The sequence below is a fragment of the Martes martes genome (genome assembly GCF_963455335.1).
Source record: "Martes martes genome assembly, chromosome: 5".
In the NCBI taxonomy this organism is placed as follows: domain Eukaryota; kingdom Metazoa; phylum Chordata; class Mammalia; order Carnivora; family Mustelidae; genus Martes; species Martes martes.
Window position 1 is genome coordinate 65,951,512 of NC_137892.1, and position 121,896 is coordinate 66,073,407.

The 121,896-nt window shown below is 40.2% G+C and overlaps 1 protein-coding gene and 1 pseudogene across 3 annotated transcripts; one reads left to right on the plus strand and one right to left on the minus strand.

Moving 5' to 3' along the window:
* Nucleotides 1–73,037: 73,037 nt before the first annotated feature.
* Nucleotides 73,038–121,297, plus strand: FAM169A (family with sequence similarity 169 member A; the record flags this gene model as incomplete). 2 transcript variants are annotated; one of them, XM_080804814.1, is made up of 12 exons in its annotated part: nucleotides 73,038–73,169; nucleotides 74,669–74,768; nucleotides 75,264–75,349; nucleotides 77,401–77,572; nucleotides 96,465–96,644; nucleotides 108,526–108,654; nucleotides 109,174–109,286; nucleotides 112,273–112,312; nucleotides 112,808–112,958; nucleotides 116,372–116,528; nucleotides 119,540–119,743; nucleotides 120,646–121,297. In XM_080804814.1, the coding sequence occupies 12 exons, from the start codon at nucleotides 73,038–73,040 to the stop codon at nucleotides 121,192–121,194; spliced, it is 2,013 nt and encodes a 670-aa protein (XP_080660940.1). In that variant the 3' UTR covers nucleotides 121,195–121,297. The 2 variants fall into 2 exon arrangements, with proteins under 2 accessions (XP_080660940.1, XP_080660939.1); XM_080804813.1 differs by lacking the exon at nucleotides 73,038–73,169 and having other exon boundaries at nucleotides 74,675–74,768.
* On the minus strand, nucleotides 73,561–73,874 carry LOC308342603 (small nuclear ribonucleoprotein G-like; annotated as a pseudogene). The gene has a single exon. The product of its transcript is annotated as a small nuclear ribonucleoprotein G-like (transcript).
* Nucleotides 121,298–121,896: the final 599 nt, after the last annotated feature.

The following is a 121,896-nucleotide window of genomic DNA, read 5'->3' on the forward strand; positions in this document are numbered from 1 at the left end:
ACCCTGAGATCATGACCTGAGCTGAAGGCAGCGGCTTAACCCACTGAGCCACCCAGGTGCCCCTCAGGCTGTTGTGTTTTAGAAAAGAGTTGATAGAAAATCATTTCCTGTCTGTACCCAGGTAGCCCTTGGAAGTCTCCCCATGCTAGCTTTAGAAGCTAGTGAGCCCAAAGAGCATTTCCCCAACATATTAGTGGCATATTTGATTAAATGTACTGGTGGTATATTTAAAGACTATCCATTTTTATATTCTCATTTGTATGGTTGTCTTCTATTCATGGTCAGTCCTGGTTTTTTGTTTCCTAAATCAATTAAAAACTTAAGTAATGGTGCAGATGGTACAAACATATGACAAAATTATTACAGTTGTATGATATATTTTTTAAAGATTTTATTTATTTATTTGTCAGAGAAAGAGTGAGCACAAGCAGGCAGAGTAGCAGGCAGAGGCAGAGAGAGAAGCAGGATCCCCGCTGAGCAGGGAGCTGGATGTGGGACTTGATCCCAGGACTCTATGATCATGACCTGAGCCAAAGGCAGTGGCCTAACCAACTGAGCCACCCAGGCATCCCAGTTGTATGATACTTTGGTAAAATAAGAAATATATATTTTGGTCTTCATCCCTGGCTCCTGGCCAAAGCTCCTAAAGCCGTTGCAATTTCCTAAGGAATAATGATGCTATCAGCAATTTTATTGTAATATTTGCTCTTTGAACCTGGTTCCTAGTACAGAGCTCTTAAATTCATTGGAACTTCTTGGGTGTCTTTTGTTCTAATAAGAGGACTCTTGATGAACTCCCAGATAGCATCAGGATAGGGGCTGAGCACCAGTAAGAACAATCCCTAATGAGAAGCTTGGAATGTGCAGCCCTACCCTCAACCTTTGGTGAGGGGTGGGGGGCTGGAGATTGAGTCAAGAATCGATCGTGTCTGGGGCGCCTGGGTGGTTCAGTGGGTTAAAGCCTCTGCCTTCAGCTCAGGTCATGATCTCAGGTCCTGGGATCGAGCCCCGCATCGGGCTTTCTGCTCAACAGGGAGCCTGCTTCCCCCCCAACCCTCTGCCTGCTGCTCTGCCTACTTGTGATCTCTGTCTGTCAAATAAATAAATAAAATCTTTAAAAAAAAATAAAATAAAATGTAGAAGTAAATTCATAAAAAAAAAAGAATCAATCGTGTCTATGTGATGAATCTTCCATAAAAATCTCTAAACTGTGGGATTCAGAGAGCTTTCAGGTTGGTGAACACATCCATGTGCTGGGAGGGTAGTATCCCCCATCTCCACAGAAACAGAAGCTCATATGCTTGGGAATCCAGAACTCACCCTCTGGATCTCTTCATTTGACTGTTTATCTGTATCCTTTATCATTTCCTTTAATGAACTGGGAAGCATTTTTCCCCAAGTTCTATGAGCTATTCTAGTGAATGAAAAACCCGAGGAGGAGGTTGTTGGAATTCCAATTTATAAACCGTCAGTCAGAAGTACAGGTGACAGCTTGGGACTTGCAATTGGTGTCAGAAGTAAGATTGAGCCCTTAGCTTGTGGGATCTGACATTAACTCCAGGTAGATGGTGTTGGACCTGAATTGTAGGATCCCTAGCTGATGTTAGAGAATTGGTTGGTGAGGGGAAAAAACGACACATCTGGTGTCAGAAGTATATGTGGTGCCTGGGTGGCTCAGTGGGTTAGGTGTCTGATTCTTGATCTCAGCTCAAGTCTTTTTTTTTTTTTTTTAAGATTTTATTTATTTGGCAGAGTGAGAAAGAGACAGTGAGAAAGGGAATCCAAGCAGGGGGAGTGGGAGAGGGAGAAGCAGACTTCCCATTGAGCAGGGAGCCCAATGTGGGGTTTGATCCCAATGACCTGAGCCAAAGGCAGACACTTAATGACCGAGCCACCCAGGCACCCCTCAGCTCAGGTCTTGATCTTGGGGTCGTGAGTTCAAGCCCCATGCTGGGCTCCAAGCTAGGTGTGGAGCCTACTTAAAAAATAAATGGGTGCATTATCAGTGGGTGACCCCTATGGATCAATCCCACTAGTGATGCTCTGAGAAACTGTAGAACATGCTTCAGAATTGTCCCACCAAGAGGCAAGAAGCTGGGGTGTTTATCTCCAAACTTATATCCCAAAGCCCAACTGTCATGTGTTGGCAGATGCTCCAGATGCATTAACTCTGTGCTTGTGATTTGCTTCCCATGGCGGGTGAGCATGCTCTTGAACAAGAGAAGGCTATCAGGCCAAGAGATGGAGGCAGCTATCAGTGAGCACAGCATCAGTCTTCCTGTGGCTTTCCAGGGTGAGCTTGAAGGGATCTGGGCACTGACTGTATCTGCCACAAGCTGTCAGTCATAAGAGCATCCTACCTCCCACCAGCAAATAACTGGTCCAGCAAATACATGGTGGAGCATGTAATAAAATCTGGGTCAATCCAAGTCGTTCCTTAGATGTTTTTGCAATTGTGCTGAGAGATGTAAGGTAGACCTGCTTGGGTATCAAAGACGAAAGATGAGAACCTGGGAGCTGCAGGCAGTTAGATTTCCACTCATATGGAAGGAGCTGATCTGACACAATCAGGCTGATGCAAAGAAAGAAGTAGAGATGAGAAACCAGGCTGCATCCAAGTCTCTGGCTCTGAGGGCCCCTGAGCCTCATTTTCCCCAGACCTCCAGTTTACACAGACAAGTCAATGAACTCTGCCGGTACCAAGCAGGTTCAAACTGGGCTGCTGTAACTTGCAACCAGAAAACTCTTGACCACTTTTGATCCACCCCTTTCCAAAAATATCTATTCCTCCCATCGGCCGGTCGCATTTCCTACAAGTCTTCCAGCAGAGAGCCACTCACTTGAATGAAAACACTGCCCCTGCAGGAAGTTCCATTCTCCCAATATATTCAGCATCAGAAACCGAGAGGGAAAAATTCAGCGACTGGAAAACTTTAAAATAGTGAAATTCAGTTGGATAATGTATAAATTGGCAGATGGCTCTAAGGGCATCAATTAAATTTCTAACACAAGGCATTTTATCACAGCCATGCAAAACTTCACACTTCTCAAAAGGTGGGACAGTGTTCATTTAAAAAAAAAAAAGAAACAAAAATAAAGAAATAAAGGTCAGACAGTGTAATGCTAACAGCTCTGTATGTACTGATAAGAAAAGATATCCAAGATGTAATATGCACGTTTTTGTGGAAGGAAGAGGAATAATAAAAATATGTATATATTTGGGGGTACCTGGGTGGCACAGACAGTTAGGCATTGGACTCTTGGTTTGGGCTCAGGTTGTGATTTCGAGGTCATCGTGGGATCCAGCCCTGCATCAGGCTCCACACTCAGCAAGGAGTCTGCTGGGGACTCTCTCTTCCTCTCCCTCTGCCCCCTCCCTCCAGCTTTCTCTCTTTCAAATAATAAATCGTTTTTTAAAATATGTATATATTTGCCTAAGTAAACACTGGAAGGTCATAAAAGAAACAAATAAAAGCAATTGATAAAAGTGGCTACATAGGGGGAATTATGCGGTCAGGGACAGGTGAGAAGACAAGGTTCCTCAAGGTATTTACACTTTTATGATCTTCACACGAGTGTCTTACCTTCTCAAACTGAGATTTAAAATGTAGTAATAGTTGACCCACTTTTCCCAAGAGTGGAAGTGAATAGCACAGAGTTCCAAAGGTAAGCCATTCACAAGCTAGCTGGCACTGACCCAGAGCAGACAGTCACATCTGACAAAAGGCTCAATAATAATCCAGTCATAACAAAACTAAGGGGTTTAAAAATCAAGGGACTTTTTGAACTGTATCTCCTTTTGCAAGTGAAGGAGATCAAATGATGCCAGGCACACTGGAACCTTACAGTTATGTACAAACTGACATAAGCTCAGGGAAAATGCTGCAGAGAGGGGAAAATATTTGTTATTTCCTCTGCAGTATGGGATGAGGAAAGAAATACAAAAAGAAGACAGCACAGGAGTCAATTATGTCTCCTTCCTGAGGAAAAATCATTTTTCAGATTGATTCAGACATATCTTAATAAACACAAAGCAGAGCGCCTGGGTGGCTCAGTGGGTTGAAGCCTCTGCCTTCGGATCGGGTCATGATCTCAGGGTCCTGGGATCGAGCCCCGCATCGGGCTCTCTGCTCAGTGGGGAGCCTGCTTCCTCCTCTCTCTCTCTGCCTGCCTCTCTGCCTACTTGTGATCCCTGTCTGTCAAATAAATAAATAAAATCTTAAAAAAAAAAATAAAAACAAACACAAAGCAAAATCTATGCATGGGATAACAGTACACCCTGAATAATTTAATAAATAATTCAGATTTATTTTTCAATTCCACTTTTCCAGACAGCCATGGATGTTAATGTGAATTAATGTACAGAAAAGCTTAAAAAAAAAAAAAAACCAAAGGGGAAAAAAAAGACTACTGGGACAGTAGTCAGTCAGTCAAACATATGTATGACTTCATTTCAGCTCAGGTCATGATCTCCAGGTCCTGGGATCAAGCCCTTTATTAGGCTCCCTGCTCAGTGGGAAGCTTGCTTGTTCCTCTCCCTCTGCCTCTCCCCCTGCTCATGCTCTCTCTCTCTGTCTCTCAAATTTAAAAAATTAAAAAATTAAATTAAAATTAAAAATAAAAATTTAAATTTAAATTTTAAAAATTTAAAAATTTAAGATTTAAAAAAATTTTAAAAATTTAAAAAAAATTTTAAAAACACCAAAAAACCCATAGACTACTATAAAAATGTACCTTTTTATTACTATTAAAAACTAGTCTTTTTTCAATAAAAAATTTTAAAGATCTCTTTTTAAATAACAATTTTTTTAAAGATTTTATTTATTTATTTCAGAGACAGAGATCACAAGTAGGCAGAGAGGCAGGCAGAGAGAGAGGGGTAAGCAGGCTCCCCACTGATCAGAGAGCACCACGCAGGGCTCCATCCCAGGACCCTGGGATCATGACCTGAGCTGAAGGCAGAGGCTTTAACCCACTGAGCCACCCAGGCGCCCCATCTCATTAGGTATTTTTGATGCATTTAAAAGAAAGTAATGCGAGTTGAAATACAGAAAAATGTAGGCCGACTTATGAGAAGACAAACAGATAGTCAGTGAAAGGATGTGCAGGAAGAGCAATGGGAATCAGAGTTCATGTAGGTTTTTCAGTTCTAAGAGGTCTCAGTTCCACTGCCGCGCACTGGGAGAGGTAAATACAGCCTGTGGGAACAGTGGCAGCTGGCAGCTGGAGGGCACCTGACCCCTGTAAGGAGGGAACGCAATATTCAATCCCAGCTCATTATCTGAGCTCAGTGTGTCCTGGTCTTCAGTCTATTATTTTCTCAAGAGAATATATAAATCTGGATTTTCATGGGAATGCCAAAGCCCAGTATGTCTGTAATGTGTAATGGACTATGATACCCAGTTTTGTTGGGCAGGGGTAGTTAAAAATAATGGTGAGTTAGCATATTAAGTAAGGCTTTCACCATAAATAAAGGAAAGGGCAAACTGCAGTTCAGAGGAACCCAGCCTGTCATGTTTCTGTAAATAAGGTTTGCTAAGAACACAGTCACATCCATTTATTTCCACGTCGTCTGTGCCTGCTTTTGTGCTACAACGGAGCTTAAAATACTTACCATCTGGCCCTTTATGGAAAAAGTTCACCAACCGTGATAATATTTTGATCTTTAACAGATGCAAGTCTCTGTTGAATTTTGTTCTAAGAGGGTTCTACTGGATTTTACCGTCAAGTTGTTTTAACCAAAAAAAATTTTTGCCAGAATGTATGTTGTTAGGCTATTTAATATAATTGTTTTGCATTAGAAATTTAATTCAGTTGAATCTAATAGAAAATGATTGTTAGCAACGTTTAGTAAAATTTCTCCTCCATATTTATTTACTTCCGTAGATCATAGATAAGTGTATTAAGAAATAAACTAAGGAGCACATGGGTGGCTCAGTAATTCAAACACCCAACTCTTGATCTCAGCTCAGGTCTTGATTTCAGGGTCATGAGTTCATGACCATCATGTTGGATGCTAAGTAAACTGTAATAAATAGGGTCACAAATGCTTTTTATATGGTTATGCACAAAAAGTACACCTAAAGAGGATTACAAATCATCTCATATAGTAAACCATGAAGAGGAGAAATCGCTTTAAGATGACGCCATCTAGAGGTAGAAAAATATAATTTCCCACGTACTTTACCAGAGTAGAAAAGCAGTGCAGTCTGTTGGTTATTTTTGAGGTCTGTTCTGTGTCTGTGAAGAAGGGGTGGGGGGACAGTGGCGCTCAGAAGCAAGAAATTGGTGACTACTACATCATCAAAATGAATTTCTTTTTTTTTAAGATTTTATTTATTTATTTGACAGAGAGAGAGAGAGAGCACAAGTAGGCAGAGTAGCTGGGTGAGGGAGAAGCAGGCTTTCCACTCAGCAGGGAACCAGATGCGGGGCTTGATCCCAGGACCCTGAGATCATGACCTGAGCTGAAGGCAGCTGTTTAACCGACTGAGCCACCCAGGCGCCCCCAAATGAACTTCTTAATAGAAGGATTTTTCTAGCAGGGGTCCTGATGGTGCTTCGATTCGAGTGCTTTTGATATTATGAGTCATTACTTTCTTATATGATTGTTCAGTCAGAACAAACTTTCTTTTTTTTTTTTTTTTAAGATTTTATTTATTTATTTGAGAGAGAATGAATGAGAGAGAGCATGAGAGAGGAGAAGGTCAGAGGAAGAAGCAGACTCCCCAAGGAGCTGGGAGCCCGATGCGGGACTCGATCCTGGACGTCCAGGATCATGACCGGAGCTGAAGACAGTCGCTCAACCAACTGAGCCACCCAGGCACCCCAGAACAAACTTTCTTGTTTCCTGAATGCCTTCTTTCAGCTCACTCTGAAAGCATTGAAGGGTGTGTGTTTTAGACATCCTGCTCTATACATATTTGAACATTCTGGTCTAATCTTTTTTAATAACATTGTATTTATTTATTTACTTGCTTATTTACGTATTTATTTATTTGAGAGAGAGAGTGTGTATGTGCCACGTGAGCAGGGGGAGGGGGAGAATCTCAAGCAGACTCCCCACTAAGCAGGGAGCCGACACAGGGCTCAAACTCACGACCTCGAGATCATGACCTCAGCTGAAACCACAAGTCTAAAGCCCAACCAAATGAGCCATCCAGGTGCCCCCGTTCCCATCCACTCTTAACAAGCACCCGCATTATATGTCAAGTCTTCCTTGTAGAATTTTTATAAGAACCTCTATATTCATTCTCTAAGTTAGTTTACACTGAAATATATATATATATATATATATATATATATATTTTTTTTTTTTTAAATCTGTGCATAAGGGACATCTGGGTGGCTCAGTTGGTTGAGCACCAGACTCTTGGTTTTGGCTCAGGTCATGCTCTCAGGGTCAAGAAAGGGAGCCCCTTATCCAGCTCAGCTTCATGCTCAGAGGGAAGTCAGCTTCCCCTCTCCCTCTCCCTCCGCCCCTACTCCTGCCGGTGCACAGGGACATGCTCTCTGTCTCTCTAAAATAAATAAATAAATAGATCTTTAAAAAAAATCTTTGCATGCAACTTCAAATAGAAAAAAAAATACCTTTGCACAAATAATATAATCATTCGTTGAACATAATTTTAAAAAGATAATCATTTGTAGAATTAAATAAATCACCCATTTATATTGACTATAAGTTTTCATTGGCTCCTAAAAGAGAACTTTTTAAATGTTCAACATTATTTTATTATTTATAGCTGATTCCTTATGTTGTACAACTGAAAAGCAGTTTTTTTATGTTGTCGTAAGAGTTGTCATAGGAGTTGTATTACTCTACTTTGACTTCCCATTTTTTTTTACTACCTGGTTCTAGCAAACACTTAATTTTCTAGGTACCCCTCCCCACTCCCATAACCACTGTGTGTCCCATTTAACCCATCTTCTCTAGGAACAACATTTGTCCTTTTATTTTATTTTTTTTTAAAGATTTTATTTACTTATTTGACAGAGAGAGATCACAAGTAGACAGAGAGGCAGGCAGAGAGAGAGAGAGGGAAGCAGGCTCCCTGCCGAGCAGAGAGTCCGATGCGGGACTCGATCCCAGGACCCTGAGATCATGACCTGAGCCAAAGGCAGCGGCTTAACCCACTGAGCCACCCAGGCGCCCAACATTTGTCTTTTTAAAAACTCAGTTCCAGTAACTGCCCCAGGGGAAGTCTAGGAAAATACTGGAACTTTTTTTTTTTTTTTTGACAGAGATCACAAGTAGGCAGAGAGGCAGGCAGGTGGAGGGGCGGGGGTGAGCAGGCTCCCTGCTGAGCAAAGAGCCTGATGTGGGGCTTGATCCCAGGACCCTGAGATCATGACCTGAGCTGACTGAGCTGAAGGCAGAAGCCTAACCCACTGAGCCATCCAGGTGCCCCAAAATACTGGAACTCTTGTGTTTAAGTATCACTGAATTATCAAGCTTTTATGAAGCTTTTTTTTTTTTAAAGATTTTATTTATTTATTTGTCAGAGAGAGAGAGAGAGAGTGCAAGCGAGCACTGGCAGATGGAGGCAGAGGGAGAAGCAGGCTCCCTGCCGAGCAAGGAGCCCAATATGGGACTCAATCCTAGGACGCTGGGATCATGACCTGAGCCGAAGGCAGCTGCTTAACCAACTGAGCCACCCAAGCATCCCTTTTATGAAGCTTTTAAAGAAGCTTCATAAAAAAAAAAAAAAACACTAAATTTGCTTTTACCTACTCCTCTAAGGATAGAGTGAAGGATTAATTTTTAAGAAGGGGTTGCTTTTGAAAACACAAAGCACCATGTAAATCTCTCAAAATCACAAGTATGGATGGGCCGCCTGGGTGGCCCAGTCTGATAAGGAGCTCACCATTAATTTTGGCTCAGGTCATGATCTCAGGGTCTTGGGATGGAGCCCTGCACTCAGCAGGGAGTCTGCTTCTCTCCCTCTTCCCCTCCCCCAGCTCATGCTCTCTTTCTCTCTCTCTAAAATAAATACATATATTTTGTTTTGTTTTGTTTTTTGACAGAGTGAGAAAGAAGATGCACAAGCAGGGGGAGTGGTAGGCAGACAGAGAGGGAGAAGCAGCCTCCCTGCTGAACAGGGGGACCCTGATGTGGGACTCAATTCCAGGACCCCGGGATCATGACCTGAGCCGAAGGCAGACGCTTACCCCACTGAGCCACCCAGGCACCCTAAATAAATCTTTAAATAAATGTATACATATATATTTGACTGCTGAAGAGTAACTTGAAAACTATACAAAAGGAATTGCAGACTTGCTATGACTGATTTAAGTACTCCCATTGAGAGAGACAGACACAGACAGAGAAAGAGAAAATGCTAAGACAGCAGAATCTTCTAGGATATAAGCACTTTTAATATCAGAAATAAATATCAAGAATATAGTAGCACAAAATGCATCAGCATGAAAGAGAGCAAAACCTAACATTTACAGTCAATACTCTTCATTAAATACAAAGTCTTTAGATTTTTAGTCAGTAAACTGGTAATTTTATCTCAACAACTTATGTGCATACTTTTTTTTGATAGCTAAACATAATTTTTAAAGGGGATTAGACCGTTCTCATTTTCTTTTATTCTGTAGAGAATGAGTTTGAACCCAACCATTTATTCTTTTTAAATATTTTATTTATTTATTTATTTGAGAGAATATGAGAGAGAGGGCAAGAGAGAGGGAGAGAGAAAGAGAGCCTGTGGCTTAGTCAGGGAAGCATCTTGATTTTGGCTTAGGTCATGGTCTCGGGGGTCCTGGGATCAAGCCCCATATAAGGCTTCCTGCTCAGCGGGGAGTCTGCTTCTCCTCTCCCTCTCCCACCTGCTCATGCTCTCTCTCTCAAATAAATAAGTAAAATCTTAAAAAAAAAAAAAAAAACAGAGGAAGACAAATACCCTATGATTTCACTTACATGTGGCATCTAAAAAACCAAAATGAATGAGCAAACAAAACGAATGAGCAAACAAAACAGAATCAGACATAAAAATACAAAGAACAAGCTGGTGGTTGCCGGAGAGGGAAGGGCAAAAATGGGTAAAGGGGAGTGGGAGATACCTGTTTCCAGTTATAGAAAGAGTAAGACACATTAATAAAAGGTACAGCATAGGGAGTTTAGTCAATGGAACTCTAATAGTGTTGTATGGTGACAGATGGTAACATAGTACAATGAATCAGTGTGTTGTACACCTGAAATTGTCACATTGTGTGTCAAATACACTCAAATTTTTAAAAAAAATTTTTCAACACTATATATATTTTTTTTTTAAGATTTATTTATTTATTTATTTGACAGACAGAGATCACAAGTAGGCAGAGAGGCAGGCAGAGAGAGAGGAAGGCAAGCAGACTCCCCGCCAAGCATAGAGCCCGACGTGGGGCTCCATCCCAGGATTCTGGGATCAGGACCCGAGCCAAAGACAGAGGCTTTAACCCACTGAGCCACCCAGGCACCCCAACACTATATATTTTTAAGTAGGCTCCATGCCCAATCTAAGGCTTGAACTCAGAGTCCTGAGATCAAGTGTCACATGCTCTACCAACTGAGCCAGCCAGATGCCCCTTAAAAATATATATTTTTTTAATCACATGGTATTAAGAAGTAAGTTTATAGTATGCTTCCACTTGTGTTTTAGTGAAGAGGGACAGATATGTACTTGTATTCACTTCTTTTATATAAATAAAATACTTCTAGAATAACCTATCCATCATTAACTACTAACAGTTTTCTCTGAAGAATGAAAATAGAGAACAGGGTATGTGAGGTAGGAGGACACTTTTATATCATTTGAATATTTTATTTTGTGTGTGTTTGTGAATCTACCTGCTTTAAATCTACCTATTTTTTAATTTTTTATTTATTTTTAAAGATTTTATTTATTTATTTGTCAGAGAGCGAGGAAGAGAGTACACAAGCAGAGGGAGTGCGAGAGAAGCAGACTCCCTTGAGCAGGGAGCCTGATACAAGACTCCATCCCAGGACCTTGGGATCATGACCTGAGATGAAAGCAAACACTTAGGCCACTGAGCCACTGAGCCACCCGGGCATCCCTCTACCTGATTACTTTTTTAAAAGATTTTGGGGGCGCCCAGGTGGCTTAGTGGGTTAAAGCCTCTGCCTTCGGCTTGGGTCAGGGTCCTGGGATCAGCCCCGCATCCGGCTCTCTGCTGAGTGGGGAGCCTGCTTCCCCCCCTCTCTGTGTGCCTGCCTCTCTGCCTACTTGTGATCTGTCTGTAGAATAAATAAATAAGGGCGCCTGGGTGGCTCAGTGGGTTAAGCCTCTGCCTTTGGCTCAGGTCATGATCTCAGGGTCCTGGGATTGAGCCCCGCATCGGGCTCTCTGCTCAGCAGGGAGCCCGCTCCCCCAACCCCCTGCCTACTTGTGATCTCTCTCTATCAAATAAATAAATAAATAAAATCTTTTTTTAAAAAAGGATTTTATTTATTTATCTGAGAGCGAGAGAGCAAGCGAAGTGAGGGAGAGGGACAGGCAGAATCTGCGCTCAGCCGAGTGCGGAGCCTAAGGCAGGCCTCTAAGCGGGGCTCAAACTCAGGACTCTGAGATCATGGCCTGAGTTGAAATCAAGAGTCAGGCACTTAATTGACTGAGCCTCCCAGGCGTCCCTAAAATCTACCTGAATTCTTTGAGAGGAACTCCAACTTCTGGTTTCCACTGAAAATGCATCACATAATACATCTTTTGTTACAAGTTGCAACCATACTGCTTGAGGTTTATCCAACCTTCTCATTTAAGGAACTCCGTGAACCGCGGCTCCAACTTTCCAGCTTCAGGAAGGTGAGCCTAAGCCAGGTGGGAGCGTTGACCAAAGTCCCTGCGGAGATGAGCAGAGGCGCCCAGCTCCGTATTCTCTATCTGCTCTCCAGGCGGTGCCCCTCGTTCTAAGATACAATCTCAGATTCTCGCTAGAGAGGAAACGGCTGACCTCATAAAAGTTGTCGTATCCTCTTTGGTGGAACTGGATACTTACCCTGAAAGGATGTGTCTGAAACTGAACTACAGCAACAAATACATTTCAGTTTAAAATAACAACCCTTTTCTCAAAATAAAAATTAATATTCATTCACATGAGTTTGAGCTATGGTTACTAGCATAGAAGTATCTCCAAAATACACAATGAAAAAAGCAAATTTTATGTTTTTTAAGATATTCATTTATTTATTTATTTGACAGAGGAAGAGAGAGCACCATAGGCAGAGTAGCAGGCAGAGGGAGAGGGAGAAGCAGGCTCCCGGTTGAGAGGCTCGATTTCAGAACCCTGGGATCATGACCCGAGCCAAGGGCAGTCACCTAACCGATTGAGCCACCCAGGTGCCCTCAAAAAAGCAAATTTTAATACACTAGATACATTATGGCTGTGAGTTAAAAAATGTAAATTCCAAATTAATGTTATATAATAAGAATATATCTGTATGACTTGTATAATTTTTTGATGTATTGTTCATTGTCTAGATTTTGGTAAAAATAGAAAATTTTAGGGAAAGAAATTGCAAATAAACCACAACACTTCCCCCACAGAATAATTCCTGTCAGCATATCTGTAGATTTCCTGCCAGCTTCTCTCTTTCATCTGTCCTATGTGTGTGTATGGATAGAGATACAGATATTACAGTTGTAATTCTGCTTCACTCTCTTAGCATTGTATTATAAGCATTTTCCATGTCAATAAATAGTACTTGAAAACACATTTTTAAAGGTTAAGTAGTATTCCTTTATATTGAAATAGCATAATTTCTTTAGCTATCTTCCTATTTTTGCTCATTTCCTTTTTTCTGCTCTTTATTTTGAAGAATAGCCTGATACGCAAAACGTGTCTGGACTTTTAATCATTTCCACTGGAAAATTTTCTAGAAGTAGAATTACTTAGTCAGTAATTGTGAAAATTTTAAAGAAACATTAGGCCTTATTTCTCTCCTAAAAGGGCTTGTATTAATTACTGTGTCAGCGTACACTCCTACCAAGCCTATAGGTGTGCTTGATGTCTCTTTCCCTTCTCCCAACACTGGATATAACTCTCTTTAAAATTCTATACTAAGGGGCATCTGGGGCTCAGTCAGTTGGGGATCTTCCTTCTGTTCGTGTGGTGGTCTCAAGGGCCTAGGATCGAGCCCCATGTTCAGACACCCTACTCAGCGGGAAGCCTGCCTCCTCCCTCTCCCTTTGCCCTTCCCACCCCCACCCTTCTGTTCATGCTCTCTCTCTGTCAAATAAATAAATAAAATCTTTTTTTTTAATGGCCTTTTTTTTTTTTAAGATTTATTATTTATTTATTTGACAGAGATCACAAGTAGGCAGAGAGGCAGGCAGAGAGAGGAGGAAGCAGGCTCCCTGCTGAGCAGAGAGCCCGATGTGGGGCTCGACCCCGGGACCCTGGGATCATGACCTGAGCCGAAGGCAGAGGCTTTAGCCCACTGAGCCACCCAGGCGCCCCTAAATAAAATCTTTTAAAAATAAATTAAAAATAAAATAAAATCAAAGTCTGTACTAGGAGCATCTGGGTGTCTCAGCTGGTAGAGCACACTAATCCTGGTCTTGGAGTTGTGAGTTCAAGCCCCATGTTGGGTGTAGAGATTACTTAAAAATAAAATCTTAAAAAATAAAATAAAATTCAGTACTAAACACACATGCACACACATCACCCTTTAATTTAAATTTCTTTAAATACTAGAGATATTGAAAAAGGTTTATATGTTTACTGACTGTCTGTATTTCTACATTGTTAACATTCAAGATTTGTATCTATTTCCCAAAAAAGAACAGTTATTTCCCCTCTGAGCATATGGGTGTGTTTTCTAGGCGCTAGGAGACCAATTACACAGAGTTACCACAAGAGGTCGCTAGCACACAAATGATATTAAAATCTGAAGCTTGTTGGGCTTAAGTCCCAATACTCAGCATATTCATGAATGAACGGGTTCATTAATTCTGATTTTAAGGGTCTCCAAACAATTGTTCTGGCCTGTTAAGAACAGGCCTCTGACATAGACAAAAATTACTGAAGAGGCAAGAGGCAGTAGCTTAGTAATTCAGAAAGCTAGATGCTGCACACCTGAACTTCTCTGCACACCACCTGCCCCAATCTCCCACAAATTGACTTTTCTTGTTAGATATGGTCACTCTCAAATCTCAAAATAAATATAGTCACTTTAAGTCTGAGATGCCCGTCGGTCATTCGTTTGATTGTTCAGCAATTCTCTTTGTGCTTATCTAGAAGAATGACGTCTTTTTTTTTTTTTTAACTCAACAAATAATAATTGTACCACTGTCCTAGGTACTGGGAATATAATGATGAGCAAAACCGGACACTACCCCTCGGCTTGCAGAGCTCATACCTGCAACATCAGTCCTCGCGAGCAGCTCTGAGCAGACTCTCTAGAAATTTAACCGCAGATGCTTCAGCTTTGATAGGAGACCCTGTGCACAGTCCATGCAGACAGTGTCTGCTGCTCTGAGGTTCAGAACGTTGTCTCCATGACCTATGATTATATCCTGGTCTGTTCTGAGTATCGAACCATTTGGCTCTGTATGATATATGATTTAAATGGCTTCTTCAAAATTTTGCAATATTGGGGCACCTGGCTGGCTCAGTTAGTAGAGCATGCAACTCTTTTTTTTTTTTTTTTTAAGATTTTTTATTTATTTGACAGAGAGAGACACAGAGAGAGGGGGGACACAAGCAGGGGGGAATGGGGGAGGGAGAAGCAGGCTCCCCACTGAGCAGGGAGCCCGATTCAGGGCTCAGTCCCAGGACCCTGGGATCATGACCTGAGCCGAAGGCAGATGCTTAATGACTGAGCCACACAGGTGCCCCGAGCATGCAACTCTTGATCTTGAGGTCATGAGTTCAAGCCCCACAATGGGGGGCAGATTGTACGCAAAATGAAAACAAAGCCTAAAAAAATAAATAAAACTTTGCAGTGTAATATACAAGTACCTTAAAGAATTCAAATTATACAGAAATATGTGTGAGAAAAGTGAAAATCACCCATAATCACAATTGTCACAGATAGCTATTTTTATATTCTTGTATATATAAATCATTATATACATACATATTTGACAAACAATTGATGACTCACCTTGTAGAAAGCACATTCCAGGGGCTGTGTCAGAGTCAGCCTGGGCTTCCATTACCAAATACCTAGACTGGGTGATTTAAACCATAGAAGTTAATTTTGTCACAGTTCTGGAGGCTGGAGGTCTAACAGATTTGGTTAGACTGGTGAGAGCTCTGGTGAGAGCTCTCTTCCTGACTTACAGAAGGCTACCCTCCTTCTTTGCCCGCACATGACCTTCCTCACTGTGTGTGGGTCTCGGGTGTGGAGAGGGTTCGCTGTTGTCTCTTCTTATAGGGGCACTAATTCTATTGAACCAGAGCCCCATCTTTACAACCTCATCTAAACTTAATTTCTTCCTTACTCCAAATACGGCCACACTGGGAGTTAGGGCTTCGACAGATCAATTTGGAAGAGGGAAGTGATGGGTATTACACAAACATTCCCTGGTAACAGGCTGTGAATAAGGCACAATCTTTGCTCACATCTCACTAGTGCAGGAGTTAAAAAAACCCCATGTGTCTGCTTCATTGTGTTTTGTTTACTTTATCATCTTCTGGAACTTCCACTGAGTCTGGGTATATGAAGTAAATAAGGAGAGAAAGTGAGACTCAAGAAAATTTTATTTCCCTCCTGATTTGGAAAATATTCTCTGGGAAAGGAGGTCGACGCTCTCAGCTACTCCGAAAATCTGAAACAGAAGGCCACACCGAAGCATCGACCACAGCTTCATCTCTCCTTTTCTGCCTCTCCTCTAAGGAAGGAGGTATTAACTGTATAATATGCGAGCCCCTCCGTACATTGGTCCACTCTACAAAGGAGCGACCGTTCCAAACGGGGCGAGATTCATGCGTTCAGAGCGTATTTACTGACAACTCACACCGAAATAGCGTCTCCAGGGATGCCTGGATGGCTCAGTTGGTTAAGCGGCTGCCTTCGGCTCAGGTCATGATCCCAGCGTCCTGGGATCGAGTCCCACATCGGGTTCCTTGCTCGGCGGGGAGCCTGCTTCTCCCTCTGCCTCTGCTTACCACTCTGTCTGCCTGTGCTCGCTCTCTCTCTCTAACAAATAAATTAAAAAAAAAAAAAAAAAGAAAGAAAGAAATAGCGTCTCCACCCTTGGGGAGCTCATGGTTCCAGGGAGCCCGTAACAAGAGTGCAGTGTGAGAAGTGCCACCTAAGATGGAGGGGAACCCCAGGAAACTAGAGGAGAGAGGAGACCCGGAAAGACTTGAGAAGAACCCGCACCCCCACAGAAGTCTGAAGAACGCTGGACTTGAGCTGGGAAGGGAAGGGGGCAGGCAGTTCAGGTAAGGCAGCGGCAGGTACAAGTGTGTGCACTGGTGACATCGTCAGTTCTGGGATGTGCAGGGGTGGCTGGAGCCCCGGGTGCTTGCAGGAGACAGAGATGCAAGGAGAGAGACACGGGGCCAGATCCCAAAGGGCTTTGTGTGCTGAGCCAGGAACTGGAATTTTATCCTGAAAGCCATGGTTACCACTAAAATAAGCAAGAGAGGGACAGGATCTGATTTTAGAATGATGCCTCTAGCGAGCACCTGGAAAAGGCTTTGGAGGAAGGGGCGGGATTAGCAACAGTGGAACCAGGTGGGCAGCAGCATGGACATTGTCCGTAATCTAATCTTCATGCATCCTCCAAGTCTTCTCTGTGAACAACAAGGAAAAGAACACTCCGCTACGTATCTACTTCCTGTCATCCCCTGCGACTGCTGTAACAAGTGTTGTGGCAAAAGTGGAAATCTGCTGGGAATTTCTAGAAATGTTTTACTTCTCAGATCAAGGAGCTGCCTTCCTTTCTCTCCACTTCTTCCCACCTGGAACGCGGAGATGAATCTGGAGGTTAGTTCTTTCTAACTTCTTAAGATACTGTACCAACTAGGTACTGTTAACTTCTGTTTTGTTAGTCATAGAAGTAACCAAACTTCTGTTTGGTTACTTGGGTTTCTGTTAACATGCAGCCAAATAGAGTCCTGATACAATTGGGATTTTTTTTTTAATTTTTATTTATTTATTTGACAGAGAGAGAGCTCACAAGTAGGCAGAGAGAGAGGAGGAAGCAGGCTCCCCGCTGAGCAGAGTACCCAATGCGGGGCTCGATCCCAGGACCCTGAGATCATGACCTGAGCCGAAGGCAGAGGCTTTAACCCACTGAGCCACCCAGGCGCCCCCGATTGGGATTTTTTTTTTAAATTTCCAACTTTTATTTAAATTCTGGTTAGTTAACATGTATAGTAATACTGGATGCACATGTAGAATTTAATGGTTCATCACTTACATGGAACACCCAGTGCTCATCACCCCAAGTGCCCTCCCAAATGCCCATCCCCCAACTAGCCCATCCCCCATCCTGATACGATTGTTATTACAGCAGTTCAGTTTAAGAAGTAATGAGAACCCAATCACCAATATGACCTGAAGCAGGGAAATGAAGCTAGAGGTGATGGGGTTAATTCACAAGCTATTAAGGAAGCAGAATCAATAGCACTTGCTGACTAATTAGATATGCCTCCTGGGGATTTTCATCAGCGAGGTGACTTTTCTCTCCCTGAGTTGCAGGACCGTGAACCACACTGTCCTCCTCCTTTTCCACCACCCCCGCCCCCCACCCACTGTCTTTTTCTTTCCCAGCATTTTCCCTTCCCCACTTCAAGAAGCTAACCAGGATTTTAATGTGTCCTTGTTCAGGGGCTTGTGTATAGTTGGCCCTAAAAAAAGATGTTCCGTAAGACAGCCCCCTTTCCTGGCTTTTGTTGAAAAATCTCTGTTCCTTTTGGGATCATGCTGCTCAAGGAAGGAAAAGGAGACTGACCAATCTCGCCCTTCAGTGCAAAAAAATCAAACCCACAAGAGCAGCTGGAGAGATTTCCTAAGACTGAAACGGGGTTGGGGGGTGGGGGACGGAGGGGTGTTCTCCTCTGGTATTCCCTGCCTCAGGGAAGGACCCTACCCAGTAGTGCAATCTGCTGACTGACCTAGAAGTCATCTTTGACTCATCTCTCCTGCATTCTCATATTTGGCCCATCACCTCGTACTCTCTAGTTTATTCTCTAAATATCACCTGTGTCCCTCTGTTACCCAGAGCTGGGTTTGCCTCTTTGTGGGTATCCAACCAAGAGACCCAACTGGGCCAAAGAACAGCAAAAGAAAGGGTTTCTATTTGCAACAAGTAAAGAAGAACACTGAAAATATTTCCCAAGACAGTGTCTCCTCTAACAGCAAACACAACAAAACTGAGGCAGTTTTAAGCTAAGGGTACATATGCATTCATGAAAAGGGTTGCGCAGTGGGGAACTCAGTGTGTAGTTGAGGCAAAAGTCATCTTAAGGTGGTCTTAGTCATCCAAGTCCCAAGGGCCAGCCAGGGTCAGCATCATCAACTCTCTGGCTCCAGCTGGTCCGGGATCTGAGTGCTCCGGGGAGTTTGGATCCCGCAAAGATAACTCTAGAATGTGCGTCAAGTTAATCTTTACTTTTGAACCAGCACTGGGAGTTTTACCACTGATTTATTGTCCCTGATATGATTAGGCTCTTTGCTGGCCTGACAGTGGCCAAGTGTTCTACATTCCTTTGTCCGCTTCAAATCATTAACTCCTGACATCTGTCCTTGCGCAATTTCAACATCTCCTAAGACGTTCTGCAAGGAATGTGCTTTGGGCAAGTAGTGCAGATCAGGTAGAGATCACAAGATGGCTAGGGACCTACAGGGACTTTGTTAAGTCGAGAAAGCTATGTCTCATCTTTCTTTTTCCAGGGACCTCCAACTCTTTCTGCTTATACCTCCACTTCTTTTCCGCTGCATTGCCACGGTTCTAATCCGAACAAACATTTCAACCCTGGCCTGCTGCAAAATTTATCGTGTCGCCTGACCGTAGTCCCTGAAATTACCTTTTCCAATTTAGAGTATTATTTTAAAGTAATGTCTACACCCGACTTGGAGCTCAAACTTACAACCCTGAGATCAAGAGTTGCTCTACCAACTGAGCCAGCCAGGTGCCCTAGGATACAAATATTTAAACATCTTCCTTTTGCTCTTAAATAAAATATCTTCACATGTCCTCCAGCGACTGACTTCCCTTGATCACAAACCTCATATCTTTACCCTCTACTCTCTGCCTGAACTCCCACCGTGGTGACCTGACAGCACCTAGAACATTCTTTCCCTCCTCAAGAACTTAGCCTTTTCTGCTGTCTGGTAAGGACTGCTTAACTGCCACACACGTGAACACACACACACACACACACACACACACACAGGTCCTGGCTAACTTCCATTCAACTTCAGACTTCAGTCCAAATGTCATTTCTTCCAAGAAGCTTCCCCTGACCCCACCTCACTGCCCAGCCAGACTAGGAGCTCTGTTTTAAGTCATGGGGGTTTTTCATAGCATGTTTTCAGTATGTATTTGTATGATTATCTAAGAATCACAAGTTCCACAGAAGTAGGGACAGCGTCCATGCTTGCCATCTCTCCAGGGTTTGGTAGCGTGCCTGCCCAGAGTGGACACAGGATGGCTGTTGTTGAAAACAAAAAATAAAGAAAGGAAAAGAGGGCGTCCATGGGAACCATTGGGATTCCAGCACACGTGAGTAGTGAATTGTGAAATTCAGTTCAGTGTAAAACAGTTTAATTCTTTCAAAATAAAGCACAAGGATATGTGCGTGTGTGATAGAGACTGGGAAGAGGTACTCTCTCCTCGGGCTCTCTAAGGATCCCGCAGGCTTCTCTGTGGATGGAATTTGCCATCCTGTTATAACTTGTAGTACACTTTGGCAAAAAAAAAACCGTGTGAAGGCAAGTGTTCTGAAAGCAGGCTGTTTGGTCATTTAGGGGACCTATCTGGACTCTATCTAGACAGTATGATACATTGGAAGGTTATCTTGAGATTTTTATAAAGATGACACTTATCGATGATTGGAAAACATGTTGTATAGACTTGGGATGATAATGGGGTGTCACTGTAGGTTTCTGAAGTAATAAATGAATCACTGGTGTCTGATGTTGATAGTTGCTAGTAGTTGATAGCTGTGCATGTATATGGGGACACTGTACTTGCTGCTCAGTTTTGCTGTGAACCTGAAACTGCTCTAAAAAAAAAAAAAGTCTGGGGCGCCTGGGTGGCTTGGTGGGTCAAGCCTCTGCCTTTGGCTCAGGTCATGATCTCAGGGTCCTGGGATTGAGCCCCGCATCGGGCTCTCTGCTCAGCAGGGAGCCTGCTTCCCCTTCTCTTTCTGCCTGCCTCTCTGCCTACTTGTGATCTCTCTGTCAAATAAATAAATAAAATCTTTAAAAAAATCCATAAGATAATAAAAAAAAAATTTTTTAAAGTCTCTTAGGGAGCCTAGGTGGCTCAGTCAGTTAAGCATCTGTCTTTGGCTCAGGTCATGATTCCAGAGTCCTGGGATGGAGCCCCATGTCAGGCTCCCTGCATCTGCTTCTCCCTCTACCCCTGCCCTACCCCTGCTTGTGCTCACTCTTGCTCTCAAATAAATAAATAAAATCTTTTAAAAATATATGCTAAAGATAACTTACAAAAAAGATAAAATCATGATTCTCATTCAGAAATAAAATGTGCATGTGAAAGATTCTGGGTTTGGTTCCCCCTACCCCCCCAAATTAGGGAATCTGGCAGATGTTAAAACTGGAGAAGTCAAAGAACCAACACATTTAGGAAGCAGGAATGGTGCAATGAATGTGCAAATGGAGGGAAAATGAGCTTCCTCCACAGTGGGGGTGGAAGTCAATTGAGCCTCTGTTGAACAGGGCAGAATTTGCATGTTCTGTTATCTACAAGGTGAAGAGTTACAAAATAGCTCCCAGAGAATCAGTATCTGTGAAGTGTAAGGGTGTATTATAGTCTGCCATCGAAGCCCACGTTCTCCCAACACAGACATACGACAAACCATTCGTGCGATAAGGCCCCCACACAGAAGGGTGACCCACTGTGTCTGCACAGGCTGTGTTTAGTCTACTTGGGATTGCTTCTTAGGGACCCCACAGAACTTCTGTCTCACATGGTGGTGGTAGATGTAGGAAAAAATAGCAGCCAGACATTTCTTCTGAAATATCCTATTCATCCCTCAGGAGGTAACGAGGCACTGACTTCCTTATTCCAGACTTTCTTCCTCTTCCTCACCTGAGAGAGAGAAAGAGAGAGTGAGCACGCACATGTGTGCCCGTGAGTAGGGGGAGGCGCAGAGGGAGAGGAAGAGAGAGAATCTCAAGCAGACTCCTCCTTTAGTGAGGTGCCCACTGTGGAGCTTGATCCCACGACCCTGAGATCATGACCTGCGCCAAAATCAAGAGTAAGTTGCTCAACTGACTGAGCTACCCAGGCACCCCCAGACTTTCTTATTTTTGCGGAATAAATTTATATACTGTAAAATTCACTTGTTTTGAGCACAAATTCAATGATGATGAGTGAATTTATATAGGCATTCATTCATTTCCACAATCCAGTTTTAGAATATTTTCATGAACTCAAAGAGAACTTCCATGCCCATTTGCAGTCGATCTCTGTTCCAACCCAGTCCCTGGCAGTTAGAAATACATATGTATTTTTTTTATAAGTTGGTTTTTCTGGACATTTTTATAAAAGGAATTATAACAACATGTGTTCTTTCACGGCCGGCTTCTTTCATTTAGTATGGTTATATTTAGTTTTGTCATGTTTTAGCATCTTTCAATAGTTTAGACTTTATTTCTGAGCATTCCATTGTATGGATATAACACATTTTATCTATTCATCCGTTTATGCGTTTGGGGGTTATTTCCACTTTTTGACTGTTATGAATACTGCCAAGAACATTCATGTGATAATATTTGTGTGGAAATACAGTTTCATTTCACTTGGGGAAATACCTAGGAACGGAATTGCTGGATCCTGTGGTAAACAGATTGTTTTCAAATGTTGGTTTTATTCTTTTTTAAGATTTTATTTATTTATTTGACACAGAGAGAGAGATCACAAATAGGCAGAGAGGCAGGCGGGGGGGGGGGGGGGGGGAGCGGGCTCCCTGCTGAGCAGAGAGCCTGACTCGGGGCTTGATCCCAGGACCCGGAGATCATGACTTGAGCCGAAGGCAGAGGCTTAACCCGCTGAGCCACCCAAGCACCCTGTTGGTTTTATTTTTATTCGTGTATGGTGAGGCCAACAGATTGAGAGGTGATTTCCACTGAAAAGATATTAGATTGCTCTTAGTTCCCAGAATAAGGGATCACTCCGTGCCATGCGGGGCCACCGGGGAAGCACCAGGCTGGTCGGGAGCCAGAAAGGGGAATATGTGGGCAAAAGAATTTATTACGGTATCTGCAGGAAGGAACCGGTGAGGCATGGTGAGCAGGTTTAGGATTGGCTAGTTTGAATAATTTGAGGGAGCTCTGGGGCATTGGGACTGTTTCAAGTAGTCCCATACTTGCCTAGAGGTGATTAGGGAAGAGAAATAATGGCTTTTAGAAGTGAGGCCCAGGCTTTGGATTGGTTGGTTTGCATATGAAAGGCACTTTGTCATTTACTATCTCTAGGAATTCACTAGACCTGATGGGGCAGTCACTCTAGAGTCTGTAAAGCCCCAGATGTCAAAACGTCAGACTGAAAAGACATGTTTAATACACGTTTAACTCTTTAAGAAACTGCCAGACTATTTTCCAAAGTGGTTACCTCATTTTACATTCACCTCAGCAACGTACTAAGGTTCCATTTTCTCTACATTTTCCTCAACAGTAATTTTTGTCTGTCTTTTTGATTATAGCCATTCTAGCAGGTATACAGTAATAGCTCATTGTGTTTTTAAGTTGCATTTCTTGAATAGCTGACAATGTTGAGCATCTTTTTATGTGTTCATTGGCCATTTCTATATCTTCTTTGGTGAAATAGCTGTTCAAAAATTTGCCCGTTTTTTAAATTGGGTTTTTGTTTCCTTACTATTCAGTTTTAAGAGTTCTTTATATGTTCTGCAATCAGATACACGATTTGCGGGAACCTGGGTGGCTCAGTGGGTTAAGCCTCTGCCTTCGGCTCAGGTCATGATCCCAGGGTTCTGGGATCGAATCCCGCATCGGGCTCTCTGCTCAGCAGGGAGCCTGCTTCCTCCTCTCTCTCTGCCTGCCTCTCTGCCTACTTGAGATCTCTGTCTGTCAAATAAATAAATAAAATCTTTAAAAAAAAAAAAAAGATACACGATTTGCTTCCTCACAGCATGGGCACTGGGTTCCAAGAGAGAGCATTCCAAAAGACACAAAGTAGAAGCTACTGATCCCTCTCTGGCCCGGGTTTAAGTCCCAGGATGTCCCTCCTGCCTCATTCTCTTGGTCAGAGTTAGTTACAAGGCCGCCCAGATTAAAAAGGGAGGAGAAGCGAGTTCTTCTTCTTATAAGGAGCCAAGTGCACGCACAGAGAGGAACACGAATTGATTGTGTCTGTCTTTAGAGACTGGCTGCTCCTTTTTCATGTACTTTAATAATTCTCATATTTGTAATCAATTAAACATATGGGTATAACAAATGAAACCTATGAGTGTGGTGGATGTTAAGTTATTTTCGAATAATCCAAAGTAATTTTCAAACTTACTAAAACTCATACCTCTTCAGTCAAAATTTCGAATCTAAGTCAATTATTCACTCATTTTATTTTTTTAAAAGATTTTATTTATTTATTTGACAGAGAGAGAGAGTGCAAGCAGGAGGGTGCAGCAGGCAGAGGGAGTTAGAAGCAGGCTCCCACTGAGCAGGGAGCCCAACGTGGGGCTCGACCCCTGGACCTGGGATTGTGACCCCAGGGGAAGGCAGATACTTTACCACCTGAGCCACCCAGGGGCCCCTATTCACTCATTTTAAATTGAAATCACAAAGCTCATCAGTTAGATCCTCTAATTTGCCCAATTTTCTTAATGTTCCTAATACTTTAAATACCAAGCATATACAGATTGTTCCTGTGGCAGACCCAAAAGTGAACCCCAATATATTCTGATCTCCTGGTGTGCATTCTTTAGTTTAATCCCCACCCCTTGGGTGTGGGCAAGACCCATGACTTGCTTTTAATAGGTAGAATATGGCAAAGGTGGTGTTATGTCAGTCCTTTGATTAGGTCGTAGTAATATGGAAAGTGATGGGACATCACTCCCATGATTATGTTATGTTGTAAAAGACTCTTACAGCAGAGTGGAATGAGACATTTTCCTTGGGTTTAATGAAGTAAACAGCCGTGTTGGACTAGTCTGCTGTGGACTGAATATTTTTGTCACCCCTAATATTCCTATGTTGAATCCCAACCCCCAATGTGATGGTATTAGGCAGTAATTAAGTCATGAGCAGGAGCTCTCATGAGTGGGATTAGTGGAAGCCCAGAGAGCTCTGTGCTCTTTCTCTGCCATGTGAAGATATGAGTGAGTAGTGCACAACCTGGAAGAGGGTCCCCACCACACCTCCACCATGCTGGCACCCTGCTCTCTGATTTCCAGCCTCCAGAAATCTGGGAAGCCCATTTCTGTTGTCATAAGCCACCTGGCATATAGTCAGTATCAAAATAGCTGGAGATAAAGGGGTAATGCTTTTTTATTATTTATTTATTTAAAGATTTTATTTATTTATTTGACAGAGATCACAAGTAGGCAGAGAGGCAGGCAGAGAGAGAGAGGAGGAAGCAGGCTCCCTGCTGAGCAGAGAGCCTGATGTGGGACTCGATCCCAGGACCCTGAGATCATGACCTGAGCCGAAGGCAGAGGCTTAACCCACTGAGCCACCCAGGTGCCCCAGGGTAATGCTTTTTTAAATAACCCTGTCAAGCCATGATCAGGTATAGGGGTGGATTAAGACACTCTCCTTTCTTAACATCTGCCAGAAACTGTGCTTCAGCAAATACAGAGAGCAAAGCAGGGAAGAGAGTATCACTGGATCCAGGAAGAGGAAACACAGCAGAAGAGAAATAGTTTGATGGAGAAGGGAATTCTCAGGGTGATAGCTGAGAGTAAGCAACCCACACAGACTGCAGTAGGGGGGTGGAGTGCCATGGCAGGAGGCCTCCAAAAAAAAAGGTGGGGGGGAATAGATTATCTAATATGCTTGTTCATTGTGGGGAAGAAAAAAAAGTCTTACTGAGAGTATTTGAAGACAGATGGACCACTTGGGAAAACATTAAAGATAGGTATTTAGAAAACAGCATTTTAAAGATTATTAATTCCAGGAAAGATAAAAAAATTTGTGAAAATACAACATGTAATTAGTAGGACCATCATTAAAGTGTATTTACACAACCATAATAATACACTGACTGTCTTTTTAAAATGTATTTTATTTATTTATTTATGAGAGAGAGAGAGGCAGAAAGAGAAGCAGGCTCCCCACTGAGCAGGGAGCCCGATGCAGGACTCGATCCCAGGACCCTGGGATCATGACCTGAGCCGAAGGCAGATGCCCAGCTATCTGAGCCACCCAGATGCCCCTTCACTGTCTTTTTCAAGTTTACTTTTTTTTTTAATTTTTTAATTTTTTTTTAATTTTTTATTTTTTTAGATTTTGTTTATTTATTAACAGAGAGAGAACACAGTAGACAGAGAGGCAGGCAGAGAGAGAGAGAGGGAAGCAGGCTCCCTGCGGAGCAGAGAGCCTGATGTGGGACTCGATCCCAGGACCCTGAGATCATGACCTGAGCCGAAGGCAGTGGCTTAACCCACTGAGCCACCCAGGCGCCCTCAAGTTTACTTTTTTAAGTTTACCGAACATGAGGCTCAAACTCACAACCCCAAGACCAAAAATCTCATGTTCTTCTGTCTGGGACAGCTAGGCAACCCAATACCTTGACTATTGATTAATCTAGAATTTCTTATCCTGGAGGAGAAGGGGAGTAGGAAGTGGTAACGTAATAGACCAATTCATCATCTACCTAAGAGGAAGTTAACTGATACCAAATTGATAAATTAAGAAATAACAGTATTTAAATAAAAAAAATAGCAGTATAAATATATTGGTTGGGAATACAAGGATAAATGCTAGATTAAAGAAAAAAAAACTAAATTAGTTCAGATTAGGTACCTCCAGGGACTAAGGGATGGATATTTTCCTTAAGATCTCTTAATACTATTTTGAGCATCTAATATATGCCAGGCATACACCTCCTTCTCCTCAAGACCCCAGTCATCAGAGTCAGTGGTCTCCCAAAGACCCGTATGACCAGCCCTTTCATTGCTTCTCCCAAGACCCCGTTCCATTCATGACTGCTTCTTTCATTTCGGTCATGAGTCAGTCTTTCCCTCTCCATTGGCTCCTTTCCCTTTGTTTATAACGGTATCCAAGAACTTCCAGCTTGGCAAACTGACTGGCCAACTTTGGCTTCTCTCCCTGGACTCTGATCTCATCTCTTGGCATAGACTATTGTTGGAATGCTATCCACTACTGACGAGCCCTCGCTGGGCCTGCTCCAGGACCTCCCACGTACGGGTACTTGGCAGGTACTCTGTACACCGCAGCGTGGGGCACATAAAGCCAGCCCTACCTGCAGTGATGGGCATTTAGAAGTCAGAAGTACACTCACCATGGAAATAACTAGAAACAAGAAAGGAGGGAGAAAAAAGAGTCAAGGGTGACACCAAAAGATGGCAGGGCCATTACTGACTTTGGGAACTCAAGAGCAGAACATCTGGTAAGAGAGGTAAAGAATATGATGCATTTGGCTTGAAACAAGTGGAGTTTGAAGTTTGTCGAATTAAGGAGTGATCAGAGTATTGCGGACAGATTAATCATGGTCCAGAAGCAGTGACATACAGTGGGTAAGGTTTTAGAAGTAATGTATGCTAGATTCATATTCTGGCTTTACCAGTTACTAACTGAATGACAAAGCTAAGGAAATTACTTAGCTTCTCTGAAGCTCAGGTTTTTTTCATCTGCAGAATGGGGATGATATCTTGATGAGACAGCAGGCATGACAAGTTTGAGATGTCACCAGGGAAAGGCCATATGAATCAGAAAGAACAATCTGGCTATGGCTGGAAGACTAGATGAGAGATGTCAAGATGGCAGGTCAATATCCCGACTGCAGCACTGCAGAAGATCAAGGATGACAGGCTCGAGGGGTGACGGAGGGAGGGGGCAGCCAGGGGTAGAGAGAAATGAGACAATTGAGGATATACTTGGGAGATAGAACCAGTAGGATGCACTGATTTATCGGTGGGGGTTGCGGGGTGAAAGAGGATGTCAGTGCTCCACCTGTATGCTTCCCAGATCCCTTTGCCTTTTTCAGGTTGTGCTTTCACTTCCAATAGCCAACATGGGCAAGGAGAGTCAGAACTACCCAGGATTTACAGCTCCCTGAGGGGAACGCTAGCAAATGACTCCTGGTGCAGAAGTAGAACCACTCCAGATTCCGTGCTCCTGGTGCGGACTGCTCTGAGTCTAAATTGCCCCTCACGGGATTTTATTTGATGTCAAATACTTGCTTTGCTTCCTTCTCTTCCATGTCTCTCCTTCCCACCCTCATACCATTTTTTCTTGGCAACATTTCCTGATTCATCATTTTCACATGAATCCTCATCCCAAGGTCTGCTTCTGGGCAGTCCATCCTAAGACAGTGTGGTAGTCATTCATGCTCCTTGTGAATTTTTCTACTCTCTATCTTCCGGGCACACAGTAGGGTTTTGCTTCCCGGCCTCCTGCGGTTCGGTGAGAGAGCCAAGCGAGGTGGGTGGGGGAGCTCTAGCAGAAGTGACATGTGTTGCTTCTGAGCTGAGAGCATCATTATTGCCAGAATGAAACCCCTCAGAGCTCTTTTTCCTCTGTTGTGTTGACCAAAACTGTTCCAGGGAGTGACTACTTTAACACTCTGGGACCCAGAGTCAGTATGACAAAGGGGCGCAGAGCCCCAGCTCTGACTCAGTAGTCAGCGTGAAAAATAAACTTTGGTTGTGTTGAGCCTCTGAGAGGTGGGAGGTATTCACTGTACAGCGGTATGACCCAGCAAGTCTTTTTTTTTTTTTTTTTTTTTTTAGGATTTTATTTATTTATTTATTTGTCAGAGAGAGAGAGAAGGAGAGAGAGAGTGTGCGCACAAGCAGGCAGAGTGGCAGGCAGAGAGAGAAGCAGGCTCCCCGCTGAGCAAGGAGTCCAATGTGGGACTCTATCCCAGGACCCTGGGATCATGACCTGAGCCAAAGGCAGGGGCTCAACCAACTGAGCCACCCAGGTGTCCCTGACCCAGCAAGTCTTAACAGAGGAATGTGATAAAGAGAAGAATCGAGGATGGCAAGGATTTCTGACTGGATGGGGTTAACATTTTTTGGGATTGGGAAAAGCAAGGAGAATGAACTTTATTTTCTTTCTTTCTTCTTCTTCTTTGTTTTCGTCTTCTTCTTCTTCTTCTTCTTCTTCTTCTTCTTCTTCTTCTTCTTGTTTTTGGTTGGAAAATAAAGTGCAGTATTAAACTTTCTGAGTTAGAGATTCTTGTGGAAATCCCAATTGAGATGTTGAGAAAATCATTGGTTTTGAGTCTCTGGAGCATGATGCGGGCTTGAAGACAGAGCCTTGGGACATAAGTAGTAAATGAGGAAATAGAGATAGAAAATCAAGACCAAGGGGAAAATGGAATGTATCTGTGTTAATGATAAAAATTAACAAACATGCTACGTTTGGAATTTAAACTGGTAATTGAGCTTCCCAACCCAGGAAACAGGGAACACATATTCTAATACATGGTTCACTGTTGGAAAGAAATAAGTACATGCGTTCCTTCAAGAAACTCAAGTTCTGAATATCTCTCTCCCACTAACCTGAGTAGCTTCTGAATAATTTGTCTTAGAGTACGGATTTTGTGACCAAAGAAACTTGGGAAACTATAGGTGATCTCCCCTGAGTATCAATTCTTTGGGCTAGATCTCTGATACAAATTGAATGGCAGAAAACTCAGTATAACTTCTCTGAGGAATTCCAAATAGAAGGGAGTCCTGAGGGGTATCTAGCCAACTTTTCTCTGGGAAGAAGCTTTGGAACTTTCCCACCATTCACTTCAGCTATCTGAGTTGTCCTGTGAAGCTGAGTTCTGTGGCTTGTAGCCCATCTTGATCTCCCCACGTTTGGACAGTGCTGCTCTGTGTTAGCCAGCATCTCCCCTGATTAGTAACTGCTCCTGCTTTTGTCGCCATGAAACTTTCCCCACGAGTATTATAATGCCTTCAACAGAGCAGAAGGAAATAATCGACCACAGAGGGGCCTGGAAGTGATTTTAATCACTGAGAATGACATTGCAAAATGACTACAATACTTAGTTAATATGATGGGTAAGGTTTGATTTCACAGAACAGCAAATCAACTCAGTTCACTGAACAGACATGGTCTTTGGTAAAACACTTGTAGACTTGTTTGGATATAGTAAGTTTTATGAGACCAAAAAAAGAATTCTGTCATGTATAAAAATGTCAGCATTTGAAAAAAAGCAATCATAGGAAAGAAAAATGGGGGAAGAGTCACAAAAGAAGTAGAGATTTTAAATTTAAATACCATACAAGAGCACCTGTATAAGTTCACTGTGACACCATGATTAAAAGTCTTGCTTTAGGGGTGCCTGGGTGGCTCAGACATTAAGCATCTGCCTTTGGCTCAAGTCATGATCCCAGGGTCCTGGGATCCAGCCTTGAATCAGGCTCCCTGTTCAGCGGGAAGCCTGCTTCTCCCTCTCCTCCTCCCCCGCTTGTGTTCCCTCCCTCATTGTCTCTCTCTGTCAAATTAAAAAAATCTTAAAAAAAAAAAAAAGATTAAAAAAAAGTCTTGTTTTATAGAGTCAATTCAGTGGACTAATGCATATTTTTGATCTTCATGACAATGTCCAGAAAAGCAGCCATCATCTTTTGAAACACGAAAGAAATGATCCTCCTCCCCCAATATGCAGTATTTAGGAGATATTTTTACTATTTATTCAGACTCCTGGTTATTTATTGCAGACTCCGTAAATGCTAGTTTTGGTGGTGTAGGGTAGGGCTGGGAAGGTAAAAAGCAGTTGGAGACATAGTCTTCCTGGCCTTCAAGGTCAGAGTCAGCATCCTCTCCACTGCCTCTGGGACCTTCCTGATTCTCCAGCAGGTGCCAGCTGGGCACGCTCTGAGCTCTGTACTGGAACTGAGTGGGAGGGAGACAAGAAGGCTGGTACCCTTGCAGGACTTTAAGACCCAGCATGGCGGGCTCAGAGACACAGTGCTCCCCAACAGCCTGGCTCAGCCTCTTCCCAGAACTTGTCAACTGGTGGTTGGTTCCCAGTTTGGACCTCTTTCCGGTGTGAGGTTTGGGCCACAGCTTGGGACCAAGCGGACCCTGCCCGGGACACTTGATGCATTCCTTCTTGCTTGTCCCCCTTCCCTCCTGGGGCCATGCTGCTTGAATCATTGAGTTTAATCTGCCTCAGTTGCAGGCTTGGTTCCAGTGCCCTCTCCTTGATGTTGGGATGAACATCAGGGGCGTAGAGATCATGTCCAGATTAGGCTGAGCTCCCCAGTGGGGAACTGCCTGAGGTAAGGACCAGCCTTTGGTGATTTCTCCTCCCCAGATTCTCAAGGGAGGAGCCCAGAGAGCCAGAGTGCCTGAGGCTTCCTGCTTGAGAAGCTGTCCCCAGGACTTGGGACTACAGACCAGGCTGTGTGAATTCAGCAGGTCTCACTCCGGGGTCAGAATGTGAGTCTGCTTTTGTTTTTTCATCAGTTTTATTCCTTAAATCAGTGTTTTTGATAGCAAGCTGTCTTTAATGAGTCACGTACCCTTTGCAAAAAAACAAAAACACGGAAGCAAAGAGTTAAGTGTTCTCCTTATTCTCCCAATTATAATGGGTTCCAGAGTGCTCGATGGAAAAGTTTTCAACTGTAAAAACACTCACAGAATTGGCAAAGCATGGAACAAGAATAATTAATAAACTTAGGCATTTTTTAAAAGATTTCATTTATTTGTCAGAGAGAGAGATAGAGCATAAGCAGGGGGAGTCGTAGGCAAAGGAAGAAGCAGGCTTCCAACTGAGCAAGGAGCCGGATTCAGGATTCCATCCTAGGACCCTGGGATAATGACCTGAGCCAAAAGCAGATGCTTAACCGACTGAGCCTCCTGGTGTCCCAATAAATTTAGACATTTTAACAAAAATTTCCATTCACTAAGGAATACTATAAAAATAAATCTTTTTATCCAAAGACACTACTACTACTAATAATAATAATGATAAATGGTTATACAGTGTTTCCTATATGCTAGGCATTGTTCTCTTTTTTTCTTTCTTTTTTAAAAAATTTTTATTTATTTTTTAAATTTTTTTAAATAATTTTTTTAAAGATTTTATTTATTTATTTGACAGAGAGATCACAAGGAGGCAGAGAGGCAGGCAGAGAGAGGGGGAAGTGGGCTCCCTGCTGAGCAGAGAGCCCAATTTGGGACTTGATCCCAGCACCCTGAGATCATGACCTGAGCTGAAGGCAAAGGCTTAACCCACTGAGCCACCCAGACGCCCATCTTTTTTTTTTTTTAAAGTAGGCTCTGCACTGAGCATTGAGCCCAGTGCAGGGCTTGAACTCACAACCCTGAGATCAAGACCTGAGATGAGATGAAGAGTGAGATGCTTAACCAACTGAGCAACCCAGACAGATTGTTCTAAGGATATTACATATATTAACTTGTTTAATAATAGTCTTTTCATTTATTTTATTTTATTTTTATTTATTTATTTGACAGAGATCACAAGTAGGCAGAGAGAGAGAGATGGGGAAGCAGGCTCCCTGCTGAGCAGAAAGCCCAATGCGGGGCTCGAACCCAAGACCCTGGGACCATGACCTGAGCCGAAGGCAGAGGCTTTAACCCACTGAGCCACCCAGGCACCCCTAGTCTTTCCATTTTACACATGAGGAACTTGAGCACAGAAATTGTTTTTAAGTGAAAAGCCATGGACCAGGAGAACATATCCAAGTGTGTATGTGCACGCACACACACACACGGAATTCCTGAAAAACAATAAATACAATAAAAATAACAGAAAACTGGGCAAAGGATAGGAACAGAAATGGAGACTCAAATCTTCCCTTGAAATGTGAAAGATGGAGCACCCAGGTGGCTCAGTCAGTTAAGAGTCTGACTTTGGCTCGAGTTATGATCTCAGGGTCCTGGGATTGGAACCCAGTTGGACCCCATGCTCAGCTGGAAGTCCACTCGTCCCTCTGGCTCTCCCCCTACCCATTCTCTCTCTCTCTCAAATAATTTTTTTTTTAATGTAAAAGATATGCAGTGTGCCTCAGTGGCCCAGTTGGTTAAGCATCAGACTCTTGATTTTGGCTCAGGTCGTGATCTCAGGGTCATGAGATCGAGCTCTGTATAGTGGGAGTCTGCTCGAGATTCTCTGCTTCTCCCTCTCCTTCCCTCTCCCCATGCTCTCTCTCTCTCTTTCTCTCTCTGCCCCTCCCTAAAATAAATAATTCTTTAAAAGAATAAGAAAAAATGTAAAAGATGTGCAATGTCAGTAGTAATCTGAGAAATGCATATAAAATAATGAGATAACATTTTCATTGCATCCATTCAACTAGTGTTTAAGACTAACAACACCTAGTGTTGGTCAAGAATGTAGAACGATCAGAATAAGTTATATAAGTATATTCCTGGCAGCAGCATAAACTGCACAAACAGGTGAAAGAAAATCTAACCTTACGTAGTATGAGGTCAAAGAGCCTCACCCCTTACAATACAGTAATCCCATTCCTAAACATATACTCCAGAAAGTACAAACTCATGAGAATATCCATTGAGCAGGTTACAATGGCTGGCTCTTGGAAACCATCTTAGTTTCTACCAATAGGAGACAAATTGTAGTTGATTCCTATGCTAGATAAATATACAGCAGTGAAAATGACTGACACCCACCCGCTAAGTTGTGTCTCTGTGCGCCTCCCCACCACTCTCCCTCCACTGCTTGCTGGGTTTATCAGCCCCTTCTCTTTGCATGGTCTTACTATGAACAAAGCAAACACATCTTTTTAAAAAGATTTTATTTATTTATTTATTTGAGAGAGAGAGAGAGAGAGAGCTTGAGAGAAAGATCACAAGCAGGGGGGAGGGGTAGAGGGAGAAGCAGATTCCCTGCTGAGCAGGGAGCCCAATGTGGGGCTCCATCCCAGGACCCTGAGATCATGATCTGAGCTGAATGCAAATGCTTAACCAACTGAGTCACCCAGGCAACCGGTAATCAGAATTGTGTTTCAGTCTATTATAGCTCTTCTCCATATTTTCTCCCTGAGTTTTCCCAATACCATTGTCTCCTTTTTTTGAAATTGAAGAGCTTTCGAATTCTTCAGTCACATATTTATACACAGTTGGTGGTTTTTCTCCTCCAGGGGGCTAACCACATCCATAGTTTATGTGGCTTACTTGTTTTATTCTGTGGCAGCCTTATTTCTAAATCACTGGGTGGGGGACATCTCACCGTGGTCTCCATGTAGGAGAAAACAACCTTGCACAATATGCTGAGTTTTGAAAGAGGATTTGAGTTTGCCTCATGCATGGTGAAAGGTGAGGGTGTCCCAGCTTGAAGAAGGAAAAACACGTAAAAGCACAGAGAAGTGAAGCAGCTGGGCTTGTTCATGGACGGACGAGCAGTTTACAAAGCTCTCAGTGTGTCTGAAGCAGTGTTGAGCTTAAGTCCTCCCACGGGGTGTCTGTCAAAAAGAGGGAGGGCTTTGTCTCTTGGGAGTTGGGGAGAAGCCATTTGACTTCATCTCCGCATGTTTCTGGGCTGGCTTTCATTCCGCTTCCTCTAAGGTCTTTCCTTTATCACCGTTAACAAGTCGTGTCAACATAGTGATCTTGAAGACAGTTGCTGAAAGGACCCCAGTTCTGAAGAATGTACTCAGGAGGAAAACTATTCCTTTTCTCCCCAACTATTGACCCTTCTAGAAAGCAGCCAGGATGGCTGAAGAGGGGGTCAGAGATGGGGGCAGGCAGCCGCCTGACCATGTAGGGCTTGGAACAACGAGCGAACTGCTTGCACGTAGCGGGTATGTGAGGGGCAGTGAGCAAAAGGTTCCTGAGTTTGAGAGGAACACCTACTTCCCCTCACACGTAAACATACATGTGCATGTATAGACAGACATCTATATGTAGAGACATTATGTTCTCTATAAATGTACTAAGTACATATATAAGTATACATAGAATTGCTTAGTTTACTCATACACACATATGGTGCATATACACATATATACATAGACCTATACACATGTGTGTATACATATATACAGTCTGATATGAACATTTAAAGAATATTATGTGTGTATTACATATGTTTGTGTATATACATGTGTCTATGTGTATGTGTGTGTGCGTGTGTGTGTGTGTGGAGAGAGAGAGAAACAGAGAGAGAGAGACAAGGAGAGACAAACAGAGAAACTGATGAATGCCCACACCCAGTGCTTACCTCTGAGGGATGAACTGTAAGAAGGAATTTCACTTCCTATTTTATACCCTGCAGTGTTACTTGATTTTGAAACAACAGCATACATTGATTTGGTAATACAAAAATCTTAAAAGCATAAATATTTAGGGACCCTTATGCAGCTACAGGCTAATAAAAAAATGGTCATTTTTTTAATGAGTTGCCCAGTGTTCTATGGAAATACAAGAGCTGTGGCTCCTCGGATGGCAAGAGGCCTGCGCCACAGGAGGGTGCAGGTTGGAGCTGCCCAGGCTGGAGATCAGTCAGGACCCATCGTGGTAGATCCAGAGAAAAATGAGGTGTGAATTATGTGCACTTTTTCATTGCTGAGGTTTTGCTCCTACTCTTCCCCAAATGGGGAATCTGTCCTCTTACCGCATTTCTCCACCTACTGAGGTTCTGTTCATCCTTCAAGGCTGAGTTCAAATCTTGGTTTCTGTGTAAAGTCTCTGCATTCTCTCTGCTTGGTAGAGTGACCTCCTTAGTGTTTCCACGGCACTCTGTTTCTTCAAGTACGGCATTTCTTTCTGCCTTGTTCTATCACTTGTCATTTATATCTCCTAACCAGACTGTAATAACTTTGGGGATAAGAGCCATTTCTTAGCATTAAGAAGAAAAAAAAAAACCTCGCAGTTTTAGTGCAAGGCTTTGCACATCATAGATTCTCAACAAATGCTCATTGAATGAAAATCATTTAAAATAAAAAAACCATATTGAGGGGTACCTGGATGGCTCGGTCAGCTTAGGTTTAGGGCGTTGGCCTTTGGCTCAGGTCATCATCAGGACCCTGACCCTCGTCAGGCTACCTGCTCAGCGGGGAGTCTGCTTCTCTTTCTGCTGCTCTGCCTGCTTGTGCTGGTTTGCGCTCTCTCTCTCTCTGTCAGATAAATAGATTTTTTAAAAATCTAAAAAAAAAAAAACCCATATATTGAGATAGAAACCTTTTTAAAGCTATAATTTCATTTTTTCTCTATTGATGTCACTTACCATAAATCCTTTGTTCCTAATTTTATTATACTTCAGTTAAAAAGAAACTGATCATAATAACCATATCCCAAAATAAAAGCCTATTTTCCCAAACAGTGTAGTTCGATGTTATACATATCAGCATCAATTTTGTGGAATTTCAAACTCTTGGCCCATAAAAATCACCTAGGGAGGGAGACTCTACACACACACACACACACACACACACACACACACACTCTCTCTCTCTCTCTCTCTCTCTCTCTCTCTCTCTTTCTCTCTCTCTCTCTCTCTCTTCCCCGGAGCCGGTTTCAGATATTTTGGTTCCATTGGTCTGAGGTGGCCCTTATTTTAAGTTCCTCAGATGATGCTAGCTTGTAGCCTGGTGAAGTTTTACTGCTTTAGTGGATTGACTTATGACCCAAGGGCATTTCTTTTGAAATCCTCTACCACAGAGAGATCAAAGATTTGACTTAGATTCACGTGAGATCAATCTCACTTGGCCTTCTGGCTGATTCTCTGGATCCTCCTCTTTCACCAAAATTCTAGCAAGGTTTAAACTTCCCTTCACTGCCCCCAAAACACATGCATAGGTCGGTAGCTTTATTCTCACTTCACTTTTTTCACTATTTTCACTTTTTTTCCCTCATAATTTGACAAATTATAATGAATTTTGTCTTTCTGCTTTTGTAGTTCACTATAAATGTCTTTTATTTATTTTTTTAAAGAATTTATTTATTTATTTGAGAGAGAGACAGAGAGAGAGAGAGCAGAATGTCAGAGGGAGAAGCAGACTCCTCGTGGAGCTGAGAGCCTGATGGGCGGGCTCGATCCTGGTCCTCCAGGATCATGACTTGAGCCGAAGGCAATTGCTTAACCGACTGAGAACACCCAGGCACCTTATAATTCTTCCAACTTTATTGTTTCATATTTTTTCAAAAGCATACTGGGCATATTAAAACATAGATACACATGTACTGCATACGTGCAAACACACATAGACACATATGTGTGTCTCTGTCTAGCCCTGTATCATTCTGCACCTTGCTTTGCTTTTTTAAAACTTGTTCTGAAGTTTTTCAAACATATAGATGAGTATATAAGAAAGGAACAATTAATAAACAGAACTATACATAAAAATGGCCAATAAATGTATGAAAATACTCTCAATCTCATTAGTAATTAGGAAAATGCATGTTCAAACTAGAGTCAGAATGCATTTTACATCAATCAGCCTAAAACTTTAAAAGTCTGACAAGGAGAGCTGTGAAGCAATGGAATCCCCAAATACTGTCGATTTGAGTGTAAGTGAGTACAACTACTTTGGACAACAAGTTGGCAGTATCCAATGTATTAGTCAGCCATTGCCATAATAATGCTGCAGGGGAGGGGGAGGAAACCACCTTTCCAAGTCAGCAAAGATTTTTTTTAAAGAATTTTTTCCTTTCTTTATTTGAGAGAGAGCGAGAAGAAGCAAGGGGAAGCAGACTCTGCACTTAGCTCAGAGCCTCATGAGGGAGGGGTTCGGTCTCAAGACCCTGAGACCATGACCTGAGCTGAAACCAGGACTTGGACACCTAGCTGACTAAGCCACCCAAGCACCCAGCAAAGATGACTTAAGTAGGACAGAAAATGAAAAAATAAGTGAAAGAAAACTGTGCTAAATTAAACTCCATTAACTCCTCATTAGCACTATTAAAAGAATGAAAAGAGAATCTACAGACTAGGAAAAGGCATTTGCTGTAATATGTTCCACAAAGGACTTGTATCTAGAGCATATAAAGAACTACAAGTCAATAAGAATAAGACAAAAAATTAAAATTAAAGATAGGCAAAGATTTAAACAGTCACAAAAGAGGATTGTCAAGAGACCAATAAGCATATAAAAGGATGTTGTTCATAAATAGGTTGAAAGTAAAAAAATAGGAAAAGATATACCATACAAATAATAAAGGAGAACTGGAGTGCCTCTACTAATATCAAAGTAGATGTCAATACAAAAGTTAGCAAAGATAAACGGGGATATTTTATAATGATAAAAGGATCAGGAAGATATAATAATTACACAGATGTGTATATTTACCTACAACTGAGCCCCAAAAAACATGAAGGAAAACTTCACAGAATTGAATAGAGAAATAGGCAATTCAGTGATAATAGTTGGACTTGAATATGCAGCTTCCAATAATGGATAGAGCAACTAGAAAGAAAGGCAGCAAGGGAAGTGCCCAAGTGGGTCAGTCTGTTAAGTGTCTGCCTTGGCTCAGATCATTATCCCGGGGTCCTAGGATCGAGCCCCATGTCAGGCTCACTACTCGTTGGGGAGTCTGCTTCTCCCTCTACCTCGCCTTCTGCTCATGCTCTCTTTTCCTTTCTCTTTCAAATAAATAAATAAAATGTTAGAAAGGAAGGAAGGCAGGCAGGCAGCAAGGAAATAGAAGACTCTTTTTTTTTTTTTTTTAAGATTTTATTTGACAGAGATCACAAGTAGGCAGAGAGGCAGGCAGAGAGAGAGAGAGAGGAGGAAGCAGGCTCCCTGCTGAGCAGAAAGCCCGATGCAGGGCTTGATCCAAGGGCTTGATCCAAGGGCTTGATCCAAGGGCTTGATCCCGGGACCCTGGGATCATGACCTGAGCCGAAGGCGAGGCTTTAACCCACTGAGCCACCCAGGCACCCCAGAAATAGAAGACTCTTAAAGACTATTCACCAACTCATTGACCTCATGGACATGCAAAGAACAGTCCTCCCCACAATGGTAGAATACACATTTTCTTAAATACACATGAAGTATTCTCCAGGATGGGCTTTGTTGTAGACCATAAAACAGATTGCAGCGACTTTTAGAAGATTAAAATCATGTAAGGTATGTTCTCTGATAACAGTGAAAAGAAATTAGAAATTAATAACAGAAATTTGGAAAATTTACAAGTACGTGAAAATTAAACAACATGCCCTGAATAACAAATGCGGTCCAAGAAGAAACCCCAGCAGAATTTAAAAAGTACTTCAAAGTGAATGAAAACAAAGATACAACATAGCAAAACTTACAGGAAGCAACAAAAATAGTGCCAAGAGGGAAATTTATACCTGTAAACAGATCAAAAAAGAAGAAAGATCTCAAATCAATAACCTAACCTCCCACTTAAAGAGACTAGGAAAAAAAAAAAGAGCATACTAAATGCAAAGCATGGATAAATGAAGTTAATAATTAATATTAGAGTGGAAACAAATGAAATAGAGAAGAGAGGAACAAAAGGGAGAAGTTCAACAAAGCCAAAAATTGATTCTTTGAAAAAACTGATAAAATTGAAAAGCCTTTAGATAGACTGACCACGACAAAAAGTGAAAACCCTAATTACTAAAATCAGAAGTAAAAGGGGTCACTAAGGGCGCCTGGGTGGCTCAGTGGGTTAAAGCCTCTGCTTTTGGCTCGGGTCATGATCCCAGGGTCCTGGGATCGAGCCCCGCATGGAGCCCCGCATCGGGCTGTCTCCTCAGCAGGGAGCCTGCTTCCCCCTCTCTACCTGCCTCTCTGCCTACTTGTGATCTATGTCAAATAAATAAATAAAATCTTTTTTAAAAAGGGGCGGTCACTACTATCCATCTTACAGAAATCAAAAACAGGATAAGGGAATACTATGAACAAATGCATGTCAACAAATTAGATAATCTACCTGAAAGGGACAAATTCCTAAAAAAACGCAAATACTCAGAACTGATTCAAGAAAAAAATAGGGGGCACTTGGGTGGTTAAGTGGCCGACTCTTGGTTTCAGCTCTGGTCATGATCTTATGGGTCATGGGATCAAGCCATGAAAGGAAAGAAGAAAGGAAGGAAGGAAACAAATTCTTCTCAAAGTCTACCAAAAAACAGGAGTACTTCCTAACTCATTCTATGAGTTCAGAATGATGTGATAATAAAGATGGACATCACAAAAAAAGAAAACCACAGACCAATATCACTTACGAACACAGGTGCAAAAAATCCTCTGCAAATACTGGAAAACTAAATCTCACATCATATAAAAAGGATTATACACCATGACCAAGTGGGATTTATTCTCAAGAGTAGCAGGGTTGGCCCAATATATGAAAGAATCAATGGAATACAGCATATTGCTAGAATAAAGAAAAAACATATGATCATCTAAACAGAGAAAAAACATTTGACAAAATCCAACATCCTTTCATAATGAAAACTATCAACAAAATAGGAAAAAGGAAACTTCTTCAGCCTGATAAAGATCATGCATGAGAAACCCATAGCTAAAATCATACTTACTGGTAAAATACTGAAAACTTTCCCTAAGATCAGAAATAAGACAGAGACGTCTGTTCTCATCGCTTCTGTTTAGCATTGTACTGGAGTTTCAGGCCAAGCAATTAGGTGAAAACAAACAGAAAAAGAATCAAGATGGGAAAATAGGAAATGAAACTACTTTTGTTCCTGAACCCCAAAGTTTGCCCGTCACTCAAAAGATCGGTACTCACGAGACAGGTTTTTTTTCGTTTTGTTTTTTAAAGATTGTGTTTATTTATTTGACAGTGAGACTGCACAAGCAGTGGGAACAGTAGAGGGAGAAGGAGAAGCAGGCTCCCCGCTCAGCAGGGAGCCCCATGCAGGCAGTCCCAGGACTCTAAGATCATGACTGAGCCAAAGGCAGACGCTTAACCATCAGATCCACCCAGGCGTCCCTCAAGAGACAGGTTTTGACTGGAAAGGAATTTGAGCTTTTTTCGGGAGGCCAGCCACCTGGGGAGAGGGCAGACTGTTGTCCCAAAACCAACTCCAAGCTTTCTGCCCAGCCCAGGGATTTGTTTGTAAGGGGGCTTTGGGTGGTTACTTAGCAAAGGAAGCACAGTGGCCTACAGCGTGTCTTGATCACGTGCGGACTGCATGGTGCCGGCGACAGACATTGCCTCAGTACTCAGGGATGTGCCAGGAGGTGTAGTTCCTGTTCTGTGATGTGTAGGAGTATTTTGTTTTCTCCACAAAGGAGGGCAAGGTCTACAGATACAGAAAGGGAGGTTACTCAGATCATTTGTGTGACCTAAAAAAGAAAAACATTTTGCTAGAAAATTGCCAGGCTAATCAGAAAGCCAAGGCAGCTTTCGATAGGAACATCACGTCCTTCCCTCCTCAAGACCCATGGTCTGTCTGCTATGGATCCAGGGACTTAGGTCAGCATGTAAAGAGTGCATTAGCCTGAAGCAGGTTCATCCTTAAGACCAGCTGGAGTGCTGTTACACTTCCTTTTTTTTTTTTTTTTAGATTTTTATTTATTTATTTGACAGATAGAGATTACAAGTAGACAGAGAGGCAGGCAGAGAGAGAAAGGGAAGCAGGCTCCCTGCTGAGCAGAGGGCCCGATGCGGGGCTCAATCCCAGGACCCTGACCCATGACCTGAGCCGAAGGCAGAGGCTTTAACCCATTGAGCCACCCAGGCGCCCCTGCTGTTACACTTCTATCTGCAGATGACATGATCTCATATGTAGAAAACCCTTAAGAATCCACCAAAAAACTGTTAAAGCTGATAAACAAGTTAATTCAAGTAGCAGGATACAAGATCAGTATCGGAAAGTCCGTTGAATTTCTATATACTAGCAATGAACAATCTGAACATTAAGAAAACAATTTCACATATAGTAGCATCAGAAAGAATAAAATAGGAATAAATGTAACTAAGGAAGTGCAAGACTTGGATACTGCAAACAACACATTATTAAACAAAACAAAACAAAGAGGATCTAAATAAATAAAAAGAGGGGTACCTGGGTGGCTCAGTGGGTTAAAGCCTCTGCCTTTAGCGCGGGTCATGATCCCAGGGTCCTGGGATTGAGCCCCGTGTCAGGCTCTCTGCTCAGAGGGGAGCCTGCTTCCCTTCCTCTTTCTCTGCCTGCCTCTCTGCCTACCGGTGATCTCTGTCTGTCAAATAAATAAATAAAATCTTTTTTAAAAAAATAATATAAATAAATAAATGAAAAGACATCCAGTGTTTATATATCAGAAGACATGATATTTTTAAGATGGCAATACTTCGCGAATTGAACTACGGATTCAACGGGATCAGTACAGGAATCCAACTGCCTTTTTTGCAGAGACAGACAAGCCAATCCTAAAATTCATATAGAAATGCCAAACGATTTTGAAATGATTAATGTCCATCTGTATGAGAAGGGGAGAATAAATCATGACATTTTTTTAGTAATCTTTTTGAAAGATTATTTATTTATTTATTTATTTGACGAGAAAGAGAGAGAGGGAACACAATCAGGGGGAGTGGGAGAGAAGCAGGCTTCCCGCCAAGCAGGGAGCCCGATGTGGGCCTCAATCTCAGGACCCCGGGATCATGACCTGAGCCGAAGGCAGACACTTAATGACTGACCCACCCAGGTGCGCCAAATCATGGCGTTGTTATACAATGGGATACTACACAGAAATTTTTAAAAAATTCTTCAACATTCAACAACACAGTTGTTGAGCAAAGAAGCCAGACAAAAAAGTTCATAAGATAAGTCACTAAGTTCTGTTACATAAAGTTCAAAAACAGGCAGGGGCGCCTGGGTGGCTCAGTGGGTTAAGCCTCTGCCTTCAGCTCAGGTCATGATCTCAGAGTCCTGGGATCGAGCCCCGCATCAGGCTCTCTGCTCCGTGGAGAGCCTGCTTCCTCCCTTCTCTCTCTCTGCCTGCCTCTCTGCCTACTTGTGATCTGTCTGTCAAATAAATAAATAAAATAAAATAAAAAAAAGTTCAAAAACAGGCAAATCTATGATGTCAGATGTCAGAAGAAGGGGTTACTTTAGGGAGAGGTATTGACTGGAAGTGGGGACTGAGGGAGCCTGCTGACATGTTGGAAATGTCTCATATCGTGATTTGGCTGATAGTTTTCTGTCTACATATTAAAAATTCATTAAACTATACATTTAGTGAGAAAGACCATATGTACTGTACTATAAATGTTAGACCTTAATACAAAAGAAAAAATCAGAAGTTTAAAGCCCTTCATTTTGCCATACATGTATGACACTCTGTCTCATCTCAGTTTCTTTCTCTATTGTGTCAGTTAATCTCACCATCTGTAAAGAGTTTTGATAAAGATCATAGTTATGGTACTTATTTAAAATGTGGAATCTTGGGACACCTGGGTGGCTCAGTCGGTTAGGTGTCTGTCCTAAGGAACTGAGGGATCCCTTGAGTCCCACACGGGGCTCCTTGCTCAGCGGGGAGCCTGCTTCTCCCTGTGCCTGCCACTCCCCCTGCTTGTGCTCTCTCTCTCTCTCTCTCTCTGACAAATAAATAAATGAAATCTTTATTTAAAAAAATAAAATGTGGATTCTTGGGGCGACTGGGTGGCTCAGTAAGTTAAGCATCTGACTCTTGATTTCAGATCAAGATCTCAGAGCTTGATTTCAGAGCTCAGGTCATGAATTCAGGGTCATGAGATCGAGCCTTGCATCTGGCTCTGTGCTTAGCACAGAGTCTGCTTGAGATTCTCCCCTTTCCCTCTCTTTCTGTGCCTCCCTCTACTTGTGCTTTCTCTTTCTTTCTCTGAAATAAATAAATAAATATTTAAAAATAATAATAAAAATTAAAGGGTGCCTGGGTGGCTCAGTCAGTTGGGTGTCTGCCTTTGGCTCAAGTCAAGATCTCATGGTACTGGGATTGAGTCCTGCATCAGGAGCCGCCTTCTCTGCCTTTTCTTTCTCTCTCTCTCTCTCTCTCTCTCTCTGTGTCTCTGATGAATAAATAAAATCTTAGAAAAAAAAAAGGGTAAAAATTAAAAATAAAATGTGGATTCTTTGGTCCCATTTTGGATCCCAGATTGAAATCTCTAGGGAAGAGCCTGGAAGGATTCTGCCATTTTCAGCCCAGGAAGGTGGAGAAGCACTGCCACAGGGAGAGCGGGGAGGGAGCCTGTGGGACGCTGGAGGCCTAGTCCACCCCATCCCCCGCCCAGCTCGAATCAGCTCCACTGCAGCATTTTTCAAACCAACGCCAGGCAGAAAAATGGAGTGACATTGTGTATTGTGTATTGTATCTGCGGAGGAAGCAGAAGACTGTCCCTCTTCTAAGCCTTGGCAGGCCAAGCCTTTCTCTGCCGGATGTGTCTTTGTTAGGGTTGAAAGTTCCATCCCTTTTGCTCCTTTCCAGCGTAAAGGAGTTCAAGCATTGTGCTTGTTTTTGGTTTTCTCCCTCATCGGCCTAGTTGAGCTGGAGTAGTCAGAGTTTCATAGGTTTTTGTTTGTTTAATTTTGAGCTTTGAAGGTGGAAGAAAGGAGTTTTTGCTTTATGTTTTTCTTAATTACAGTATCTATGGCTTCCTTATGTAAATCTTTGCTTGGAAAGCATTTTATGTTCTAGTGTTATCTGCAGGACAGAATATAGTCATTAATCGAGTCCCTTGTGTGGGTAGCTGACTTGAGGAAAGCCAATCAGTAATGTTGCCACTTTCTATTTTGCAGTATTTTTCTAAATCCATAAATGAAGCTGGTGATGGGGTGTTGAACAGGTGCGTAGGAAGGTGAATGGGGGTGGGTTAGATTAGAATGCCTGTATCTTTAGTAAACACAAGTGTAAGTACGGTATCCGTTGTAGTTAGTGGAGTGTTTGCATTTCAGTGTTCTTGGGGTGTGGAATATGCCACCAAAACCCAGAATAAAGTGCTGGAAATTTACTTTCATTTAAAATGAGTTACGCCTTCTTGTGGGGCCCCATAAAGGGGGATCCCAAATTATTTTGAATCTGCTTTCCAGTGTTCACAATTCTTCACCTAATATAGTTAGGATCACCTCAGTGTAGAAAAACACTTCATGTTGTTCAAAAAAAGTACTCCTTCAGGATAGACAAATTAGAAAAAGGCACCCTGCTTTTGGACCGAGGAAGCTCAGAGTTAGGGGGGTTGGTCTGGCACATAGAACCCCAGCAGGAGGTCAGCTTTTTCCTTGTGCCCTCTCTGGTGTGTGGCCTTGTGCAAGGCGTGGCTGTGTGTGGAGCCAATGGAATGATGACAACATGGCATGCGTTCCCAGAAACTCTCTTTATCCATACACTATTCTGCTAAGGCAAGAACTAAAGTGCGGGAGCTCACTTATTATGACACTAATGGGTCAGAGGCCTTTACCCACTTGTGCAGGAAGAGAACCTTCTCAGCCTCTTCTGGAAGTTCCCACTTTTTGATTTTGGGCACGTTTGTCCATTGGTCATTCTGGGCATGAATGACTCCATCCAGACCCCTGCATTAGAACTGACCAAACTCTAGCATGCCCTCTAGCAGCCCAACGCCCTGGGATGATCTGGCCCGGCTATCTGGAAAGGCTCATAGCTGCCAAGAGAACAACTGTTTGTTCCAGCTAATACCTGACCAAAGATCCTTGACCTCCGGTTCTTATAGCATTTATTTAAAACAAAACAAAACAAAAAAACCTGGCTGGCTCAGTCAGAAGAGGATGAGACTCTTAATCAGGGGGCCATGAGTTTGAGGCCCACGCTGTCTGTACAGAGGACTAAAACAAAATAAATAAACTTGAAAAAATAAAAATAAAAAAGCTTCCAGCTGTAAATCCTTCCTCTGTGAGATGTCTATATATCTCCTGTAACCCAGGAATGTCTTTATGAAAGACTTGAAAACCATTTCTTTGAAATATAATAATCTGGTTAATAAGGCCTCTGTCTCCCAGTCCACGGGAAATAGAAGCCTAACTTGGATAAATTCTAGTTAGCAGACATAGATGGCTGAATCACATTGATATTAAGCAACACTCTTGTCCACTTTTTGTAACTTTTCACTTCTCCAGCTCCGATCAAAACACCCATAGTCCTCCTTCCTACTCCCTCATTCTTTAACCAAATGGTAAGTTCTTTATTTGCAGCAAGTGATCTTGGGGAATAACTTCCAAAGTCGTGACTCCCTAAGCAGGGATGGGTGGGTACCTTTTTTTTAGGGTTTAGGGTGAATATTCAGAAAGGGGAGCTTTGTCGTTGCAAGGAAAGGTGGGCATAAGGCTGTTCAGGCGTACTTAGAAAACATGCCTTGGGGCACGTGGGTAGCTCAGTCAGTTTAAGCGTCTGCCTTCAGCTCAGGTCAAGATCCCAGGGTCCCAGTGAGCCCCCTCATCAGGCTTCCTGCTCAGCAGGGATCTGCTTCTCCCTCTGTCCCTCACTCCTCTCAAATAAATAAATAAAATCTTAAAACAAAAACAAAACAAAAAATGTACTTAAAAATAAATAAGAATGACTACTATATGCAGAGAAATTGTTAATTGCATGTGTATGGTTAATAGCTCAGAGAAAGAGACCTCAGGCTTTACAGACAGGCACTGAAGTGCTTACAGATGAAGTGATGCGATGTTTGAGATTTGCTTCAGAATACTCAGTGTCGGGTGAGTAGGTACAGGTATAGATAAATTCAGATGGACTCTGTATTTATGATTGTTGAAGCTCATTGATGAGTACACGGGTTAATAATTCATTTCATTTTCTTTGGGTTTAAAATCTTTTGTAAGAAAAAGGATATTTTTGGTTCATCTACAGTAGGGTCCCAATTTTATGAAAGCACTTTCTCTATTCTTCTATCCATATATACGATGAAAAGATACCTGGGATAAAATTCAGTTAGTGTTTATGATGCTTATGTCTGGGTAGTGAGATTTGGGATGGCTTCATTATTTTCATCCTTGAACTCTCCACAAAACCCGAATTCAAAATAATAATCATGTTATTACCACCACCACCCCCCCCCAAGAATGACCACTATCAGGATTCATTGAGAAAAAAGAAAACATGCCTACGCGCAAATCCTTTATTATGTTAATAAAGGTTTTACTCCTCCTAGGGTGGAGACTTCAACGTTCTGGTGAAGCTGAGGTAATTGTCCAGCCAGGGGACGGGGCTGTGGGCACGCTCTAAGAGCTGGTAGAAACTGGATGGGGTCTTGGGCTCCTTATCTACAGTAAGGAATGCAGGGCGTTGCTTACTTTTGAAAAAGCACTGGGAGTTTTACCCTTGACTTATTGTGTCTGATGTGGTTAGGCTATTTCCTGGCCTTGTAGAGACTGTTAATTTTTGCATTCCCTTTGTTCCCTTGAAATCCTAACTAGTGATGGTTTTGCATTTCTTTGTAATTCTGATACCTCCTAGAACTTCCTAGTTCTGCAAGTGTGATGTTCTAGGGTGAGAAGAGCCTGTAAGTCATCTGGAAAATAGCTGGGGGCCTAAAATGATATGTCTTGTGCCACAAAATCTATGCCTGGTCTTTTTGTTTGTTTGTTTTTTCTTTTTCCAGGGACCACTAACTCTTTCTGCTTACAATTCTCTCTCTTTTTTTTTTCAATATTTTATTTATTTGTTTGACAGACAGAGATCACAAGTAGGCAGAGAGGCAGGCAGAGAGAGAGAGAGAGAGAGAGAGAGAGGAGGAAGCAGGCTCCCTGCTGAGCAGAGAGCCCGATGTGGGACTTGATCCCAAGACCCTGGGATCATGACCTGAGCCGAAGGCAGAGGCTTTAACCCACTGAGCCACCCAGGCGCCCTACAATTCTCTTTTTAAAACATCCAGTCGGGGCACCTGGGTGGCTCAGTGGTTAAGCCTCTGCCTTCGGCTCAGGTCATGATCTCAGGGTCCTGGGGTTGAGCCCCACATCGGGCTCTCTGCTCAGCAGGGAGCCTGCTTCCCCCTCTTTCTCTGTCTGCCTCTCTGCCTACTTGTGATCTCTCTCTGTCAAATAAATAAATAAAATCTTAGAAAAAAAAAGATTGTCTCTGTCCCTTTAAAAAGAAAAAAAACGTCCAGTCAGGGCCACCTGGGTGGCTCAGTCGATTAAGGGTCTGCCTTCAGCTCAGGTCATGATCCCGGGGTCCTGAGATCGAGCTTCTCATCGGGCTCCCTGCTCAGTGAGGAGTCTGCTTCTCCCTCTCCCTCTGCCCTCAGCTTCCCCGGCTTGTGCTCTCTCTCTAATAAGTAAAATCTTTAAAAAACAAAATAAAACGTCCAGTCACCTCTGTGCATATCAGAACTGAGCTCAGCTTTCCCTTCCTGCCTTTCCCCTCCTGTACTAGTTACTGAGTAAAATCTGTCTTTACTCTTTTTAACCAGTGTGCAGTTTTATCTTTTTTTTTTTTTTTGCAGTTTTATCTTTGATAGTTCTACTGATCCTTAATCCTGGTTCTTTCTAAGAAAGTAACTTGCTGTAACTTAATGTTCTAGCACTCATAGTGTTGCAGGATTTTTTCTCCGTCACTGCCCGCGGTTCTTAGCCACGCCACTTCGAAGACTCAAAAGGTAAACCAGGCAGAGGAGTGGGCAGAAAAGCAAGGTTTATTGAGTGACAGCAAAGTGATAGTTCAAAGCTTCCAAGGAGGGAGCGGACCTGAAGCGGTTGCTGTGGAAGTTGCTAAGTCTTAAGTGTTTTGTGGGCAGGCTGTTTTAGTCTGATTCTCTCCTGTGCCTGTCATCCCAGCAGATTTTTGTCACCGATCTATCGATCTATCTTGGGAAAGGGTGGAGGACTCCTTCCAGGGTGGTGTAAAATCCTCCTAAGGGTGGTTTCCTCTTTGGCTGGGGGCAAGGGAGGGAGCCCTAGTCCCTGCTGCCTGCCTTCCAACTATCCTTCATCGGTCGTTTTCCCATTGCTGTCTAGTTTCCATAAACATAGGTACTTCTTTTAAAAAGTTTTATTTGTTAACGTAATCTCTGCATCCAACGTGGTGCTCGAATTCATGACCTCAAGATCAAGATCAAGAGTCATGTGCTCTTCCAACTGGGCCAGTCAAGCCCCACCACCTGTAAAGATAATACCTAATCACTGCCCAGTATGGGTTTTGTACTATAAATTTCTTTTTTTTTTTTAATTTTTTTTAATTTATTTATTTGTTAGAGAGAGAGAGAGAGAGCACAGGCAGACAGAGTGGTAGGCAGAGGCAGAGGGAGAAGCAGGCTCCCTGCCGAGCAAGGAGCCCGATGTGGGACTCGATCCCAGGACGCTGGGATCATGACCTGAGCCGAAGGCAGCCGCTTAACCAACTGAGCCACCCAGGCGTCCCGTACTATAAATTTCTTAACCAAAAACCCATTCAGTTTTTTTATATAAAAGGACACTATGTTCATCATGCAAAATGAGAAAATACCACAAGCAAATAGAAATCACCTGTCCAGGAATCCCACTACCCTGTTTTTCCTTCTCCTAATCCATTTTCCAATCTTTGCTATTAACCTTTCTGTATGTATCCTTATGGTCTGTATATTCTCTGAATATATTTTTATGATTAAGCATAATTCTAAGAGCAAAAGTGGGAATTGCACTTTCTAAACAGATGTCTTTTCTACTTAATATTTTCTAAGTAATTAAATACTGTTCAGAAATGTAATTTTAAAATGACGCAACATTCCATTGTTGGTACATTGGATGGCCCATCACTTATTTAGCACCTTCTTGATAGACTTTCCAGACTTTTCCCCACCACCAATATTTCCCTATTATAAACAATATTGGAACAGTCTTACAGGCAAATCTTTGTGCTCATCCTTAATTAGTACCTTTGGATAAATTCTGAAGGGAGCATTTAACTCCACTGAAGACTCGGCTCCCTCTCTCTTTTGGCTTCTATGACCATAAATCTCCTTTCCTCTCTGGACATCTCTGCTTCCCATGTAGGATATTTTTACGAAGACTTAGATCTTCAGAATTTAAATCCTATTCAGTTTTGGCTGGGCATGTGCTTTTTTCTCCCATTCTTCCTCAGAAAGCTCCCTCATCCCATGGCTTCAAAGACCATACCTGGGTTGATGACTTCCCATCTATACCTGTAGTCTAGATACGTCATTAGAGCTCTGGTCCTTAAAGACCTATTTCATATGTCTCCACTTGGATGTCTCACAGCACATGAAACCCAGTGTAGCCAAAATGGAATTCATGATTTTACCTCCCAAATCCTCATCCTCCAGTGATTCCTATTTTAGTCAGCAGCCCCATCATCCACCCAATGCTTCAAGCCAAAATCCTGGTGGTCTCACTTGTCTTCTCTAGTACATTGCACATTTTCCCATGTCCCATTGACTTTACTTCCTACCTTTGAGTGCTAGAATTCATTTACTTCTTTTCATCCTCACTGTGACCTCTAGACCGGAATGTCATTAGTCTGTGTCACTTCCATAACGGGCTCCTTGCCTCCAGTCTTACTTTCTTCAATGCATTTTCCACATTGCAGCCCAAGAAAGTTTGCTAAGATGCAAGTATAGTCATTCACTCTGAAATTTAAACTCTTTAAGTGACTCTCTCACTGCCTGTGGGATTGTGTCCGTACTCTTTATCATGAGTGACCAGGACTTTTTAAAAGAGTAACTGGTCCTGCCTGTTTGTCCAGCCTTGTTTCTTGACACTCTAGACTCTGCTAAAAGCCTTGGTTGTCTTCTCAGGTTTGCCAGTAAACCATTGTTCTACAATCCATATTCACATTTCTTGTTGGCTGTGCCCATCCCACTCATCACATGACCGCATCACAGTTTCCATTTAGCACAGTGCCTAACGTATTTGACATTTTAAAAGACATGTGCTGATTTAATAGATGTATAAATATTGGGTGAGAGGATGTTAATACAAATATTTTCTAGTAGCTGGATTTATACTAATTGAGAAGAGGTATAGTAAAATCTATAACCTAAAGTCTAAGTCTAGAGTAATTCAGAGCAATGGTCAAATTCTGGCTGTACACTTTGGATCAATTTCCTGCTCCAATACCTTGGGTCAGTTTCCATACCTCTCTCAACTTGTTTCAAAACCCCTTAGTGTCTACCTCAAATATTGTGAGAATTAAGCAAGACAACTAAGGTAAAATGTTCAGTACTTCAGGGGAGGAAAACTTTTCCTTTCTTCCCTTCTAAGTTCTTTGGTTAGTCCAATAATTAAATTAACGTAAGACAGGCTCAGTTATAGAGCATAATGCTATTGATCTTGGGGTCATGAGTTCTAGCCCCACGTTAGGGATAGAGATTACTAAAAAATTTTTTTAAACTAAAAAAAAAAAAAAAAAGACATAACACAGATTAACAGGAGAAAAACTTAATTACAAGCTTCTAAAGGCCCACCAAGACCAGAGAAGCTCTCTAGCAGTCGGGCAATTGAAGTTCATATGCCACCCTGAGCTAAAGAGAAGAGGGTAAAGATCTGGGATTTCAATGGGGAGAAAGATAGTTCATAAGAAGGTGGGAAGAGCTAATATTTGGTAAACAAATATTTGCCGTGCCATGAAGAAAAGTCTTTCTTACGCTAAAAAAATTGTTTTTGGTAATAGCTCTCTTTCTGATACAGCCTCTCTAGCTCAATTTCTTTAGGGCAGTTAAAGTGGTGGTAAAAAGCTCTTTTTGTGTCTGTTGGGCCTTGATTGTCTTTAGCTCCGAATAATCTGCATGCTAAAGTGGCACGTTCTGGGGTGGTCTGCTCTGAGCCCCATCAGTACAGGATCTGGCATAGAAGCACTTAATAAATGTAATCCAGCAATAATGACAATGGAGCTTATGATGCATTGCCTCTGGATGGGTGTTCCATTTTGAATGCCAGACTATTACACTGTTCAGCTGTTTCAGTAAGCCTTCCCAGTTGCTATTAGACTATTAGTTGCTATGAAATAATTCCTCTTATTGCCTGCAATAAGATAGGCAAACATTTTCTTAAATACCTATTATTAGACGTTCATGGTATTTATACATTTTGGTTTTCTTAAAAAAAAAATACTTCGGGGGCACCTTCCTGGTTCAGTTGGAGGAGCATGTGACTCTTGATCTCGGTGTCACAAGTTTGAGCCCCATGTTGGATGCAGAAATTACTAAAAGAAATAAACTTTAAAAAAAAAGGTTAAAAAAAGTGCTTCAGTGACATCTTCATGAGCATAACTTTTTTCCTCCTCCTAAAAGATTCCTTCAGAAAGATTTCCAGGAGTAGTATTGTGGTAACACATTCACATTTTCAGAACTTGTGATATGCATCACTAGTTTGCTTCCTGTGAAGTACAGACTCCTCATTCTAATTTTAGGAGCCCTCTCTAAATCCTGATTTTTCTACTTGTTTTTAATTAAAAATGAAAAACATGATTTTACTTTCCCTTGTATTTTTTTTTTTTTTTAATATTTACTTGTTAGTGAGCGAGAGAGCATGAGTGAGGGGGAGCAGCAGAGGGAGAGGGAGAAGTAGAGGGAGAAGGAGATGCAGACTCCCCACAGAGCAGAGAGCCTGACAAAGGGTTCCATCCCAGGACCCCTGGATCATCACCTGAGCCAAAGCAGACGATTAACCGACTTGAGGCCCCCAGGTGCCCTTTCCTGTGTATTCTTTATGTATATTGTGTGGTGATCACTTTGGCCAGTAACTTTGTTTCTAGATGATTATAGTCCCTTGTCATCCTTTCTCACAGTGATAGTAGAGACTTAATGAGGTCACGTGTGAAATGTGTTAAAATCAAATGCACTATATATAATTAAATATAAGATACTCTTGGGGCACTTGAGTGGCTCAGTTGGTTGAGTATCTGACTCTTGATTTCAGCTCAGGTCATGATACTGGGATCGTGAGATTGAGCCCTGCATCAGGCTCCACACTGCCTGCTCTCTTCCCCTCCCCCATTTCTAAAAGAAATAATTAAAAAATAAGATATTCTTTTCATAGTCAAAAATTGGTGTTCTTTCTTTCCCACTAACTATTAGGTAAATCACAAAGAGCACTCATTGCTGCAAAATGCAGTTACTTAATACAGAAGCAAAAATCAAAGAAGAGTATTATGGTATAGTATATATACTATAGAAGAATGCTTATTTTTATTTATTATATTTTTAGATATATCAAGAAGATAGTGTTTAACTTTGACTTCTAGTCAGGACTGCATTTGTTGGCAAGTAACAGAGAAGACTTGGAGGTAGGCAGCGTGCAACTGGTGTGGGCAACTCCATAATGTCATCATTGTCCCAGGTTCCTATCTCTTGGCTCTATACATGGATTTCTTTTTTTTTTTTTTTTTTTTTTTTTTAAAGATTTTATTTATTTATTTGACAGACAGAGATCACAAGTAGGTAGAGAGGCAGGCAGAGAGAGGGGGAAGCAGGCTCCCTGCGGAGCAGAGATCCCGATGCGGGGCTCGATCCCAGGATCCCGGGATCATGACCCGAGCCGAAGGCAGTGGCTTAACCCACTGAGCCACCCAGGTGCCCCTATACATGGATTTCATTCCCATGGTTAGCTCATGGCTTCAAGATGGCTGCTCCAATCCCAGACTTAAGTCCTCCTTCCAAGCAGGAAGAAGAAAAAAGTACAAATGGCAAAAGGCAAAGGGATATCTGAATCGGTCTTTTTTTTTTTTTTTTTTTGAATCAGAAAACAAAGCTTTCTTGGGAGCCTTACCTATGATCTTTTGCTTACATTCTATGGGCCAAAAATGATCATATAGCTATCCCAGTTGCAAGAGGAGTCTGGAGAGGAAAATAGTTTCAGTTGGGCACATTGCCACCCTGAACAAAATTGGGCCTGTCAGAGAAAAGGGGGGAACAAATATTGACTAGGCAACTTCGTAGTATCTGCCACAGATGTAAATATGTATGTAATTTTTCATTAGTAATATGAAAAAAATACCATGTTTTTTCTCTTAAACCTAAACTGAACTTATCAAATACTTACTCTGTGATTAAACTTCTATTTCATATTAGAACAAACCAAAAGAAGAAACAAGCGTAACCTAGCTTCTCAAACCTGTTATTTCTCCTGTTCTTCAGGTTCCTTCTACATTCCTCCAACCCACCGTGCAGAGTATTACTCAGGAATTTGAAATCTGTAGATAGTTATAGTGCCTGACAAAGAAAACCCCATCAAACTGCTGCATTTAATCCTGAAAGCATTCCTGTGACATATTTTATACACTGGAGAAAGAAACTAAAGCATTGTAGGCTATGGAGTCTTTCTTCTAGTGTAAGGAGGAAAGATTGCATTCTCATTTCTCCTTTGCCATGGCTGACGTTACGCGCTAACTAGTTAACTAATTGGCTAATATTTGGGATCTGTAAGTTCCTGGGCTGCCTCAATCGTTAAAACTTCTCACTGTAATTTTTATGAATTTAAAACACATGTATTCTATATATTAGATCTTAACTCTACTCATGTAAAATTTTTGAGAGAGACAACACAGAGAGGGAAAGGGAAAAGCAGACTCCCCACTGAGCAGGAAGCTCCAAGTGGGGCTCCATCCCAGGACCCTGAGATCATGACCTGAGGAGAAGGCAGATACTTAACTGACAGAGCCATCCAGGTGCCCCATCTACCCATGTAAATCTAATAGAGGGTTAAAGATGGTAACAAATCTCTTCTGGGGAATCGTGTTTCTTTCATACACTAAATAAATATAAATAAAACTTATAATTGTGCTCTGGAACCTGAAAAGAACTTGGAGAGCAATTACCCTTAAAAGATGTGAAAAGTGGGGCACCTGGGTGGCTCGGTTGGTTAAGCTCAGCTGAGAGCCTGCTTCTCCCTCTGCCCCTCCCTCTGCTGGTGCTTGCTTTCTCAAATGAACAAATAAAATCTTTTTTAAAAATGTGAAAAGCTCCCCCCCCCCCCCCCCGCTCAAAAGCCAAAAGATTATACGATTTTTCTTAACATATGTGAAGTCTTACAGGTTTTCTAACTAAGGGTTTAACTTCTCTCTTCACGTCCAGGAAAATACTAGTAGATCTAAGAAATAATTCAGCCGTGAAGGCATTGAGTATTTGCTGTGTTTTAGGGATTCAAAAGCAAAATCCAGTCATATGGTCATATGGCATAGGATTCTGTGCACATGAAGGGTGGGATAGGATCCTGGTTAAGGGAGTATGCTCTTGGGCCAAACTGCCAGGATTATTAGCTGTGGGATCATGGGCTCTTTACTTAGCTTCTCCATGCCCCTCAATCTCTATCAGTCAAAGGGGGATAACATTAGTATGTACTTCGAAGGATGATTATGAGTTAATTTCCACAAAGAAGTTAGTACAGTGCCTGGCCATTTGTTAGCAGTGAAAAACATTAGCTGTTATTTTAGCCATTAGAGATTCCCGTTTTCCAGCGCAATTTAAGGACCCTTCTCTGGGTCATTTGTGTCAGAACCTCCAAAATCCAGTTGTGGCAAGTTTCTCTTAACACGGTTCCATTCCCCTTTTAACATATACTGAAAATACAATGGAAACTCTTACTGTGTTTCCTTCTACTTATAACTTAAAATAATTCAAGCATACGCAAAACAAAAAACAAAATAATATTCCTTTTACACTCTACAAAACTTTTCAGACAAAAGCCTCAAACATATTTCAGAATGTTTTGGTAGTGGTTTACAGCAGGTATTAATCTGATACTCACTTTTTTATGGCTTTGCCCAGTAAGGGCTCATGGATCCTCAAGAGTATGAGTAAACAGACTACCAAGATTTAATGACTCTCTGCCAAAATGGTGATTTTTTCCCCCCTTAAACACTCAAGGCCACAGAATGTTGCAAGTAGAGAAAAGAGAAGGCAGTCAGAGTGTCCTCATCAGACACTCCTCACATAATAGGAGACAGCAGTTCTTCAGTGGGTCTTAGAAGGTAGGATCCTTGCTATAGGAAGAGAGCTGGGTTTAGCTGCCTGAATGGGTTGGGTTAATGTAGTTTTGATTCCCACCACAGTGGCCAGACATGACAGGCCTTCCAGGCGTAAGTACTCACCTATAAAAATTATAGCTAAAAGTCAGTCACTCCCATGCATTTCAAACATGAACAGGTTGCTCTGGCTAGCTTTACACTGAGACCTAAGGCTTCAACAGCTGTAGCCTCTGGTAGCAAAAAAAAAAAAAAAAAAAAAGGACATCTTCCCAAAGTGGCAATTGTTTGGGATTATCATGGGAACTCCTACTTACATACAGCTCTAGAAATATAAATTCAAAAGTTTTGTGAGTTCAGTCATTCAATATTTGCTGTGCATAAAACCCAACTCTTCAAAATTCCTGCTCAAGTAGGTCTAGTCTATTAAGGCCCACTACAAATGGTAAATGTTTGATGTGTAACATTTACGATTTCTGCTAAATTTTACAAATTAAACAGAGTAGATGTGAAGTTAAGAGAAACTTGAGGCAGCAAAACCTATTTGATTTAAAAAATATGAATTCAATATGTCTCTTTCAACAAGTATTCTTTGAAGTATTTATTGATCTTGTTGATCACTATTAAATTTGTTAAAGACTAGTATTGTGATTGCTAAATATTTCCAAAAAGTTAAATAATTTCAAATTTACTGGATGAGGTGGAAAGAACGCTATGGCACCTGGAGGATGTTTATTTTCCAAAGTTTATGTATAAAAGGAAGTCTTAAAATTACATACAATACTGTTTCTCAATACGTTTCTTAAACATACTTAAACCATGGCATGCATTTCTTTTAAGAAATCTACCATGCTTTAAATGCTTGAGAGCGTATCTTTCTTCCGTGGGAGGGTAATTAACAAAAGGGCCCTTAAGTGAGGTGGGAGGGGAAGGGGAGGAAAGGAGGATGGGGCAGCCTTCCTTTTGGGTCAGGGTTAGTTTGCGCGTGCTAGATTCCGAAAGAGAAAAGGTCAGCGCAGGAATGTAGTGATTCCTTATTATCTCAAGATGGAAGTCAGGGCTCTTGGGCTTGTCCAGGTTATGAATGGAGAGCTCGACTTCCTTCTCCCTGGCGTCTTCCTAGGTGGCAGTGGGTTTAGGAAGTGGCAGGGCGCAGGCCCACAGTCCTCGCTCGTGCCCCCCCGCAATCGAGTTGCGAGGCCGGGACGGTTCAGCTCACCCCAGTGTAAATTCTGGGAGGGCCCGCTGGAGGAGAGCTCCGCCGGGGTGTGCAAATGTTGACATGAAAGGAATACGCAAATTCAACGTCGTAGTCCCCGCAGCTTACCCGCACCTATTTTTATATCTAAGCCAAGGTCACTCCTTAATACCGGGCCACAGCCTTGGGCTGGGGCGTCGCGCTCTGCCTGGTGACGGCGGCCCGGGCGGAGAGCGGGCTCCCGGGGCGAGGCGGGGGCAGTGCGGCGCCCCCCACCCCGCCCCGCTGTCCGAGCCCGCACCTGCCCGCCGGCCGCCAGAAGCCCGGGCCGGGAGGGAAGCAGGGCGGCGTCCCCGGCGCCGAGGAGGGGCCGCGCGGCGCGGGCGGGGGGATTAGCGGTGGGCGCGGGCGCAGCGCGGCTGCAAAGGCTGGAGGCGCTGCGGCGCGAGTGCGTCACGCCGGCGGAGGGCACGGTGGGCTGCGGCCGACCCGCCAACGAGGAGCCAGGCGTCCCGGGCGAGGGGGAGGCGGCCGCACCCGCCCTGGCAGCCGGGAGCGGTGCGGCCCGGGACCGGCCGGGGGTAGCCAGCGAGCAGCCGCCGGCTCCATTCATTCCCGCGGCTCCGCCTCCTTTCCCTGGCTCCGGTAGCTCCGGAGGCGCGTCCGAGGTGAGTGCGCAGCCTGTCCCGGGCGGGGGCCTCGGGTTGAGGCCGAGGCTGCCGCGCCCGACCCCGCGCCCCGCCGACTCCGGACCCGCGCCCCCGCGGGCGGCGACGGGAGCCGCCGGCTGCGGGCCGCCCTGAGGACTCGGCCGCGGCGCAGGCCCACGCCGGCCTCCTGGGCCCGGGGCGCGCGTCCAGCTGCCGGCGGCTGGCCGGATCCCCCGAGGGGCGTGGGGCGCGCCCCCAGGTGCGCCGGCCTCCTTGTCAGCGCCACCATTTTGTGTGAGGGAATGCCGCCTTCTTCCCTGGCCGGCCTCGGATCGCGTTTGGCTCCCCAGCTGCTGCGTGCCGAGCCCCCTCCCCTCCCACTGCGCCCCACCTGGAGCCTGTCTGCGCTCGCCGGTGGCCCTGGCTGGGTGAAAAGCGGACCTGGTGAGGCGGGGCGCGGAGGCGTTTAGACTCGGGTTCAGCCACGCAGGTGGCCTCCAGAGATGCTCTGACCACCTCCCTTACCTTCAGCCTCTCTAGGAATAGATATCGTATAGGTTCTCTTCTAGAATGCTGGTCGTTGCAATTTAGTTCTAGTTCTTAGCTGCCCATTGTGCAGTTTTTCGAGGCCTATGCCCCAGGAGATCAATGGGTGAAGGACGGTGCCCTGGGTTGTTTATGCTTCAGGGACCTGGATTACATTTACTCCCATTATTGTCCTTTGGGAGAAATGATGAAACGTCTTACTCCATTTTCGGCTCCTGGAAATTCGTGTGGGTATCTTAAAATTATTTTAGGTTATTAGAGTAGATTCCAAGATAACCACCTGATGCAGGCCCCCTTCCCCCTTTGAGAGATTATTTCGAAACGTCAATTAAAATGCTTCCTTGTGAGGATTTTTGAGGGGTTTGGGGCTGGCGGAACAGGTTACTCGAAGACTACCAGAAGGAGAAGTTGTAGTTGTGATTCAGAACTGTCACACAATTTGTCATTTTCAAGGTTCCTGAGAAATTGGTAATTGGGTTTTGATTTATCTTCTCACGAATGTACCGAAGTACCTAGTGGATTATACTTGAGCCAATTGTATTTTATCACTGCATCACAGGGATTAAAATCTGGCATGGTGGCTGTTGCATAATACACACGTTTGGGCCTTGGAGGGAATTCACCAGACTGGATCCGGGCTGATGTGCCATGTATCATCTGCTTACATTGATGGATTCATAGCACCTACGGTGTACTGGCTTTGTTTGCAGACTGTATAGCTTGTTTTTCTCCTACCGGAGGAGAGAGATTTTAGTGTCAATATGGACCAGGCTAAGTTTTCATGTTGTGGGGAGGGGGAGGAGGAGGAGGACAGGGAGTGACTAGTGAGAGGAGCCTGGGAAATGACCATTTGTGATAAGACTTCTAAGACTTCTAGTACAAACAAAGATAAAACGGGAGTCTTTCAGTGAAAGCTTCTAGGTGTCATAGTCACCTCCTCTCTTTGAATTTATGATGAAGATTGGTTTAGGGAACTTAGAAATAGATTATGAGTAGCAATATTAGCTTGCTGCATGAGTGATTATGATAACCCAAGATGCTTTACCTGTGGATTTAAGGTCTCACATTAGTCTGACCTGAAAAGTCCAAAAGAGTATTGGAATCATTGCAAGTGATACCATTTTCTAATAAAGGTACAGTATATGCCAAATAGAGGGCTTAACTCTGATTTGGATAAAACAAAGTATTTTATAATAAGAAGCTTTTGAGAGTAAAATTTCATTGTTACCCTTCTTAGGAAATCACTCTTAACTTTTTTTTCCGAATAGTTGAAGACTCTTCCAATAATTCTTGTGACAAGTAATTTCTTTTCATGTACCATTCCTAGCAGAAATGTTATGCCTCTCATTAATGACATGTTCCTGGAGGAGAATTATGGAGGTGAAAGGGACCTTGGACATGGAGAGATGAGTCTTGTTTTAGGGAACTTAAGCAAGCACAGATTGCTAGGGGGTTGTAGGTGCCTTGATTGGATCCGTCTTAGATTCACGGGGAACAAGATTGAGCCTCCCAGAAACTTCATATTTGAGCCATACACAGTTCCCACACCTTTGTATTGAGTCTGTTAATGCACAGATTACAGAGGTTCACTGAATCGGCACTATTGTATTTTATTAACTCCAACTTGGATTAAGGTGGTTTGAGATTTTGAGCATCAATTTACCAGTGTTTGAGAAATTAAAAAGGAAAAAAAAAATCTCTTAATGATTAGCTCCCGCTGCCCCCCCCCTCCCTTTAAAAAGATTTTAAAGAGAGTGGGGTTAGATTGAGAGAGAGAGCGGGCAAGCATGAGCATGGGGAGGGGCAGAGGGAGAAGTGGACTCCCCACTGAGCAGGGAGTCCAGAGAGGGGCTGTATCCCAGGACCCTGGGATCATAACTTGATCCAAAGGCAGATGTTTAACCCTACTGAGCCACCCAGGTGCTGGCTGGCCCCGCTAGGAGAAGAATTATGGAGGTAAAAGGGACCTTGGACATAGATGAGTCTTGTTTTAGGGAACTTTTACTTTGTGGGGTTGAGGGGGAGGGTCAGAGTGAGAGGGCAGATGGTCTCAAGCTGAGTCCCTGCTGAGTGGGGAGCTGGAGGCAGGGCTCATCTCACCACCCTGAGTTCCTGACCTGAGCCAAAAATCAAGAATCTGCCACTTAACCTACTAGTACCCAGTCTAAACCTTTTTAAAACCTTATGTGTGTTATGTTCAGTTACGTGCCTAAAAATGCAGAGATGTACTTTTTAAAGGTAATTAGAATATAAGAGGATTGAGTATTCAGGAACAGGTTCCAAAAATACTTATGAAGGATTCTGTAGAAAGGATTGTTGGTTGAACAGGAATTGAAACAAAACCTTCATGTTTCTTCCCGTTTCTAGATTTTGTGATTATAACATGAAAAAGGAATTGTGTGATTACTGTGTTCAAGATGATTTTCTCTTCATACATCTTAGGCTTTTGATTCATTGTATATTTAACCCTGCAATTAAAAGTTCTAAATTTAGTATGCTTCATGGGTAGTAGGATATTTCACAATTCTTTCCAGCAACAACGACAGCAAAGTTACTCAAAGTTGAATTTATTAAGAAAAAGGTGTCATGGCTTAAAAACAATTAGGGAGAAGCTGATAATTTACTAAGGACATCCTAAAATAATTAGACTCATTCAGTTTCAGAGCTGGTATGTGAGACTTTAAGGGTTATCGGCTCTCTGGGGGGGAATTACTCGTTTAGCTCCACCTATTCTTTGTCTAGAAAGTTTGTGACTTATCACATATTTTAAAAAATATGTATCATTTTTAGGTACTACCTGCTCCAGTGAATGTTAGTTTTAGGCTACACCAGAGGTAGCTTTCATTTTATTCAGTAAACACTGAGTGTCTATTTTATAGTTAAAGGAACACAAAAACAAATAGACCTCACTTTTGTGGAGTTTATAGTTAAGTATTGTGGATTAAAATGTTAAAGAGTCCTTAAAATCTAAATATGTACGGAGTTTTGCAACTATGGGTTGTGCAGTGGAGAAGGTTTATTTGCTGAAAGAAACTGAAAAGGGAAGGAACTAAGAAGTAGAACTGAGAGAGTGTGTGTCCGGGGAAGGAGAGGAATATTGATGCATCAGATCGTTGGTTGGCTTTGGTCTGTCACAAGGTCAGGAGGGGTGGGGGTGAAAATAATCCACTGAATCTGGGTGTTGAGAGGTACTGGAAGCCTTACGAGGAGTATTGTCAGGGCACCTGGGTTGCTCAGTTAAGTGTCTGCCTTCGGCTTGGGTCATGATCCCAGGGTCCTGGAATCGACCCCCCCTCATCAGGCTCCCTGCTGGGCGGGAAGCCTGCCTCTCCTTCTTCCAGTACCCCTGCTTGTGTTCTGCTCTCACTGTCTCTCGCTCTGTCAAATTATAAATAAAATCTTTTTTTTTTTTTTAGATTTTATTTATTTATTTGGCAGAGAGAGAGAGACACAGCAAGAGAGGAACACAAGTGGGGGGGGGGAGTGAGAGAGGGAGAAGCAGGCTTCCCGCTGAGCATGGAGCCTGACGCAGGGCTCGATCCCGGTACCCTAAGATCATGACCCAAGCCAAAGGCAGATGCCCAACAACTGAGCCACCCAGGTGCCCCAAAAAGTAAATAAAATCTTTAAAAGAAAAAAGTGCTATCAGTGTCATGATGAGGGGAGAAGCCAATTGAGGAATGAATAGGAGTGTTGAAAAGGTCAGAGAGCTTGACTTTTTGTTGTACAATGATTGATAAAGAAATAGACTATTATTAAATAATTTTATAGTGTAAAATCTTTTACACATAAATACCAGTGCTTTCAAGTTATTAATACCTGATGAACTTACTCTCATTCTTCACTTAACAGTAGTTATTCAGAGGCAGTATAATCAGAATTCAAGGCAAATAGACATGGGTTTGAAACCTGGCTTTGGTGTTTCTAGCCACCTTTTAAAAGATACTTAATCTCTCTGGGCCTCAGGTTCCTCATCTGCAAAAGAGTAGTTATAACAGAGCCTGTCTTAAAGTGTAGGCAGAAATAAGTGTGATCATGTCTCTAAAGGTGAGCTATTAGTATTATTATCATCAAGGAAATTAGGATAGTTTTCAGTACCAAGTTCAGTGTTCCTCATTTTTTTCTCCCTTTTGCTATCTTCTCATACCCACCCTGTGTATAACACAATACTTTGTGGAGGTATATTTCGAAGCAACAATTTACTTTTTCACCTTTAAAATTAATTGTGATCTGCTGCTGTCAGAGCTTTGGCACTGCATAAAGTTTAAACCCTTTAAACCCTTTGTAGCTTTTGTGGATTCCAGACTAAGAAGCTGTCTTGTTTTTTAAAGTTTATTTATTTTTTTAGTAATCACTACACCCAAAGTGGGGCTTGAACTCATGATTCTGAGATCAAGAATTGCCCGCTCTTCTTACTGAGTCAGCCAGGTGCCCCAGAACCTATCTTCTAATTTTAAATCTGGTCCTGTTTTCTATTATTTGGTGCTCAAATGAAAAATACAGCTAAATTTAGCAAAAAGCAAGCACGTTTGAAGTCTCGATATTTGGCTTTGGGATATAATGTATATCTAAAAGTACTTGAAATTAATTTTAAGGCTGGGGAGGTTTATTGATAATGTTTTTTAAACTATAAAAAAGAAACAAGTGATTCTGAATAAATTTTGTTCAGAGAATACTAACTTTTTGTATCTGAGCAGCTTCTCAGAATGGCCAAAAAAAGAGCATAGTTTTTATAAAATGATTCATACGGTTTTACAGTTCGATATACAAATGACCGCTCAGCTGGGGTCTGTGCTCTCTCGGCTGTCCTTTGCAGAACTCATCCAGACACTGGCTTGGATGGGGACAAGGGACTTTCTTGTGCATGCACTTACAGAGGGGCGGAGAGAGGTTTCTCCTATCCTGAGGTTCAGTATACCAGCTGTAACTAACAGTAATCTTTGATGAGCTAGTTGGCTGTGCTTTCATGTGGGTGTAATTCATTTGTGGCTAGCATTTATTTTGGAATGGCTCCTTTTTACCCTAGAGATACATGCAGAAGAGCTTTCTACGTTTTCATCTGCGTGTTGACTCTTCACATATTTGAAGGGCAACATTTTCTTGCCTCTCTTCCCCAAGACTTTCCTTTACTAATTTATCCCAATTCCTGTTTCTCATCTATTTTACCATGGTATCTAGATCCTTTGCCATCCTGGCTGTTTTCCATTGGAGGCACTCCAGTTTTTTAGTGTGATTTTTCTTAAAATGTGATCATCCGAATGGAATCAAAGACTATCGATGCTGTCTGACCCATGAAGAATGCAGGGATACTTTTCCATCTCTGGATCTGGACAGTCACAACCTTAATAAAGAAGCTCGGGGCACCTGGGTGGCTCAGTGGGTTAAAGCCTCTGCCTTCGGCTCAGGTCATGATCTCAGGGTCCTGGGATCGAGCCCCACATTGGGCTCTCTGCTCAGCGGGGAGCCTGCTTCCTCCTCTCTCTCTGCCTGCCTCTCTGCCTGCTTGTGATCTCTGTCTGTCAAATAAATAAATAAATAAATCTTTAAAAAAAAAAATAAAGAAGCTCTATTTTACGGTTATTTTGCTTTCACTTTAGAAAAAGTTGCTCTTGGGGTGCCTAGGTGGCTCAGTAAGTTAAGCATTTGCCTTCAGCTCAGGTCATGATTCCAGGGTGCGGGGGTTGAGCCTGGCATCAGGCTCTCTGCTCAGTGGGGAGTCTGCTTCTCCCTCTGCCTCTCTCCCTGGCTTCTGCTCTCTTTTACTCACACACACTCTCTCCCTCTCAAATAAATTAATAAATCTTAAAAATAACAAACTTAAAAAAAAAAAAACTTGCTCGTGGTTCATGTTGAGTCTACTGTTGTCTAAAGCTCAAGGTCTTATTTGGTCTCTGTCCTTCAGCAATGAATAATTTAAAAACTATAATGTAACTAGTGAATTTCATTTTTTCTTTAGCTCTGTTTTGTTGTAATTAAAGAAATATTTGATAGACATTTTACTTTTGTCAGTTTTCATGTTTCCCCCCTTTTTTGAATTTTTATTTATTTATTTATTTAATATTTTATTTATTTATTTGACAGAGAGATCACAAGCAGGCAGAGAGACAGGCAGAGAGAGGGGGAAGCAGGCTCCCCGCTAGGCAGAGAGCCCAATGCAGGGCTTGATCCCAGGACCCTGAGACCAAGACCTGAGCCGAAGGCAGAGGCTTTAACCCACTGAGCCATCCAGGCGCCTCTTATTTTTGAATTTTTAGAAGCTATTTCATAGCATTTATATTCTCTGAGGCCTGAAATTTTTACTCCTCATTCCTTCCATGTGCCCATTGTGAGATGTGGCGGCACTGACTGCATGAGTTACCCACCAGCCTGTCATATTACTCTCAAGTTTTTGATACTGCAGAGTGTTGCTCAGAATATTTTCATGCATGCACCTAGAATATGTCTAGTTGTGTACATGAGCAACATAATACACGAAACCATTATTATTTCTCAAGTGTTTGAATCCATTTACATTCTTACCAGCGTGTCTAAGTGGTCCTGTTGATTCACTACCTCTCCAACCTTGATAGATTTCTTAATTTTTGCTCATCTAGTGGGTACAAAATGATATTTAATTGTGGGCCCAATTTACATTTTCCTGATTATGAATAAAGCAGAGAATCTCTTAAAAAAAAAGTTGGCTTTGTGTTGTGTAATAACCATTTAAAAATTCTCAAGACAGTGGATCATAGTTATTGGAACAGGCATTAAAGTTTGAGGACAGAATATTGCAAGATTTAAAAAAATCTTAACTCCTGAGGAGTGACTAAACAATATGTTTGATGTATTCTGTGATCTTTGTGTGATCAGAAATATCCTGGCTTATACTGGCCTTTTGTCCTCACCTGGGAGCCTGGGCACCAGGTTAAATTCTTTGGAGACAGATTGCCCAAGTTTAGAGCTTGATTGCTGCTTACTGGCTGTGTGATTTTGGGCAACTTACTCAACCTCCCCACACCTGAGGCTCCTCATTGGGAGACTGTGTGTTAAGAATACCAGCCTCGTAGAGTCATTCGGAGGAATCAGTGAGATACCGTGTAGTGCATCATGCCTGGTGCAAGGCAAGCCAGAAATGATTGTGCTGTCATCATCATTGGAAAACACGTTTGAGTTTTAAAAAATAATTATAAATGAATTTCTGATGATACTACCCCTTTATAAATTAAGACCTTTTTTCCCCATCTTTTTTCTTCAAGTAATCAAGTATAGACACATAAGCTTTTTTTTTTTTTAATTTTATTTATTTATTTGAGAGAAAGTGAGAGAGCATGAGAGGGGAGAAAGTCAGAGGGAGAAGCAGACTTGCCGACGGAGCTGGGAGCCGGAAGCGGGAGTCGATCCTAGGAGTCCGGGATCATGACCTGAGCCAAAGACAGTTGCTTAACCAAGTGAGCCACCTGGGCACCCCAAGACACATTAAGTAATTAGTTAGAAGGCACATCAGGTAATTTGACCCCAGTGGATTATGCTTCCCTGAGTTCTGAGCCTGGTAGTATATACAGATGAAGAAAAAGAAGTCACATTAACAGGTGGTAAGTATGTTAAAAAGAAATACACACAAGATACTTAATCAGAGTTCCTCTACTTGTCTTCCTTAAGTTCTACCTATAAATCCGTTACGTACAGCTGTGGGACAGATTGTCTGAAAGTATAGCCTTGGATGTCTCTTTCCTGCTCAGGATCCCTTAAATTGCCTCCTGTGTCCCAAATAAAGTCCAATGCTTTAGTCTGGTGTTCTTGGCCTTTTATGCTATCCTCAGTTGATTTTCCTTGTGTTCTTTGCACTAATCCTAATACATCTTAAGTCTTCTGGTAAATCCAACTGCTTGCCATTTTCAACATGCTTCCTGGCTTCCACTTAGTGTGTTCCCATCTTTTCAGAGGGTTTTCTGTGCTCTACCTGTTGAAGCTCCATATATTGCTTTTCATCCAGCAGCAGAACCTTACCTGTCTCATCTGTGGCGGTTCCTCCTCCTAGCACCATTGTGTGATTTTTTACAAACTTTTGTTCATTAACTCATTTGTTCATTTATTCAGTAAATCTGTATTGAAGTCAGATAGGAAGGCTACTACTGTCACCTCATTTTCTCCAAGGCTTACTGCCGGTGAGAGGTAAGAAAACAAGTTTTTTCAATCTGGGTGAGCAGACCCGTTTGAGGTTGCAAGAGATTTGTAGGGACAGGTGTGTGGGGCCATGGATTGAAGTGCAGAGTTGGAGAAGCCTGAAGGGGAAAGAGGTGTGGGGAGCCTGTGGTTCTGAATCTGCTTTTTCCAAGTTGGTATTGTACTCTGTGCGTAGTGGCAGCCCTTGGTTGCACTTCTCAGTTGCCTAGTGAAAATATTAGGCGCTGGGGTGGTGGTCGTGGTGATTGTGACTCAGTAGAATAGTTCATAAATTGTATACCAAAATTAAGCACCACGTTTTGTTTTGTTTTTGCTTTTGTCTTGGGCTCTTAGATGTATTTCTTTCAAAGTGAAAGCATCAGTCTTCTTTGTGGTTTGAAATGAGACAAGCTTCTGTGATACTTTATGTTGAAGATACCTACAACATTTTGCACATTGTTGAGACTCCTGTTCTTAACAATTGCCTGTGTCCTTGAGTTTTACTGTGCCAAACTCCTGTTAACTTTAATGAGCCCTATAAAATTAGATCTGTTATGGTGTAAAGAAGCCAGGTGAAAGGATTTTAGTTGTTGCTCTGATATTGAAAGACAAAATTTTATGGCATATTTATTTATTTATTTATTTTTAAAGATTTTTATTTATTTGTTTCACAAGTAGGCAGAGAGACAGGCAGAGAGAGAGGGGGAAGCAGGCTCCCCGCTGAGCAGAGAGCCCAATTCTGGGCTCGATCCCAGGACCCTGAGATCGTGACCCGAGCTGAAGGCAGAGGCTTAACCCAGCGAGCCCTCCAGGCACCCCTGGCATATTCATTTAAATAGTTGTTTTGTTTTTGTTTATTTTGTTTTTTCCCTGAGTTTGGAAACTGCTTCTGTGAGTTTATAAACAGTGTTCAGTAGTCCAGGTCATGAAGTACTAGAGGATCTGGCATATTCTAGAGGAAAATTTCAGCCATGTAAGCCCTGTTTTGCCTCTCCAAGGTAGAGCCCGCTACTCCCCAAGTCACATTCTCTCCCCTGTGCAGTTTGGATGCAGGCACGTAAACTCAGTTTGGTGTCAGATGCATCCAAGAGAGACTGCACGTTCATGTTTGAAGGATTTCTTAGATCGAAGACCATCTTCCTGAATATGAAGAGAGAATTAATGTTCTAGAAAGAAAATTTGTTAAGACTTCTCCTGATAGGTGTAAGCAGTCTTTAACCATCTTGGGACTCCTAAAATGCTCTACTTTTAGACCTAGAGTTGTGATAGAGAGTAGTTAGGCATCAGAGCCAGACTGCCTGGGTTCACATACTAGTTCTGCCACTTTAACTAGAGTGTGTCCTTGAACAAGTTTCTCAACTGCTTTGTCTTAGTTTTCTCTGCTGGCAAGTGAAGATCATTAAATTCCTCACTTAGTGTGTTAGTGATAAAAACCAGGCACATAGCCCATTGTTGGCTCAGTGATTATTACTTCAAAAGATGATTTTGCTTCCTGTGTAAAATAAAAAAAAAGCAACAAATATGAAATCTTTCCATCTTCCTGCCCCATTAGCCATAAACTTACAGGCAGTCCTCACCCATAAGTAGTCAGCATTTTCATTTCTCAGAAGACAGAAGAGGATTTGTGAGCAGCATTGAGCCCACCTGAGATTTGATAGTTGAAGTGGCTTTTTCCGTAGTTTCACTCTGTCATATTCAGAATCTCAGCTCTAGTACTGGAGAAGGATTTAATGTAGGATTTAGGGCCTTATGTAGGGCAGGAGGGATACAAGAATAAAGGGTAAGTAAGATAAAGAGATCCTTGTGCTAATGTAGTACAGGGGCTAGGTTAGTTAGGGAAAAAATGATGTTAGGGAGAAAAGTGAAAAGGGAAGAATCAAGAGAAGAATCAAAATAAGGTTCAGAAACAGGCTTTTTGTGAAAAGCTTGAGAGCATTACCGATTATGTTGCCTGGATACCTAACCTATTTTCAATGTTGGGGAAACATCAGGAGAGGTAGGATCATGACTTGGATTGGTTGAGATAATTATTTTTTTTCTAAGAACTCTTCTAGCTCTAAAATGTCTGTATTTTTATTTATATTCCTCTCTCCCCCATAAAGCCTCCAGATGATGATAATCTATAAGAATCTTGAAAAATTAGGAACCGAATTTATAAAATACATTCCTCCTTTTAAGAGTATAGTTGACATCTAATAATTAACCTTAAATAGGGCAAAAAAATAGTAAGAATAAAACTGTTGTCTCTTTTTCATATTCTCTTCCTAAGAGCATTCTTTCAAATAGTTATATAATTTTTCAGGGAAAAGGGGTGGAATTATTAAAAGATGGTTGTAAAATAGCTGATGGGCATCTTAAAACTCTTACATAAGAGATATTAGTATTGTGTTTTTATACAACTTAGCCAGGATTAATGAGCATAACATTTGCTTCATTTATAAATTAATTTGGACACTTTTTACACTTCATTATCCATTCTGCGTAAATTTTTTGATGAGTTAGTTTGCTTAAGGCAACACTAAGCTTTCTCATTCATGGAGAATCTAGTTAGCCCTTTGGTTTATCTCATGGGTAGAGCATAAAGTACTTGACAAAATTTGATCTGACAGTTTTACAGTTATGTAACACAGAACAGAAGCTTAAAAACAAAAAAGAGGGAGAAGTGAGTGATTTATCATAGCAACTTTTATTTCTCTTTAGAGCTTTACCATTTTTCTCTTGCCTTTAAACTGTAGGAGACCCACCATAAGGCTAGTAATTTACAGTCATAAGTTAACCAATATTTTTTTATAAACAATTATAAACATTTAGAGGTGAAAAGGTCCTTAGGATTATCTTGTCCAGTTGCATCACATTACCAATGAGAATACAGAAGCTTAAAGAGGGTAAGTAACTTGCCCAGGGTCACTGATTTAGCTAGTGGCAGAGCTGACAGAAGAACCAGGGTCATACATAGAATTCCAATTCCAATTGCTCTTTTCTTGTGTAATATGTGAATAGAATATTTAATAACAAGGGAATTATTATAATATTTTCTAAAATATTTCATATAACCATGACAAATAAGATTTTGCATATCGAGTAAAAATGATAATATTGGAAGGTATATTCAGTTGTTTGGATTCCTGTTCTTTTAGCCCTACTAGTGGTATGACATTCTGTTTCTTCACCTATAGATTGGGGCTAATAGAAGTACTTCACTGTATTTTCAATGTGGCTGTCTCTTTAAAGTTTGGTATATGGTCACTTCTCAGTAAATGTTACTTGCTATTGTTAACTGATTTGTAATAATTTCTAAGTTCTTTCATCTTCATTTAATTGCTATCATGTGATCATTTAGCCAATGAAACTGAGCACTGAGAGCAACTGGTAATAAAAGTAATGGATTTAGGGGCACCTGGGTGGCTCAGTGGGTTAAGCCTCTGCCTTCGGCTCAGGTCATGATCTCAGGGTCCTGGGATCGAGCCCCACATCGGGCTCTCTGCTCAGCGGGGAGCCTGCTTCCCCCTCTCTCTCTTCCTGCCTCTCTGCCTACTTGTGATCTCTCTCTCTCGCTGTCAAATAAATAAATAAAATATTAAAAAAAAAAAAAAGTAATGGATTTAAGGACAGACTTGCAACCCAAAAACATTTTATAAGGAGTGTATGTTGAAGGGGAGGCTTTGGAATTAGAGAAATATTTTCTAATTTTTATTTTATTTTTAAAGCTTTTATTTATTTATTTGACAGAGAGATCACAAGTAGTCAGAGAGGCAGCCAAAGGGGGAGAGGGAAGCAGGCTTCCCGCTGAGCCCCATGTAATTCGGGGCTCGATCCCAGGACCCTGGGATCATGACCTGAGCCGAAGGCAGAGACTTAACCCACTGCGCCACCCATGCACCCCTCTAATTCTTTTCATTTTAAAAACTATGATGCTATAGTTTTTTAAACAATTCAGGAGTCACAACTACTTAGTGGCGTTTCTCTCCTCAGTAATGCTCTTTATGCAGATTTCAAAGTTTTTAAGTTGTTGGACTGTGGGAAAACAGAATTATTTCATTTTGTGTAAGTATGTGAATATTATTTAATAATATATTTAATAATAATTTAATATTTAAAATTAAAAAAATAATTTAAAAATTATTTTATATATATAATAGTTATTTAATAATATAAGCCCAGAGACAATTATTTTTCTGCTTAAAAATGGCCATCTATAGAGGTTTAAGAATGAAAGATAATGAATTTCTCTTTTTACACTTTATTTAATTTAGTCATGTTGTACTTGACTTTGATTTTTTTTTTTTTTGACTTTGATTTATAATAGTATTTTCTTATGGTAAGCACTGCTATACCTATGGTGAAATGTTTTCTAAAATGTGCTGACATACTGGTGATTTAGGAGATTTTTTAGTGGTACTCAGGTGAACAGTTAAGTGATGGTAGTTAGAAATTTTAATGCTGACTAGGAAAGTATATAATCTAATATATCACATTGGTGGTTTTATAGTTAAGGATGAATAAAATGTTTCTTAAAAAGTGAACTGAGAGGGTGCCTGGGTGGCTCAGTCCTTAAGCGTCTGCCTTCCACTCAGGTCATGATCCCAGGGTCCTGGGATCGAGCCCTAATTGGGCTCCCTCCTCAGTGGGAAGCCTGCTTCTCCCTTTCCCATTCTCCCTGCTTCTGTTCCCTTTCTCGCTGTCTCTCTCTCTCTGTCAAATAAATAAATAAAATCTTAAAAAAAAAAAAAAAGTGAACTGAGGTTCTCCTACGTGCTACAACATGGATAACCTTAAAACCACTATGCTAAGTGAAATAAGCCATGCACAAGGGGACAGCTATTGTGTGATTCCACTTACAAAGTTCCTGGACTAGCCAAATTCATAGAGACAAAGAATAGAATGGTGGTTAGTAGGGGATGAGGGAAGTGGGGATGGAGTGGTGATTGTTTAGTGGATACTGAGTTTCTATTTGGGATGGTGAAAAAGTTCTGGAACCAGAGAGTGGTGATGGTTGTATAACAGTGGGGGTGTTCTTACTGCCACAGAATTATAAATCTAGAAATAGTTAAAATGCTAAGTGTTGTATGCATGTTTACCACATTAAAAAAGAGGAGGGGAGGAAAGATGAAGAGAGATGTGTGTATATTTTTAAAGAACTGAATTGAGGGGCGCTTCACTGGTTCAGTTGGTAGAACATTTGACTCTTGATATTGGAGTTGTGAGTTCAAGCCCCACATTGGGTGTAGAGCTTACTTAATAAAGAAAATTAACAGAAGTGATTTGAGAAATACATTAGTTAAATAGTGATAGAGGCATTTAACACCCTAGGAAAAATGTTAATGGTGGTATACAAATTACTGAAGGTTGGGCAACAGTAGGATAGAGGACAGGTCAGTAGCTTAGGGAGACTGGCTCTTGTTTGTGGCTCACTCTGCTGTGGACTAATGGGTGGGTCCACACATGACTCTTCCCTGAAGCGTATTAGATAAGAAACCAGGACACCCAAGACTGTTTACTGCTTTAAAATTGTCTTATTCTGGGCTGTATCATTGGGCTCTTTATTCAGATCACCTACTTTGCCTATTTATTAGAATTATCTTCCAATAATGGAACCAAAAACATGCACTTAAAACATGACATTAGCAGTTAAAATCTTTTAAGAACCGTAATTATGATAGTAACAGTAGATGAAAAAGAAAGAAAATCACCAAAAACTTTGCTGTTTCAGTCCAATTTTTTCCTTCTATGTCCATTTTGTATTCTTTATCTAGAATGCCATATTATTTTTGTATGATTTTAATCAACTGTGCTTTTGTAGGCTAAGTTTTTGACAGCAGACTTCAAACATTAACTTAAGTTTTATCCTTTAGATTATGATTACTGTTAGCAAATGAAATTTTAATTTTTATTACTTAAAATAAATTTTTTTTTAAAAGATTTTTAGGGGCACCTGGGTTGGTGAGTCATTTGGGTGTCCAACTCTTAGTTTTGGCTCAGGTCATGATCTGAGGGTAGTGGGATCAGCCTGGCCTCTGCTTGTCCCTCTCCTCTGCTCCTCCCCTGCTCACTCTCTCTTTCTCTCAAATGAAAAAATCTTTAAAAAAAAAATTGAAAGATTTTTAGGTAATCTCTTCACCCAGGGTGGGGTGTGAACTCATAGCCCTAAGATCAAGAGTCACATGCGCCACCTACTGAGGCAGTCAGGTGTCCCAGCAAATGAAAAAAAAAATTTTTTTTTAAGTAAGTTCGATGCCCAGTTTGGGCTCTAGCGTGGGTCTTGGATTCACAACCCTGAGATCAAGGCCTGAGCTAAGATCAAGAGTTAGAACTGACTGAGCCACCCAGCACCCCCAGCAAATGAAATTTTCAAATGTATTTCATTCATAGCTTGTTCTGGTAGCTAATTTTCAAGGTCTTTAGAGTTGGTTTAAGGGAAATGGTGTAATAGTAATCTTTCTTTTATTTATTTATTTATTTATTTATTTGACAGACAGAGATCACAAGTAGGCAGAGAGGCAGGCAGAGAGAGAGAGGGGGAAGCAGGCTCCCTGCTGAGCAGAGAGCCGGATGTGGGTCTCTATCCCAAGACCCTGAGATCATGACCTGAGCCAAAGGCAGAGGCCTTAACCCACTGAGCCACCCAGGTGCCCCAGTAGTAATCTCTCTTGAGCTTCATCTAGTCAGTGGTATGGTATGTTAAATGTCTCAATATTTTACTTGGATTTAAGCTGGGGTCTTGTCTGTAAGAGAGTAAAAACAATACATTCTCTTAACTAGCATCCTAATTATGCTTCTTTCATCTACTACTATTTGGTTTGTTTTTAGTTTTACCTAAAAAATTTTTAAAAGATTTATTTGTTTATTTTAGAGCTTGAGAGCAGGGGGAAGGGACAGAGGGAGAGAGAATGCTGAAGCAGATTCTCTGCTGAGCGCAGAGCCCCACTCAGGGCTCCATGCAGGGCTCCATCCTAGGATCCAGAGATCATGACCTGAGCTGAATTTAAGTAATTACTCATTATTTTCTATTTCATTGCTCATTTTTAATATAAATAAATGTTTCAAAGTTTTCTTATTTTTAAAGAGTTTATTTGTGTATTTGAGAAACAGAGAGCGAGCGAGCGCATGAAGAGGGAGAGAGGCAAGGCAGATAGAGAGGGAGAAGCACATTCCTGCTGAGCAGGGAACCTGATGTGGGTCTTGATCCCAGGACCCCGAGATCACCACCGGAACAAAGGCAGATGCTCAACCAACTGAGCCACCCAGACTCCCCACAAAGTTTTCTTTTTGATGTCCATTTTCAGTCAGCAGGCTCAAATTGTTGTCTGTCTTGGCATATTGAAAGTGAAGTTTCCTTAAAGTGCGGTGTTAAAATAAGTTTTTTCTATGAGTAAAGAAAGATAACATTTCATATGCTAAAACATTTGTCCTGTTGTTGGTTGTTGTAGAGGATGGCATTCCCTGTGGATATGCTGGATAATTGCAGTCATGAGGAATTGGAAAGTTCTGCTGAAGATTATATGTCAGATCTAAGGTGTGGGGACCCTGAAAACCCTGAATGTTTTTCTCTTCTCAATATTACGGTAAGGTGTGCAAAAATGATTTTTGTCAACCTTTTCAGTTGAGTTTACACATGAAATCAGTATCTTATTTTTTAATCATTTAAAAATGTTAACTGATCACTTTGGAAATTTGCATCAGAAGACTGTTCAGTAAAATGGTTAAGTACTGATTGGTTAGTATAGCAGCATGATCAAGTCTTAAAAAGACACTCTATAGGTTATCGCTTAATATTTATATTTTGCCTTTAAAATTACATATAAGTTGTTTTGCTGAGATGCGTTACTATATTTGAGCTAACTAAATTAAATTTACTTTAGATTTGGAATTCGTGATTTTAGAAATTTTTTTTGACTATTACAAAAGTTTATTTAACAAAAAAGTTCAATATGAAAATGCACATGGACCTGATTTTTATATTGTAGTAGAACAGGTACTGTGGAGAGGGGACATGTGGAAGCAGTTGATTCTTCTGATGAACACATCCATTGTATATACTCGTTCTAAGGCTTCTAACATGATGATACTATTTCCTCATATTACCACCATTCCGATATTGTTCTGTTGCCCACTGGTTGAGTTGCCATGTCCACACATTCATCTATCACAAGATTCATAAATGGATTGAACCCCCTCAATATTCCTTGGACATGTCTGCCACCATTTAATTTCATTGATAATTTCTTGTCCATAAATTTTTTCAACTCGGGAGAGTGAGCTTTGCTCATGGGTTCTACTTGGGGAGCTCAAAGATGCCTCCAAACAGAATTCGTGGCATCCCTCGGGCTCCTGCGGTAGACCCGGCCTAGAAATTTTTTAATTAGAAAAAATCAAAACATTGAATAACACATTTTTGTGTCACAAATCTTCCTTTTTCTATCAAACTTCCTAATTAGTAAGCATGACATATTGTGATAGAAAGATTGTTAGCATTCCGCTGTGAACCTGATAGTTCTCTAGTCTCTCTCGGCCTCAGAGTTTTCTCCTAGAAAATGATGTTTAAAGGCTTCTTTAAAGTCTGTTCTTCTAAAGGCACCATATTTTATAATTATCTGAATTGTAATATCTGTACATGGGGAATTATGGTCAGATTAATGAAGGTAGAAAAATCTTAAAGTATCATATGTATCTCAGTGGAAAAACAAAGGTACCTTTCTGATGTCTTTTACTATAAAATGGAATCCCCCCCCAAGTTGTCTGAATAACAGATGATAAACTATAGTTGTTTTTTAATGAGTTTATGTACCATATCATGCCTTTGTTTTTATTCAAGTGTGTGGCTAGAGCACAGTGGTAATATTTGTTGAAATAAACTTAAATTTTTTCCCCCAAGATAGTAAAATTCCTGCAAAAGGGAAGTGTGATTTACTTTTTTTTTTGATACTAGAAATGTCTTCTATGAAATTAAGTTACATAATTAGCATTAATGTAGAGAAAGTTTAATATTTTGGTAGAAGGATGGTGTTTTTGTCCTGTATTTTCTTAACAGACTTCACTAATCTCTAATCAATTGTCATTTCAGATTCCTATTAGCCTGTCAAATGTAGGCTTTGTACCTCTTTATGGTGGAGATCAGACTGAGAAAATTCTTGCTCTTTTTGCACCTGAGGACTCACTCACAGGTCTCTTTTCTGCTTAATCTTTATCAGTTGAGGAACTTTTCTCCAAACAATTAGTTATTAAAAAGTAGCTGCATGAGGGGCGCCTGGGTGGCTCAGTGGGTTAAAGCCTCTGCTTGGGCTCAGGTCATGATCCCAGAGTCCTGGGATCGAGCCCCGCATTGGGCCCTCTGCTCAGCGGGGAGCCTGCTTCCCCCGCTCTCTCTGCCTGCCTCTCTGCCTACTTGTGATCTCTGTCAGATAAATAAATAATATCTTAAGAAAAATAGCTGCATGAAAGAATTTAAAAAACTGTTTCAAACTAAATTTTGGAAAATAAAATTTTCACTTGCTTGTAATTAAATGTTTAATGTGTGAAATAAGATAAAGTGGTATAAAATGGGGCCACATTGTATAATAAAGTGTGGGTATATTTAAATTTATCTGTATAAACTTTTTCAAATAATAATATTATATACTATAAAGCTTAAGTGTTAATAATCATCTATTCTGTTTTAGCTGTGGCACTTTATCTTGCTGATCAGTGGTGGGCTATTGATGATATTGTGAAAACATCTGTCCCTTCTAGAGAGGGGCTTAAGCAGGTAACAAGATCCTATAATTTAAAAGTGTTTTTTCTGAGATCATTTCACAATATGCTTCCCATAAACCTTGATAATTGTTGAAATTATTGAGTACTTCTCCATTTTAGTATAACCAGGTTGTATTAAACCATTCGAGTTTCATTGTTGTGATGAAACTGGTAGTCTGATTGGGCTTCCTCAATATTATGTGGTTCTAAAAGTATCAGAGAATTGGGTGATGAAGAGCAAATACCTACGGGTCACTTGAATTGGAGTGACCTGTATTGACGTTAGCTTCTGATTTTCTCACAGGGTAGAGAGAAAGTTGTTCTGTCTGTATATTTGCCGAGATTCTCTGTCTCTAGGAGAGACTGACCAGAAAACTTCCCTATCAGTAGGGCCATGTCAGGTGGTCTGTTCAAATGTTCTAATCAGTGGACCAGAAGGGATATCCTTAGTAGCATACTGCCAGACTTTCTTCTTTTTATGCCTCAGTGATCATTTTATCGTTTACTTGGAGAAAGACACAGTGGCATGCTGATCATTTCTGCCTGCCACAGTTCTGAATGGGAGAACAATCTGTGAAAGGCAGAATTAAGAAACAAAGAGCATGATGATCAGACATGATGAAAAGTAGTACCCAAGGGTTCAAACAATTAACTGCACAAGTATACCATGAAGAATAAGCTAAAAGAGCACATACGAAGACGATTGGGCTTTAGTTAATTAGAAGTAAAACCAAGGTAAGCAAAAAAGCTAATAAAAACACTTAAGCTTATATAGGCAAAGCCCCCACTGTCTTAGCAACATCTTCACTGTTGAGTTCTGTAATATCTGTAAGTCCCAGTGGAGAGATTAAGGATGTGGGACAGTTTCAAGGGAGAGGACTAGAATAGCCAGAGTGCCCAAAATTGCATTAGATCAGTCTTTTCCTTTAGTTGTTCCTGTGGCATGAAATTTAGGGGGAATGTCATGGCTTTCTTCAAGTTTTTTTTAGGCTGTGTGGCTCCAGGGTATCAAAGTCTAGTCTTTGGCTGTGGTCAGTTTAGGATGAAGAAGAATTTTATACTGGTCAGAGCTGTTCAGGGAAGGAATGAATTGTCCTGAAAGCTAGTGAACTTTGTCATTTCCCATGTTGTTTGGTATCTGACATTCTGTAGTGTGTAGTATGGTTAAGGTGAGAGTAGAGTGTGTATAGTTAATGCTTTTTTTTCCTTCACTCACCTGATTAGAGGGCACTCTTGTGCTTCTTTAAAGAGACTTGAGGGGAAATAGACTTTATGGATAGAGTTCTTGTTTTTGGTGATGAAAGATGTCTATAGGGGAAAGCCCCATCATTTGATGTCAGAAAGTTGGTGAGGGGGTCCCAGTGACCATGTGGCCTTTCATGTATGAAGTGAGGCTCTGCTTCCATTCTGTGATTGCCCCAAGTTTGTTTTCATCAGATTTGCTTGTGCCACTGTCATCACTCATAAGATCTAGCAAGAAGGGTCTATGGGTTTGTGTGTGGGGTGAACTGGCTATTCCTTACAGTTACACAACCAGGACATGACTGTTAAATGAAAATTTTACCTGGAAAGATGAGAAAGGCCTTGCTCACCAAATAAGGTAATTTTTCTTAAAGTCTTAGAGGATTACATGAAGCTCCACCCCCCCCGCCGCCTTTTTATTTACTATTGAGGCTAAAGGAGTGAAAAAGTTGAAGCAGTAGAGGTGGTGGTGCAGCAGTTAGCTTGGGGGGGGACCCCAGATCTGGGCAACTGGAAGAAAAAAGAACACACTTGAACACTAAGGAAGAGATGCAGGGCATTGGTCCATTAGAATCTCATTTTACCTGTTTTAGAATTTTGCTGAGGCAGTATTTCATGCATAATATGTGTTTGTAGAAATGGATTATTACTCTTATGAATGATGGGTCTCATCTGTGTGATGAAGGGTGTAAGAAATCATTTTGAGTGTATTCAGAGTGCTTTGAATACTAGTCTGAGGTGTGGAAGCAGGGAGCAAGGTAGGTAGCATTCTGAATGGATGTATATCATAACTGTTGTGCCTGGTGTCTGACTCTTTTCCAGGTGAGAACTCTTGGGGAGAGAGTGGTTCTGTATGTTCTGAATCGAATTATTTATAGGAAACAAGAAATGGAGAGAAATGAGATACCATTCCTGTGTCACAACAGTACTGATTACGCCAAGATTCTTTGGAAGAAAGGAGAGGCCATTGGGTTTTATTCAGTTAAGCCTACAGGTGAGTCTTTAAAAGTTATTTAAACTTTTTATTATGGAAACCTCCTTTTTAGACCCTGTACTATATCGGTATCTTTTTGAGTGACTCTTTAGAGTTTAAATTGAGGTGATTTTACTTAATATTTCTTGGGAGTATATCTACCTTTCTCTGTAAATGAGGGTTGTTAGGAAAGTCTTGAAGAACAAAACAAAAATAAACGTTTGACAGAGGGTAAGATTTCTCCATGTATGTGCAAAGAGTTGTGCATTGAGCCTCCTGTTTGACTGTCTTGACTCCCTACTACATCCTTCCCTTTATTTAAAGTGGTTGATTCCTGCTGTTGTCACTATTCTGGGCTCCTTTTAAAATAGTTGTCTAGGGGCACCTGGGTGGCTCAGTGGGTTAAAGCCTCTGCCTTGGGCTCAGGTCATGATCCCAGGGTCCTGGGATCGAGCCCCGTGTCTGGCTCTCTGCTCAGCGGGGAGCCTACTTCCTCCTCTCTCTGTCTGCCTGCCTCTCTGCCTACTTGTGATCTCTGTCTGTCAAATAGATAAATAAAAATCTTAAAAAAAAATTCTCTTTAAAAAAATAAAATAAAATAAAATAGTTGTCTACCCATGGATCGAATGCGTAGCCTTTGTCTCCCTCACATAGGTGATTCAGCCTAGTTTATTAAGGGCAGCTTTGCTGATTACCATGAAAAACAAAATAATATATTTAGAGAATTCAAATAGCTTTGAAACTGTTAATCTATAATGTTTGGATTTTTGATCCTAAGACCCAACTATACCCTATTCCTAAAAGATGGGTGGAGCTTCATTCTGCTTTACCTATTTTCCTGCCATTTCTGCTCCCTAGAGATACTGGAGCCAGAAAGATTTAACTTGCTTTGATCCATGTACACATATACCCTATACCTTATGACCACCACAAAACAAAGTTGGCCTTTTCTGTACCTTGACCAGAAGACCTTTCGTAGAGAACACTCACATTATTTTCAGCCTTTCTCACATTTCACACCTTCCACATTTAGCCCTTTTGGTCAGATCAAGTCTAAAGATGATACTGAATTCACTGTTGGTATACAGAACAGTTGTGACTGATGCCTTAATCACATCATTAGTACACACTTAAGAATTAGTTAAAAAAAAAAAGATAAGAATTAGTGCATGTAGTTGGTGAGAAGAAGGTCACTTTTTCTCAAAAATAAAAAAACTGAGATCTGTATACTTTAAACTGGTTTGCTGTTTTATTTTTTTTCAAGATTCATTTATTTAGTGTAGAGGGAGAGAGAATGCGCACACCTGGGGGCAGGGGGAGAGGGAGAAGGAGAGAGAGAATCTCAAGCAGAGACTCCCTGATGAGTACGGAGCCTGACTTGGTGGCTCCATTCACAACCCTATGATTGTGACCTCAGCGGAAATCAAGAGCTGAATGCTCAGACAACTGAGCGCCCAGGTACTCCAGCTGATTTGCTGTTTTAATAAATACTTAGGTTCTCCTCTCATTTATTCTTGTATAAATTTGAAGTAGAATCAATTTATGTAACTTCAGAAAGATCATTATACAGTGGCAGGAAAATAATATTGGTTAAATGGAAGCATTGCATAGAAGGCATCAGTTTTTTAAAAATGTTTTAATTAGTTTGGGGTTGAGATATGTTTTAATTGCATTATGCTTAATTTTATCCAAGGTAATTCCTAAGGTAATTGGAGGATTCCTCCCCCCCCCCCCCCCCCCACTTCTCATACTGGCTCCAGGGGAGTTCTTACTGAAACTAGCTCATAAATGTTCAGAGCACGTACTAGTCTATACTTATTTAGAGCTTAAAGGTACACAGTTAGAGGGCATAACATTCCTCTTTCAGTATTTCTGATCAGTACTTGATCCAAGAATGTGCTTCTCTTTCTGTCATGTGCTTTTAGGACTCCTTTCCTCTGTGACCTGCCCTCTATTTTTGCTTGTTGTGGTAGTTAACTAAATTTTATATCCTTGAGTTTCCAAGTGCTACTTGTCTACCACTTTTAGCCCCTTCCATACTTCTCTACTAATTGCATTACCTTCTTACTGCTTATTTTAGTTCTTTCCCACTTTAAGCTCTGGCTGTCATCTATCAGGTAACAGTAGAATTAGGTGTCCTTATACTAGCCTTTGAATTAATAACCATTTAATTCAGTCTAGAAGCATTTTTTTAAAGGAAACCCAGATGTACAATATTTTGAAAAAACTGTCCAAAACAAATACTAAAACATTTTGTGGTAGAAGTATTCCTAATATATGTTTCAGGGGAAAAAAAACTGTACCAGTAACAAAAAGATTAAATCTTTATTAAACAGATTTGGCAATGAATGAGAGCCTTATGGTATAACTTACTATTTATGATTTTTAAATTGAATAGCAAATCATTATATTGGGATCATCATTGGGATGTAAAAAAGAGTTTTGATGTATAAAAGGAGACTGTGGTGTCAAATCCCATTACAGTACAATTAAATTTAAGAAACTACATAAGTTCTTTTTAGCCTGAAATAAAGAGATCACTGTGGGGGACTTAGAGATGTTTGTATGTTTTTGGGTTAGGTAGGTGTCAAATTATTAAAAATAGTTCTTCACAGTAGATTGTTGTATGAAATCTGGCACCTGACTCTAAGGGAGCTCACAGAATTGAATAATGTCATCATAACAAAAGGTTTTCTGGTCTCTTCTATGGTTATTAAGCACTTTGATCTATAAAAAAATGGAATAGGGGGGCGGCTGGGTGGCCCAGTGGGTTAAAGCCTCTGCCTTCGGCTCAGGTCATGATCTCAGGGTTCTGGGATCGAGCCCCACATCGGGCTCTCTGCTCTTCAGGGAGCCTGCTTCCTCCTCTCTCTCTCTCTGCCTACCTCTCTGCCTACTTGTGATCTCTGTCTGTCAAATAAATAAATAAAATCTTTAAAAAAAATGGAATAGGATTAATGCTAAACCTTGTTTCCTTCTGGTATTAAGTAATTTTCACTCATGGAATCATAAACCAAAAAAAAAGTGAGCTCCATTTGTTTCATAGGAGATGTATGTTTATATTTTTGTACAGGTATGCTTTTGCAGTGAAGAACAGTTGGATAATATGTAATCCAAGTATAAAAATATATTACATCAGGATAACATTCTGTAGAATAAGTACAATAGAAATAGAAGTTCAAGAAAAAGAAACATACAAATTTTTTTTTTTAAACATTTTATTTACTTGACAGAGAGTAAGATAACAAGTAGGCAGAGAGGCAGGTGGAGGCGGGGGGAGCAGGCTCCCTGCTGAGCAGAAAGCCTGATGCGGGGCTCCATCCCAGTACCCCGAGATCATGACCTGAGCCTAAGGCAGAGGCTTAACCCACTGAGCCACCCAGATGCCCCGGAACATTACAAAATTCTTGAGTGTTATAGAGGTTAGTTCAATAGTAAAGGAATAGTTTGTTCAGTGGATGATGAAGGTCATCAAATTAATAATAGTTTTTAGGGTCCATTTGATGCATTTAGAAGAGTGATAAAATAATTTTTATCTTTAATATTATTTGTTAATTGAAAAGAGAAAAATAGTGTATTTACATAGAGCATCATGACAGACACCATGTTTACTAGATCACAGTTAATACTATCAGGAATAAGACGCACCAGTATCATGGACTCCTGATCTATAATGTACTGAGAAGGGCGTAACATCATTTTTGGTATTTTTGCCCAAAACCCATAACCTTAATTTTATAATGAGAGGACATTAGACAAAGCCAAACTGAAGGTTATCTACAAAATAACTGATTAGTAATCTCTAAAAGTGTCAAAATCATGAAAAGACGAAGGTGGAGTAATTATCAAAGACCAGAACTAAAAAGATACTAAACTAAATCAAGTGTGGAATCCTGATTGGATTCTGAAACAGAAAAAAAGCGTTAGTGGCGAAATTGGTGAATTTTGAATAAGGTCTGTAGTCAGTAGTACTTTGTCAATATTCATTTTCCTGTTTTGATAATAGTATTTTGGTTGTGTAAGATGTTAACATTAGGGAAGCTGGATGAAGGGTATATGGGACTCTGTATATTTTTGCGACTTTTTTATGAGTCTGAAATTTGTAAGATAGTTTCTTAAAAGTTAAAAGTGGGTCATGGAGGCAGTCACAGGACTGCTTTTTTTCTTTGCAGTCTAATAGGGCTCTTGTGCTCTAAACAATGTACACATGAAACTTTGGTTAAAAACTAAAAGTGAATATTTAGAAAAGTGGAACTATATCCAGAATCTTACCAGTGTCTACCGCAAAACTGGCTGAACTTTTTAAGTCCTCACAGGATCTGTAATGATAAAAGGGCTGTGCTAACTGCAGAACTGCTAATGAGAAATATCACATGCAGCTGAAAAGCAAGAAACCCCTTTGTTAATTCAGTGGAAATTTTATAACTCTTTGCCCTATGTCAAGAAATAGAGAAGGTGAAAATTTGTGTAAATCAGATACCACATTTAATATAGACGAGCTGGAGGGAACAAAATTGAGGACACCCATTAGCTGCTGTTTTGGAATTGTCCATTATTATCTGGCTTCAAGTATGAACCATCTTGATCCAATTCAAAAACCTGTATTTTGTGAAAGCCCAATCAAAGAACCATACGAAGGAAGCACAGTCTGATAAACAGGTACTGTAAATCATATTGTTGAGTCACAAGGGATTTACAGTCACTGCTAAGAGACATGTTTTTGGTTTTTGTAATCCTCATTTGAAGTAACTCATAATGAAAGTGTTTTTCCCTCTCATCATTTGCTAGTCAGCTTTCCTTGTGATTTTTAGACTTTTTAACAGAGCTATGTCTGTGGTCTTCCCTCCTTTTGGACAAATCGCTCATGTCCTGTTCACTGAAATTCAGCTCTCTAGCCCTTCTGTTTAAAGGTTTTTTAAAAAGGAATATCAAAACTGATATAAAATGATAAAGACTAGTAGTACAGCTAAAGGCAAAACATAGTAGAAGTTTGTGTTGGAAGAATGAGGTTATATTGTAGGGCCTTGAGTCTGTCTAGGTGTAACCCTTTTTTGAAGGAAATGAGCAAAGACATGGGAAAGTCCCAGCAACTGTTTGGCTACCTGAAATGTGTCATTTGGAAATGGTTACTTTGTTTGCAGGTGAATTTCTAGCAACCTGAAGGGCCACTTGCTTTCCGATAAGCATTCTCTTATGAGGGTGATTGCATCTCTTAGGGCTGATTGCATTGTCACTGTAGACACAAAGATAGCTGGTCTTGCGTTCCTGCGCCTTCAAAGCACCAAAAATTTTGTGGATGAAACAGGAAATTGCAGTCATTAAATAACTACTTATAATTCAGTTTGATAAATGCTGTATTTGAGGTATCAATAACAGTTCATTGAAAAATGGAACAGTAAGTTTTGCCTAGAGGAAGTGCTATTTAAAAGTGGCTTTGAAGGGGAAGGAGAATGTCAGTAGGCAGAGAAGGGGGAAGGGAAAGAACAATCTTGGTGAACATATAAATGAAATAGAAATGTATGAAAGAAGGCAGAGTCATGAAAGTTCAAGGTATAGTTGGGATGCCACCTTAGGTAAGCCAAAGGACTTTTAGGATAAGCTAAAGGACTAAAGGATAGCGATAGAGTGGGCAGAGGTAAAGAGGGAGGGTCCTCTTATTTTATTTTTTTTTAAGATTTTATTTATTTATTTGACAGAGACAGTGAGAAAGGGAACACAAGTTGGGGGGGGGGGTGGGAGAGGGAGAAGCAGGCTTCCTGTGGAGCACGGAGCCGGATGCGGGGCTTGATCCCAGAACACTGGGATCATGACCTGAGCTGAAGGAAGACGCTTAACGACTGAGCCACCCAGGCGTCCCAGAGGGTCCTCTTATGAAGGGTCTTAAATGCCATAAAGAAGTTTGTTTGGAATTTCACTGGCAAAGAAGCTATCAGTGAATTTTATGCAGAGATAACAATTAAATATTTTAGTGAAGTAATTTTTTTTAAACATTTACTTATTTGAGAGAGAGAGAGAGTGCACAAGCAGGAGGAGTGGCAGAGGGAAAGGGAGAAGCAGGCTCCCCGCTGAGCAGGGAGCCCACCGCAGAGTTCAGTCCCCGGACCCTGAGATCATAACTTGAGCAAAAGGCAGATGCTTAACCTACTGAGCCACCCAGGCGCCCCAGTGAGATAATTTTTTGTAGGGCTTCGTGATTGGATAGGGAAACTGTGTTCTGAAATCAGGGAAGTCTGTTATTTGGGAGCTATTTTAGTAGTCCAGGTGAAAGAAGGACCAACACTAGGAATGTAGCAATAGGGACAGAGAAGGAAACAGATTTGAGGGAGATTTTTGGGTGGACAGAGTGCCCTGACTCTAATGTCTGAATGTCCAAAGGGAGGGAGAGTAACCAGTGGTGACTCCTGGGGATTTTGGCTTGGGTGCGTAAGTGGGAGGGTGTTAAGATTGGGAATACAGGAGGAGGAGTGGATTTGGTAATACTGGAGTTCAGTTTTGACATGCGAAGTTCAATGATCCTAAGGGACAGTAAGTAGAGATACAGTGTAAGAAGTGTAACTTTGATCACATGGGGGAGGTTTGGATTTTGACAAAAGTCACTGTAATTTCATATATTTATCTGTGATTTTATTTTTAAGTAATCTACACCCAACGTGGGGCTTGAACTCACAACTCCCAAGATCAAGAGTGCAGGCTTCACCAACGGAACCAGCCAGGTGCCTCAGAAGTCAGTGTAACTTTGAAATGTAGATGAGATTAGTCAAAACTCTTATATAAAGTGAGTGTTCATAAATATTGGTGTGAGGATATAAGTTACTGGAAACAGCCTGAGATAACCAAATGTAACTATGGAGGGAGTCTACCAGCAAAAGGTACTGTCTGCTGAGATGTGCTCATTGATTCCCTGACAGTTAAAAAGGAAGTGTTAATCTACCAGAAGATAAGAGAAAGGGGAAAGTTAGCTGAGGCTGCTGACTGTTCACCAGAGATTTGTGCTTTCTCTTCTGTATTCTAGTCATTGGCTAGTAGCTGCCCAGTCAGGGATTATATTTTCTCTCACTTTCACAGCTTGGTGGGGCTGTGTGACTAGTTCTTCCTAAGGTAATGAGAAATGATACGTATGGTGTTGGATCACAGTGGTTAAGATGCATACTTTTCCTCCTACCTGCTGAATGCAGTGGATTGTAAATACCTGGTCTGTGGAGAAGCCATGAGACAGAAGGAACCTGAGTTCTGTCACTTTGGTGGGCCCCAGCGAACCATGTTTCCATTATATAGTTGCATGTGCCCTCTGCTCGAATCTGGGCTGTCCCTGTGACATGGTTTACCAGTAGAAGGCAGCACAAGTGACACTGTGCTAAACTTTAAGAAGGCCTGAGTGTTTGCATTTTGCTACCGTTAGAAACTAAATCACCATGTAAGAAGTATGACTACTTCAAGACTGCCATGTGGTGAGGAAGCCCAAACAGCTGCATTAAAGAGAACTGAAGCTGTGCTTCCAGTCAGCAGCTGATACAAACTGTATCTCATGGCAGTAAAGCTGTTTGGACTTTTAGCTGTTTCAGTTTCCCATATACATATGAAAGTTGTGATAAATAATGAAAATTTTTGTTTTCACCCGGTACATTCTGGGATGATTTGTTGGGCCACAATAGGTAACAGACTGTTCTTGGATGATGGTGCCTCAGAAAGACATCCACTCTGCAGTAGCAGTAGCACCTGTGTGGGACTGTTACCTAAGTAAAACCGAGTCTTATATTAAGCTTTCCATATTGGTTTGTTACAACAGCTGATGTTGCTATAACTGATTTATAAAGCATCAAGACTGTGATGAGAATACTTGTCTAGTGGATAGTCACCTACTGATGCCTTTGTGAGGCATTAAACCAGTATTTATGAAGGTGAGGGAAGACATACTCCCAGTGGACAAAGAGGAAATAGTGATTTCATGAAGAGAGAAAGTCATTCAAGTGTGGTAGAATATCTGTGCTTGAATTTGAATAGATCCTGAATGGTTTTGTGAAAATTCATCTTTCAAAAGCTGTTTTGGAAGATGCTATATAGATGGGGAAGGAAAGAAAAGGGGAAGAAGGTGAGTAGGAGAAAGAGCAAGAGGGAGAAATTGAGAGATAGTGATAAAAATTGTGTAGACTCCCCTCATAGAACTTAGATTCTAGAGGAGGAGTTGGTGGTGAATAGGCAAGTAGACAATGCTATGAAGAAAACTGAAGTAGATAAGGGAGAGTGTGTGTGTGTGTGCGTACTGTTTTAAATAGAAAGGTCGGGGTAACCAACTCTGAAGGAAGGAAGGGGATGATGAGATAAATGAAGTTCCAGGAGAAGAGGTTTTGAGGCAAAGAACTGAAATGGAGAAGCCCTGAGGCAGAAGTTCAGGGTGTTTGAGAAATAGGAAGAGGGCCAGGGGCTAAAGTAGAGGGAGTGTGTGATACAGGGATGGAGAAAGGCAGGGCTGTATCCTGAATAGTCTTATAGGCCAAGGAAAGAGTTTGAATTTATTCTGTGGGTAGTGAGAATTCATTGGGTTTTGAACATGGGCATAACACAACCTGATTTGCCTTCAAAACAGGTAACTAACACTGTTGTGTGAACAGCCGGGAGAGGGGATACTGGAATTAAGTTCAATTAGTTAAGAGGTTATTCCCCTGGTAAGAGGTGATGGTGGCTTGGACAAGGGAGATAAGGTAGAAGTCATCATATTTGAGATAGATTATGAAGCTAATGATGTAGGATTTCTGATGGATTGTACATGGGATATGAAAGAAATGAGTTAAGGATGAATTCTTGACTTTTTGCTATAAGCAGCTGGGTGGGGGGTGATGAGATTTCCAGAAAAATTCGTCAGCTAAGGGAAGATCAGATTTGGGGAGTATCTGGGAGAAATCTGATTGTAAATGGTTTATTGGAATGACACATAAATTACTTTTTTTTAAATTTTTAAAAATATTTTGAAGATTTAGAACGTTTTGAGAGAGTGAGCATGTGTGTGGGGAGAGGCAAAGAGAGGGAGAGAGAGAATCTCAAGCAGACTCCCTATTTAGCACGGAGCCCTATGCAGGGTAATCTCACTACTCTGAGATCATGACTTGAGCTGAAGCCAAGAGCTGGCTACTTAACCGACTGAGCCACCCAGATGCCTCTGTTCTTTTTAAATTTTTAAAAGTTTTATTGAGGTAGCATTCACAATCCATACAATTCATCCATGTAAATTATACAATTCCTTTTTTTTTTTTAGTGGATTCACCAAATTGTATAACTGTCATCATTATCAATTTTAGATCACTTTCATCAACCCCAAAAGGAAACCCTGTACTCACTGGCAGTCACTTTCAGCTCCCTTGGCACTGGTCTTGGGCAACCAGTAGCTTGTCTCTCTAGATTTCTGTCTCTGTAGATTAGTCTGTTCTGGACATATAAATGGGATTATACAGTAATACAATCAGACACAGTAGTTTTTTTGTGTCCGGCTTCTTAGACTTAGAATACTCTTTCCAAATGTCATCCATGTTATAGCATGTTATCACCACTTCATTCCTTTCTAATAGCCAAATAATATGCCCTGTTGTATGGATGTACCAATATTGTCTTTCCTCATTTGTTGGGCTTTTGAATTGTTTCTGCTTTCTGGCCGTTATAAATAATATTTCTGTGACTTATTTATGTACAGGTTTTTGTGTGGACGTCTTTTTATTTCTCTTGGGTATATACCAAAAATGGAATTGCAGGGTCATATGGTAACTCTAAGTTTAGTCTTTTGAGGAGTTGCTAAATGGTTTTCCAAAGTGACCGCACCATTTTGCATTCCTTTCAGCAATGTACCAGGATTGCATTTTCTCCACATCCTCACCAACACTTGTTTGTACTTATCTTTTTGATTTTAGGCTCTGTGTCTGAAGTGTCATGGCATTGACATTTTCAGTTGTATTTCCTTAATGGCTAAGGATGTCCAGCATCTTTTCATGTGTGTGTTGGTCACTGTTATGTCTTCTTTGGGAAAATGTCTGTTTGATCCTTTGCCCATTTTTTTTTTTTTAAAGATTTTATTTATTTATTCGACAGACAAAGATCACAAGTAGGCAGAGAGGCAGGCAGAGAGAGGAGGAAGCAGGCTCCCTGCTGAGCAGACAGCCTGATGCAGGGCTCGATCCCAGGGCCCTGGGATCATGACCTGAGCCGAAAGCAGAGGCTTTAACCCACTGAGCCACCCAGGCGACCCTGCCCATTTTTAATTTGGACTTTTTTTTTTTTCCTCCACTTTTCTCCCCATACCTTTATTGTGGTATAACTGACATAAAAAAAAATTGCCCATATTTAAAATTTATAATTTGTTGTGTTTTGGCATATGTTTACAGCTGTGAAACTATTACCACAATCAAGATAATAAAATAACCATTATCCCCGACAGTTTCTCTTGCTTCCTATAACCATTCCTCTTCCCACTATGAATCCCCAAGCAAACACTTTTCTGTAGTCTGTTATTATAGAATAGCTTGTTTTTCTGGAATTTTATAAGATGTGATCATTACAGTATATACATTTTTGTTTGTTTTAGCCTAGGTTCTCACTCACCTCAGTTATTTTAAGAGTCACATATCATAAAATAAAATTCACTGTTACAGATTAATTTTTACTTTATTGGTTTAAGAACACTTAACATTGGGGCACCTGGGTGGCTCAGTGGGTTAAAGCCTCTGCCTTTGGCTCAGGTCATGATCCCAGGGTCCTGGGATCGAGCCCTGCATGGGGCTCTCTGCTCAGCAGGGAGCCTGCTTCCTCTCTCTCTCTCTGCCTGCCTCTCTGCCTACTTGTGATCTCTCTCTGTCAAATAAATAAATAAAATCTTCAAGAAAAAAAAACACACCATAAGGTCTACTCTTAACAGATTTTTAAGTGTAGAATACAATATAGAATAACAGTTGACAAACTATGGAAATAATGTTATATAGCAGATACATAGAATTTACTAATCTTGCGTTAATGAAGCTTTAAACCTATTGATTGGCAACTTCCGATTTCCATCTCCCTTGCCCTTGGTGAACACGGTTCTGTTTTCTGCTTCTTTGAGTTTGACTAATTTAGATACCTTATGTAGTTGGAGTCGTACAGTATTTGTACTTCTGTGGCTGGCTTATTTAACTTAGCATAATGTCCTCAAGGTTCATCCACGTTGTCACATATTGCAAGATTTATTTTTTAAATGACTGAATATTATTCCGTTGTATGTGTGTACCACGTTGTCTTTATTCATTCATCCATCAGTGGATATTTAGGTTGTCATAACATCTTGGCTATTGTGAATAGTGCTGCAGTGAACGGGGGATTGCTGATATGTGAGACCCGATTTCAGTTCTTGGGTAATATCCAAAAGTGGGATTGCTAGATGATATGGTAGTTCTATTTTTGATTTTTTGAGGAACTTGCATACTGTTTTCCATAGTGGCTATACCATTTTGTATTCCCATCAACAGTGTACAAGGTTTCCAGTTTTCCATATCCTCACGAACACTTGTTATCTTTTTTTTTTTTAGTAATAGTCATCCTGATAGGTGTGAAGTAATATTTTGTTGTTTTGATTTGCATATCTCCATTGATTGGTGACATTGAACATTTTTTCATCTACCTGTCAGCCATTTGTATATCGTTTTGAGAGAAATACATATTTAAAATTGCGTTTTGTCTTTTTATTATTGAGTTATAAGCATTCTTTATATATTTTAGGTACAAGTCTCTTGGAGATATAATTTGGAAATACTTTCTCCTATTTTATTTATTTTTATTTATGTATTTATTTTTAAAGATTTTTTAAATCTTTTTTTAAAGATTTATTTATTTAATTGACAGAGACACACACACACACACACACACACAGAGGGAACATAAGCAGGGGGAGTGGGAGAGGGAAAAGCAGGATTCCTGCTGAGCATGGAGCCTCATGTGGGCCTCGATCTCAGGACCCTGGGATCATGACCTGAGCAGAAGGCAGGCACTTAACGACTGAGCCACCCAGGCACCCTATTTTTAGGATTTTATTTATTTGACAGAGAGAGAGAGAGAGATAGAGAGAGAGCACAGGCAGGGGGAGCAGCAGAGGGAGAGGAAGAAGCAGACTCCCCACTAAGCAGGGACTCCGATGTGGGGCTCGATCCCAGAACCTGGGATCATGACCTGAGCTGAAGGCAGACGTTTAACTAATTGAGCCACCTAGGCGTACCCCTATTTTCTCCCATTTTATAGGTTGTATTTTCACTATCTTGATCGCGTCCTTTGAAGCACAGAATTTTTAAATTTTGATGAAATCCAATTTATTTTCTTTATTGCTTTTGGTATTTATCTAAGAAAGCTTTGTCTAATCCAAGGTGATAAAGATTTACTGCTGTGTTTTCTTCTAAGAGTTTTATAGTGTTAGGTCTTAATACTTAGGTTGACAACCACTTACAGTTAATCTTTGTATATGGTGTGAGGGAGTCCAGCATTTTTTTCCCCCCTAGGTGACTGTCTTGTTGTCTCAGAACTATTCAGTGAAAAGACTATTCTTTTTCTGTAGAATTGCCTTGGAACCCCTGTCAAAAATCAGTTAGCCGTAAATAAGAGGTTTTGTTTTTGGATCGTCAGTTGTATTCCATTGATCTTTGTAACTGTTCCAGTATGTATGGAAGTATGGTATGCCAGTACCATAATGTTTTGATGACTGTAGCTTCATAAGTTTTAAAATGGCAAATGTGAGTCCTTAAACTTTGTTTTTCTTTACGATTGTTTTGGCTTTTTTGCGGTCTTGTGCATTTGTGTATGAATTTTAGGATCACCTTGTCAGTTTCTGTAAGAAGATTTAGTTGAGAATTTTGAATCTTTAAGTCAATTTGGGAAATATCCACACACACACACATGCACACGCACACATACACACATCTTTTTTTTTTTTTAAAGATTTTAGGGGTGCCTGGGTGGCTCAGTGGGTTAAAGCCTCTGCCATCAGGGACGCCTGCGTGGCTCAGTCGGTTGGGCAGCTGCCTTTGGCTCAGGTCATGATCCCAGCATCCTGGGATCGAGTCCCACATTGGGCTCCTTGCTCGGCGGGGAGCCTGCTTCACTTCACCCTCTGCCTCTGCCTGCCACTCTGTCTGCCTGTGCGCTCGCTCGCTCTCTCTCTCTCTCTGACTAATAAATAAATAAAATCTTTAAAAAAAAAAAAAAAAGCCTCTGCCTTCAGCTCAGGTCATGATCCCAGGGTCCTGGGATCGAGCCCCGCATGGCATGGGCTCTCTGCTCAGCAGGGAGCCTGCTTCCTCCTCTCTCTCTGTCTGCTTCTCTGCCCACTTGTAATCTCTGTCAAATAAATAAAATCTTAAAAAAAAAAGAAAATTTTAATTAAAGATTTTATTTATTTGACAGAGTGACAGCAGGAGAGGGAACACAAGCAGGAAGAGTGGGAGAGTGAGAAGCAGGCTTTTCATTGAGCAGGGAGCCCAGATGTGGGGCTCGATTCCAGGAATCATGACCTGAGCTGAAGACAGACGCTTAGTAACTGAGCCACCCAGGTGTCCCTAATTTGGGGAATATATTAATGTCTAATAGTATTAAATCTTCTGATCCATGAATGTGGATGTCTTTCCATTTATTTAGAAGTTCTTTTATTTCTGTTAACAATGTTTGTAGTTTTTCGTATGCATATAAGTTTCATACTATCTTGTTAAGTTGTAAGAATTTTATTATTAATGCTGTGATAAATGGAATTGTTTTCCTTCTTTATTTATTTATTTATTTATTTGACAAAGAAATCACAAGTAGGCAGAAGTAGGCAGAGAGGCAGGCAGATAGAGAGGGAGAGGCAGGCTCTCTGCTAAGCAGAGAGCCTGATGTGGGGCTCGATCCAAGGACCCTGGGATCGTGACCTGAGCCGAAGGGAGAGGCTTAACCCACTGAGCCACCCAGGCGCCCCTGTTTTCCTTTTTTTTTAAAGATTTTATTTATTTATTTGACAGAGAGAGAGATCACAAGTTGACAGGCAGGCAGAGGGGTGAGGGAAGCAGGCCCCCTGCTCAACAGATAGCCTGATGTGGGGCTCAGTCCCAGTACCCTGAGATCATGACCTGAGCTGAAGGCAGAGGCTTAATCCACTGAGCCACCCAGGCGTTCCTTGTTTTCCTTTTTTTTTTTTTTTAAAGATTTTATTTATTTATTTGACAGAAATCACAAGTAGGCAGAGAGGCAGGCAGAGAGAGAGGAAGGGAAGCAGACTCCCCGCTGAACAGAGAGCCCGACGTGGGGCTCGATCCCAGGACCTTGGGATCATGACCCGAGCCGAAGGCAGAGGCTTTAACCCACTGAGCCACCCAGGCGCCCCTGTTTTCCTTTTTTAATGAAAGATTTCATTTTAGGGAGAGAGAGCGTGCGTGAATGGGGGAAGGGGTAGAGGGAAAGAGAGGATCTTAAGCAGACTCTGTGCTGACTGTAGAACCTGATGCAGCGGGGCTTGATCTCATGACCCTGAGACAGTGACTTGAGCCCAAATCAAGAGTTAGATGCTCCATTGAGCCATTCAGGTACCCCTGGAATTGTTTTCTTGAATTTCATTTTCAGATTGTTCATTGCTGGTGTATAGAAATACAGTTGATTTTTGTATATTGATCTTGCAACCTTGCTGAACTGCCTTTAAGTTTTAGTAATTTTTTAGTGGGTTCCTTAAGATTTTCTGTATACAAAAGTATGTCATCTATAAATGTAGCTTTGCTTCTTTTTTTTAGTCTGGCTGCCTTTTTTTTTTTTTTTTTAAAGATTTTATTTTATTTATTTGACAGACAGAGATCACAAGTAGGCAGAGAGGCAAGCAGAGAGAGAGGAGGAAGCAGGCTCCCTACCGAGCAGAGAGCCCGATGCGGGACTCCATCCCAAGACCCTGAGATCATGACCCGAGCCGAAGGCAGAGGCTTAACCCACTGAGCCACCCAGGCGCCCCTAGTCTGGCTGCCTTTATTTCCTTTTCTTGCCAAATTAGAACCTCTAATATAGTGTTGAATAGAAGCAGTGAGCATGAACAGTTATGTTTTGTTCCTGATCTTAGGAAGAACCATGCAATCTTTTACCATTAAGTGTGGTGTTAGCTGTGAGTTTTTCCTAAGTACCTCCAGGACATTGAGTATTTTTTATCATGAAACGTATTGGATTTTGTCAAATGTTTTTTTCTCTGTTGAGCTAATTGTGTGATTTTTGTTACATTCACATTTATGTGTGCTCTTCTATTCTTGATTTTGGAAAAGTCTCATGCATTATGGAAATTAAAGACTAGTGATTATCGACATTTGGATACATGGTAACAAGCCTTGAGAGTAGGTGAGATTTCCCAGAGAGAATATATAGAAGAAGGTGGTCAAAGAGGAAAATTTGAGGATTATAAATAAGTATTCAATATACCATGTGCAATGCTTAATTTAATTTAATTACAGTTAGTAAATTTAATTTAATGAGAACTTCATCTAAGTTAGGTTGTGGTTTTGCTTTACTAGTTAATTGTGCTATTGTCTACAGCTGTTGATGGGTCTGAAGAATGGTAACATGGGAAGTTTTTGTGCTCTTTATTTGGTATTTCTGTGTACTGATAGAACACTTAAAGTACAGTTGCCCCTTGAACAACACAGGTTTGAACTCCATGGGTCTACTATATGTGATTTTTTTCAATAAATACAGTACTACAAATGTATTATCTCTTAGGACTTTTTTAAGATTTCATTTATTTATTAGAGAGAGAGAGCATGAGCGGAGAGAGGAGCGGAGGAGGAGGAAGAGGGACAAGCAGATTCTGCACTGAGTGTGGAGGCTGACACAAGGCTCAATCCCAGGATCCTGAGATCATGGCCTGAGCTGAAAGCAAGAGTCAGATGCTGAACCAAATGAGCCACCCAGGCGCCCCTCTTAGGACTTTCTTAATAACATTTTATTCTCTCTAGCCTACTGTATTGGGAGAATATAGTATATGATAGATATAACATACAAAATATATGTTAATTGACTGTTATCAGTAAGGCTTCCAGTCAACAGTAGGGTGTTAGTAGTTAAGTTTTGGGGGGTTAAGTTATATGGGGATTTTCAGCTGCTCAGGAGGTCAGTGCTCCTAACTCCCAAGTTGTTCAAGGGTCAACTGTATAAGTTTTTAAATAAAGGAAGAGAATCAGCATCTTATTTTGCAATGAATATATACATGACAAATACATATAGAAAAACTTGAAACTTTGTGAATACTGCTAGTTCCATAAATTTACCATTTTAACAATACAAGATGCTGGAATTTACCTCCTCTCTGGTAGAAGAAATGTTTGTGTGGAAAAAAAATCAAATTGTGGATTATTTCCATCATGTAATTATTACACTTTTGTAAGGAACCTGGAGCATGTACAATAGGAAACAGTCATAAATCCTCAGACTCTGAATTGAGAATTAGAACTAGATAGTGCTTTCACTTTTCATTTTTGCTTTGTCTTTTGAACTACTAGTGCTTATAAGGTAATGTCTCTCTCTTCTTTTTTTTTTTTTTTTAAAGATTTTATTTATTTATTTGACAGAGAGAGATGACAAGTAGGCAGAGAGGCAGGCAGAGAGAGAGGAAGGGAAGCAGGCTCCCTGCTGGGCAGAAAGCCAAATGCGGGGCTCGATTCTAGGACCCTGAGATCATGACCTGAGCCAAAGGCAGAGGCTTAACCCACTGAACCACCTAGGCGCCCCTCTTTTTTTTTTTAAAGATTTTTTATTTATTTATTTGACAGATCACAAGTAGGCAGAGAGGCAGGCAGGAGAAGAAGGGAAGCAGGCTCCCCGCTGAGCAGAGAGCCTGATTCAGGGCTCCATCCCAGGAGCCTGGGATCAGGACCTGAGCCGAAGGCAGAGGCTTAACCCACTGAGCCACCCAGGCGCCCCTAAAGTAATGTCTCTTGATTTTGTAATCACTACTAGCAGTTACTATGAAAAAACTCTAATTTCAAGGTGTTAAAAATTAATTATGGTCATAGTAGCTTGTTGGTGAGACTACCTGTTACACTCTTACAAGTAACTTGTTTATATATTTCAGCTTTATTCAGTAAAATTGACAGTTAAAATGATACATAATTCAAGTGTACGGCTTGATAATTTGATATATGTGTATACATTGTGAAATATTCACTAGAATCAAGCTAATTAAAAGAGACTGCTGCACAGTTACCATTTTCTTTTTTTTTTGGTAGAGATAACACTGAATATTTACTTTCTTAGTAAATTTCAAGTATGTAACTTTTTTTTTTTTAAAGATTTTATTTATTTATTTGACAGAGATCACAAGTAGGCAGAGAGGCAGGCAGAGAGAGAGGAGAGGGGGAAGCAGGCTCCCTGCTGAGCAGAGAGCCCGATGCGGGACTTGATCCCAGGACCCTGGGATCATGACTTGAGCTGAAGGCAGAGGCTTTAACCCACTGAGCCACCCAGGCGCCCCTCAAGTATATAACATTGTTAACATTGTAGAATAGCCATTCTATAAGACCTTTTAAACCATAGAAATATCCTAGCTGAATGTCAGCATTTAAGATCTAAGCAATGAGAATTACCTATTCTAAGCTTAAATTAGTTGATAGTCTTGGAGACTTTTGCAGAAAGTTACTGAAATTCTCCAATTTAGTCATGAATAATCCAAATTATTCGGTTCAGCTAAAAAAGATCTTGTTATATTGACCAAGTCATCAAATGGTATGATTGGTAAAAGTCAATTTGTGAGATGTTTGTTACCTGAAATTTTATGTCTTCCTTGAACTGCATTATTAGAATTATCTGAAATCATTTGAATAATCGAAGAACAATAGGTTTTTTTACTTGAGGCACAAAAAGAGTAGAATATTGACTGATTAACTATGAACTATTTCTAAAGTTAATAGAGAATGGGATGCCCCATCGTGATGCTCACAACTTGTATACTGTCTTATAATGCGTTAAAGGAGCTAACACATCTAGTTAGAGGGTCAGAACACAGATCAGCATTCTTAAAAAGACAAATCAACATAGCTGTGTAATAGAAGAGGCATATTTAGTGACTGTAAGTTCTTTCTTCTGTTTAAGTATTCAAGATATTTTAAAAAAATACATGTACAGCAAAAAGATTGTTGACTTAGCCATTTCTAAGAAATGTTTCCATTTCTTAGAAAAGTGTTTCTAAAAATTTTTATTTATTTATTTGAGGTAGAGAAAAAAAGCAAGAGGGAGCAAGCAGGAGCTGGGGAGTGGGCAGAGGAAGAGGGAGAAAATGACCCCCTGCTGAGCAGAGAGCAGGTCTTTGGGGCTGGATCCCAGGATCCTGTCATTACTTGAGCTGAAGGCAGATGCTTAACTGGCTGAGCTGCCCAAGGGCCTCTGTTTCCATTTAGTCCTATTCTGTGGTCCTTAAAAATCTGGAAAACTGACTTCCTTCTTTGCCATCATGGAGTAGATTAAAAATGAGACTACTCACTAGAGAAAAACGGATAGATGGTTATTTAGGTACTGAAGTTGTAATGAGGTACTGCACGCATTTTACACTACATACAATCATCACATACACTTTTTTAGTTTTAAAATATAATAGTTGGTGAGTTTTAAAGTTGTGCAAGTCTGTAGACAGCAATGCATATTCTAGTATATACTTAAAAAATGGTAATAGTGACTTCTATTAGATGATCCTGTGACAAAATACATAGATAGTTCTATAATCATCACATGTATACATTGTGAAGTATGTGTAACAGCAGCTGGGAAGCATTTTATATTATGAAGTTGATACATTTCTTTAACACTCTTGAAGTAAGAAAAATAACTATTTTTAGACTGTTAATGTATGTTCTTCAAACATATATACATATATGGCCTTTTAATTTGAAAAATTACTGGGTTTCTTTTCTCATGACTGCAGGAAGCATATGTGCCTCATTTCTTACCCAAAGCTACCAACTGCCAGTTCTTGATACAATGTTTGTAAGAAAGAAATATCGAGGCAAAGATTTTGGGCTTCATATGCTGGAGGACTTTGTTGATTCCTTTACAGAGGATGCTCTTGGCTTGCGGTATCCACTCTCCTCTCTCATGTACACAGGTAAATTAAGTTTAAAAATGTTAAACTTGTTTCACTGTCCCTTTTAAGTTGTTTCTGAGGAATACTGTAAATGTGCATATATCACTATTAACTAAATTTGGATTCTTTGGGTCCCTAGAGCTTCATTTTGTAGATGTGTCCTAGTCTCATGTATATGGCAATTTTTGGAGGTGTGGAGGCTTTTTTAAAAAGTTGACATATAATTCATACACCATCAAATTCACCCTCTTAAAGTGTACAGTTCAGTGATTTTTATTACATTCATAGCTGTGTACCCATAGCCAGTATCTAATTCCAGAACATGCTCATTACCCCAAAAAGAAACCCTGCACCAACTAGGAGTCACTCATTACCCCAGTCCTTCTTCCCCTAGCAACCACCAGTCTGTTTTCTTCTGTATGGATTTACCTGTCCTCGACATTTCACATAAATATAATCATGTGATATGATTATATTATAAGCCCTTTGTATCTAGCTTCTTTTATTTTGCATAAATTTTGTTAAAGTTCATGTGTGTTGTAGCATGAATCAGTGCTTCATTCCTTTTTATGGATGAATTATATTCTCTTTTATGGATATGCCGCATTTTGTTTATCCGTCATCAGTTGATGGACTTTTGGGGTTGTTTCCACTTTTTAGCTGTTAACGAATAATGCTGCTGTGAACATTTGTATAGTTTTTGTATGGCTATTTCTCTGCACTTAGTTGTGGATGGAATTGCTGGGTCATATGGTGACTCTATATTTAACATTATGAAGAACTGCCAAACTATTTTCTAAAGCACGTGTACCATTTTACATTCCCATAAGTAGTGGATGAAAGTTACCATTTATATTGTCACCAACACTTGTTACTGTCTTTCTGTTTTTGAAATTTTTATTTTATTTTCATTTTATTTATTTATTTTATTTTTAAATTTTTTTAAATTTATTTTTATTGACATATAATGTATTACTTTTTTCAGGGGTACAGTTACTATCTTTTTGATTATAGCCATTCTTGTGGGTGTGAAGTGGCATCTTATTATAGGTTTGATTTGCATTTCATGTTGAGCATCTTTTCATATGGTAGTTGGCCATTTCTGTATTTTGTCTCTTAAATAAATAAATATAATATAAATATATAATATATAATATAATATATATAATATAATAATATAAATATAAAGATCTAATGTCTATTTAGATCTTTTTTGGGTTCTCTGTTGTGGTAGCTTTTAAAATTAAAAAAAAATAATTTCAGATGTATAAAAAGATGTAAAGAATAAGACAACAAAAACTCATGTACCATTCAGCATGTGCCATCTATGAGAAATGGATCATTGCTAGTCCAGTTGTACACCTACCCAAATTAACTCACTTCCTTCCCTGAAAGAAGCACCACCTCAATTTGGCATTTTCCCCATATATTTCTTAGACTTTTTGTTTTCGAGAGAGGGAGAGAGAGAGAGAGAAGGAGAGAAAGAAAGTGTGTCCACAAGCACGTGCATGAAGGGCTGGGGCTGAGAGGAGAGAGAGAACCTTAAGCAGACTCCATGCCCAGTGCAGATCCTGATGCGGGGCTGATCTCACTACCCTGAGATCATGACCTGAGCCAAAACCAAGAGTTGGGCACTTAACCTACTGAGCCACTCAGGTGTCCCTCTTAGACTTACAAGGCATATTTATATATTTTCCAATAATATGTCCTATTGTTTAACATATTTAAAAACTGGGGCATTAGGTGGCTCAGTTGGTTAAGTGTCTGCCTTTGGCTCAGTCATAATCCCGGGGTCCTGGGATGGAGCCCTATGTCAGGCTTCCTGCTCTGTGGAGCCTGCTTCTCCCTCTCCTTCTGCAACCCCTCCCTGCTTGTGTGCTCTCTCTCTCAAATACATAAATAAAATATTACAAAGAACTTTATATAAATGATACATGCTGTATGAATTCTCCTGCAGTTTGTTTTGTATATTTATGAATTCATTCTTGTGGATTCACATAGCTCTATTTATTCATTTTCAGTGCTGTTTAGTATTCCATTGTATGAATATACACTGTTTATATTTAAATATTTTTAAATATTTTAAATAATATAAATATATTTTAAATATTTAAAAACTATTGGTGGATTTATATTTGTACTTATAAATGTAACTCCCAAACCACTGCTTTTCTCTTAATGAAGTAAGATTTAATCCTGGAAGGTAATTTACTTGAAAGCTTTATTAAAACATAATTTACCATTGATTTTCATCTAACTGGAGATCTTTATTTCTACTGAAAATATGGTTTTGTTCTTAGTTTGCTCCCCCTTTTTAATATCAGAAATCCAGAAAACAAGAACCAAGTGTTGCATGCCCATCTGGAATCATAGTTTCTGTGTAGACCCATACATGAGAATGGAATGAACCCTGTATGCAACTGGATAATCTGAAAATAGCTTTCCCTTTAAAATCTGATTACAGATTTACAGACTTTAAATTTGAATTTGAATTTGAATTCCCAGATTTGAATTTGGGAAGGAATGTAACACACCCAGTGTAGGCAGAATCTCTTATACTTACTCTTTTCTGGGGTGCCGGGGTGGGTCGGTTGGTTGGTCGGCTTCCTTTGGTTCACTCGGGATCCCAGGGTGCTGAGATTGAGCCCCATGTCAGGCTCCCTGCTCAGTGGGGAGTCTATTTCTCCCTCTGCTCCTCCCCACTGCTCCTCCCCACTGCTTGTGTGGGCTCTGTCTCTCAAATAAATAAACACAGTCTTTAAAAAAAATACTCTTTTCTAATTCTAATTCCTTTTTTAAAAAAAGATTATTTATTTGACAGATTTTATTTATTTATTTGACAGAAAGAGATCACAAGTAGGCAGAGAGAGAGGGGGAAGCAGACTCCCTGCCTAGCAGAGAGCCTGATGTGGGGCTCGATCCCAGGACCCTGAGATCATGACCTGAGCCAAAGGCAGAGGCTTAACCCACTGAGCCACCCAGGTGCCCCCTCTTTTCTAATTCTAATGATAAATTGAATACCAAATGAATTACAGGTGTATGTCTATTTTTGCATAGTCTAAGTGGACTTTAGCTCAATTTATCCTTCAGTTTAGGCAGGAGGTTGCCTGATAATGTTTTATTGATTTCATTTGTATAATGTTTATGAATGAAGTGTGATAATAAAGGAATATACTGAAAATAGAAAATTTTAGACTATATGGCATCTCTATTTTCTGTTTCTTGCTCTTCTTTCTGTCTTGTACAATACTTATTATATTTGAAGAACTTGGATTTCCATTTGATTTTCTCTTACAGCTTAATTAGTAGTTCCTTATGGCTGCTAGATGCCCAGTATTCTTTGATGACCTTCTCTTGTTTCCTTGAATATTTTTAATGATCCAGGAAAGATTATAGTGTTGTACGTTGTAAGCTTTAGAAAGAATTTGTTCATTCCACAAATAGGTAGTGCGTGCTAAGTATGGATGGGGTTGGCCTCAGGCTTGAGTAGATGATTAGGTACCTAGGAAAAGTTGATTTACGTAGTACTATTGTGTACCGATACCTAAACACGTGGGATGAATAAGGTCTCATGAATCTTACCATTTGGCATTTATCCTGGTGTCCCATACGAGGTGTGGTTCCAGTTTTATTTTACCTGACAGGTATAGGATTGCTCTAGTATTATTTGTAGAATAATTTATTTTCTGCACTGATTTGCATTAATATCTATATCAGATCAGCAAACAGTGGTCACTGACCTGCTAACTCTTTTTGTAAAAAAAAAAAAAGCTTTATTGGAACACAGCTTGTTGTCTATGGCTTCTTTTGTGCTAAAATGTTAGAGTTGGTTAGTTATGACAGTGCCCATATGGTCTGTAAGTCTAAACTACTTATCGTCAGCCCCCTTTAAGGAAAAGTATCCTAACTCTTAATCTAGATCATATATTAAATTTGTATATGTATATGTTTGTGTATATATATATTTTAAGATTTTATTCATTCGAGAGGGGGAGAGAGTGAGCATGCAAGCTCAGGAGCAACTGGGGGTGGGGGGTGCTGACGAGGGGAGGGGAGGGAGAAGCAGACTCCCTGCTGAGCATGGAGCCCAATGCAGGTCTTATCCCAGGATCCTGGGATCATGACCTGAGCCGAAGGCAGATGCTTAACCGACTGAGCCATCCAGATACCCCTGTTTCTGTATATTTCTTATCTGCTTATTTATTTCTCTTAATCTTTTAAGTTCCAGTACTTTGCTCTTACATTTATTTTAGCTTTTGGTTATCTAAAAGAACTAGTCTTCTCCCCCATTTCATATTTCTGACCTTACTTGTTTTCCTGTAGAGACTTCAGAACCCACTTATTAGATTAAAAAAAAAAGTTTTGTTGGAATTTTATTGGGATTACTTTTAAACTTACATATTAGCCCCTAATAAAATGTAAGACCCACCAAAAAACTATTAGAACAAGTAGTAGTGCTTCAGTCAGTGGAGTATGTGACTCTTGATATCAGTGTTGAAAGTTTGGGCCCCATATTGGGTCTAGAGACAATTTAAAAATAAAATCTCAAAAAAAAAAAAAATCTCTTAGAACTGATAAATGGACTCAGGGATGCCTGGGTGGCTCAGTTGGTTAAGTGTGTGCCTTTGGCCCAGGTCATGATCTCAGGGTCCTGGGATGGAGTCCCACATTGAGCTCCCTGCTTGTGGGGAGTCTGCTTGTCTTCTGTGCCTCCTCCTGCTTGTTCGTTTTCTCTCTCTCTCTTTCTCTCTCTCTCTCTCTGTGTCTCTCTCTCTCAAATTAAAGTAGGTTAAAAAAAAAAGAACTGGTATGGTTTCAGTAAAGTTGGAGGATGCAAAATCAATGTGTGGATATCCATTTCATGTCTGTACACTAACAATGAGGCCACAGAAAGAGAAGTTAAAAAAAACAATCCCATCACAAATAATAAAATACCTAGGAATAAACCTGACCAAAGAGGTGAAAAAGATCCATACTCTGAAAACTATAAGACACTGATGAAAGAAATTGAAGATGACACAGAGAAATGGAAAAGACATTTGATGCTCATGGACTGGAAGAACAAATATGTTAAAAATGTCCATGCTACCCAAAGTAATCTATAGATTTAAATGCAGTTCCTATCAAAATATCAACAGCATTTTTCACAGGACTAAAACAATCTGAAAAGTTGTATGGAATCACAAAAGACCTCAAAAGGCCAAAGCAGCCTTGAAAAAGAAAAGCAAAATGGGAGGTATCACAATTCCAGACTTCAAGTTACATTACAAAGCTATAATAATCCAACCCCCCACCCTCCAAAAAACAAAGCTGTAATAATCCAAACAATATGGTACTAGCACAACAGTAAGACACATATATCAGTGAACAGAATAGAAAGCCTGGACATAAACCCACAATTTATGGTCGGTTAATCTTTGACAAAGATTAAGGCAAAGGAGGCAAGAATATGCAATGGGAAAAAAAAAATAATCGCTTCAACAAATAGGATTGGGAAAATTGGACAGCAACATGCAAAGGAACGAAACTGTACCACTTTTGTACACTATATACCCAAAATGGATCAGGGACCTAAATGTGAGGCCTGAAACCAAAAAATCCTAGAAGAGAACATAGGAAGTAGTTTCTCTGACATTGGTTTTAGCAACATCCTTCTAGATTTGTCTCCTGAGGCAGTGGAAACAAAAGCAAGAAGAAACTATTGGGACTACATAAAAATTAAAAGCTGCACAGCAAAGGAAGCAACCAACAAACTAAAAGAAAACCTACAGAATGGGAGAAGATATTTGCAAATGACATATCCGATAAAGGGTTAGTATCCAAAATATATAAAGAACTTTCACAACTTAACACACAAAAAACACAATGCAGTTAAAAATGGGCAGAGGATGTGAACAGACATTTCTCCATAGAAGACCTACAGTTGGCCCATGGACACATGAAAAGATGCTGAACATCACTCATCATCAGAGAAACGAGAATCAAAACCACAATGAGGTATCAATCTCACACCTGTCAGAATGGCTAAAATAAAAAACTCAAGAAACCATTGTTGGCAAGGATGTAGAGAAAAAGTAACCCGCTTGCATTGTTGGTGGGAGTGCAGACTGGTACAGCCACTGTGGGAAACTGTATGGAGGTTCCTCAAAAAATTAAAAATAGAACTACCTGGGCCACATGGCTGAAAGCAAAAAGGCAAACTAAATAATGCTTTATAGGGTTTATGGACATAGATCTTAGTATCAAACTGTGGACAGGAAGGATATACACCAACTTCAGGGTCATAGTTACCTCTGGGGAGAAAATGAGAAAGGGAAATGGGGTTAGGGAGGGGTCCAAAGAGAACATCGGCTGCATCTACCAGGTTTTATTTAGTTCTCCCTAAAGCTAAGTAAAAATGATGTGGCAAAATTTTAGTACTGTTAATCTGGTTGATGGATATACTGACACTATGATACTATTCTCATTTTTTTCCTGTATGTATAAGCATATAAAACATGTTTCTCATGTTTTTTGGTTTTAGTTTCCATACATATTTAAAAGGGAGAAGCTGGAGAAAACAAGCACAATAGGCCACAACATTGAGTTATTTGTCTGAATTTAATGACTAAAATAGTAAGGAATGCCTTCCATAGTCAGTATGAGGTTTAAAAGGAGCACTTGAGAAAAGGTGACTAGAGCTCCCATTTCAGATTTGTCTGTCCCACAAGAAGGAACCTCTCCCAGCTAAGCGGCAAGAGCTGTTCCTTAATCAGTTGTGGAGACTTCTGCTTACAGACATTGAATGTGCAGCACTGAGATATTTATCCTTGCGATGAAATTCTTTTAAAGCCTAAGCATGGACCCTTCACTTCTCTACAGATACTCTTCTGGGCTAAATGTCTCCCAACTATTTTAACGTTCTTTGCCTCATAGAACCTTTTTTCATAGCCACTTATTGAGCACATTCATTCCATGCAAAGAACTAGACAGAGTGCTGTCACAGAAGAAGAGATATTCATGGAATCTATGTGCAAGGAACTCGTAGTCTACACTGGTATTAAAATGAAAACCTAAAGAAATAGATTGTAAAGTAGAGCATACTTTAAGGAGCTTAAGAGCACTACAGGTAAAGCACCACAGGATTTAGAGGAGGACAGATGTACTTTTGTTGGTAGAGATCACGAAAGGCTTTCAGTCTTAGCCCTAACAAAGAAGCAGATTGTCGAAAACTCAAGAAAATTAACCCTAGACAAAATTAATACATAAGTAAATCAGTATCTTTCTTGTATATAACCACTAGTTAGAAGAAATAATGTTTAAGAGAACACAGTATTTATTATGGCAACAAAAGATAAAGTTCTTAAATGTATACATTTTTCCTATGTTAATTCTAAGAACTCTATGGAGAATATGTAAATGCTAACTGATTTGAACAGAATCATACAGCTATACATATTATACAATTATAATATTATTGGACAGAAAAAAAGATAATGTCAATTTTCCATAAGCTAATTTGTGAGAGGTTTTTTTTTTTTACATTTTAAAAAATTTTAATTCCAGTATAGCTATTTTAGGTGTACAATATAGTGATTCAGCAGTTGCATATATTACTCTGTGATCATGAACATAAGTATACTTTTTAAAAATCATTTTTATTTTTAAAGATTTTATTTTTATGTGATCTCCATGTACAGTGTGGAGTTTGAACTGAAACCCTGAGACGAACAGTCACATGCTCTACTGACTGAGCTAGCCAGATGTTCCAAGATAACTGTACTCTTAATCTCCTTCACCTATTTCACCCACCCACCCCCCACCCTCCTTCTCTCTGGTAACCATCTGTCTGATCTTTATACTTAAGGGTCTATTTTTGTTTTTTTTTTTCCCCCTTTGTTTCCTTAAATTCCATATATGTGTGAGATCATACGGCTTTTGTCTTCTCTAACTTACTTTGCTTAGCATTATACCTTCTGGATCCATCCATGTTGTTGCAAATGGCAAAGTTTCATTCTTTTTGATGGCTGCATAATATGACATGGTATATACATGCCACATCTTTATCCATTCATCTGTCCTGTGGACACTTGGGCTGCTTCCATATCTTGACTATTGTATGTAAATAGTGCTGCAGTAAACATAGGGGTGCCTATATTCTTTTATTTATTTATGTTTAAATATTTTTTTTATTTGTGAGAGAGAAAGAGAAAGCCTACAAGCAGGGGGAGTAGCAGGCCCAGAGAGAAGCAGGCTTCCTGCTGAGCAGGGAGCCTGATGTGGGACTTGATCCCAGGACCCTGGGATCATGACCTGAGCCAGAGGCAGATGCTTAACCTGAGCCACCCAGGCATCCCATCCTGCCTATATCCTTTTAAATTTAATGTTTTCATATTCTTTGGGTAAATACCCAGTAGTGCATTTACTAGGTTATAGGGTAGTTCTATATTTATTTTATTTTTATAAAGACTTTTTTTTATTTGTCAGAGAACATGCACGCGCAAGCAGGGGTAACAGTAGGCAGAGGAGGAAGCACTGAACAGGGAGCCTGATGTGAGGCTCGATTCCAGGACCCTAGGATCATGACCTGCACCAAAGGCAGAAGCTTAATGGCTGAGCCAGCCAGGTGTCCCAATTTTTTTTTTTTAAAGATTTTATTTATTTATTTGAGGGAGAATAAGTGAGAGAGAACATGAGAGAAGAGAAGGTCAGAGGGAGAAGCAGACTCCCCAAGGAGCTGGGACCCCGATGCAGGACTCGATCTTGGAAGTCTGGGATCATGACCTGAGCCGAAGGCAGTTGCTCAACCAAGCGAGCCACCCAGGTGCCCCAGGTGTCCTAGTTTTTAAAGATTTTATTTTTAAGTTATCTCCACACCCAGTGTGGGGCTCGAACACACAACCCCGATATCAGGAGTTGCATGCTCTACTGATTAAGCCAGCCAGGTACCCCTAGTTTGCTTTTTTATTTTAAAATTTTTCAAGTTTTGGGGGGGCTGTAATATATATATTTATCATTTGAGCTATTTGTAGTTGTGGAATTCAGTTGCATTAGTCACATTCATTCTCTGTCTTTATGAATTTGCCTATTCTAGGTACCTCATAGAAGTGGAATCAGACAATATTTGTCGTTCTGTGTGTGCTTTATTTCACTTAGCATAGTATTTAAGGACCATCCATGTTATAGCATATATCAAAATTTCTTTCCTGGGGTGCCTGGGTAGCTCAGTCAGTTAAGTGGTGACTCCTTTTTTTTTTTTTTTTTTTAAGATTTATTTATTCGAGAGAGTGTGTGCATGCATAGAAATGGGGAGGAGCAGAGGAAGAGAGAAACCCAAGCAGATTATGCACTGAGCATGGAGTCCTATGTGGAGCTTGATCTCACACCACCTGTGCCAGAACCAAGAGACACTCAACTGACTGAGCCACCCAGGCACCCCACATCCAACTCTTGATTTTGGCTCCGGTCACAATCTAAGGGTCATGGGATTGAGCCATGTGTCTGGATCCTTGCTCAGTGGGGAGTCTGCTTGAGAATTCTCTCTCCCTCTCTGTTTGCCTCTCCCTCTGCTCACGCACATTCTCTCTCTCAAATCTTTAAAAACAATTCCATTCCTTTTTATGGCTGAGTATTTTTTTATTGTGTATATATGTCCCATTTCATTCATAAATCTAATCATCTTCTGATGGATGGACAGTGGGTTCTTTCTACCTCTTTGCTATTGTGAACAATGTTGCCGTGGACATTGGTGCATAGATAACTGTTCGAGTCCCTGCTTTCTGGCTGAGAGTGGAATTGCTTGAGATATATAGTAATTCTGTGTTGAACTTTTTGAGGAATTGCCATATTTTAATGTGTTTAAACACATTTAACATGTTTACTTGTTAATGTGTTTTTACACATTAATTTGTTTAATGTGTTTTCAAACTTTATATAAATGACATCATTTGTACATGCACTAATTTGTTTTTTACTGATCTTTTAGATTTATCATTGTTAATATGTAGCTGTAATTTGTTGTAGTTTCTGTATAGTATTTTATTGTATACATTTTATAATTTAATCATGTATCCCTTAATGGTGGGCTCTTAGGTTGAACTCCCCACCCCTGTTTAAAAACAGCCCTGTAGTGAATATTACAGAAATCTTCTTGTGCATATGTATAAGTCATTAGGGTATATAGCCAGTAGTAGGATTGGAGCATACAATATGTTTTTACAACTCTACTAACTGTTGCAAAATTATTCTCACACAAAGAGAATGTGGGAGTTTCTGTTTTCCTTATTCTTTGAATGCTTAGGTTATCTGATGGGTGTGAAAATGGTATCTAGTTGTATTATCTTGCATTTCCCTGGCACCTAGTGAGGTTTGCCATCTTTGCCTTTGTTAAGAGACCTGTCAGTTTCGTTATGTGTAAATGTCCTTTTCATAACATCTACCAGTTCTTTTTGGGGTCATTTTATCTCTCTAATTAAATTTTAGGATTTTTTTTTTAATATGCTGAGAGTACTAATCCTTTGTCTTATTCTGAAAATCTCCTAATTTGTGTTTTTGTGGTATCTTTTTAATGTAAAACTGTGCAGTCCAGTTTGGCAGTCACTAATATAAATTAGATTTAATTTCAGTTTAATTAAAATTAAATTATGCATTCATTTCTTCATTAGCCACATGTGGCTAGTGGCTACTCTACTGGACATTGCTGATATAGGACATTTCTATCATTAGAAATTTCTGTTGCAGGACGCCTGGGTGTCTCAGTGGGTTAAGGCCTCTGCCTTCGGCTCAGGTCATGATCTCAGGGTCCTGGGATCGAGCCCTGCATCAGGCTCTCCACTCAGCGGGAGCCTGCTTCCTCCTCTCTCTCTGCCTGCCTCTCTGCCTACTTGTGATCTCTGTCAAATAAATAAATAAAATCTTAAAAAAAAAAAGAAATTTCTGTTGCCTAGTTCCTGATAGAAAGTTTTAAACTGTAATGGGTTTATCATAATATTTCATTACGGATTATGGTTTTTATCTTTCATGAGAAATCTTTCAGTACCATTATGTCTAGGAGGTATTCTCTTAGTTTTCTTTTAAATATTTTGCTTCTCTTAGTAGGTCTTAGACTCCATCTAAAATTTAATTTTATGATGTGAGGTCGGGATCTGCTTTTTCTATATAGATTTTTGTTCTAGCATTATTATTATTTTTTAAAGAATTTATTTATTTGACAGAGATCACAAGTAGGCAGAGAGGCAGGCAGAGAGAGAGGGGGAAGCAGTGTCCCCGCTGAGCGGAGAGCCCGATGCAGGGCTCGATCCCAGGACCCTGTGATCATGACCTGAGCCGAAGGCAGAGGCTTTAACACACTGAGCCACCCCGCATTATTATTTTGATAGTTGGTCTACTCTGCCAGGAGATGTAGTGCTGCCTCTGTCATTTGCCAGGTTTTGGTGTGTCCTTCTTTCCTCATGGGCTTTTCCCCCCTGGTATTTCAATTTTTCTTTTTCCTTTTCTTCATCTTTTTTTTTCCATATCCTTTCTTAACCCTTTCTTCTTTCATTTTGAATTTGGGGTCAGGTTTTGACAAGTTCCCTTAAAAAACAAACTTGTTGGGAATTTGTTTATAATTGCATGGAATTTACCAAATAATTGGTGAGAATGGGTGTCTTTATACTATTGAGTCTAATAATCATTTTATTGTAATTTTATGCCCCTCAGTAATATTTAGTAATTTCCCCCTTAATGGTGAAACACATCTTCTAATAGGATTTTTATTGTCTGTTCAGGTTAAAATTTGCATAAATGAGACTGATGTGTAATTGAGTTGCATTGGTGTTATGCTAGCCCCATTGAGTTGGGCAGCTTACTTTGTGTCTTCTTTCTGTTTTCCAAAGTAACTGATAATTTGGGGTTTCTAGAAAATTCTAAATGTATTTTTCAGCTTGCAAGCAGTACTTTGAAAAGTATCCAGGAGATCATGAACTCCTTTGGGAGGTTGAAGGTGTTGGACACTGGTACCAGCGGATACCAGTCACCAGAGCATTACAGAGAGAAACACTTAAAATTACAGGTAAGAATTACAGGTTTCAAGTTGAAACACACGTCAGGTTTAAAGAGCAGAGCCTTTTAATGTTTGTGGCTCTTAGTCTGGAGTTATGGTATATTGTAATGTGACCCCTCTAGTAACAGATCCTCTTTTCTAAAGTTTGAATTTTTGTTATGTATTAACATTTGAGTCACTAATAATAAGAGGATTTAGAATTATAATAGCCCAGCAGAGTCTAACATTCTAGGAATTGGTGGGTAAGAAGGAAACACAGATACTAAAGCAGCATAGAATAGGAATCAAGGAATCAGAGAGTAGTCCCTGGTCTTTCCTCAAAGTCACGAAATACAGATAACTAATACTTTTATAATTGCAAGTTTTCATTATAAGATATTGATGAAGGAGATATTCCACACCTAGGTTTTCAACACCCGTCTGTTCAGGATGCTATTCAGGGCTTTTGTGAAAAATCAGTACAAACCATGTTGTAGTTAAAACCAAATACTGATTGGGTTACAATTTTTAAAATTCTTCTATACACAGCAGTTTCTCAAAATGAAGCTAAAAGACCTATGTCTGGAGAATATGGTCTTGCATCTGTTCCAGAATATGAAGCAGAAACTGAAGACAATCAGTCTAGTGAGATGCAGCTAACTGTAGGTACACTGTGTGTTTATTGTAGGAAATAATAATTTTTGTTTCTTTAAACTAGATTCAGCTGATATTTAATTTTGTAAATGTTAGTGTTCATCAAGTTATGTAATTTTTAATTTTTTACTGTGTTAGTTTTCTTGAAATCTCCTGTTAATGGCTTACTAAGGACTTAGTTTTCTTTGAAAAATAATTTGGAATCACACAAAATAACATAGAAGAAATAGAAGAAAATAAAAATCTCTAATCCCACTACCCCAGATACAGCAACTGTTAACAATTTTCTCTTTGTATTTAATATATATTATAGAACATTATCTGTGTATATTTTTGTTTTCTTTTATGCTGCTTCTGTTTTTCCTCCACTAACATAATATTGTAAGCATTTCCATGGCATTATTGTTTTAAAACATGATTATCAAATAGCAGCATACTATTCTATGTAAATACCATTGTTTATTTCTTTAACTTATTAAGTTTTTTGCGTAAGTGGCTCAGCAGTGAACACATTTATATATGCATCTTTTTGCCTATGTAATTCTTTCCTTGCACTCATAAATTTCTAGAAGTGAAATTAGTAGTAGGTCAAAAGTTATGAAGTTACTATGCAAAGTTTGAGTCTCTGTATGCTAGGTCTTTGTAGAATGTAATGCATTTTGAAAGTACTAGGTAAATCTTCCAGGGACAAGTGCTTTGGGGAATTATTTGTGCCTCTTATTTCTGCCTTAATTAGTGTGAATGTTGACGGAACTTTTTGGAAATGTTTTTAAGGATAATGTAAATCATACAATCATATGTAAGGAGTTAGATTTTTTGTTTTTATTTTTTTCTACATTTGGAAATTCAAGCTAAATGATAACCCCGGGTTTGATTATATTGAGGTCCAAATTCCTCAGATACACTTACACTTAATTAGTATTGGTCAGACATCATAAAATCAGGAAAGGTAGAAAAAATCTTTTCCCAAAATGTGGTGACAACAGTGATTTACCTTAATAATAAGCCAAATAATTTTAAATGGGTTGTGTAAATAGAATATATATTAAACCATGTCACAAGGGTGGCAGCATAAATTCAGTTTTCTTTCATTTTAGAAATTTCATATTCCTCAAATTACTTTAAGATTTTAATTAGTTCAAGGGAAATATTTCTCACATTAAAATATTTTATCTCTCAAAAAAAAATTTTATCTCTCTTTTTATTGCTAACCAAATAGGGAAGTGGTCTTATTTATTTTAACCACGTTGTTTTTAGCTTTGCTGAGGTATAATTGGCAAAGATTGTACATATTTAAGGTGTACAACTCGATGTTTTGAGATACACTGTGAAACAGTCACTATATGATTTATTCTTTAGGTGATGATTGGTATTTCTACTTGCTTTTTCCTATTTTGCGACATAAAACATTACATGTACTTATACTCTTTGTACCATTTTAAAATGATTTTTATATGTGTGTTAACTTTGTTTAGTTCAACTGCAGCCTTCTTGAAGACAGGATTTTTGTCTTATCTGTCCCAGTTTATCCTTGTTTTTGTACTGTCAGTAGACCTTCTTAAAGTCTCAGTCCCTGCTGTGTCGTAGGGTTTCAGTAAGTGTGTGATGAACGAATGAATAGTAGTTTATATAATGAAGTAGATACTTTGGCAAGTACTAGATGTACAAAGATGTGGTTCTTACAAGGATGGGAGAAGTAGATGGTCCATTATTGGAACCAGATTAAATAAACTACAGGATTATAATTGCCTTAATAGGGCAAATAGCAAATGACGAAGGTACATAGTGGAGTGAGTAACTCTACCCAAGGAGTGGAGTAGGTGAAGCAGCAACCAATCTGACTTTCAAGGGGCAGGTGTGAGTTGTGACAAAGGCTAAGGTTTTCCAAAGGCTAGTGTGTTTAAAAAAAAAAACAACAAAAACCAAACAAGTGTAAATTGGTTTTGAAGAGGTTGAGAGTTTATATTTTAGGCAGTAATAAACCATTAAATGTTTTGTTTTTGTTTTTGTTTTTTATTTTTATTATTTTTTTAAGACTTTATTTATTTATTTGACAGACAGAGATCACAAGTAGGCAGAGAGGCAGGCAGAGAGAGAGGAGAAAGCAGGCTCCCCGCTGAGCAGAGAGCCCGATGCGGGGCTCGATCCCAGGACCCTGGGATCATGACCTGAGCCGAAGGCAGAGGCTTTAACCCACTGAGCCATCCAGGCGCCCCTGTTTTTGTTTTTTAAAGCAAAAGAGTAGCACGGTTTGTGATTTGGAAGCATCTTTGCCATCAGGTTGGAAGGGATTACAGAGCATGCAATTAGAGTGAGGGATACCAGGGTTGAGGCTCTTGGAATAATCACATTAAAGATGATAAAGGCCTAAACTAGAGAATCGGTAATACAAAGGAGGGGGCAGTTGTGAGAGAGTCTTCAGAGTCAGAATTGAAGGCTTTGCAGTTCATTTAAGGATGGTTAAGAAGAAGTCATTACTGACTCACAGGTTTTTGGCCAGAATGGCTGACTGAACTGTTACTGCCATTAACCAAGATAGGGAATAATATTGGGAAAAGAGTTTAATTTGGAACAGGTTCGTTGTGAAATTGGATGGAGCATCCATATTTCTTTGGAAATCAGGAAAGAAGTTGGGGAGATGAAATTACGTACCTGGATTCATCAGCAAATAGATGTTGAAGTAAAGGTAGTAGATAAAATTACACAGGGAGAGCATGTAGACAGAGAAGAGGAGGTAGCTGAGGACAGGACACTAGGAAACTTCAGTGAGTTGCACTGTAACGTATTAGATGGCTTGGTAAGGGCTCAACATCAGGATAAACTGAGGCTGTAACATCACCTTTTAATTTCTTCAGGTGAACGGTGAATAGTGAATACAAAAAGTACTATTTGAAAAATGTTTCATAAGATTTTCTTTGGCACTGACTAAAATAGATTCATAGGGAGAAAAAAATGAACTAAAATGTTTGGTTTTAATCTGTATTTCTGTTTTAGATTGACTCTCTAAAAGATGCCTTTGCAAGTACTTCTGAAGGTGAGAAATTGAGCTACTCTACCAGTATTTGAGATGATTAGAATTTAGGGGTGGGAGATGTCCCGTAGAGTAAGTGAAGACTTATCCCACTAAGATCTAGAGCTGAGTTCTAATGCCACCACTACCACCGGTCTTGCTATGTGAACAAAGTAAGCTACCGTACCTCTTTTTTCCTAATTTTCTTACCTGTAAAATAGAGTTATGTCTGCCTTGTCCCAATAATCCTAGGATTATTGGGAGACACTATAAGTAAAAATGCAAAAATACATTGCAGAGCTCAGGGCAATATGGAAATGTGAGGAATGAATAATGCGAAGTTATTTCATAAGTTAGAAAAAAAACTAACATTGTTTCTTGGCCTGATACAAGTGAGAGAAAGAAATGTGTAATTGTGGGAATATATGTAAGCTATCGTAGTTCTTACATTTCTGTGTATTGTAACATAATCCTTTCAGGACCTACTGAATTAATTGTAGTTCTGCTATTTTTTCTCAGGTCATGATAAAACACCGGTTTCCACTCGTACTCGAAGTAGTCATCTGAAGCGACCAAAGATTGGGAAGCGGTTTCAGGATACTGAATTTAGTAGTTCTCAAGGAGAAGATGAAAAGACACCCCAGACTTCACCTACAGCTTCAATAAACAAGTAAAGTATTGGTTATTTTACTGTCATTATTTCGTTATTCTTATTTTCATATATTTTTAAAGGTTTTATTTGAGAGAGAGAGAGCGCACAAGCAGGGAGAGGGGCAGAGGCAGAGGGAGAAGCAGGCTCCCCACTGAGCAGGAACACCCCCAACCTCATGCAGTGCTCCATCCTCGGACCCTGGGATCATGACCTGAGCCAAGCCACCCATGTGCCCCTTATTTTCATATTATTAGTATTTAGTATTTAAGGTAGAAGTTATTATTATTTGTGTAGCACATAACCTTGGTGTAAGAGTTTGTATTTGAATTCTTGTACAGGATTGCTGATTGTACTCACTTTGATGTATTACAGGGAGAAGGTGCTAGTGAGAGAGTAAAATAAATCCAAAATTTAATCTCTCGTGTCTGAAAACCCAAGAGAATATTCTAGTAATTATATTATCCCAACTTTGATAGTAGCTATAGATTTTAGTACTGCTGAGTATTAGTAAGTTTTTTTAAAAACCCTAAGTTCTATTTTATAATGGATTCATTTTACTGGGTTACTGGATATAACACAAATTAGTGATAACCATAAGCCATTTCGGTCCCCTTCTCTAGGAGCTTAATAGCCAGCTGAGACAAGAGAAAACTCAGATCAGAACTTTATCCTCTATCTTCTTTGAAATCTTAAAGAAAGCAAGATTTCATATTTTATAATAAAACTTGACTTTTTTATCCTAATAGTCCTACCAGTTGTTCCTGAGTTAACCATTCATAGCTTTGGCATTTTATCTGTGAAATTATTTTCCTCAAGTAGAAAATTCTGTAGGTATGCTAATTTCATTATGTAAATAATTTAAAATTTGCATAATTGGGTAATTATGTAAATGTTTTAGTGATAAAGGCAAATATAACTATTTAAATCCAATAATTTGTGAAAAGAGGTTAGATAATTAGTTTTCTTCCTGTGTAACATTTTGATGTAATATCCTTTTTATTGATTTTATTTATGTATTTATTTATTTATTTATTTAAAAGATTTTATTTGTTTATTTGACAGACAGAGATCACAAGTAGACAGAGAGGTAGGCTGAGAGGGGCAGGGGGAAGCAGGCTCCCCACTGAGCAGAGAGCGGGATGCGGGGCTCCATCTCAGGACCCTGGGATCATGACCTGAGCCGAAGGCAGAGGCCTTAACCCACTGAGGCATCCAGGTGCCCTGTAATATCCTTTTTAGAAGGGAATGTAACAGTGCATTTTATATTGAACATCCCAAATTATTGTGGAATTTTGTTTGTTTTTCATAAGTAGAATAGTAACATAAGACTAAATGGTTGAATGCTTACTCAGCTATTATGAAGAACAAAATTTAATCTTTGTCCTTGAAGAATTGACTGTCTGGTTTCTAATTCATTAGCTATACCTGTGACATAGGTTAAGAAACTGCAAGGTATGGGGCACCTGGGTGGCTCGGGTTAAAGCCTCTGCCTTCGGCTCAGGTCATGATCTCAGGGTCCTGGGATGGAGCCCCGCATCGGGCTCTCTGCTCAGCAGGGAGCCTGCTTCCCCACCCTCCTCTGCCTGCCTCTCTGCCTACTTGTGATCTCTCTCTATAAAATCAATAAATAAAATCTTAAAAAAAAAAAAGAAACTGCAAGGTAGATTGTGATGGTACAGTAACAGAAGTACAAAACGGTATAGATGCAGAGGAGAGATTTGATTAAATCTGAGAGGATAGAGAGATTTGGCATTTGGACCAGGTCTTCAAAAATAAATTGAAACTCAACAAGCAGAGTTGAGAGAGAAGGTGTTCTAGTCCATGGGTCCACAAATTATGGTCTGTAGCTCAAATCTGACCTACTGCCTATTGTTGTAAATAAAACTTTGTTGTAACAGTTCCACGTTCATTAACTTACATGTTTGTATGGTTGCTTTTGTATTACAGTGGCAGAGTTGAATAGTTGTTTGGAGACCGTATCGCCCATAAAACCTAATGGAAAAGTTGGTTGACCCCTGCTGTATACCAGGGTTGTCCAGAGAACTTATTGTGCTTTATCTGCCCTGCCCAAAATGGCAGCCCCACTTTAGTATGACCATTGAGCACTTCAAGTATGGCCAGTGCATGGAACTTAGGAACTGAATTTTAAATTTCATTTAATTTTGATTAATGTAAATCATGACATGTTGTGGCTGCCATATTGTACCATGCAGATATAGCATGAGCAAAAACAAAAAGTTAAGAGTAATATTAATAAGGATAACTGATGTATGATGTAATGTTACCATCTAGTAGGAAATAAAAATATGAGAGTCTAGGTCCCAGGCCAGCTGGGCGTTGTAGCAGCATGAACGACTCAGTGAAGTATTTAGCAGTAGGATGAGCAAGAAGACCACCTTTGCCTGGTGGATGAGGCCCGGTAAGATAATTCATGCAGGGGAAGTAAGTAGCCATACTCTGAGCAGCCCTATGAGGAGGTACCATCTGGCAATAGTCCCCAAGGAATTGGGCCCTCAGTCTGTTGGCCTGCATGATGAACTGAATGCTACCAGCAACCACATGAGTGAGAACTTAGGGTGGTTGGAGGGAGCACTGCCAGTCAGACTTTCAGATGAGACTGCATCCCCAGTTGCTGGGTTGATTGCGACTCCATGAGACCGTGAGACAGAGGTACTCAGCTAAGCCACACCTGGATTCCTAACCCCCAGAAACAAGATAATAAATGTTCGATGATTTCAGAGGCTAATGTATAGATCTATATGAGGGTTTGGTCGTGTTAGCCTTTGTAAGGAAATACACTTTATTCTCTAAACTGTAGAGAACCATCAGAGTTTTCTGAGCTGGACTGTCACAGGTACGGATGGGTTATAATATAACAGCTCTTACAGCTTCACTAAAGAATGTATGTACTGCAAGTTCAGAGATGAGTTGGGACAAAATTATGGTGGTCCACGGAGGGCCTAAAGGAGGATCATGAAAATGGAAACAGAAAAGTAGGGATATGTTTGAAAGGCATTTTGGAAGTAGAACAAAACCATATCATTTATTGTCCAAACTGGTATCTTTGAGACTGAAAGGGGCATTATTAGTGATTATGCTGATGCTGGGACAAAAGCTGTGAACTGGACTATCAGGTAAATTGGGATGTGTAGTCATTTTAATAGAATGAGAGTCAGTGAGATACGGTTAGAGTAAAAGAAGAATCTAGCTTACATGATTGTGGAGATTGTGGTGTTACTGTTCAAACTAGAGAACAAGGTAGGAAAGAGGACAAGTTTGTAAGAAGAGGAGATTGGTTTTGGACCTTTAATATGGGAAGTTGTTCATTGAACGACACTTGGTTGATTCTCTAAAGTGTTACTGTATTAACAGACTCCTGAAATTTTATATTCATCCTTAATAAAACAAGTAAGAGTGGTTTTCTTTCCTAGATTGGAATCTACTGCACGCACATCAGAGAGCTCAGAAGAATTCCTGGAAGAAGAACCTGAACAAAGTGTGATTGAATTTGAGGATGAAAGCAGTGATAAGGATGCTCGGCCTGCACCAGAAACCCAGCCTCGCCTGGAAAAGCAAGATGGTGAAAAGGTATGAGATCCTGCTTACTAAATAAAGTGAATTGAAAGTAAACTAAATTTAAACTTTCTTAATCATATATTGTTAGAAAAATGTGATCTATTTTAGAGTCCTAGTAGAAATTGTGCTTGATGCAAAAAAGCATAGCTCTATACTAAGCAAGGTCAGGTACTGGAGTTGGGGAGAGGATAAAGTTACAAGTATTATTGTGTGTTTCACTGAAAAAAAATTTTTTTTTAAGATTTTATTTATTTATTTGACAGAGAGATCACAAGTAGGCAGAGAGTCAGGCAGAGAAAGAGGGGGAAGCAGGCTCCCTGCTGAGCAGAGAGCCCGACGCGGGGCTGGATCCCAGGACCCCGAGACCATGACCCGAGCTGAAGGCAGAGGCTTTAACCCAGTGAGCCACGCAGGCGCCCCTCAATCTGAATTTTTAAGTGTGACTTACAGCAAAGGTAAAATTGAGGATTTTAGGTAGTAAGATCCCTCTGTATATTTAAAATACAAATTAATTTGAGAGATTAAACATACTTAAGAAGTGACACAAATTATACATGATTATAAGATACACCTTGTAGAACCAGTTAGAATGCCGTAAGGTCGTTAAGGCCTTAGTTGCACCTATATTTTGGTTAGAAGGTTAAAACAAACATATATATATATATATTTGACTCTAATTGATAATTTGACTACAATTGATAACTGAATTCTTTTTTTTTTAAACAGTGGAAAACAAATGGGAAAATCCTTTGTGACCAAGTAAATTCTTTTTTTGGCCTGATTTCTGCAGCTCTTACAGTATTTGTCCTTAACTTTTTTTTTTTTTTTCCTCTTCTCTGTTCATTCCCTGTTCTTCTCCTCTTTATCTTTAGTATCTTCCATCTTTGGCTCTGTAGAGATTTATTTCTTCTTTCCTAGGTGCTTAAGATTCTTTAAAAGTCTTTTACCTGTTTGCCAAGTCCAGCCAGCATCCAAAGAAGTGTCACTATGTTACCAATTTTATTTCCTTAGCATATTCCAGTTTAGCTCTTGCTTTCTCTGTTTCATGAAACTGTATTTTTTTTAAAAGATTTTATTTATTTACTTTTTTGAGAGAGATCACAAGTAGGCAGAGAGAGAATCAGGCAGAGAGAGAGAGGGAGGGGAGCAGGCTCCCTGCTGAGCAGAGAGCCCAATGCAGAGCCCCATCCCAGGACCCTGAGATCATGACCTGAGCCGAAGGCAGAGGCTTAACCCACTGAGCCCCACCAAGAGCCCCCATGAAACTGTGTTTTTAAGTGGCATTTTTTTCTTGTGAAAAATTTGGACAGTAAAGCACATGTTTAAAAATGTGCATGCAGGCATTTATGGGAATATATGTTATTTTTCTTGTAAAAATTTAAGATTATGCTGTATATACTTCATGTAATGGGTTTCATTTGTCCAGCTGTACATTGAGCACATACTCTTGTAGGTCACCAGTGACACTTGCATTCACTTCCAGCGGTTTTCCTCACCTAGATTGACTACTGTGTCTTCCTTAATATTCTCTAGGCCCCCATAAGGTAAGTTTTATAACACCACTCACTGTACTTTGGTTTCTTGGTTTTCCTACCTGAAGTTTTGTTTTGGTTTTATTTATTATTTGACTATTGTGCTTTTTTCCCTTTATTCGTGGACATTCTAGAAGTCTAGAAGTCTCGAACTCAGTTCTTGGCTTTCTGCTCTTGGTTCATGTTCTGTACATGAAAATGCATCCAATCTAATGGTTGAACTCTCATTTCTGTGGGATGACCAGCAACTCTAGACTTTGAATATTAATTGAGACTGTAATGCTATAATATTATTTATCTTTTGAATATTCTATGTAGACAGATGTCCTTTAGCATCTTAAATTCAACATAATCTCTGTTCTTATCACTCCTATATTGGACCTTTTGTGTGTGTGTGTGTGTGTGTGTGTGTGTTTAATCTTTCCTTCTATTCCCAAACCTAAAACTTGAAAGACAGGTTTTTCTCTTCTGTTGCTTCTCACTTTCAGTTAATTACCAATATTCTGAGTTTTTTAAGCTTTTGCTGTGTTTTTCTCATTTTCTTCCTTTCAGCATTTTTTACTACCCTAGTTGATCCTTTTATGAGCTTTATTATAATTACCTTCTGTATGCAGTCTATTTTTTTATACTGTCTGGCCAGATAAATTTTTCTAATCCCTGATTTCAGTATCCCTATGATTTTAGAGATCTTACATAAACCAGACAAACCTATTTCTGAGCCCTTGAGTGCATCATTTTCTAATTTTTACAATGGTAATAAAATGCTCTCTATTAGAATGTCGCTAAGATTCATTAGAACTATTAAACATTAAATATAAGTATTTTACATTGATAAACATTGGCAGAAGAGTTTCAGAATTGAAAGGTTTGTGTTACCTCCTCACTGATACTTCCGTATTTAATGTGATATAAAGAGTAGGATTGTTCAAAAAATGACCCAAAATTGACTGGACAATGAGGAAACTGAGACAGAGTTTTCTTCTTCCAGCAAGAAGCTGTATCCAAGCTCAGCTTCCCACAAGACTGGTAGTGCTTCCTCCCTCTGGCAGTGTAACCTGTTAATTTCCCACAGGCCCCAGAGATTCCAAGTGCTCATCAACCGGTGTTCTGTAAAGAGCTGGCATCAAATCTAGAGTCTCTGGTGCCTTTTTACTGAAAAGATTTCATTCCTGATGGCCCTATAAAGAACAAGAAGAAGGAGACTGGGTGTCTTCACTGCATCTCAGACCTATCCTGTGTCTACAGAGCATCACGGTCTGCTGTCTCCATAAGAACAGAGGGAGTTTGGGTTACTTGTGCCTTCTTCTCTTTTACTTGACCCTGCCTGAAAAATTTAATCTTTTCTCAGTAAGACTGTTCCTTAACTCATGCCCTGCAATGTGGTAGACTTTATCTTGAGTCCTGGTGGAGACCGAGAATGGACTCACTTTACATGACAAATAAATTAGCCTATAATTGTGTCCTGACTTATTTTTCCCCCCAATGATGTAGGAATCTGAATTAGAGCCTATGAATGGTGAGATAATGGATGATACTCTTAAAACCTCACTTATAACTGAAGAGGAGGACTCCACTAGTGAAGTTTTAGATGAAGAAATAAAATTGCAGTCTCTTAATTCCAGCGAAGACTCTACTGCTCTTGTTCCGCTGGTGGTAGAATCTTCAAAACCCCCTGATACTGTTGCACAGGATAAGGTAAGAAGGGAAATAACTCAATTTTTTATAGTCAAACTGTTCCAGTGTTGGTGACATGGAAGGGGCATCATAATATATATATTTTCCTCTCCCTTAATATGTATAGTCTTTCAGGAAAATAAATTCTGTATTAATTTTTATGCTAGATTAGGTATTTTAAGAAAATACAATCAGTTATATTCCACAAATTCACATCTTTGTAACCTTAAAATACATACCTGACTTCTGGTAACAAAACGAATTTTATTTTGTAGATTTAGAGAAATGCTTAGGCAAATAGATAAAGCATTATTTACCAAATACTTGAATACCTATTGCTTACATAGTCCATGACGAATAGTCATTTTAATTTGTTTTAAACGGAGACAGATTAGATTAGTGGGAAAAACCTAATAGGATATTTTTAAAGAAACTTCATTTTTACTTTCAGATATTCCAATTTAAGACTAAAAAACTATTGTATAGTATTATTTTATTAGTGTCTCAAGTAAATAAGTGAATAAAATCTCCATTGCCCTTCCCTGTCATCTAATGAAACCGTAGTCAAACTTTGTGTGGTGGCACAGTGTCAAACCCCAGAGGACTCTTGGTTCTGGCTCCAGTAATACCAAGAAACTAAAAACTTTTAGTTGATTCATGGTTTAAAGAACCTTGATAAGAAGTTTAAAATGTCCTAAAACTTTTTGAGGTAAAAGAATTACTTTTATTATATCTTTAAAGCAAGAACCAGGTTATCACGTGACAGTTTTGAAATAATAGACTTGTATTCAGAATATGTACACCTGATGAATGAAAGTAATGAGTCCTGAATTCTTGAAAATGCAGTTATCATTGCATATTAGTGTATAATTTATATAAGAGCTACACTGCAAAATTTTGCTCACTGAGTTTTTTATTTTTAGATCTCGCATATAACTGACACAGAAATGTTGCTGGACGAAGGCCCGTCTGATGAAAAGGGACACACTGAAGAGAAACTGCCGCTAGTTTCAAGAAAGAAAGCACATTTTGGGAGTTCAGACAATGTGGCTACCATCCCAAATGAAGAACGATCCGACAGTGGTTTTCCAAACTCTGTGATAGCTGAATTTTCTGAGGAATCAATCTCTGAAAATTTATCACCCAACACTACTTCTTCATTGGAAGACCAGGGTGACGAAGGGGTGCCTGAGCCCCAGGAAACGTCTACAGCTCTTTCTCAGAGCTCTTTGATAGAGGTTGAACTTGAAGATGTGCCATTTTCACAGAATGCAGGACAGAAAAACCAGTCAGAGGAGCAGTCTGAAGCGTCTTCTGAGCAGCTGGATCAGTTTGCACAGTCAACAGAAAAAACTGTGGATAGCAGCTCAGAGGAAATAGAAGTGGAAGTGCCTGTGGTAGACAGGCGGAATTTAAGAAGAAAGGCCAAAGGGCATAAAGGACCTACGAAGAAGAAAGCCAAGCTGACATGAATGAAGAAGATATGCAGATGATAAACCCTCTTCTTTGTAACGTAATTGTTGTTTTTAAAATATGGTAATTAATAAATGGCATGGGGCACAGGGCAAAAATTCCAAAATTTCACTTTGAACTTATTTATGATGCCGGTTTTCCGTCCCCCTTAGGACCTAGGATTCACCCTTCTTTTTGATTTTTCAGGCTATTTTGTGTAAATACAATTTTTTTATTTTTATTAACCATGTTTCAACTTTGGGAAACCAGATCATACTATATTTTCTTTAGCAATTGGGGATGTCTGACCATTAATATTTCAGAAAATATAAATTACAGTGAAAGTAGTAGGCTTTACATTACTTGTAAGGATCACAGAAATCTTTTATACTATGGATTTTAATAGTAAACTTGGTGAGGGTTCTAGTAGTTTTATCTTAATAATCAAAACTAATTTTTTTTAAATGTAGGCATGTCTAAACAAAAATGTCAGTAAATGAAAATATACTTCAACTAAATGAGAGCACAAATAGAAATTTATGGTGAAAAGTTTGTGAAGGTGGTATTTTGGCCTCTTAATTCTTAGTTGTGTAGGTGCAGTTTCTTCCTTTGACTTCAGTGTCTGAGGAAAGGTATAAAATCTGTTTCCACCTCAGTCTTTATGACATCCAATATATACAGTACTGCTAGGGATTTAACTCTGGCATGTAGACACTAATATA